The sequence below is a fragment of the Martes martes genome (genome assembly GCF_963455335.1).
Source record: "Martes martes genome assembly, chromosome: X".
NCBI classification, from domain to species: Eukaryota; Metazoa; Chordata; class Mammalia; order Carnivora; family Mustelidae; genus Martes; species Martes martes.
The window spans coordinates 111579519-111723697 of record NC_137897.1 but is presented as its reverse complement, the minus strand read 5'-3'; positions in this window follow the sequence as shown (position 1 = coordinate 111723697).

Sequence of the window (144179 nt, the reverse complement as noted above, 5' to 3'; positions counted from 1 at the left end):
GTTTTACTTTAGGATTTTAATAAAGCAAATGCCATTTTTGGACAATTAACAATAGACACAGTCAATCACAACAACGGTGGTTGCAGGGCAAGCCTTGGCAGCTGTCGTGGGTTATTTTTCTTTATTTGGGATGTGGATGCCTGACTTAAGCTTGGAGCACAGAGGCATCCACGTCAAAGAGGGAGCACTAGATTAAGAGACAGGCGGCCTCCCCTAACACGGGCTCCTTTGTTTTCAGAGATCTTGGTTCATTTTGATAACTGACCATTGGGGCCAGTTGTTTTTTCTCCTCCCATACTTTAAATTCCCACTGTGTTTTAAATCCACCGACAAAGGGTGAACCTGCACATGAAACCCTAGACACCCACCCTCAACCCCAATAAAAGCACAACCGTGGGCCTGCGTGTCCCCACACTCTCTACCTCCAAACTTGCTATATGGCCCCAGACATGCTGTGTAATTTCTAGGTTCTGTAATAGACCTTTATTTTCCCCAAGTTTCCTGATGGTTTTTGCTGAAGGGTAACTTGCAATCGTAATTAAGAACCACAAGGCCTGGTCCAACCACAATACTGCTTAATAAGACTGAGATTGGCACAAAGCAGCATTAAATTTGGTTGTTATCGCTGAAGGTTTTCTATTTATTTATCTATCTATCATCTATTTATTTATTTATTTTAGAGGAAGAGAGAGAGAGCATGCACATGAGCTCGGGGGCGTGGGCCAGAGGGAGAGGAAGAAACCTCAAGCAGACTGCCCACTACGCATGGAGCCCCACAAGGGGCTCGATCCCATGATCCATGATACCATGATCTGAGCCGAAACCAAGAGTCGGATGCTCACCCGACTGAGCCACCCAGGTGCCCCTCTGAAGGTTTTCTGATACCTTTGACTATCACTTTCCCACTCTTTGTGCAACATACAGTCTAACCGTATCGCAAGAAAATTTTTGAAAGATCCCTAAAGCTATAGGGAATGTCAACCATACAAGCAGAGCCAGTTGTGTACTTTGGAGGGTATGGGCAGGGAAAGACTCAAGGCTGTCTCCCTCTTACTCATGAAAATAATTCATTCCACACTGAAGTTCAGGTTTCTCTCGAAGTTGCACTGATCTCTCTTTGGAAAAAAAAAAAAAAAAAAAAAAAGCTCCATAAACTGTCCCTGAAAATATTTTTGTTGTTGTTGTTGCAAAACTCGTCTGATTTAAATGGGGTTCTCTGATTTAGACGTGGTTTTAAACATACCTCAGAATGACCTGGGGAGCTAGTCTGGGGAAGGACCCATGAATCCGCATGTTTACTAACTCTCCTCAGGTCGCTATAATGCAGGTAGTCAGGGATCACACTTCTAGAAGCACTGCTTGACTGAAGGAGCACTCTATTTAAGAGTCCTACAGTGGGGGGCGCCTGGGTGGCTCAGTGGGTTAAAGCCTCTGCCTTCGGCTCGGGTCGTGATCCCAGGGTCCTGGGATTGAGCCCCACATTGAGCCCCACATCAAGCCCCATATCGGGCTCTCTGCTCAGCGGGGAGTCTGCTTCCCCCCTCTCTCTCCCAGCCTCTCTGCCTACTTGTGATCTCTGTCTGTCAAATAGATAAAATAAAATCTTAAAAAAAAAAAAAGAGTCCTACAGTGAATCCTTTCTTGGGTATAGTCCTTTCTTGGGTATAGTCTCATCATATACCCTGCTGCTCTCCATAAAACACGTCTTCTTTGTTATCTATGTTCTGTGTAGTTTGGTTTCCATATACATTATTCTTGAGACAATTCTTTGCATACCAGTTCAGTCACTGACAGGACCATCCGGAAGTTTGAAGTAGACGATCAGTCTAACTGCATCTAGATATGAGAACTGGGCCCAGAAATCTGAAGTGATTTATTGTTGATGTTTCATATAAAATCTAACAAAACAAAACAAAACAAAAAACCCCAGAAAAATCAAAACCATATGGCTGAATTTCTACAGAAAATACAGGGTTTGATCCAAATGCTTTTGATCAGCACCAATGCCAAGGAAAGAAATGTACTGAGTAGTATTTGTTATGTATATAAGCATCTGCCAATGGCATTTGATCAATATTAGAGGTTCTACCAGATTTGCCTACAACACAATAAACTGCTTTGTCTCTACCAAAACGAGTAAGTCACACTCCTTGAATGTAGTGGTCTTGAGGGACTCTGCACCCATTCAACTATGCTGAGCTGCACGCGGTAGTTTTGTAATTCTGTTTTGCTGTGACAAATGCCATGCTTTGGGGAGAGTGGTTGGGCCCAGGAGGATGAGGATGAAAGAGGGAGGTGTTGAAGAAGTGGGCACACAGTTTTCCAGACTAACCATGCCGAAATGCCAGTGACCGGGCAGCACACCATCCACTGGGATTTTACAAATGGCGGAATATATGTCCAGTAACCGCAGAGGGCACAAGACAGAGCATCTCAGCATTTCTACCACCGACAGCAGGTGACTAGAGTTGACTCAAAAAAATCTGTAAAATAGGAGAAGAGTATCTGACAGGAATATTGTGAAGGTTAAAGGTGATGTTGTACGGGAGGCTCTTATCAAAGGGCCTGGCACAGAGTAAGTGTCTCCTCGGTAACAGCTGTTATTATCAACCTCATGTGAGCGAGGTTTCCTTTGAAACTGTACTGTAACTACTATTTTATCTATTACAAAAATTCTTCTATTTTAGGTTATCAGTGAAAGGCCTTGGCAATATCCTGTGAGTTTTAGGGATGAGCCACATTGCATTCCTTGAGAAACGGATGTCACTCATAATATAACGGCCACTGAAGACATTTCTGAGATGAGCGACTTCTCACACCATCCACACAGACTTATCATATAACTACAAGTAAGGCTGTGAAACCAATAGAAAGATAGACAAAATGGGTAAATAGAACAGAATAGAAAGCCCAGAATCAGATCCAGACATATTTGTGAACTTGGTAGAAAAACAACTGGTTTTCCATATTGGAAAAAAAATTTTTTTCACCCCTCATGCAAAGAATAAATTCTTGAGAGATGAAAGAAATAGACAAAATAGATAAATAGAATAGAATAGAAAGCCCAGAATCAGATCCAGACATATTTGTGAACTTGGTGGAAAAACAACTGGTTTTCCACATTGGAAAAAATTTTTTCACCCCTCATGCAAAGATTTAATTCTTGAGAGATGAAAGACCAAGACAAGAAGAAAGCAAGAAGATGTTGAACAAATAAATGAGACTATATAACATATATTTATGTCCTTGGGATAATAAAGAAGTTTTTAAAACAAGACCACCCCCCAAAAATATACCATAAATGAAATTAAAGGTGACCACAGAGTGGGAGGTATTTGCAATATGTCACTAAATTATTAGTATTTAAAGTACATAAAGAATACACATGAATCAAAAAAGGACAAACAACATAAATTGACAATAGATATAAACAAGTGAAAATAGAAGAAATAAAAATCACTGAATATATAAAAGATCAGTCTTCTAATAATTAAGTAAATGTGAAGTAAAAAATAAAAATGAGGTTTTATACTCATTAGATTAGCTGACATTAATACTGGACTCCAATAATTTTTGAAAGCTTAGAAAATGGTCACTGTCAAATGATGATGTGAAGAATATAAATTGGTGAAAACCATTTAGAAAACAATTTCCAGGAGCTAGCAACACCTAAAGTGCGTATGCTCTGTGATTCAAGAGCTCCACATATAATTATATACCCCAAAGAAACCAAACTATTATACAACTCATATACACAACAGGAGATGAAGGATATGGTACAAAGATAAGTTATTGCAGTCTGGTTTGTGTTAGCAAAAAACTGGAAACCATTGATAAGAGAATGGATAATTCAATTGTCATGTGTTTGTACAATTAAAAGGAATGAATGAGTTCTGCATGCACTAACAAAAACCAATGGTAAAAATGATGATGCTCAAAAAGGCAAATTTCAGAAAGATAAATAGTTTGATACCATTCCTGTAAGTGGAAAAATGAAAACACCCAATAAAAGAACACCCTACATGAATAAATCATGATCTTGGCTATATATGGGATAGAAGGAGGGAAGAGAGAGAGACTGGGGTAGAAAATAAGTAAGACTTCTTTTTTATCTTTCTTTTCAAATGAATTCCTCTCCTTTCTTTACATATCCCTTAAATGCTAGAGTTGTTTTAGGTCTCACTCTGGGACCCTCTTCTGTTTATTCTCTTTCTGCACATTGCCTAAATGATGCCACACCCTCCAATAGCTATGGTTACCAAATACATTATGATTCTTCTCAAATGTTTGTATGCAGTCCCACTCCCTGCCTTAACCCCAAGACTCCTGAACACTTACTGAGTTAACTTATTTCCATCTAAATGTCTCATGCACCTTAAACTCAAAGTGGTGAAAACCAAGCTCATCATCTCTTTATTATAAAACTGGTCTTGCTCCTGTGTTCTCAAAACTGGTGAATGTTAAGACTATGTACCCAGTCACCCAGTCCAGGTGAAGAACCTGGACTTCATCATGGATAACCTCTTCTCACTTCCAGCATCCAACATATAGATATATTCTTTGAACTTTTTTTTTTAAAGATTTTATTTATTTATTTGACAGACAGAGATCACAAGTAGGCAGAGAGGTAGGCAGAGGTAGGTAGAGAGAAAGAGGAGGAAACAGGCTCCCCACCGAGCAGGGAGACCAATGCGGGGCTCGATCCCAAGACCCCGGGATCATGACCTGAGCCGAAGGCAAAGGCTTTAACCCACTGAGCCACCCAGGCGCCCCATATTCTTTGAACTTAATACATCTTGAACATACCCCATATTCTCCACTCCTAGTATGCTTTTACCCATTCAGCCCACATCATTTCTATTCAGTCCTTAAAAGACTTTAAGTCATTCATGTCCCACTACAACCCATCTACCAAAGAGCTTCCGACACGATCTCTCTACAATTTAATTCTCAACAAGTCATTTCCCTTCTGAAAATCAAACTATGTTCCCCATTACCTATACAAAAAAACCCCAACTCCTTCATTGGCATAAATAGCCAGCCATGATTTAGATCCAGACACTTTTCAACTTCATGCCCCACATTTTTCAATTATGATATGCATGCTTTTCTATAGACTAATATTTGCATTTCTCTAAGCACGTTGGATGTTATACACTTTCAGGACATCGGACATGCTATTCGCTATGCTTGAAACACTTTCACTTCCTGGCTCTAATACTCTTTGACTTCCAACACCTTCCCGTCTTTCAGATCTCACATCAGCTGTCATCTTCTATAGGAAATCTCTTGATTTCCTAAATTTGCAGTGGGTTTTCTCTTCTCTTCACTGATCTCCAATGCTTCCCATATTCAATCACTTATTAGGTTGACTTGTCTTTTATTATTTATCCTTCTGACTTTCCCTACTAGATTCTGTGCTAAAGCCTGTGAAAACAGGCATTGTGATTTATGTACTAAGATATTCCCAGTGTTTAGCACCATACTTGCCACACAGTAAGCATTCAGTTAAAATATGTCAAATGAAAGAATCATATGGACTGTTTTCTATTAGGTACATGATTGGCTTTTAAGAAAAATCTTAAAGCAGGGCACTTGTGATAAGCACCGGGTGATGTGTGGAAGTGTTGAATCACTATATTGCACACCTGCAACTCATCTTACACTGTATATTCACTAACTGGAATTTAAATAAAAACCTTAAAAAAAAAGAAACATCTTACATAAAAAGAACTTGCCTTTACAGTTAGCATGTACTTTGAGCGTGTTAAAACACAAAATCAAAACAAAACAAAAAAACAAACAAAAAAAAAACCGAAACCAAAAAAAAAACCCAAAACAAAAACCCCCACAAAATCCAACTGAGTAAATTTAAAGATTGAATTGGCTTTATCCAACAATTTATGAATCAGACAGCCGTCTAGCAAGAAGAGAGGAGCTCCAAAGGAGCTGTCCAAAATGGGAGGATTTTAGAGGCAGAAATGGGGAGGGACAAGGAACCTATTAACAAAAAAAAAAAAAAAGGATTGTTTAGGGTATCGTGGCCTTCCCTCTTCCCTTCAGGGGAAGAGCAGGGGGACTCATCACGCAGATTACCTCACTCACGCTGACCAGAAAATTCCAGACTGATGGGTTATTTCTTTCTTTCTTTTTTTTTTTTTTTTGTTTCCAACAAGGGGAAACATTCTTTTCTATGCATAATTTCTGGTTGGCTTATAGAATAACCAGTCTCATTTCTTCCCAGACAAGTTTTGTATTTCTGATGAGAGCAAAATTGCTGTGAGGATGCTGTAGAAAGTGTGAGCAGCTGCCAGAAACTGTCTTTTGAAAAAGTAATCACCACAGCAAATGCGCGTTTTCTTATAATATGGATTTTTGATGTGTGTGTGCTCGATATGTTTCAAATTCCATAAACGATAAGAAAAATGCAGTCTGGCAAAAGTTACTATTGCATTCTAATTAGGTTTTTCATGTTATAACTTCAAGAAGGTTTGTACTTAAAATGAAGCAAAGAGTAGCAAAAATCCAGGCAAAAGTTTAGACATGGCAATTGAAATATGGTCAGGTGTTCATCAAAACAAAAAAGATTTGAATGATTCAACATAATTCTTTTTAAGATAGTAATATTTTTTAAATCTCTCCAAGAAGTTTGAAAAACAAAATACTATTTGCCTATTTCAAGCTGAACATGTTGGTGATGTGAATATATTAATTGTATATTGAAAATGTGTCCACTAGAAAAGCAAAGGGCCAAAAGTTTTCTAAGCTGTCATAAATTTTTGGATGCATTTCAAGTATTTACAGGTATAACTCTATATGTGTGTATATTGTGTGTGCATACATATATACATATGCAAATATATGTGTCTATATATACAGCCTACTCTCTTTCAGATATTGTGTCATGACTCAATATCATTAAGATGTCAATTACCCCTGATTTGGTCTATGGACTTAAAGCAATCTCAATCAGAAATCCAACACATATTTTGTAGAAACTAGCTATTTCTGCAATTCATATGGGAATATGAAGTATCTGTAAATACAAAAACAACTTCGAAAAATAAATGCACGCTGTATGATCTACTTCTCTCTTGAATATTTTATAGTTTGTCTCACCCCCAGTCCAAAAATGTAAGCTCTAAGAAGAAAAAGATTTTTGCCTATTTTGTTCAGTACTACATCCCAAGCAACAATTGTGCTGCTGTATAGTAATTTCCTAATATTGGGTGAACAAATGAATGAGAGAACGAGCAAATCAAAGGATAACATAGAGAGCCCTAAGAACATGTCTGTTAGTGCTCGCTGTATGAGAAGGGGGTCACTAAACAGCAGCAGGGAAAGAAAGGATGGGCACCAGTAAACGGTGCTGGGAGAACTGGTTCTTCAAATGAGAAAACTACAAAATTGGATTCACACCATGCATAAGAATCAGTTCCAGATGAGTTAAGGAAGTAAAGGGAAAAACAAAACTTTGAAATTCTTAGAAGAGAATATATTAGACTATCCTTAGGACCTCAAGATAGAGAATGATTTCTTAGATAGGATACACACACACAAATACAAACTGTAAAGGAGAAGAATGATCATTTTGACAAAATTCAAGTAAAAATAGCCCACCAAAGAGAGCGTAAAGTCAGAGCAGTGTGTACTAAGGGTTACTATGTCCACAGCAGCTTCTGTCCCCAGTATAGGCTCTAGTTGCCAAGGACAGAGTTCTAATGCCTGCATGAAAACAGTAGAATTGGCCCATAAGGTTGATATTAAAAAAAAAAAAAAAGATTATCCCAATTTTGTTGAGGATTGATAAAAAATAACTCCCTTAGAAGGTCAATGTCACCGTAAATTGGTGTAATCATTCTAAGATGACCCAGCAATTCCACTTCTAAGTAGAGATCATAGAGAAATTCTTGCACACATGACCCAGGAGACGTAGAGGTGGCTTTCTGTTGCGATATTGTTTCAAATGGGCAAAGTCCAAAGCAATATGTCTACTGGTAGGAGAGTTGATGAGACGTGTTGATGCGTGGAAAGAATTTACAAGTTTCTGACACAGAGCATTATGTAAGTGTCGTCTATTACTCCTATTTGTAATATGTTGGAAATATGTCATAATACATAGAGGGAGAGAGCGACAAAAACTGCTTTGCGGTCAAATGGACGGTCTATTAGTTACAATTTCAAAAAAATTAAGCAAAGACTGAGCTACAATTATGAAGTGCTAATTGTAATGATTGAGGCTGGGCTCCGTGGGGGACAGAGAAGCATGAAAGCATAAAGAAAGCACGCAGGTGGTTGAAAGTTCAGGAAAGTCCTCCTAAAGGTACCGATTACATTGTTGAGGCTCAAAAGCCCCAAATGCGAGCATTACCCTGCTAAGAGACTTCGTGGGGAAATTTCTTGCATACTTTTCATTTACTTTAAGTTCTCTGATACAGTACCAAAATGCATTTATTATTTTCGACACAACTTTACTTGTCCACCCTGAGGTCTAAAGTGATGTCTGCCGCACCCCGTCTCAAAATGTTTCCTAAGAGGAAATGAAAGTGTGCCCGTGTTACTGGGGGGAAAGGAAAGATGTGAAATAGAGACGTCACCATAAGAACCGACAGGCTGTGTGGGCAGAGGTAAACTATTGGGAGGACATTCACGAAGGCCTCGGTCCCTTCAGTGAAAGGGCCTCAGCTGGAAACTTACTGAAAAGCTTTAAGAAATGATCAAAGCAGCCATGTGAACAGGATGACATTCATAATCTCGAGCTGTTTGCAACAGATGAGGGTTCTGATCAAAATGCTCAAAGCCATCAGCATTCCAGTGACTTCTCTGGCTCGGGGAACAGGGAAGGGCTTTGCAGCAAGGAAAATGAGAGCCCAGCTGATGACCTTATAAATTGAATGAAGCAAAAAAAAAAAAAAAAAATACAGTCCAGTTTTGGTTTGTTTTTTTTTTTAAAGATTTTATTTATTTGACAGAGAACACAAGTAGGCAGAGAGGCAGGCAGAGAGAGAGAGAGAGGAAGGGAAGCAGGCTCCCCGCTGAGTAGAGAGCCCGATGTGGGGCTTGATCCCAGGACCCCGAGACCATGACCTGAGCTGAAGGCAGAGGCTTAACCCACTGAGCCACTCAGGCACCCCTACAGTCCAGTTTTTGAAAGCAATGACTAAGGACTACAAAGCCAGAGGATCAAAGCCTTTGGATGTATATGTACACAAGGGGGCATAAATATGTATGTGTGAGAGAGATGCTTCTTCATGGCACGGGCAGCACCCCATTGTTTTCCAAGAGTTGGTTTATGACTAGGCTTTTCATAATGCAAAATGTAAGTTACCATAGAAAGACGGTTCCAGATGAACGATGGGCTCCCAAGCCATCCAACAAAAACCAAATGACCTCTTTTACGAATGAAAGAAACCCTAAATTGTAAAGTTCTTGAAGGTGGGATGTTGTAATAGGAAGCACATTGCACTGGGAGTCAGGAGACCAGGATCCGAACCCTGAATCTTTATGGTACATGTGGCCATCAGTTCCTTTCTTTGGAAAATAATCCAGGGAATTGTGCATGCCCAGCTTTGTCCTCCCATTTGTTTGCAAATGTGCCCAAGACCTGAAAAGAACTTAGCATAGCATTGATGACCAACCTAGGCAACTGGGAGCAAGAAGTAAGTGGGGGGAGTGGGGGAAGAGGGAGGTTGGCAGCTATGTACGAGTAATACGAAAGCAATAGCTGGGTTTAAATCATGACCCCACCTCTAACCAGCCCAGTGACCTTGGACTAGTCACTGAATGTTCCAACGCTTCAATTTCCTCATGTGAAATGGGCATTATCTTTTTTTAAGATTTTATTTATTTATTTGACAGAGAGCTAAAAAGCAGAAGTAGGCAGAGAGGCAGGCAGAGGGAGAGGGAGAAGCAGGCTCTCTGCTGAGCAGGGAGCCCGATGCCGGTCTTGATCCCAGGACCCTGGGATCATGACCTGAGCCAAAGGCAGTCGCCTAACTGACTAAGGCACCCAGGCACCCCTACAATGGGCATTATTAATAGTGTCTATCTCAAAGAGTTTGATTAAATGAGAAAAGGCATGTAAACTGCTTTAGCATAGTACCTGGAAAATACTAATTATCAGGACATGTTATCTATTATTATCAAATAATCCATATTTTATTTTATTAATATTAATGAGAATGTTTTAATAAAAATCTTACCATATTCAAAAGGAAATAACTATACCAAATCCTCCCATTTTGGGCAGATTGTCTGCTGAAATTTTTATCTCCCTTCAACTAGTCCCTAGGAAAAATCGATCATTTAGATACTCCCTGACAAACAAATAGAGCATGATTATCTAAATAACATATCTCCCAAGATTTGATAAGCACTTTACCCTTACATGTCCCTGAACCCGGGAACTGTCCAGTACTCCCAGAATTCATCATCCTAGAATTAAAGGGTCAAAAGGACACAGATTTCACTATAAAATGTCAGGGTCAGTGAGAAATTTTAGATCAATGTTATTAGCCGATTGGTCAGTTTCTAGTGTAACACTGCCCTTGGGGAGAGGTTGATATTTTCATGATTTGAAAAGAAGTATCAAGGGCTTCAGTTTTAAAATGGGGTCTGTCCAGCAGCCCATGATGCAGCTTCTCTAACATCTCACAAAAAGACAGAAAAAGATAAAATCATAATACCATTAAATTTCAGGAATTACACTTAACGCATCTAGAAGCTCCAGGAAACGATCCCAGTAATTCCTAAGTTAAACTGAAGAAAGCAATTGTGAAGCTCAACGGATAACCTTTACAATCTCTTGATAAACTGGTCCTCCCGTTATCTCCTTTTTAACAATAAACAGGTTCAGAGAGGTGAAATAACTTGCCCAAAGTCACACAGCCACTAGATGGCAGAACGTGCCTTTTCCAGTCCTGAGACATTTACCGAGTTCTATAATTTACTATTATAATGAACTTACGACATGGATATCTAATGAATGGTATCTTCACCTTAATATGACCAAGTTAAAAGTCCTGATCCTGCCACTGTACTCCCTATGGCTGAAGCCTACTTCAGACCGAGCCTTCCGTATCTCTGTAAATGATGGGCCTTCATCCATCCAGGGGACCGGGCCAAACAAAGCAACAAAATGCACAAAAAAAGCTAGAACTCAGTCTTGACTCATGTTTCTTCCTCACCCTGCGTACCTAGTATGTTAGATGTTTGTGTCTGTTAGCTCTACTTTCAGAATATATCCTAAACCCTCCCAGTTTTCTCCATTTCTAATAGCTACTACACTGGTCTGAGCCACCACCATCATCTCTCTCCTGAATTATTGTGAAAACCTCCCAGATGGTCTCCCTCTACACACAGCTTGAATTATGTTTTACAAATACAAATCATATCATATTCTTCTCATACAATTAACCCTGGAGTGATCTCCCACAGTTCTCCAAAGAAAACCCTAGGTCATTAAGCTGCCGACAAGGCCATTCTATGCCCTGGTTCCCAAATACCTCTCTGACTTCATCTCTCTCTCTCTCATTAATTTATTTACATTCAATTAACTAACATATAGTGTATTATTAGTTTCAGAGACAGAGTTGCATAAAACCCCCAGTGCTCATTACATCATTACGCCCTCCTTAATGCCCATCACCCTGTTACCCCATCCCCCTACCCACCTCCCCTCCAGCAACCCTGTTTGTTTCCTATGATTAAGAGTCTCTTACGGTTTTCTGACTTCAGACTCTAACTGCTTTCCTCATTCACCGGGTTATGGCAACACTGACCCTCTTTTGGTTTCTTAAGCACGCCAAATTGTTCCTGCTTTGTGGGCTTCGAACATGCTATTACCTCTGTGGGGAAGGCTCTGAATCAGATCTTCACAAAGTTCTTTCATTAGTGTCATTCAGATCTGCTCAAATCTCACCTCAAGGAATCATTCCCTGACCCTCCGTTTTAAGTTGCCCCCTATCCCTATGGCATCACCTTTATGACATCATTCACATGTGTTTTCTTCAGAGCAGTTATCATTATGGAATCATCCTGATTGCTTAGCTGTTTTGTGGAAACAAATGAAGACCAACCAAATAAGAAAAGGAAAGGCTATTTACTTATCGTTTTCTATGGCAAAGATGTCAGCCACCATCACTTGTGTCTGGCAGAGGCTCAAAGGCAGAGAGAGAAATGGGAAAGCTTTATAATGGAAAAACGCAAAGGCTTTAGGTGTGACCAGACTGGAGTCTGTTGGCATGGGGAAGCTGCTGGATAGTCACCTAAAGCCAGGCATCCTATGTGACTGGTGATGGGTGCGTATTGGGTTTTTTTCTGGTTGGTCCTTAGTTGGAATTGGGGCCAAAATTAGGGAAGTTACCAGTTACCGGTCAAGTCCTGGCCGTTTGGGGCCAATTACTAGAGACAGCAGTCTGACTTCCTACAAGTCTGCCAGCAGGCTGGTTTTCTGGGCTGTTTACTGTAGATAAGAAGCTGGTTGCCTGGGCAAGTTGGTACACATTATGGGTCAAAATTCTATTTTTATTTTTATTTTTTATTTTTTTAAATTCTATTTTTATATACGATTGCCTGTGTGTCTATTTAGTCTTTCAATTTGTTGGTCATATATGTGTCCCAAATGGAATCTAAACTCCAGGAAAGTGAGTCCCTTGTCTGTCTTCTACAATGTGGGCTCCCTTGTGACTAAAACACTGCCTGACACATAGTAGCTCTTTGATACATACCTGATAAATGAATGATTGAAAGGTCAACTGGGTGCTCAGATTCTTTACTACTGTATATTTATCGTGTCTGAAAGCTAGAAGCAGAATGAAAAGATATCAGTACGGAGATTTCTCTTTGGCCAGCATGATTGACTGATTTTATTGATGTATTGATCTGCTACAACTCAAGCACACTAATTCGGTCCCAGTGGAATAATCTCCTTACCTTTAAAATGGACACTAAATTCTGTCATAAATTATTCATCGAGGCAGAAGATGTGTCGTATCAATGGCAACTCTTAGCAGTAAATGGGTACTTTGGCACAGACTAGGGTGGGGCACTTTTGTCAATGGCTGTGGAGGGAGTCAAACTAATCACGACAGGTTCATTCATAATTTGACAGACTTGAAAGAGGAAGAGAAGCCAGGTTGAAAAAAGAAAGTTGTAGATAAAGAGCTTGTTATAGTAATTTCTTTTATATTTTTCACATAAAGGGAGTACAAAAGAACAATGGTGCATTGAATTCTAGAAATGAGCCTCCTCAACTCTTAGTTCCCAACGTCCTTCGGGAGCTTCCCTTGGGAAGTCTGAAGCTGACCCCTTTACATGGAGGGCAGGGGGAGACTGAAGAATGAGGCAGCCACTCCAGATTGGCAGGTGGCAGTTTTAATAAGCAAGAGAACCTACATACGAGGTTTGACTTGGGTGAACACAAATTGAATTCATCTTTCTACCTATCTGCCTGCCAAGTCTTAGAAGTTGCTAGAGACACCTTAACCGGGTTCTGTCACGTATACCATCCAGGTGGTCTCAACACATCACTATCTCAAGGCTATGTCCTCGGGGCAGCTTCTGGGAGTGGGGAAGCCAAGTGTAATGTACATTCCCAGGCCAGAGGAGTGGGTGAGAAGCCTCTGATTGCTGGGGTCCAGCTTTCAGGTTATCGGGGGTCACATTCTCTCAATGACCTCCCCCAACATCAATTTCATCCCTAGAGTCCCCGGAACATTTAAATATTTAAATATATATAAATATATGTACATATATTTAAATATATCAGCTACTTGCTATGACCAGTCTACATGGCTGCCTTCTTCACCAGAACGTGAGTTCTTTAAGGGCAACTCTGTATTAGACCTGTGACTTGGGGCACCCGGGTGGCTCAGTCAGTTAAGCGTCTGCCTTCGGCTCAGGTCATGATCCTAGGGGTCCTGGGGTCGAGCCCCATGTGGAGCTCTCTGTTCAGCGGGAGAATCTACCTCTCTCTCTGCCTGCCTCCCCCTGCTTGTGCCCTCTCTCTCGCTCCCTCTCTGTCAAATAAATAAGTAAAATCTTAAACCAAACCAAACAAAAAGAGCTGTGACTCATCATTATATCCCCATCCCCTAGCACAGGGTAAGAATTCAGTCGGTGTTTCTATGAGCAGGAATTGAATACTGCCCACACTTTGTGCGGAATATCCATTCCCAGCCCAGTTCTCTCAGGCTTCCCGCTCAGGTCCATCAGGATAAGCTGATAAAAGAATGGAAAGATCCCAGATAACATCTTCCTGTCCTATCAGCTAATATCATAGGACAGTACTGGCTGTGAGTTGTCAGATGTGCTGAATGGGGTTGCACAGTTTCAGTAGCAGGATTGGGCCTAGAAGTCAGGGCTCAGATGATTTCAAGGATGTCTCTTTGGAAAGTTTTAGGAATAGATGAAATCATGTCATACTTTAGCCTTGTGAAAGAGCCTGCTTTTCTTCTAGAACTCCTGGCTCTTTAAAGCATTATCTCAGTTAATGGGACTAAAGAAGGTTCACAATTGCAAAGCCTTTTGGTTTAGATATAATTTAGTAAAACGTTTCTGAGGGACAATTTGTCAAAGTATTCCGGAAACTCTAAGAACCCGACATATCGCTTTGAGGAGTTGGTCCCAAGGACAAAAAATATATAACATATGGCCTCTGTATGACGGAATACTAGACAACTGTTGAAATTCTTGCTTTGAGGGAATATTTAAGCATATGAGCATATGTTCACGCTGTGGTGTTAAGTGTTAAAAAGCTAAAGGATGGCATGTAAACGATAATCCCATTTTCAGATGTATTAAGAATATGCATAGTTGCGAGTTTCCAGAGCAGCCACAGGGAGAGGAAGAAAACGTGAAAGGAAGGAACGAGGAAAGGAAAAGCATGGCCGTGGCAGAGGGGCACGGCTCCGAGCTCTCTTCCGGAGAGTCCACCATGCTTTTCTCTCCTGAACCTTCGAAGGACTCCAGCCCGCAGCCCCTGGAAATCTGCGTTAACGGGACCATCGCCAAGGCGGCCGCCCTGTCTCAGCCTGCTGTGTTCCTTGGCCAGAGACTAAGGCTGGCATTACAGATTCGGAAGCCAAATATCTATTGAGTTGTTTTAAAGTGCTCGTTTAGTTCAGACTGCAGTGATTTATAAAATGTGCCATCGCACAATAGCGGTCCATTCATTTCCAAAATACCCGTGCATTAATGGGCATTAATGTATCGCGGGATGCTAAGCAGTGTGCAATACGTTTACACGTGGGCCTGCTATTGTAGTCTTACATTCATCTAGTCACAAAATACACTCTAATTTCATTGCTGAAACCAAGCTGATAGGATATGGTAATAAGCTGACATAATTAATGGACATACTAGCTTAAAAATTGTATCAAATAGATTCCTTATGATGAAATGGTATAATTATTGCATCAAAGGCCAACAGTCTCTCACTAAAACAAATTACTTTGGGGGACATAATTCATTGATGATTAAATAACAATCAATGCGGAAATATGTAACCGTGTCTATAAAAGACATTTTACTGGCGATATGTATGTTGCAAAGCCTATTGGCTCAGGGCAGAGACTCTGTAATAATTGGAAATTTTTATCTTCTACAGTGACTATTTTCTAGGTAGTCTATGAAATCAGATCTGAATTTTAATTAAATTAAATTAAATTATAATAAATTCATAAATTATTAAATTAATATTAATTAATTATTAAATTAATTATTAATTATTAATTATTATTAATTTAAATTAATAAATTTAATTGTTATTTTTAATTAAATTAAATTAAATTTATAGTGGATTCAGCTTGACTACTGAAAATAAGTTCCTGAGTTTTAAAAAAAGATGTGTTTTTCCTACCCAAGTCCCCTTATACCCCCAAACATAGCATAGGCATTTGTAAATGGCAGATAAGGGAGCGTTTTGAGATCATGATGATACAAAGCCATACTTCTGTAGAAGGATAAAGTACTGGAGGATTGGGGTGAGGGGGAAATTCCTAAAAGAGCTATGTACAAACATTGCAAGGAAAAAAAAAATCAAGGGAATGACAGTTTTCCTGGCAGAATGATCTCTAAGACCAGAGAATAAAGGTGTTTTGTAGGACTCTATAAGTCATATACTTAGAGAAAATAATGGATGCAAATGAAGAATCTAGTCAGTTCAGAAATAATATGGGCGGGGCGCCTGGGTGGCTCACTAGGCTAAGCATTGGACTCTTGATTTCGGCTCAGGTCATGATCTCAGGGTGGTGAGATTAAGATTCTCTTAAGATTCTCTCTCTCCTTCTCCCTCTGCCCCTCCCTCTCTCTCTAATTAAAAAAAAAAAGAGAGAGAGAGAAAGAATATCGGGGGATCATCCTGAAAACTGACTGAGTATTGATGGTTGTATATAGCTAGGAAAAGGATAATAATTCGTTTCCTTCGAGACTGAATGGAAAGAACGCTCACTGGAGGCTGGAGAGACAACAAAGGAAGAGACTTTCCTATTGACCGAGATGCTGCTGTGTCCTGGCACACTGTGAAGCCTGCTCACACAAGCTCGCCATTCCGAGTAAAAAGTATGACACGGTAATTTCCTGGTAAGCAGGAAAATAGCGTGCTTTCTCAGAGCAAATCAGTGTAGACCAGCCACACCAACTGGACCTGAAAAAAGATTTTGAATAAGCAAATACTCTGTGAGTTCCTATCTGAAAGCCAAAAGAAATCTGAGACCTTTTGTTGTTATGTTTTCTTAATCCAATTAGTTTACAATTATTTACAGATAACCTGCAACTTGTCTTGTCCCAGAAAGACAACCAAATTTTATGTTTATTTTTTAATTTTTTATTTTAATTACAGTATAGTTAGCATACTATGTAATTTTAGTTTCAGGTGTACAATATAGTGACTCAATGCTTCCATACATCACCGGGTGCTCACCACAACACGTGCGATCCTTAATCCCCATCACCTGTTTCACCCAACTCCTCCCCCCTCCCCTCTGGTAACCAGCAATGTGTTTAAAGAATCTAGAGTTGGGGCGCCTGGGTGGCTCAGTAGGTTAGGCCTCTGCCTTCGGCTCAGGTCATGATCCCAGGGTCCTGGGTTCGAGCCCCGCATTGGGCTCTCTGCTCAGCAGGGAGCCTGCTTCCTCCTCTCTCTCTGCCTGCCTCTCTGCCTACTTGTGATCTCTGTCTGTCAAATAAATAAATAAAATCTTAAAAAAAAAAAAAAGAGTCCAGAGTTAAGAGTCTGTTTCTTGGCTTCTCCTCTCTTTTTCCCTTTGGTCATTTGTTTTGTTTCTTAAATTCCACGTACGAGTGAAATTGTGTGGTATTTGTCTTTCTCTGACTGGCTTATTTCACTTAGCGTTATACCCTCTAGCTCTATCCATGTCATTGCAAATGGCAAGATTTCACTCTTTTGATGGCTGAATAATATTCCATTGTATAAATATACCACCTCTTCTTTATCCATTCATCTGTTAATGGACGCTTGGGCTGCTTCCATAATTTGGTTATTGTAAATAATGCTTCTATAATCGTAAGGGTGCATGTGTCCCTTTGAATTAGTGTTTTTGTATTTTGTGGGTAAATACCCAGTAGGGCGATTAATAGATCATACTCCATCCCGTTTTCCGGATCAACAGCCTGTTGGTGTTGGTGTTGACACCAACAGTGCAAGAGGGTTCCTTTTTCTCCACACCCTCACCAACACCTGATATTTCTTGTGTTTTTGATTTTAGCCATTCTGACATGTGTGAGGTGATATCTCATTGCACTTTTGATTTGCATTTCCCTGATGATGAGCGATGTTGAGCATCTTTTCATGTGTCTGCTGGCCATCAGGATGTCTTCTTCGGAGAAATGTCCTCTGCTCGGTTTTCCATCGGATTACTCATTTGCTCGGTTTTCCATCGGATTACTCATTTTCTGGGTGTTAACTTTGATAAGTTCTTTATATGTTTAAGACAACCAAATTTTAAAGCAAGGCAATGATAATGAGGAGGATGGGGAAGTGGAGGATGATAATATCACCTCATATTTTGTTTGATGATATAGAATATAAAACACATGCTAGCGTTATTTTGCCTAATCCCCAAAGGTACAGCAGCACGAGACATCTGCACCCGCATGCGCACAATGGGACCTATGAGAGGGTTGACATCGCATGGGGAGTGTTGCTACATTTCACAAACAGAAATACATGAGGCCTAGTTAAATTTGAATTTCTGATAAACCAGAAATAATTATTTAGGATAAATATGTTCCATGTAATATTTGGGACATACTTATACTAAAAAAGTTGTTCATCTGAAATTGACAGTGGAGTAGAGGTCTTGTATTTTATATGCCAGTCTTACCTGTGGACTAACACTTGCCTAGTGCAGAGATATAGCCCCTATCCCTGGTGGGATGAAGCTACACTTGCCCACGAGCATAACCAGCTCAATGTCACAGGCATGTGTTATTTTTTCCCTCTTTTCCCATTTAACCCTCACTGAATGCCCATTCTTGTTCCCTGGGGTCACACCTCCAAATAAAGTGTCTGCATGAAAGCCTTCTTCTCATACTCTTTTAGCCTGAGTTCAGGCTAAAAAGATAGTGGCAAATTATACGGAATTATTGCAATGTCAGGGCTAGAAGGTACCACTTCACAAACATGAAAACTCATTTCTATAGAGTTCAGTTGCATTGCCTAAGGTCACACTGGTCAGTAGAGGAAGACCTCCAACTTAAACTGGGTTTCCTGACTTCCGTTCAGTGTCCTTCAACTAGAAGACTATGCTTATATTTATTGCACACTACTGGCTTTTTTGAACAGATTTTGTAAACAAGATTTGCTTACTTATTGAGGGGGGAAGGGCAGAGGGAGACATTCTCTAAGCAGACTCTCTTCTGAGCCCAACTTGGAGCTCGATGAGGGGCTCGATCCCACAACCCATGAGATCACAACCTAAGCTGAAACCAAGGGTTAGTCGCTCAACTGACTGAGACACCCAGGCACCCCTGCACACTACTGTTTTTAAGAAAAGTCAATTTAATATTTCTGTAAAAGTGGTATAGTAACACCATTAAGAATGAAAAGCACATATGCTTTTATTTTCTAGCAAAAACAACAACAACAACAAAAAAAAACCTCTCCAAATCCCACCGCACAAAAGAACTGATCTTGGCAAGTAGAAATTTATTATTCCAAACATTTTTTTATGCTTCTATATCCAGATACCAATGCATGGACTAAGAAAATCTTATAGTGGGACACCTGGGTGGCTCAGTCGTTAAACATCTGCCTTTGGCTCAGGTCATGATCCCAGTGTCCCGGGATCAAACCACAGGGTGGGACTCCCTGCTCCGTGGGGAGTCTGCTTCTCCCTTTCTAGCTCACCCCCGCTTGTGTTCCCTCTCTCGCTGTCTCGGTCTGTCAAATAAATAAAATCTTTAAAGAGAAAAGGAAAATTTTATAGTACATATGTAAAATGTAATCGTATTTCACTTTATAAGTATGATTTTATTTGAATTTAAGAGAAGGAAAAGAAAAAAAAAGAAACAGAGGAATATGTTTTACTTCAGATACATGCTTCTTTACTATAAGAGATAGTATTTCTTAAAATATCCCTCTAAGAGTGATAAAATAGGTCATAACAATATGAAGAAATTGGAATCATTATTGGTTTTAATTAAATGTTTCCTCTTTGTACAGTATTCATTGATTGCTCACTGCAAAAGATGAGGACATTAGCTCTCTTACATTTTTCCCATCTCCTTGGCTCCCCACCTCCTAATTTTTGTGAATTATGTTATTAATTTTATATTGCCAAGTTTTCTAATATGTGTATCTTATTTCATGACAATCATTTCCACATTTCTTTTGTTATCAGTTCTAAGTTTCGATGCACTCAAATCTAACTGACCCTCGCCTCACCCCACCCCTTCTCCATTTCAAAGGTCCTTATTTTGCACCATCTCTTAATTAGCTACAGATTTCTTCATGAAACAAAAATTTTACTTGCTTGCTTGATGTTTATTTTTTTAAGATTTTATTTATTTATTTTGACAGAGCGAGAGGGGGAGAGAACACAAGCAGGGAGAGTGGCAGGCAGAGGGAGAAGCAGGCTCCCTGAGGATAGGGAAGCCCCATGTGGGGCTCGATCCCAGGACCCTGAGATCATGACCTGAGCTGAAGGCAGATGTTTAACAGACTGAGCCACCCAGGTACCCCTGCTTGCTTGTTTTAAAGAAGAGCTTTTGGCTTCTGTGTTTTTGGGTTTTGTTTTGTTTTGTTTTAGTTCTCTCAACTTTTGAGAATGTCTGCTTGCTGCCCCTGTATTGGAATGATATCTTTTTTGATACGAATATCTTTTTCTCAAAAGTTGAAACATCTTCTTTCCCTTGGGAACTTAGAAGTATGTTTTCACGATCTCTGGACTTTAAAATCGTGTTGGAAAACACAGTAGACAATTGGATTTATTCACTTCAGAGGTGATTTGCTTTTCTGGCCTGGATACCTACAAAATTATTACTTTTTTTATTCTAGAAATCCAGTACCTGAACTAGGATAAATCTTTAAGAATCTCATACGAAAATTTTATACAATAGTCTGTGTAGTTCAGTCTACAGATAAAGCATTATGTTTTTTATATGTTTACTTGTTTATTCACTGTTTCCCTTAGGAGAGGGTAAGTTTCATGAGTCCAGGAGACTTTGACCTACTAGTTTTCTTCACGATTCCCCAGCCTCTAGAATGGGGCCCGGCATATTGTAGGTACTTGATAGTTACTGAATGAATGAATTTTCTTATTTTAGATAACTTCTCTTGAAATATATTTTTCTGCTAATTTTCAGTGCCAGGTTGCTCTTCACTTACAGGAACACGAGCTATGACTTAAGTATCTGTACTTAATGTATCTTATCTTAATGTTTCATGGTTTCATTTTCTAAAGGTTTTTTTTTTCCCCCATCTAGAATGTATTTGGAATAAGGAATGGAGTAGAGATCCAATCTGCATTTTTACAAAGAGCTGGCCATTAGATCCAGAGCAATCTATTACATAATCATTTCCCCTCCTACTTTATGTTTCAAGCCATCCTTAAATAGAAGCAACATTAGGTGGATTTGGTCAATTTCGGAGCTCCCCAGTTTATTATGTTAAACTGATGATTTTCTCCCATTCTGAACTGTTCGAAATATATTTCCATGTAATTTGTATATATCATCTCTGCCCTCCGCATCTATTGGCTCCTTTCTTAGCACACTGATCGCTTTCTTTTTGTCATCGACATCACTGACATTATCTCAGGTCTTTGCCAAGATGGGTTGCCTATTCTGCTCTTCCAATATTTGAGCTGCTCTCTTCTTGGCTTCAGGTTTTTATGAAATTGTTCTAAAATGCTAAATGCTTGTGATAAATTTTCTTCCGTTCCTTAGATTGAAAGTTTGGTTTCCACATGCTAGCTCCACCTTCCTTTCTTCCTTCTTTCCTTCCTTCCTTTCTTTTCTTTCTTTCTTCCTTTTTTTTTTTTTTTTTGACAGAAGAATGCCTGTTATGGTCCGTTGACACGTTGACGTATTTGTCCTGCAATTTCTGTTCACCTTGTTCATTCCTCAGTGGCTCTATGTAGAATTCTCCTACAGTATTAGGATTAGGGTTTTGGGTTCCTTTCCTGTCGTATCTGGAACTGCATTGCCATCCTTTTAAGCACAAGTTTGGGATCTAGGTTTTGGTGTTCTACTCCCTTTTCTGTACCAGGGGGACATGGGGAGAGTGAGGAATGCTGGTGAGACAAAACTGACATGTACCTGGGTAGAATCCCTGGGCTTTTTACTCATTTTTTTTTTTTTGTCTGTTTGTTTAATATGTAGTACAGAATTCACTCTACATAGTTGGGAGGTATATCATATTCTCACCATAAGCTATTTTGGGGTTCCAATCATAGACCAGAGCACTAGTCAACTGTTTCTCACTTTCCCCATTTTGCCTGTGTCTCCCTAGCATTTATTATTATTATTATTATTATTATTATTATTTTGCTTTTTTCTATCCTAGTCCAAAGAGGGAATAGATAAGGATATCTTCAAAGTAATTGTTTCTTGTTCAAATTTTGGAATATATGAAAGTGTTAGGACTTTACAGTGTTACCTGAAAGTCCTCTGTAGTACCTTTTCCAGATAATTTCAAATGCCATGGATAATTGCACCTTTGGAAAACAAAGCACAATGCTTGTTCATTTTCTAGTTGACTCACTTAATTGAAATGTATCAGTGGACATCATTGGGCTCTGCAATGATTAACAAAAGTCTTTCTTAACATATTAGCAGCTGTGTTGGGAGGTGCGTGGGGGTGGGTGGGTGAACTAGGTTAAAGGGCATGAAGAGTACATTTATCATGATGAGCACTGAGCAATGTATAGAAGTGCTGAATCACCGTATTGTGCACCCCAAACTCATATAACCCTCTGCTTTCTATACTGGAATTAAAATAAGAAACCAAATTAAAAAATCCTAGCAACTATGTTAAAATTTAATCCAGGAAATTTTTGACTTGAAGAGAAATCCACTAGCATCATTATTCACAATCAGAGACCTGAATTGATCTATTCAATAGAGAAGAACTGGTTAATTGCTATTGAACAGTCATAACTAGTTAAAATATTTTGCAGGGGAGGGGTTAGTATTTTAATATTTTATTCTAACCTGCAGCTTTCTCCTAGGTCATATTTACCAAACTGATAAAATAAAATGGATGGGAAATGAAAAAGAATAATTCAGAATAGCAAAAATACCTAAATTTACTGAGAATAGTTTGATAAATAAAAGCATGGTCAATGTTAAGACACTTTAACGCTCTCAAAATGTTTCTTCATGAAGTGCAGGAGCAGTTTGGGTTTTTGTTTTTTGGTTTGGTTTTGTTTCTTTGTTTCTTTCTTTCTTTTTTTTTTTTTTTTTGGTGTTTATTCTAGCACTGGCCTCTTGACTACTTTCTCTCTTAGGTTATACTGACCTCAAGGACAATTCAGTTGATTAGTCAATCACCATCCAGCAAATGGCCAGTATAAAATCAGCACATCCTATTCACCCTGCTAGAGATGAAAAAACAGAAGGGAAGTTGGGAACAGTAACAGCTCTGCTATGGTGCCGTGCAAGATCTAGGATCCGAATCGGGACCTTCTGATTCTCAGAATTTGCATTCCTTCCCTGATTCACCACCTCCTGAATTTGATTAGTGTTTTTCTCATTTGTGTCTTTCTTTGAACTAAATTATAACACCTTTTCTAGAATTGAATTAGCCATGCAGTGGTTTTGACATCATGTGGATAGAGTCATTATTTAGCAAATATTAGCATCTACGAGGATTGTCTACAGCATCGCCCCGCCCCTGACACCACCCCTGCTCCCGTGGTCCTTTTGCTCTGTGCTGGTCCTTCCTTCCCTACTGATTTTTATTCTTTCAAAGACAACAAAGCCTGCTAAAAAAAAGCAAGCTTTTTTAGCTAAAAGCTTTTAGCAGGCTTTTTAATAGCCCCAATAAAGTTTTACTGGTGATGGCCCCAGGACATTGGCTTTTAAACAGATGCCAGGTGGTCGATTCACTCTCACAGAGATCGTTTCTCTGTGGCATCTTAACACTCATTCTCACATTGACCAACCTCTACACATCCAGGGCAGTATCTACTCTTCCCACCAAAGGCAACGACCGAGTACTTATCTGTCCCTCTACCTGTCAGCAAACATGGGTTGTGTGCTTGCCCTCTACCACGCACGGAGCCAGTTACCAGCGACAGGACGAGAAACAAGGTCCAGTGCCTGTCCTCAAGGCGCTCACTGTCTAGGTCTCCAACAACAAAAATGCCATTTGCCACCAAAATAAATACATGGAATCAGTGCTCCATGGCGGAAAGTTTTTCACCTCCTGGTTTTGAAACAAAGGTAACAATGGGCCCTTAATTACTTCTCGAGGATCAAAAGTGTTACTTGACAATATCTTTGCTCTGTGGATTGAAGAGCGGTATTTTACACCATGACCTCATTAAAACTTCCATGGTTTCTGTAAATAAAAGCCCTTGGATGATCAGTATGAGAACTGACATTTGCATCATTCATTAACAAAAAAAAAAAAAAAAGGCAATTGTTGTTACAATTGCATGGTCGGCACAGATATATTGACTTGTTCATTTCCTTTGGTGGGCGGGGGCAGGGAAGGGGTACGTGAACTCTACCATCCTAGCTGTTTCTCATAATGAGTACCTGCCGTTAGGGAAACAGTTTAGGAGGAACTGAAATGTCAACTAGATGTTCTTCTCCTCTCATCAAGATATTATCCAGAACATTATTTCTCAGTGCCAGGAGGGTAAACATAAAGGATCACATTTTCAAATAGCTTAGCTAATGTTAAGACATATCAATTTTCATGTGTGAAATGAGTACAGTAATTGTTTGGGTGTATGACAACAGATGCATGAAAATACAGATACGCATTTGTGGTATGGATTTAAGATAGATGTTAGAAAATTTAGTGGAATCGTACACATTTCCATGAACCGTTTGAAAAACATGCGGACTTCTACCCCCCCACAAAGAAACACCAGTCCTAAGACAGAGCTGAGATTTTATACATTAACCTGGAAACATCTATAGGATTTTCACATTGTTTCAGAATTCCTTCCCAAACTGATGAAGAATATTAAAGCATAGCCATGTATATGGATATGTGGACACAAGTAGATGACTATATACAGACAGTGAAAAGTTCAGAAATGCTGAGCTACGAGCAGCAGGGGGGGTAACGTGGGGTATGCACAACAGAGGAGAAAAGACTTGGAAGGGACATGCGGTTGGCTTCTCATATCTTAAAGGGTGATTAAGACAACAAGCAGTATACTGATTCTACCTAGATCCTGAGGGCAGAAGAGGTCAGAAAGGTTTTGTTACAGAGCTCAGAGCACAGTTTGATAAAAGGAAGGCTCAGAGAAGTTTCTACCAATTAGAGGTATCTGAAAATGGCAGCCTATTCCCAGATCAGAAGTGGTCAAGCAAAAAGACAGGTCGCCTAATCATTAAGGGTGCTGCATAACGTGTTGATATTTTTTGATGTTTTGTGCCTTTCAAAACCATTAATCAATCTTATATATGTCAATTATGCTTCATTAAAAATAAAATGAAGTTGGTGAACTAAAAAACCACATTAATATATGGTACAGTTGCTTACTCTGCTGGCTGTAATTTTTTGTTATCGAAATAAATGTCTTTACAAGAGTCATTGAGTATTACTTATAAATTTTAGTTGCAAATAACAAACAAATTCCAAGCCATTAAAGAAAGAAAGGAAAATGCGAGGGGACCAGTATAATATAAAAGTGCATTACTCACTTCTTGCTTTCTGGATTCGGACCCTCTGGTGTGCACAGTTCAAATCTTTCACCCTCCACTGCCAGTCTGGGTACAGTTTATAATCACCTTTCTCCTTCTTCAAAAGAGAAGGACAAATAAGAACAGCTATAATCTGCTGCAGAAGGAGTCAACGCAGTTTCATGGAAACTAATAGCAAAACGCAGTGGGGGGTGGTCTTAGAAAGGACTCGGTCTACATGATAGAGACAGCCATTGCATGAGTCACAACTTGTTTATGTCTTTCCCCCTTAATAGACCAGACCAAATTCGAATTGTCTGTATCCAAATTTGAGTGTCAGAGGAGATTCGGATTGGCCCAGCTGGGTCAGCTGACTCTTCCTGGCCCAAACAGCATTGGTTGGAGGTTGGGCTCTTACGGTATAGATCTGATGGAAGAGGGCTGATCCCACTGGATCAAGGGGCTTTCTAAGAGGAGATGATGATTTGTTGTCTAGGAAGACGCCTTGAAACTTGTGTACCTCATGTGTTCTCAAGTGAATACCACATATTAGCAACAAACAAAGCATGGATATTTTTCTTCATAAAGACCTCAAAACGTGATAAAAACAGCGCTGATTTCATATCCATTTTCAAACACTGAACGTTATTTGAAAACTATCAATAATGCTTAGGCATGGTAATTGCTTAGCTTAGAAATGTTCTAAAATTTAAGGGTTAGATGAATTTGGAAGTGCGTAAAGCAAAATGACAAGCTTGATTCCTATCAACAGGGACAGAACCGATCTTTCTACATACTGTATTTCCCCTAATATAGAAGGAAACAAGACTGTAATGTCCTTTATGCTAAGATCATTTTATGACGATTTTAAAAACAGCTTTAGAATTGGCTAGTTAATAGCTATGAAACAACAGACATGAAATGTTAGCAAGTAACAAGACTTGGTTTTCAACATAAATTAGAATGCTGGCATGTAAGTAGTCGGCGACACTTCCCAGCTTCTTTTATTTATTTTTAAAAAAATTTTTTAAAAAAGATTTTATATATTTATTTATTTGAGAGAGAATGAGAGTGAGAGAGTGTGAGAGGAGTGGGGGTCAGAGGGAGAAGCAGATCTCCAGCTGAGCAGGGAGCCCGATGCAGGACTCGATCCTGGAACTCCAGGATCATGACCTGAAACGAAGGCAGACGCTTAACCAACTGAGCCCCCAGGTGACCCTACACCTCCCAGTTTAAAATCCACTCCAGAAATCATACCTGTTATTTTATAGCCAACATATTTTCCTACACTGGATTCTCTTCCACATCTCATTCCCCCTATTTGGCCCTAAATGGTTGAGTATTTTCCAAAGTAAAAGTAACGCACAAAGCCTAACAACCTAGAAATTTGGCCAAGATGGCAAACAGCACTCGCAAATGTCAGAAATGTTTGGAGTCTCAGTCGCTGCTGCGCGAGCACGAGAAGTCGCAATGCCTTGCGGTTCACCAGAACTGAGCTTCGGCTGCACCGTGCCCCATCCAGGGCCCACATGGCTGCGGCCCTGTGCCCCTGCTGCAAACTGTCATCCCTAGTTCTGAGTTCCGTCTGGGTCTCACCGCTCTTGGGGCCCGAGTCCCAGGGGCAAGCCCCAGAGACCCAGACGCAGGCTCTGTGGGGGATCGGCACATGCCCGTCCTGCAGAATTGGGGCCACCACCCCAGCCCAGTGCCGCGGGCCCCAGGCGCTGAGGTAGTTTCACGTACTTCCAAGCTCAGGACCTTGGTCCTGCTGTCACTTGGAGTGCCTGTGCCCTAAACATTGGCACCGCCGTACCCTGAGCACGCCAGTCCCCAGGATCCTGGTGCCACGTGCAGACCAGCATGCAGACCAACCCAACAAAACGGAAAGGCAGCCATTGGAATGGGAGGACATATTTGCAAACCATCTATCTGATAAGGGCTTGGTATCCAAGATACGGAAGGAACTCATACAACTCAATAGCAAAAAATGAAATTATAAGATGGACAAAGGAAGAGTATAGACATTTTCCCGAGGATGGTCTACAAACGGCCAACAGGTACATGAAAAGGTACTCAACATCACTTATCATCAGGGAAATGTAACCCAATACCACAAGAGGTAACACCTCACGCTTGTTAGGATGGCTGTTTTTAAGAGCACAAGAGATAATAGATGTTGGCAAGGATGCAGAGAAAAGGAAACCCTTGCTTGCTAGTGGTGAAAGTTGGTACAGCCAGTGTGGAAAACAGTATGGAAATTCCTCAAAAAATTACAAGGAGAACCACCTTATCATCCAGAAATCCCACTTCTGGGTATATATACCAAGGAAATGAAATCAGGATCTCAAGGACATATCCACATCCTCTGGTTCATTGCAGCATTATTCACAATTGCCAAGATACAGAAACAACCTTAAGTGTCCATGAATGGATGAATGGATAAAGAAATCATAAAATACATACACAGTGTGTGTGTATAATCATATATTATGTACAATGTATACAATGTACATATGCATGTTATATATAATGTATACAATGTACATATGTCATCTATAATGTATATATAACATGTATTGTATATATGTGTGTATATATACAATACACATATATACATACACATATATATTATATATATATACCAGACACGGAAAGAGAAATATTGCATGATATCACTTATATGTAGAACCTAAGAAAGTCAAACTTAGAGAGTAGAATGATGGTTGCCAGTGTCTGTGGAGTGGAGAAAATTCGGAGATGTTTGTCATAGGGTGCAAACTTTCAGTTAGAAGAGGCAAACATTCTAGAGATCTAATGTACAACATGGTAACTGTAGTTAGCAATAAGGTATTGTACACTTGAAATATGCTAAGAGAGTAGATCTTATGTGTTCTCACCACACGCACATACACAAAATGGTAATTATGTAAGGGGATAGGTATGTTAATTACCTTAGTTGTGGTAATCATTACACAAGGTATATTTATACTAAAACACCATACTAGGGGCGCCTGGGTGGCTCAGTTGGTTAAGCTTCTGCCTTCACCTCAGGTCATGAGCCCAGGGTCCTGGGATCAAGCCCCGCATCAGGCTTCCCACTCAGTGGGGAGTCTGTTTCTCTCACTGCCCCTCCTCCTCCTGCTCCCCCCTCACTCATGTTCTCTCTTTCCTTCCTCTCAAATAAATAAATAAATAAACAAATGAATCTTTAAAACACCATACTGTATACCTTAAATATACACAATATTTTGTCAAAATGTTTTTAAAAATGTTGCAGTAAAAAAAATTTTTTCAATATGGAAAGAGTCCAGATGTCTATGGAAAGATGAATAAAGAAGATATAGTGTATATATATATAACAGAATATTACCCAGCCATCAAAAAGAATGAAATCTTGCCATTTGCAATGATGTGGTTAGAACTGGAGGGTTTTATGCTAAGCAAAAGAGTCAGTTAGAGGAAGACACATGCCATATGATTTCACTCATATGTGGAATTTAAGAAACAAAACAGACAAACATACGGGAAGGGAAGGAAAAATAAAATAAGGTGAAAATAGAGAGGGAGGCAAATCACAAGAGACGCTGAACTCTAGCAAGCAAACAGGGTTGCTGGAGGGGAGGCCAGTGGGAAGATGGGGTAATGGGGTGACGGGCATCAAGGAGGACACGTGATGTAACGGGCACTGGGTGGTCTATGCAACCGATGAATCACTAAATTCCACCCGTGATGCTAATAATACACTCTGCATTAACTACATTGAATTTAAATACAAATTTTAAAATATTGCAAAGCCGCCTCTGTGGTCAAGTTCCCAAGAAGCTGTCTGAGGTGAGTATTCTTGTTCGAGTGATTTGTTGAGGAGTGAGGTGCTCTCAGAAGAGGGGATGCGAGGGAAGCAAAAGTAAGGAGCTGAGGGGCCTTGAGCAAGAAGGTGGTCTCGGCGGGAGATGGGCCCCATCTGACACCTTGCAGAAGCTCCAGAGCACAAATGTCATCACACATTGGGTCCCACGGGGCCGAGCTCTTAGATCATACACCGAAAATCCCCCAAGCTCGGTTTTTAAAAGTATTTTAGATGAATTTAGAAATCTTTAAGATGACTCGGCTTCTCCCGATGCCATCACCTACAAACAGCTCGAGGAGAATAGGCCCGTGCAAAACATGCTTCGCTGTTCCTCAGACAACATCTGGGAGAGCCCCCCGGAGACAGTACTGAAGTTAACCTCTTACCAACTAGAGCTATTTACATCTCCGCAATCTACTCTCAGACGCTGAATGTGAACAAACACTGCTTAATGAAAACTCTAATATAATTACTTTCACTATACCCTCAAACCAATTAACTGCCTATAGAGAAAAATCCACCTAGTAGAGCTTTAGTAGATAAAAGAAGAGAACAAAATGAGAAAATCATTATCTAGGCAAGAGGAAGGAAAATACACTAATATTTACTGAAACTCCACATGTCCCAGGTGCTAACTTAGGTCCTTTGCTTATCTCATTCCGTTCAAACCTTGCAGCACTCCTTCGAAGTAGATATTACCATCGTTTTAATTTTGCAGATGTGTAAACTGCATCTCAGAGAGAATAGATAATTGTGGAAACTTACGAGCAGCAGAGCCCACAATTGTATCCAGATGTGTCTCATTCCAAAGACTTTGTCCTTGGCGTTCAACTCCCAGCAACAGCCTCATGGGAACCTGCGGAATCAGAAATGTGGGATATGGGGACCATCAATCATTAATTATTCATTAAGTAGTTACTGAGTGCCTACTCCATGCCAAACACTGTTCGAGGTGTTAGGTGCTGGATGTATTTTCTTGAAAAAGGCAAGGTTTGGGGCGCCTGGGTGACTCAGTGAGTTAAGCATCTGCCTTCAGCTCAGGTCATGATTCCACGGTCCTGGGATGGAGTCCAGGGTCAGGCTGTCTGCTCAGCAGGGAGCCTGTTTCTCTCTCTCCCTCTGCCCCTCTCCCTGCCTGTGCTCTCTCTCTCCCTCCAATAAATAAATAAAATCTTTTCTTTAAGAGATTTTATTTATTTATTTGCGGGAGAGAGACGGAGATAGCGATAGAGATTGCGACAGAGAGCACAAGTAGGGAGGAGAGGGAGAAGCAGACCCCCTGCTGAGCAGGGAGCCCGATGCAGGGCTCCATCCCAAGACCCTGGGATCATGACCTCAGCCGAAGGCAGAGACTTAACAAAATGAGCCACCCAGGCGTCCCAAATAAATAAAATCTTAAAAAAAAAAGAGAGAAAGAAAGAAAGAAAAGAAACAGGCAAGGTTTCTGTCCTCACAAAGCTTACATTTTGCAGCTGTGATATATGCAATATGTGTCTATATACTTACATGTGTGTCTGCCTATACACACAAACACGTATAATTGCTTTCCTAAGGAGAGCACGGTACAACTCTCAAGATTCCAAAAGCATATCCATCTCAATCAAGTCATTAACTATTCACAATAACTCTGCTAATTAGATTGAATAGGTATTGTCATCACCACTTTACTGGTGAGAAAAGGTGCTTAGATCATAGTAGTATTTTCTTTTGAGCACTTCCTATAGGTATCAGGCACGGTGCTAAGCAGTTTATATGTATTAACTACTTTGTTCCTCACAACAACCTCATGAAGTAGCTACAGTTATCATCTTCATTTTAGAGTGCACAATTCCTGAGACAGAGAAAGGTTAAGTAACTAACCCAAGATCGCACAGCTGGTGAGTAGATGAGCCCGGCTCAGAACCCAGGCATGTCGGATCCATGAGCCTATGCTGTCGTGAAAAACTCTCTCCAGAGGAGTTAATTATTGCTTGCTCAGGACTAAAATCTGCATATGTATTTACCTATACCTAATCTTAAATGAGAAATAATTGAAGCCAGTTTGGAAAGAAACACAAAATGTAACGAGAAAGCTTATATTAAAAGCATGAAGGAAAGAAGAGAGGATACGTAGAATAAGGATGTAAAGTGGGTTAAGGGTCAGACTAAGAAGTGCATATCACCATGGGCTTTATTTCTGCCTTAGGTGGGTCATCACTTTGACGCTAAGCTCTCTAGAAGTCAGTGTAAAAAAGAGAAATCTGGCCGGTGTTAAAGTTCATAGTACCCAGATCAATTGTTCCGAGCTACAACTGTACTTGGCACTGAGATCAGATAAGAATTTCTCTCTGGAGTCTTCCCATAGATGACACCTTGCACTGTAATGAACATCCTTGCAGCAGAGGAAACAAGAGTTTCAAAGAGCTGTTTCTTTGGTGCCCCTCCTAAAACACAAAATCCCCAAAGGGAAGCTCAGTGGAAACAGTTCTGAAGAGAGGACTGACAAAGTGAGCAGGTCACTACCTCTTTGCTGGTTTAATTTAATTATGGTAATTTCCTTAGTACATCTTAAACAATAGATGGAATGCGTAGCCTCAAAACAATTCTCAGTAATGCTCCTGTCAGCTCATTTTCTGGTGTGTATTGGGCGGCAATGATTTTAAGATTATATTCCTTGCCATGTGTTCTGAATGCAGCTCTTTTAAATTGCTAGTTAATTACCTCATTTGCTGTAACCAAAAGTTGAGCACAGAATTGACATCCTGTGAGGCTTATCAGTTTCCTAATAAACACTCACTCCTAAATGGATATTTCCTCTGGCTCGACCCAAGATCTTAGGGGAGAAATAGATACCCATGGCAGTGTTTGTTTATATGATTCTTTTGGAAGGTGTTTCCAATATGAAAACACTCTTCCTTAGCACCTCCAGGTAAGGCATCATCAGATGCTACCACCAAATGTGGGGGTCAAGTTCCCCCAAACATTTAACTCCTCCACGAGGTATATGGAATAATGAACCATTTTGAAAGAATTCAGAACATGTGACCTCAAAACACGTGACTTTGGTGATACTGACATGCGATACCGATTAGCTTGAGTTAAAGGCACTCAAGCAGATGCAAATAAATAGCAGATGCGAAGAGGACTCTCTGGCCATCCTTCTTTTTCTTTTTCTTTCTTTTTTTTTTTTTTTTACTTTTTTTTTTTTATTAAGTTTTTTATTTATTTTCAGCGTAACAGTATTCATTGTTTTTTCACCACACCACTCCATGCAATCTGTGCCCTCCCTTATACCCACCACCTGGTTCCCCTAACCTCCCACCCCCCGCCCCTTCAAAACCCTCAGGTTGTTTTTCAGAGTCCATAGTCTCTCATGGTTCACCTCCCCTTCCAATTTCCCTCAACTCCCTTCTCCTCTCCATCTACCCTTGTCCTCTATATTATTTGTTATGCTCCACAAATAAGTGAAACCATATGATACCGGACTCTCTCTGTTTGACTTATTTCACTCAGCATAATCTCTTCCAGTCCTGTCCATGTTGCTACAAAAGTTGGGTATTCGTCCTTTCTGATGGAGGCATAATACTCCATAGTGTATATGGACCACATCTTCCTTATCCATTCATCCGTTGAAGGGCATCTTTTTCTTAAAAGCGGGAGATGAAACTCCCTTGTGAAAGACGTCCTTCCGATATTGGAAGGAAAGTAACATTTTTCTCACCAAGCATCAGAAGCTGAGGTGGAGAGAAATTTGTAAACACACCTTGTTAAGCTAACCCGTTTCTTCCCAGTCACTTCTCCACCAAATTGACTACCCTAGCCCAAGGCCCTCTGCCTCACCGTGTGTCACAATTTGCTCTCTATGTCCAATTCAGCACATAAACATTCAATTTCAACTGCTTCCTCGGGTCTTCATTTTTTCTGGTGAAGACTCCCATGTACATGTAAAAAAATAATTAGAACTTGTCTGTTTTCTCCTGTTTGTCTTATGTCAGTTTAATTCTTAGGTCCAGCCAGAGACCCCAAGAGGATATAGAAGTTTTTTTTTCCTCCCCTATAATTTAAAGACCTTAAAAATGAAACCGTATGTCCCAACATGTCATTTGTACCTTAGCGAGGAAAATGTAAATGTTGAGACAAGCATATCCAGCTTGCGAGGGTTTAAGACCACAGAGTTATTAAGATATAGAGCCAAGACTTGAATCCTGTTCTTCCGGTTCAAGAGCTAATGCACTTTTTATTATGTTACTACTCATTTACTTGTGTATCCAAAGTCCCAGAGAATGAATATGAACATATAGCATATGAAAATTTCTAGCCCTCCTGGGGAATTCAATGAGAAAAAGTTGCTGGTACTACCTATTGAATTCTCACTACATAACAAAATCCATTTCAAGTGATTCACATTATTGGCTTCATTTTAATCTTTCAACTCTGAAAAGTAGGTGTTATTGTTTTTGAAAAACAGGCAGGTGAAGTGACTTGCCCAGGTCAAGTAGTAAGGAACAAAATTCAAAATCTGATCTCCAAACCTGTGCTTCCAAACACTACACTACAGAGCTTTTTTTCGAGTAAAGATTCCATATGAAGCATTTGGCTGACCAAGTCACAGATTTAAACATAATGACTGAAACTCTAAAGTGTGGGAAGACATACACATCAACCATAAGACACACAGGCATTTAACTGAAGAGCCATTGCTACGCCTTCCTACTCTGAACTAATTATTAATGCAATGTGTTCCTTTTAGCCGGTTGCTGGAAGCACAATTCAAACTGCTCTCCTAGGCAATGTGTACACAGAACATTCTGAAGGAATTTAGCTTGAAAAGAGATTACAGGACTTTCCCTGCACCTGTCCCCAAGGTTACTCACCCTTTGTAGTTAATAGGAATGCCATCGTTTGCAGAATACATATTCACACGTAAGCATTTTAGGCTAAAACCAGAAGGCTTTCTTTATGAATTACTCATTTAATTTGCATTTTTACCCACACAAAATCTATCAATCGATCTCCAAGTAGAATATAGAGGTTATATGTCAAACCTCTTGGGTTTGAATTTCATTTCCATTGCTTATTAGCTCTAAGGTCTTGGAAAAACTATCTTTAACAACTCTGAGCTCTGGTTTCTTGATCTGTGAAATGAGGACATATAGCACTTCATGAAATTCTTATGCAGATTAAAAGAGAAGACGTTTGTAAGACATTTAACACAGATTCTGGTATGGAGTACATGACCACTCATTTGTTCAAAAACATTTGCTGATTCCATATTCTGTACTGGACACTGTTCTGGGCACTTGGGTGACTGAGGCAAGCAGTCAAAACTCGTTGCTCTCACACAGCTTACCTTCTAGTGAGCAATAAATGTTCCTTCTCACATTGTCCTTGTGGTTGTCACCATCATCATCACCATCATGACAATCATCAAAGGGTGTCCAAAAACTGTTCAGGGATTTTACAGTGTGTAAAGATACGGATGCCCTTCAAGGTGACATTACTACGTGACTCATTAGGCTCAGTGGAACAATTGAGGTCATGACTAATCAACTCTCAATTTCCCATCAGCGTCTTACTGTATCAAAAGCCGTTATACTAATTTTTCAAGCTCCAGGGATTATGCAATGGATAGATTCCTGTGCAATCATAACACTGGGAAAGAAAAGAGTTAAAAGGTAACTGCTTCCCAGAACCCTAATCCACAGCTGCCGTCGCTTGGGCAGAGAAAACTTTTGATCCTGCTTTTCCCTGCGGAAAGAGAATCAGGAAATAAAGCATGAAAATCTTCATTTTGAATTTCCAAATGGACCCCTTGGAAGCACGACTTCCAGAGAAGACAGGGGTCCTTCCAAAAGGCAGATAAACCACAACTTCTCTTTCCATTAAGAGGAGAGTGGGCCATTTCTCTTTATCGGTAAGAGTCCTGCTGACGACACACAGAGTGTGCACATGTAAAGACAAGTAACGAGATCAAAGAGACCAGAAAGTAATGCCATTAACTGGACCCGCACCAGTCATTTGTGTGTTTCGGAAAAGTCTTTCTATTCTCACATCTGGCTGACTTTTTTTTTTAAGATTTATTTATTTATTTGAGAGAAAGAGAGAAAGGAGAGAGAGGAGGGACAGAGGGAGAAGGGGAGAGAAACTCGAGCAGATTCCATGATGAGCACGGACCCGGATGCGGGACTCAATCTCATGACCCCAAGATCATGACCTGAGCCAAAACCAAGAGTTGGATGCTTAACCGACTGCTCCACATGGGTGTGCCTCACATCTGGATGATTCTAAGACACCACCACAAGAGGAGGCCATACAGGACTCTATAAGCTAACCCAATTCTAAAGCAAAGAGAATGATACCCTTGGCAAGTTGAGTGACTATAGGTACAGTCATGAAAAAGTGACCCTACCCTAGGCAAGAGAGACAAAACCAGTTCCTCCTGGGAAAGACGAGATTTGGGTGAGCTCTGTATCTGCATGATACGGCTGCCAACAATCTTCCTCTGTGTGTGTCACCCGAGTCTCCCCAGAATGTGACATCTAAGCTGGAAATTGGAAGATGACTAAAAGCTAGTCAGGCAGAGGAGGTATGGAGAGACAGGGAAGTGAGAGCATTCTGGGAAGAGAGACAGCCCGTCCTGGAGGAGCGCATTGTCTGGGGTGGCCAGAAATGCAGGCAGAAGCCAAAAGGCAGTGTATTTTCTTATTCTGAGATCAAGGGCAGCCACAAGGCACTGAAATTCATAGCTATCCCACGAGTTCTCACCCCATTCATTTATAAGCAAATATTAATCAACTATACTTAATTATTATAAGTATAAACCATAAATGATCAAGATTATAACCATATCACATATCTATATTATGTAATTAGATAACACATAAGATAACGCGTTTGATATCTATCTTCTATATGATAGCATAAACATATACTTATAAATAACTCTTAGTTATAAGTAAGTAGTAAGCATTAATTGAGTGCCTGCTCCTTGTCAAACACTGTCCGAAGCGCTGGGGGAACTCTCTCGAACAGGTCAGGCAAGATCCCTGCCCTCATTAAGCTTACATCTGGGGAGAGGGAAGTAGAATATGAGCACGTAAAAACACAATTTTAAATTTCATGTAATAAAACAGGTTATAAAATAAAACCTGAACACATAGTAGAGATTAACCGTCAAGTGAGGGAATGAGGAGGAAGACATTTCAGATACGGTGTTTAGGCCTTTCTAGAGCGGCGACATCTGAGATGAGACGTGAGTGACGAGGGCACAGTCAGAGGAGCATTTCAAGGACATAAACTGAGACTTGAAGACCGTTGGTACAAAGGAACTTAATGTGTTCAAGGAAAATAAAGGAGGGCGAAGTGAATGAAATGTTAGGAGGGGAGGAAAAGGTTTCAGAAGACAAAGGTGGAGAGGTAAGTCCAGGTCAGGTCATGCAGATCCTGGAAGTAAGGGGGAAGGAGTGAAGATTTCCTTTAAAAAGCAATAGAAACCCAAGGTCACCTTCGATCTTTCTCAAATTCCTAGTAGAGCATTCTAGGAAATGTCAAGGGATGCATATGGTGCATGCTTGTCCACGAGCCTTCTTGACTACTGTAGGCCAGCTGCCATTGGCTCTTGTCCTTTCCTGCCCTGGCTGCTGTAGTGTCCCAGACAACTGAGATGGCCACAGTGATACTACCAGGTCGCAAACACAAGGCTACCCTGAGGCTACAAAGCTGACGAGAGAGCACCCACGGCGGATGTCCTCTTTGTGCTGCAAATGGAAATTGACTTGGTTCTGACTGACATAGCTATACTTGTTCTACCTTCCAAAGTCGCCCCCCATGTGGAAGGTGCTCTAGCTTGTCCTTATAGGTGCTGCCCTCTAGCCTAAGTGTTATTTTCTAGCATATGTACAGGCTAGAAAACAGTCCAGGTTTATGCTCTTCACATCCTACACAGGCTTGAGTGATATGTTTTTCTTATCACTATTTTTATCTTTATCGTATTGTGACGATTTTCCGGTGCCAGGACTCAGGTCTTTGAGAGCTAGGCTTGAGGACAATCGGAGTGATAGACATTATGATGTCCTCAGAACTTCCTTCATTTCCTCCTTTCCTCTCCCAAAATGACATTGGAGAACATTCGAGAAGCCTAGCTCAGCCCGGAAGAGTTCTTTTCCAAGAAGTTACACAGTCTTAAGTAAATAGACCGTTGGTGGACCTGGCCCTGTTGGTCCTCTAGACTGGTTAAAGCTGCCAAGGGGAGAACTTTGAGGTCATTGGTGGATATGGAAGCCTATTGGAGTGTGCCGAGACAATGGGAGGTAAGGAAGTAAAGACGAGCTCTAGGCAACTCTCTCTAGAAATTTTTCTATGAAGAGGAGCAGAGAAATTGTGGTGATGCTAGAGAAGAACAAGTATTAATAATATCCCATATTATATATGTAGAAGTGAGGCTCGGGCTCAGACAGTAAGTAAGCCACAGCCGTGGGACTCAAATCCAAGACCTTCTGGATTGAGTCTCCTGTTCTTTCCACTACACCAGGATGCAGTACATGCCTAAAGAATCTAGCCTGAAATACTGGCCTTAACCATATAAAATTGTCTTACTTCTGCAGGAGTACTTCCTTTTACCTAGTACTCTGGGAAGGTCAGCTGGTTTCATTGTTCATCAAGGCATGGTTTCTCTAATAAACAGAGCTGAGAAAACATAGATATAGAGAAAATAATTAGTGAATGTGCTGAATTTGAAAGAGCTCCATTGTATTTGGTTTATCAGAAAAATCTCAATGAAATCTTTCAGTTGACTTAAAAACAGTAGGGGTGTGGAACTTACATTTTTATCTCATTTGGTTTAATTCATACATCATGCTAGGACTTTTAGATCCATTTGTATGGTCTCCATGGAAGATGACACCTGGTAAATGACCCTTAACAGATTCATTTTCTGCACGTCAGGCCCAACAGCCAACAAAACTTGCCACTTTTCAAACCCTCAGATTACTTTTGTAGTTTCTTGATTTTGCGGTAAGTGCAGTCCACAGAGGAAAATCAATACTGGTGGGTAAGCACAGCATGCTCACTGCCCTCGAAGAGTTTCTGTTCCTGGGACAAGTGCCATAGAGAAATGGACCAGAAGCATGGATGAGACATATGCGCTAAATCTCCATTGTGAGAATTCTTTGTAATGGAGAAAAATCCGGAAAACAATAATATTGAGGCCCGAGTATTTCCAATCATCTCAGTTTTACCTCTAAAATATCTGTAATTTGGCTTCTAATTAGGAGATAGTGCCACACACCACTTGGTTGCAGCTCCAGAGAATCATGATGAGTGAAAAAAGCCAATTCACAACCTCACATCCTGTATGATTGCATTTCTTTTTCTTTTTTTTAAAATTTATTTATTTATTTTAATAAACATATAATGTATTTTTATCCCCAGGGGTACAGGTCTGTGAATCGCCAGGTTTACACCTTTCACAGCACTCATCATAGCACATACCTCCCCAATGTCCATATCCCCACCACCCTCTCCCGTCCTCCCTCCCCCCCAGCAACCCTCAGTCTGTTTCTTGAGATTGAGTCTTTTATGGTTTGTCTCCCTCCCGATCCCATCTTCTTTCATTTTTCCTTTTCCTGCCTCCCCCCAATCCCCCCACATTGCATCTCCACTTCCTCATATCAAAGAGATCATATGATAGTTGTCTTTCTCCGATTAACTTATTTCGCTAAGCATGATACCCTCTAGTTCCATCCACGTCGTCGCAAATGGCAAGATTTCATGTCTTTTGATGGCTGCATAGTATTTCATTGTGTATATATACCACATCTTCTTTATCCATTCATCTGTTGATGGACATCTAGGCTCTTTCCATAGTTTGGCTATTGTGGACATTGCTGCTATAAACATTCGGGTGCATGTGACCCTTCGGAGCACCACGTTTGTATCTTTAGGATATATACCCAGTAGTGCAATCGCTGGGTCATAGGGTAGCTCTATTTTCAGCTTTTTGAGGAACCTCCACACTGTTTTCCAGAGTGGTTGCACCAGCTTGCATTCCCACCAGCAGTGTAGGAGGGTTCCCCTCTCTCCGCATCCTCGCCAGCATCTGTCATTTCTTGACTTGTTAATTTTAGCCATTCTGACTGGTGTGAGGTGGTATCTCATTGTGGTTTTGATTTGTATTTCCCTGATGCCGAGTGATGTGGAGCATTTCTTCATGTGTCTGTTGGCCATCTGGATGTCTTCTTTGCAGAAATGTCTGCTCATGTCCTCTGCCCATTTCTTGATTGGATTATTTGTTCTTTGGGTGTTGAGTTTGATAAGCTCTTTATAGATTTTGGATACTAGCCCTTTATCTGATATGTCGCTTGCAAATATCTTCTCCCATTCTGTCAGTTGTCTTTTGGTTTTGTTAACTGTTTCCTTTGCTGTGCAAAAGCTTTTGATCTTGATGAAATCCCAATAGTTCATTTTTGCCCTTGCTTCTGTTGCCTTTGGCGATGTTCCTAGGAAGAAGTTGCTGCGGTTGAGGTCAAAGAGGTTGCTGCCTGCATTCTCCTCAAGGATTTTGATGGATTCCTTTCTCACATTGAGGTCCTTCATCCATTTTGAGTCTATTTTCGTGTGTGGTGTAAGGAAATAGTCCAATTTCATTTTTCTGCATGTGGCTGTCCAATTTTCCCAGCACCATTTGTTGAAGAGACTGTCTTTTTTCCATTGGACATTCCTTCCTCCTTTGTCGAAAATTAGTTGACCATAGAGTTGAGAGTCTATTTCTGGGCTCTCTATTCTGTTCCACTGATCTATATGTCTGTTTTTATGCCAGTACCATACTGTCTTGATGATGACAGCTTTGTAATAGAGCTGGAAGTCTGGAATTGTGATGCCACCGACTTTGGCTTTCTTTTTCAATATTCCTTTCGCTATTCGAGGTCTTTTCTGGTTCCATATAAATTTTAGGATTATTTGTTCTATTTCTTTGAAAAAAATGGATGGGATTTTGATAGGGATTGCATTAAATATGTAGATTGCTTTAGGTAGAACAGACATTTTCACAATATTTGTTCTTCCAATCCATGAGCATGGAACATTTTTCCATTTCTTTGTGTCTTCCTCAATTTCTTTCATGAGTACTTTATGTTTTCTGAATATAGATTCTTTGCCTCTTTGGTTAGATTTATTCCTAGGTATCTTATGGTTTTGGGTGCAATTGTAAATGGGACTGACTCCCCAATTTCTCTTTCTTCTTGTTGTTAGTGTAAAGAAATGCGACTGATTTCTGTGCATTGACTTTATATCCTGACACTTTACTGAATTCCTGTATAAGTTCTAGCAGTTTTGGAGTGGAGGCTTTTGGGTTTTCCACATATAGTATCATATCATCCGCAAAGAGTGATAGTTTGACTTCTTCTTTGCCGATTTGGATACCTTTAATTTCTTTTTGTTGTCTGATTGCTGAGGCTAGGACTTCTAGTACTATGTTGAACAGCAGTGGTGATAACAGACATCCCTGCCGTGTTCCTGACCTTAGCGGAAAAGCTTTCAGTTTTTCTCCATTGAGAATGATATTTGCGGTGGGTTTTTAATAGATGGCTTTGATAATATTGAGGTATGTGCCCTCTATCCCTACACTTTGAAGAGTTTTAATCAGGAAGGGATGCTCTACTTTGTCAAATGCTTTTTCAGCATCTATTGAGAGTATCATATGGTTCTTATTCTTTCTTTTATTAATGTATTGTATCACATTGGTGGATTTGCAGATGTTGAACCAAACTTGCAGCCCTGGAATAAATCCCACTTGGTCGTGGTGAATAATCCTTTTAATGTACTGTTGGATCCTATTGGCCAGTATTTTGGTGAGAATTTTCACATCTGTGTTCATCAAGGATATTGGTCTGTAATTCTCTTTTTTGGTGGGATCCTTGTCTGGTTTGGGGATCAAGGTGATGCTGGCCTCATAAAATGAGTTTGGAAGTTTTCCTTCCATTTCTATTTTTTGGAACAGTTTCAGGAGAATAGGAATTAATTCTTCTTTAAATGTTTGGTAGAATTCCCCTGGGAAGCCATCTGTCCTGGACTTTTGTTTGTTTGGAGATTTTTGATGACTGTTTCAATCTCCTTACTGGTTATAGGTCTGTTCAGGTTATCTATTTCTTCCTGATTCAGTTGTGGTAGTTTATATGTCTCTAGAAATGTATCCATTTCTTCCAGGTTGTCAAATTTGTTGGCATAGAGTTTCTCGTAGTATGTTATAATTGTTTGTATTTCTTTGGTGTTGGTTGTGATCTCTCCTCTTTCATTCATGATTTTGTTTATTTGGGTCCTTTCTCTTTTCTTTTTGATAAGTCTTGCCAGGGGTTTGTCAATCTTATTAATTCTTTCAAAGAACCAGCTCCTAGTTTCGTTGATTTGTTCTATTGTTTTTTTAGTTTCTATTTCATTGATTTCTGCTCTGATCTTTATGATTTCTCTTCTCCTGCTGGGTTTAGGCTTTCTTTGTTGTTCTTTCTCCAACTCCTTTAGGTGTAGGGTTAGGTTGTGTATTTGAGACCTTTCTTGTTTCTTGAGAAAGGCTTGTACCGCTATATATTTTCCTCTCAGGACTGCCTTTGCTGTGTCCCACAGATTTTGAACCATTGTGTTTTCATTATCATTTGTTTCCATGATTTTTTTCAATTCTTCTTTAATTTCCTGGTTGACCCATTCATTTTTTAGAAGGATGCTGGTTAGTCTCCATGTATTTGCATTCTTTCCAAATTTCCTCTTGTGATTGAGTTCTAGCTTCAGAGCATTGTGGTCTGTAAATATGCAGGGAATGATCCCAATCTTTTGATACCGGTTGAGACCTGATTTATGACCCAGGATGTGGTCTATTCTGGAGAATGTTCCATGTGCACTAGAGAAGAATGTATATTCTGTTGCTTTGGGATGGAATGTTCTGAATATATCTGTGATGTCCATCTGGTCCAGTGTGTCATTTAAGGCCTTTATTTCCTTGTTGATCTTTTGCTTAGATGATCTGTCCATTTCAGTGAGGGGGAGTATTAAAGTCCCCTGCTATTATTGTATTACTGTCAATGTATTTCTTTGATTTTGTTATTAATTGGTTTATATAGTTGGCTGCTCCCATGTTAGGGGCATAGATATTTAAGATTGTTAGATCTTCTTGTTGGACAGACCCTTTGAGTATGCTATAGTGTCCTTCCTCATCTCTTATTATAGTCTTTGGCTTAAAATCTAATTGATCTGATATAAGGATTGCCACCCCAGCTTTCTTTTGATGTCCGTTAGCATGGTACATTGTTTTCCATCCCCTCACTTTAAATCTGGAGGTGTCTTCGGGTCTAAAATGAGTTTCTTGGAGGCAGCATATTGATGGGTTTTGTTTTTTTATCTATTCTGATACCCTGTGTCTTTTGATTGGGGCATTTAGCCCATTAACATTCAGGGTAACTATTGAGAGATATGAATTTAGTGCCATTGTATTACCTGTAAGGTGACTGTTACTGTATATTGCCTCCGTTTCTTTCTGATCTACTACTTTTAGGGTCTCTCTTTGCTTAGAGGACCCCTTTCAATATTTCCTGTAGAGCTGGTTTGGTGTTTGCAAATTCTTTCAGCTTTTGTTTGTCCTGGAAGCTCTTTATCTCTCCTTCTATTTTCAATGATAGCCTAGCCGGATATAGTATTCTTGGCTGCATGTTTTTCTCGTTTAGTGCTCTGAATATATCAGGCCAGTTCTTTCTGGCCTGCCAGGTCTCTGTGGAAAGTCCGCTGCCAATCTAATGTTTTTACCCTTGTATGTTACAGACTTCTTTTCCTGGGCTGCTTTCAGGATTTTCTCTTTGTCGCTAAGACTTGTAAATTTTATATCAGGTGACGAGGTGTGGACCTATTTTTATTGATTTTGGGGGGCGTTCTTAGCATCTCCTGGATTTTGATGTTTGTTCCCTTTGCCATATTAGGGAAATTCTCTCCAATAATTGTCTCCAATATACCTTCTGCTCCCCTCTCTCTTTCTTCTTCTTCTGGAATCCCAATTATTCTAATGTTGTGTCGTCTTATGGTGTCGCTTATCTCTTGAATTCTCTCCTCGTGGTCCAGTATTTGTTTGTCTCTCTTTTGCTCAGCTTCTTTATTCTCTGTCATTTGGTCTTCTATGTCACTAATTATTTCTTCTGCCTCATTTATCCTAGCAGTGAGAGCTTCCATTTTTGATTGCACCTCATGAATAGCTCTTTTGATTTCAACTTGGTTAGATTTTAGTTCTTTTATTTCTCCAGAAAGGGCTTTTATCTCTCCGGAGAGGGTTTCTCTAATATCTTCTATGCCTTTTTCGAGCCCGGCTAGAACCTTGAGAATCGTCATTCTGAACTCTAGATCTGTCATGTTACCAATGTCCTTATTGATTAGGTCCCCAGCCTTTGGTACTTTCTCTTGTTCTTTTTTCTGTGGTGAGTTTTTCCGCCTTCTCATTTTGTCCAGATAAGATTTGCTTTCTCCTGCTGTGGAATTCTGCTGTTCTTGGTGAGTGAAGTTGGTCTTGGCTGGGCTTCTTGTTGATCTTCTGGGGGAGGGGCCTGTTGTAGTGATTCTCAAGTGTCTTTGCCGCAGGCGGAATTGCACTGCCCTTGCCAGGGGCCCGGCTAAGTAATCCGCTCGGGTTCGCTTTCGGGAGCTTTTGTTCCCTGAGCGCTTTCCGTAGAGTCCGGAGGACGGGAATGAAGATGGCGGCCTCCCAGTCTCCGGCCTGGAGGAGCAGAGAGCTTGGGGTTTGCTCCTCAGTGCACCCTCAAGAGAAAAGCGCCCAACCGCCTCTGCCTCCCTGACCTCCGGTCGCGCCTGGAGGAAAGCAGTCAGTTGCTGGCACTTGGAGAAAAGCGCCCAGTTGCTTCCATCTCCGTGGCCTCCGGCCACGCTCCGAGCCCACCCAGCCTGCGACCGGCACAAGGTAACCCCGGGCTGAGAGCTCACGCCTCGGCTTTGTCGCTGTAGCCGGCTTCCCCGCTCTAATACCTGCGAGCTCCGAGGCACTCAGACACCCCCGGTCCTTCTGTGACCCCGCGGGACCTGGGGTTACGCTGACCCCGCATGGGCTTCCCCCCCGGTTTAGCCTTCGGAGCGATGTCCCTCCGTGGAGCCGACTTTTAAAAGTCCCGATTTTGTGCTCTGCTGCTCCGCCGCTTGCCGGGAGCCGGCCCCTCCCCCCGGGGTCTGTCTTCCTGTCGCTTTGGATTCACTTCTCCGCAGGTCCTACCTTTCAGAGAGTGATCGATTTTCAGTTTCTAGAATTGTTGCTTTTCTTCTCTTCGATTTCCCGTTGGATTTGTAGGTGTTTGCAATGGTTTGATAAGCTGTCTAGCTGATCTCCTGCTACCCGATGTCGTCTCAGCTGCTGCTTCTCCGCCATCTTGACTCCTCCCCTATGATTGCATTTCTAAAGCAATCTTGAAATGCCAAAAGTCTAGAAGTAGACAACAGCTCACAGCTTGCTAGAGATTAGGGATAGGGAGTGAAGGGAGGTGAATGTGGCTATAAATGGGCACCAGCAAAGGATCCTTGTGATGGAATTGTTCTGTATCTTTTTTTTTTAAAAGATTTTATTTATTTATTTGTCAGTGGGAGCGAGAGAGAAAGCACAAGCAGGGGGAGCAGCAGGCAGAGGGAGAAGCAGACTCCCCACCGAGCAGGGAGCTCCATGTGGGGCGTGATTCCAGGACCCTGAGATCATGACCTGAGCTGGAGGCAGACGCTGGACCAACTGAGCCACCCAGGCATCCCGTTTGTGTATCTTGACTGCATCAGCGTCTATATCCTGGTGGTGACATTGTGCTATCGTTTTTGCAAGCCACTGCGTGAAGGGTAGGCTGGGTGTCTCTGCATTATTTCTTATAATTGCACACGAGTCTATAGTTATCTCAAAATAAGAACTTTAAGTAAAAGTTTTAATTTAATTTTAACTTAATTTAAGTAAAAGGTCAGGCCTTTCTACATGTACATGGTACAGATGAGCAGGTGATAATTGTCTCTTTCCCCAAGCCTGTACATAAACAGTAGAAAACCATTTAAAATTACAACCCCAGGTTTTATTTCCATTTTTCCTGGAATTAAATGTAACTACAGCCAAATTTCCCTTCTTAGTATCATAAAACAAAACAAAGTGCCAGATTTGAAATAGTGCCCCAAAGAGCAGATGGTGTAAGAGTTAAGTGCACCGAGTTTCTGTTGTCATATCAGTAAAGGTATAATTAGATTTCTAATAAAAATGGAGACGTCATTAAGAAAGCTTTCCGAGAGTATGTAGGCTATATAAAAGTAATGCGCATTTCGACAGTAGCATGAAAAAGTAGGAATTAGCTATTTGGAGTTTTTTTTAGTTTTAACCAGAGAAGTCAGTCATTAAAGATTTAAATGTCACGCATTTGACTGCTTTGGAAGTTGTGTCAAAAGGCGCCTCCCACATGGTGAATCCAAAACAAAAAAACCAAAACCCAACGCTCTCACACCTGTACTAACAAGTCAGACTGACTTCGACTTCAAGCACGGAGGCCTCTCTCTCCTCTCCTGGGCAGCCCATAGATACCCGCCCCTCAGAACCCGTTTCTGTCCAAGCGACAGCTCAGCTGAGAAAAGGATTACTTTTTCTCAGACGAAACCCCTGGGGCAAACCAATGGAGAAAACCATTCGTCTCCCCGTTGGGAAGTCAGTCCTCTAGTCCTGGCGGCCAGGCTGGTAACAGTCCGTTCACACACAGTGTAGGGGACCAGCCAGCCCCCTCTGCATTTAGCCTAAAAGTGTGATAATGAGGGAATCAACTGCAGGCCCCAGTGTGAAGTGACAGGGACCCTGAAGAGAGAGTGTCTGGAAGCCTGCCCTCCTCACTCCCTTCCGTTTGGCCCAGCTACCGCTAAGTTGCCATCTGTCGGACACTTGGTAAAAGCTGCCAAAAAGTATTTTATGAAGGTAAATCAAATCATAAATAACTAGGTTAAGGAGAAAATAAGTTGCCTGGTTGGTGTCCTCTCTATAACCATTCATTTATTCATTCATCAAATATATAGTGGGCTCCCAATGCGAAACAGCAGAATGCAGCAGGTAAGGGAATGGACTCCAGATTTCAGGAGAATTAAAATAAGATCCAGGCTTCTCAGTGTCACTGAAATGTTTCTTTCAAACTGACTAAGTTCAGTGGATTTTATTTAAAAAAAATTCTTTTTTCGATTTAAAACCCAGACTTCTCAACTATGTAGGTTGACATGATCTTAGGCCTAAGTATCATGAGCCTTCCTGTACTCCAGGTTTCCTCAGAGTATAAATCAGGATAATATGACTGGCCTCCCAGGTCAACCTCTATCGGGTCTCTAACGTGGCATCTGGCTCTCAGTAAGGTGAAGGAAGGACTGATGATGTCCTGGGCACTGTGGGAAGAAGAAAGAAGTCAGAAATGGGTCCTGACCTCAGGTTGCTCATGGTCAACGTGGGGAAAGAGAGAAGTGAACACTGAGATTTATGGAATCTAGCAGCATCAAGGACCGAATAAAATGTTACAGAAACACAGAAGAGGAAAAGGATAATCCTGCTGGAATCAAGGAACTTCGTGGAGGAAATGAATTCTAGCACAGGTCATGAGGTTGATTTAGACATTTCTAGATGAGAAGGAAAGCCATTCCTGGCAGAAAAAAGGGCAGGTTCAAAAAGGATAGGATCACAAAAAGTTTGTTTTTCCTCCATCCATGAGCTTTAGGAAAATAATATACCTCAGAGAAGGCCAACAGCATTGGGAATTCTTGGGTTCAAAACAGCTATCTTCAGACAGGGGACCCTAAACCATCCACGACAAGGAATTTACTGGGAAGCTTCTCGTTTGCAAGCCTATACAAATGAGAACTAGTAAAAAATAAGTAAGTACGTAATAAATAATAAAAAGGCAATAAAGTTGGACTGTTGGAAAGTTTTTGATTCTCAACAATTAAAGGGGATATCTAAGGTACCATCTACCAGAATCTTAGAGAAGCCTTTCCAATCCAAAAGCCGGTAGGAAACATGACTAATTAAAGTAGAATTCCGCGCTGCCTTCTACTGTGTGACCGGGTGGTTTCAGCTCTCCTTCAAATTCCAAATAAACATGCCCCTTGCTTGCTGGAGCTGAAGGCTGTTGAATGATGATGCTTGACTGATGTTATTTTCAAATAACAAAGAAGGGTGCTCCATTAGGCTGTCAAATCTAATTTCGTCTGTGCTTTATCTTCACTCTGTTGTTTTAAAGTGGTGAAGTTATATTATATAGCTGCCGGGGAAAGGTGATTTTCGGGAGGAGATGATTTTCCTTTTGAGCCCGGTGCATAATGGGTAGAGATATGTGGATTACAGTAGCCTAGTTTAGTGGAAAGGGTCATAGAGTCCCTGAATGACCTTGAGCAAGTCACTGACACGTCTCACTGAGCTCTTGGAAGAATCAACTGAGATAAAGCAGGTGAAAGTGCTTGCTACACTTCAAGTGTGAAGTCATTTAGTGTGAGTCTGCATTTTCGGTGGTGACTGATGACTATATGCTTCTGAATTAATGAGATTTCAGTGAGCAAACATCTTCACCATCCAGCACACATCGTGTCCGGGAACAGTCCTCCGAGATTAAAGAGACCTGTACCACTCCCAGCGGCAGTGCTGGAAATCTCAATGTTTCTTGTCCACTGAAACTGTTGGTTGAATCCCAGGACGTAGAAGCCATTAGATCATAAAGGATACAGAGGAAACTAACAATGCCAGCTGCTGACTCAGTCATTCTTTCTAGAAGTCACAGATGTGTGCCACACCCCAGGTTTTTTGCCAACTGTGTTACTCCCGTGGATTTACAGGGCATCAATGTGTTTAGAACTGCTGATAAATGTGATGACAGTGACAAATTAAGAAGGGCACGGCTTTCCCTTCACAAATATGAATATTGTTGAAAAACCGGACTGTTCTTTACATGTGTTCGACAGTGATTTTTAAGTGCCTGCTGAGTTCACGTCCCTGTGCTTAGAGCATAGTATGCACAGATGAACCATTTATTCTCTTTGTATAAAATAGTGTGAAACTGAATATAACTGAGTGGCAAAATGGATGCCAGAGCCCCAAGGAATACTGTATTCTCAGCTGGGCTTTGCTGGATGACATGATTTAAACAGGAGGGATGAGGGAGCGAGAACGACGTAAGCATTTGTTCTGGGGCTATTCATTTAGAATCACAGATCTGCATCGGCTCTGGCCAGGGAGTTTTCTGGCTGCTCTGGTTATTAATTATCTATATAGACTAAAACCTAAATGACAGTCAAATGAAGAGTGATTCAGTGAGCATATGGGATCAACAAGCAACTAACCCAGATGAGGAGGCAGATGGTGAAAGAGATCTGGGTTGTCATCTGGGGATGGTTTCTCCCTTCCAGTATTCCTCTGCTCCCTTCCCTGAAAATAATAAGGAACCAGGCCCCTCATGACACATGGTGAAGATAGGTGGGATGTAAGGACCAAAGCTGAGTCAGAGTCCTTGGGTTATAATGACTTTGTTTCTCTCCTGGTCTCTCAGTGGGAAAATGGATAAAAGTGATAGACCCTCTAAACTAGAAAAAATGCAAATTTTTTTGTGCCCCCACATTTTTGCATCCATTTTCATGGGAATCAGGATTCTTTAAGGCTCATATAGAGAGCCCGTAGGGGTCCATGGATCCTAGTTACAAATATCTTAAAACGAACCAAAAAGAACCCTGGCTAAAATCATGAAGTTGCTTTGTTTATTAGTCACTGGGTTCCCCCTGTTTGGGATTTGTTCCGCTTCTGCCAAATGAATTGGCAGAAGTTCCAGCATATAGAGTGTCTTTTCCCACTTACAAAGATTGTTAATTATTTCCTCAGGCCTCCAGCACCATTGTAATTAATAATAGTTCCAATGAAAAATAAACTAGAAAAAATATCCCAGATGTTCTCTTACAGCATAGAATTATACTACAAACAATATTTAGCATTTTAGGAGTTACTTATACATTCGCAAAGTTGTCAGAAGTATGTTGATAGTCAAGAGAAGCCGGTCCTTAGAATTACCTCTGGAGCACATGTACAATTACTTTGACTCTCTCTTAATCCCACCGCTTCTAAAATCATAGCTCAACCTGGCCCCTCCTTGAAGTGGACTTTTCCTCTTGCCTGGGGTCACAGGGCCACCTTGAGACAGGCATTGGGACTTCCACACCTGAGGATCACCTGTTGCCTTGCATACTGTGTCTTAAGTACTCAGAAACTCTCTTCTGAACAAAAGGAAAATGCTTTCAAGGTAAGGCAGTTTCCGTGTACCGTCACGTTCTTTGTACATTGTGAGGCGTGCAGATTACACAGTGCCCTCTTGGATCATGTTTGGTTTTCAGAGGAACAGAAAAAGAATCCATAACAACTCTAGCTCCATTTCACTCAAAATATGGTCTCGGGACCAGAGGCAGCAGCACTACCTGGGAAATGGGGAATCCTGAGCCCCACCTAGACCTACTATGTCAGAAACACTGGGGGTGGGGTACTATATTCTGTGTTTTAACAAGCCTTCCAGATGATTCTGAGTGCGAGCTAACATGAGAAAACTGGCAACCTAGACAGTGATCCGGTTAAAAGGAGATTTGTTCGCCGAAATGCTGACACACGATGATAGTCTAAAATTTCCAAACCGTTGAAGTCACCATGTCAAGAAAAAGAGCACTGGGTCATGCAAGGGGCACTGGCAAAGGAAGCAGCCAGACCAGGGATAAAATGCTAAGCTCTACCACTTGTTAGGTCTGCAACGCTGGGCAATGTTTGCAACATCTCCAAGCCTCTGTTTTCTCATTCATGAAATGAAGTTATTGTATAAATTGATTTTAAAATTCCCTAAAAGCCCTATAATTCTGTGTGTTTCATTGTAGGCAAGGACTCCGTACATATTTGTTGAGTGTCTATCACAACTGCATCAACTCTGGAGGGTACGAAAGAAGAAAAGATAGCCCCTACTTTCGAGAGGCTCTAAATCCAACCAGGAAATCATGTCACATACAGGGAAGAGTAAAGAGCGACATAAAAACATGAGCATAATCATGGCAAGATCAACCCCAAATTAAGGAAGCCTGCTCTTTCTATAGAGCTGATCTGAAGGACATTCAGAGGATGAGTCTGAAGAGAGCCTTCTTCCCACCAGGGTATATCACTGTCTCTAGAAAAGTCTCTCCAGCCATATCTGGATAATAAGTAGGAGTTTAACAGTTTTTGAGCACTTTCTTTCTTTCTTTCTTTTTTAAAGATTTTATTTACTCATTTGACAGAGAGAGACACAGTGAGAGAGGGAACACAAGCAGAAGGAGTGGGATAGGGAGAAGCAGGCTTCCCGCTGAGCAGGGAGCCCGACGCGGGGCTTGATCCCAGGACCCTGGGATCATGACCTGAGCTGAAGACAGATGCTTAAGTGACTGAGCCACCCAGGTTCCCCTTTGAGCCCTTTCTATGTGCCAGGTATTGTGTGTGATGTTTTACATACAAATCTTATTTTATTTTATTTATTTATTTATTATTTTTTAAAGATTTTATTTATTTGTTTGTCAGATAGAGAGAGAGCACACAAGCAGGTGGAGGGGCAGAGGGAGAGGGGGAAGCAGGTTCCCTGATGAGCAAGGAGCCAGCTGTGGGACTCGATCCCAGGACCCTGGGATCATCACCTGAGCTGAAGGCAGATGCTTAATGGACTGAGCCCACCCAGGCATCCCTACAAATTTTATTTTAAAGGTGCATGAGAACCTAAGAGTCGGATCCTAAAATCATACCCATTTTACAAGTGAGGAAGCCAAGGTTCAGGAATTAAATAAGTTGCCTAAATGTGCACATCCCAGAGAGATTTTGGGATTTAATCCCATGTCTATGGACTTTCAAAGTCCCTTCTTTTCTACTACATAAGTGTTCCACTAGAGAGATGAGGTAAGGTAAGTGTGGTGAGGATAGTTATTAAATGAATGGATGCTTCATATAGACAAAAAAGCTACCAATACGTGTGAGAACAATAGTGTCAGTAAAGCCCTCTGAGTTCTAACAGAACTCAAATTGAGAGTAGATCTTATTCACACTTTTTTCATATGAAAACAGTATGCTAGCTACAGTTAGCTATGGGAATTCTTTCATGTGAATTTAAGGCAATGGGAGAAAAATACTTCGTTTTGTATTTAAGATGTTTTCACAAACAAGGATCTACTTTATAAAAGTTAAGATTATGGGATTAAGCATTCATGCTGTGAGACCTTTCAGACCTTCTGTAGAGGAAATAATTATTAAATATGGTCCACTAAGGTCCAAAGATCCTGGAAAGAGGATGTATAAGGTTAGACCAATTTAAGATTCTTTAGGGAGTGTAAGTGGTTCTCATAGGAATTAAAAATTTTATATTCTAAAAGGAATATAAGCCTTTTTGCTTCCCAAGAATTCAAGGCATTGGTTATTTGGTTCCTGGATGATTTCACCAGCAATGAGTTCTTCAAGTAAGTTAATTACTAATGAAGTAAGCTCTGGGAACCCTGAATAACAGCTTAGCTTTTACTCAAATAAGGTCTTTGGACCAAAACCCATGGGCCAGGGGTGCCTGTGTGGCTCAGTGCGTTAAGCCTCTGCCTTCGGCTCAGGTCATGATCTCAGGGTCCTGGGATCAAGGCCCACACCGGGCTCTCTGCTCAGCGGGGAGCCTGCTTCCCCCTCTCTCTCTGCTGCTCTGTCTACTTGTGATCCCTCTCTCTGTTAAATAAATAAAAAAAAATAAAATCTTTAAAAAAAACCAAACCAACCATGGGCCATTTTTTTTAAAATAAAAGGAGGAAGGATCTTATTAAAATCAATATTTAATCAACCCTTATCTTTCAAGATTTTCGTGACCCATTGGGTCATCTTGGACCTTTCATAATGATTTTAATGCATTTATCTTTAACCTGCTCTGATAAATTTAGGTACTTCTTCAAATACCTGTTCTGCTTCATGACTAGATAATTGTCACTGCATCAATGGCTGTCTTCTATTTAATTTGGCTAGTGACATCTATTGTTAGGGAAGCAAGTTCCTCTCAGCATGAGTATTTCCCAGCAGTTTAGAAGACATTCAGTTCTGTTCCAGCTGCAAACCTGGAGCAGGGGTTCTCATCCCAACTGCACATTGAGTCATCTAGGTAATTTTTGAAATATACTGATTTCCAGGTTCAATCCCTAGAGATTCTGATTCAATTAGTCCTCAGTGTGTCCTAGGCAATGGTATCTTGAAAAAGCTGCTCCGGTGATTAAAACATATATGGCCATAGTTGAGAATTACTGTCTTGAGACTGTGTTGTCATGTAAGAAGAAAACTCAGCTCATCAGTTCCACAAGGATTCCTTTAATTGGGAAGATGTTGGGGACAGAAATTGACTATGAGCCTTCTTGTAACCTTGATGTCTCTTTGTGAAAAGATATTGTTTATAGGGGCAAAGTGCTGGAATCAGCTGAAACGCCCCCCAAAAAGGGAGCAATTAAATCACTGTATATTCAGACAAACAAATAACGTAGCTAATAAAGTGTTTTTACGAGGTAAAACAAGAGTTATTTTTATGTCACAATAAAGTTAATACATTTTCTTTTTAAAGGCTTTTGGGCAACATATAAAAGCACACAGAAGGAAATGGAAGTCCCCCGTAATGCCACCGAGCAACAACCTGTGTTAATCTGGTGGCCATCCATCCGAACCTCCCCATTTCTTCCACTCTTCCTTATTCTGAAGAGGATGGGGATGATGAGTACACATGTACACATACAAGCTGGGCAACCTCACCTTTGTGACCCCAGGTCCCACCAGCCCCTAAGCAGTACCAGCACCACATCTGCTCTGTGTCCCTTCAGCCCTGGCACTGGTAGGAGCTTCGTGCTGTTGCAAATCCCTGCGTGTCTCACTTTCCCAGCTGTCCAATACCTTTGTAACTAATCCTCTGGCTCGGTTTTCTTTAATGTAACCCGACCGACACAAATACATTACCAGAAGGGTATTTTGGGGCCAAAGGAGATACACATTTTAAAACAACGTTTACAGGAGGGCCTGGGTGGCTCAGTTGTTGAGCACCTGCTTTCGGCTCAGGTCATGACCCCAGGGTCCTGAGGTCGAGCCCCGCATGGGGGCTCCCTGTTCGGTGGGAAGCCTGCTTCTCCCTCTCCCTCTGCTGCTCCCCTGCTTGTATGCGTGTGTGCATGCTCCCTCTCTGTCAGCTAAGTAAATAAAACCTTTTAAAAAATTTAAAAACTAAAATAAAGTTTATATGGCACAATGAGGAGTTGTTTTCCAGCCAGAATGTAAAAATTCATGAGAGAACATGTTTTCCTGGACCCTCCATTCCTGGGATTTATTATTCTCTGTAATCTTTGTCAGTTTCAAAGTGTTTCTTTAATTTGCATTTCGTTTCCTGTGTTAATCTTTTCCTGATTTGTAGGCTTGAATGCACTGCCAGGTAGGACCCCTGCCCTTTTTGTTCCCAATTGCATCCTCAGCCTTTGTCTCTGTGGCTGTCAAATGATAAACATCCATTATTATTAATTGAACAATGGAAGAAATGCATATGAATTTTCTATTCTGTTCTATTGTCACTTAGAACAAGCCTGCTCTATAATGTATTCTATTATTTAATTGGGAAATTCCCCCTTTCATTAGCGTTTAGTTTTTATTCCTTCCAGTATTTTCTTAGATGTTCACATTCCACAGCAATAGACTTTAGAAACACTTTTCTTAAATTCTTCCCTTCGCTCCCCCAAATATTATTTCCATTGGTACTTTGATTAAGAGAGTGTTAAATTTCTAAATTAAATTGGTAGAGGAATGACTTTTTTTTTTTTTAAAGATTTTATTTATTTATTCGACAGAGAGAAATCACAAGTAGGCAGAGAGGCAGGCAGAGAGAGAGGAGGAAGCAGGCTCCCCGCCGAGCAGAGAGCCCGACGTGGGGCTCGATCCCAGGACCCTGAGATCATGACCTGAGCCGAAGGCAGAGGCTTTAACCCACTGAGCCACCCAGGCGCCCCGAGGAATGACTTTTTAAAAAAGATTTTATTTATTTATCTTGGGGGGGTTCAGACAGAGAGGGAGAAGCAGACTCCCTGCTGAGTAGGGGGCCCAGCACAGGGCTCGATCCCAGGAGCCTGAGATCATGACCTGAGCCAAAAGCAGATTCTCAACGGACTGAGCCATGCAGGTGCCCCAACAATTGACATCTTTAAAATAATTGATCTGTAAACCTCTCTTGTTTGGTTCTTTTTTGTGCTACCCTTCTGCCCTGTACTCAACCCATTTGTACACCACTTTCTGCCCAAAGACTGTGTGATCCAGGCAGCCTTACCCTCTGGCTTCTGGTTGGGTTTGGCCAAGGGGAAGAACTGACCAAAAAATGCAGGACAGCAAAGTATTTTTCCGTCCAGCTCTTACTTGATTCAGTGTCAAAGCTTTACTGGTTGGGTGTGGCCAGGAAAGCAGAAGTTCCAACTTAACCATTTTCTATATATAGGTCACTGTCTGCCCTACATGTTTTCAACAATTTGAGTTACACCTGTCTTTAATGGTCAGTTTTTAAATAGTGGATATTTCTATTTTAAAATCACCCCGGATCTAACTATTAACAGCTACTTTTTGAAATGTTCATGATTTTTCGCCCTTTGGATCATATTTTATGTTATATGTGTTTACGTAGTTTGTAATTCTCTTTTATTCTGGCTTTGTATTACACTGTGAACATTTCTCAATGTCATTAAGTCTATTCAAGACTATATGCCAAATATTATCAGTTAGAAAATACAATAGAAAAGTATTCCACTAATTAAAACAAAATTATAAAACACATAGAATTTAATCTAAGATAAAGATAATCTTTTACTTAAGCAACAGACCTTTACCATGGGATGTAAAAGGAGCTTAAATAAAAGGACCGGAATACCAGTCATCAGGGTACCAGTAAGAAACACAAGGCAGAGACAAAGATAATCTAATCAAAGTTCTAGTCAGAGTTGTGCACAGGGTGAAGGGAAGCAACAATGAATGTCAGAGTACCCAGGGACTAGCGAAAGTGGGAAACCTAATATCACCCTTTCTAGACATGAGGGAAAAGAGACAAGACCTACTTTCTCGGAGCCTGGTAAAAGACGGAGGTGAGGAAGACAGGACGTGGTCACGGAGGAGGGGAAATTCAGCCACTTCCAGAAACGTGAGTTGAATACAGCTAGCAAAATTATGCAGGATGGCAGCTGACTTTTTGGAGACTGAGATCATAACTCACCCCTCAGTATTGTCCACGTTGGTGATGGTCAGCTAGTTTGGGGGTAGGATGACATGTTTCACTCATCAATGCCACAGAAGGGTCAATAATAGTGTAGCTAAAATGCTAGGCATCTCCAATTGCTTTCCGTGTCAATACTTGTGTAACTGGTCAAAAATTTAGGATTTTGAATATTTAAAATCTTGGGTTTTCAATCACAACTTATGATGCAGATTCTTCTGTAACTGAATTCAGAGAAGTAGTATAAAGTGGAAATAACACAGGACTTGGACTTCATGTGCCCTTTTTACAATGGGTATGATAATGTCCAGCATTCATCCCTCGGAGAGGGATTGTGAGAGTACAATAGGCAGCATGTGTGCCGTTGCTTTCTAAAGTGTTATGCAAATGTATCCTCTAAAGTGCTACGCAAATGTGGGCAGTAATGACCACACATGAATATTCAAACCACCATCCACTTGTATGTTGTCAGTTGCTTTATGAATTGCTGGTATGAATGCATTCCAAGAGATGATATTTCGTATGTCTACGCTCGAGTCACGAATTCTTTTGATGCTTTAAAGAAGTGCCCTACGTGTCCATGTTACTGGTAGAAGTACTCATTGTGGCACAATCAAAAGTTTTACTTTGCAACATGTTGATAATTACTTTTTCATACTAAATCTATACATAAAAAAGGAAGTTACGTATCCTCATATCTGATGACTGTGTTGATAACTCGCTTTAAAAATACCTAGGGGCGCCTGGGTGGCTCGGTTGGGTAAGCGTCTGACTCTTGGTTTTGGCTCAGGTCATGATCTCAGGGCTGTGAGATCGAGCCTGGTGCTGGGCTCCTTGCTGGGCGTAGAGTCTGCTTGAGAGTCTCTCTCTCCCGGGGTGCCTGGGTGGCTCAGTGGGTTAAGCCTCTGCTTTCAACTCAGGTCATGATCCCAGGGTCCTGGGATCGAGCCCCACACGGGGCTCTCTGCTCAGCAGGGAGACCGCTTCCCTCTCTCTCTCTGCCTGCTTCTCTACTTGTGATCTCTCTCTGTCAAATAAATAAATAAAATCTTAAAAAAAAAAAAAAAAAAGAGTCCCTCTCCTGGGGCCCCGGGGTGGCTCAGTCGTTGAGGATCTGCCTTTGGCTCAGGTCATGATCCCAGAGTCCTGGAATCGAGCCCGACATCAGGCTTCTGGTCCATGGGAGGCCTGCTTCTCCCTCTCCCACTCCCCCTGCTTGTGTTCCCTCTCTCGCTGTGTGTGTCTCTCTCTGTCAAATAAGTAAATAAAATCTTTAAAACAAACCAAAACAAAAGATTCTCTCTCCCTCTCCCCCAGCTCACTCTCTCTTTCAAAAAAAATAAATAAATTAAATAAAATAAAACAATTGCTTTAAACAACAAATAAAAATATCTAAATAGTAAGGCGAATAACAAACATGATGTCTTCTTGTCTGCATTAGCAAAATAAAGCAGCACTCAGGCACAATGAGCGTAGATGCTGCAGAGACCCCGGACCCAGGTAAACACAGACATCAACTACATCTTAAATTGCCTACGTCAGCCACCGTCCATCATAATGGCGATTGGCAAGGGGAACGGACGACAGAATGTTTTCCCCTCTCCGGTGCCTACAGTTTTTAGACTCACCTAAAGTTAAAAGAGAAAAATCCTGGAAGACAAGCTCACATGAGCTACTGTTTTGTTCATTTCACGTTTAGGATTTCCACTTCAGGTTACACATGGCTTGACAAATTGCACTAATTGTGCTCCCCTCAGACGGACACTCAATAGTTGTCAACGATTCGCCAAGCCTAAACCAGCACCATCCATTTCCACAAGGCTCCGATCAAAATGCCCGGCTTAAGAGCCTTCAATTCTACCTCAAGACTATTTGCTATACTTAAGTTTTCAAAATGCACAACATCCATCATGTGACAGGTTGACTGAGGTGGGTCATAAAAACATTCCAGAGGATGGGGAAGCTTCTCTCTGTTTTGAGCACAGTCACGAGCTCAGGAAAAGCTTTTAAGTCTCACCATGTCATTTTCCTGACTTACAATTTGAGGTTTTCAACAGTCAAACCCCGGCAAGCATATGTCTGGGTATGGAGCCCATAGAAGTCCGGCCAAAAGCATCTTTTGATTTGTGATGATTTAAAATGAATGAAATCATTCTCTAGTGCAGCTGACAAACTCTTCTCACATAGAAACGCAACATCTTTTAATTGAGTTGGCAGTGGAGACACTCAAATTTCTTTTGTCATCTAAATCACTCTGTTTAGCTAGAACCTTTATTGCTACTTCAGAACATCTGCTCCAATTAAAGGATAGCTGTGTCTCCCCTCATTTGAATGGCAGAGGAAGGTTAATTTTAACAGGCCCTATAGGCAAAAATCTGTTCTTTGCTGGATTTGAGATAGCTTCATGTTCTAAAGACAGCCTTAAGAACTGATGGAAAACTATACGGATTAGGACCCATCCTTGCAGCTTATATACGCATGTAACTGCAAGGAGATTGACATGTAACACCAAGATATGTGGTCAAGGGGCGCCTGGGGGGCTCAGTCCTTAAGCATCTGCCTTCGGCTCGGGTCACGATCCCGGGGTGTCCTGAGATCGAGCCCCACACCGGTCTCCCTGCTTGGTGGGAGCCTGCTTCTCCCTCTCCCTCTGCTGCTCCCCTGCTTGTGTTCGTGCTGTCTCTGTCACATAAGTAAGTAAAATCTTCAAAAAAAAAAAAAAAAAGATATGTGGTCAAAATCAAGCCAAACCACCATGAGCTGTTAGACAAGTTGGGCTGCGAGGGAACAGAGGCTGTGTGGGGTTGGAATATTCATTGGGAACATACACCCGCAAAGAGTGCCAGAAGCAGCCATCAGACCATCGAATGAAGAAGGGTAAGCCAGAGCACCAGGCCCACAGTTGAAGACACACCCTCAGAGACAGGTTCTTCCCCATAAATCCTGCAGGATAAGGAGGCAATTTGGCGACCGAAGAACTTAGAGAGAGGTCCTCAGGCACAGACCCTTGCAGCTACAATATTAACGGGATATTGACAGCCATTGACCAGAATCCGGGGGTCCTGGGGCAGGTGTGTCACATTTCCTGGGAGTTTTGAGATTTTTGACACACTGTTCCCTGTCAAATAAGCATCGATTCTGATAAGTTTGTGCAAAGCATGTCAGCCAACAAGCTGGCAACCATTCCTGGGCCCACATTTGGGGTGTTTCGGTTGTGATTACAGAGGAAAGCATCTGTGATAGAAAAGACAGTATTCCACAAAAACCAGTTACGGGGGTAGGGAGGAAAGAGTACAACAGCTTCGGTATTACGTATGCAAGCTATACGTCCGAGCCAGTAAGTGTCCTCAGCACAAACACTGTTCTACCTGCTCGATGCTCAAGAGCTCATAACCCCCCGTAAGAAAACCTCTTAATTCCGGAGCAACTTCAAAGCTTTCAAAGTACCTCCAAATATGATCTCATTCAGGCCTCTCACAAATTCCCCATTTGTGCTCCGGAGAAATCATCATTCCCATTTTACAGATAAAGCAACTGAGCCTCAAAGAGTTAAAATACGTAGCTGAAGTTTATCCAGATAGTTCATGAGGGAATGAGGCACCGAAACCAGTTAGTCCAGTGATCAGCCCCTTTAACTGCGGAGAACGGACCGTTGCAAGTCGACCCTTCAACCCTCTCCCATTCACTGACAGGAGAGGATGACCGGGCAGGAAGCTTCGGGTTTATTGCAAACCATTCGGCATTCTATTCCTTTTCTTCTGGGTTTTATTGATTTGGGAAAAACATTGCTTTTGGAAACAAATGTGGGGTGTTATTTTTGGTTGTGCACCCCCAAATTGAGGCAACAATGACAGGATCACTTCGGAATATGGTTTCTGGTGTGCAGCACACAATCTTTACCCCCCAAAACCCAACATGAGCTCTTTTAATTTTCTATGTGCTGCCAGCCTACAAAATTCCTCTGATACTGGAAATACTAATCTCAGTTATGTGTTTTCACTGATTACTTTGGGACTGTTTTCATACATCTGAAATATAAGCCTCTTGATTTTAACTGCAAAATTTTTCTTTTGTTCCACTCTTTGGATCCCAGGAGAAAGGATTCAGAACAAGGTTATTTAAAAACAAAATAAACTTTAAAGGCAACCAGCTGACTTCTAGGTAGGTGTGTTTTGGGGGAGGGCTTGTGAGAAACATTGGGATTATAGAAATGATTCCATCATCCACTTAACTGTAACAGGGGAGCTCTTTTTCCCGCTGGATGGTGAAGTTGAAAGTAACTCAACATTGGTCTCATCCTCACACAACTCAGAGCCTAAGAGCTCATAGGATCACACCAGAAAGGTCTATGCTTTCAAAATAGTCAGCAGTTTTAATCAACCTAATGTCATTTTCAGCAGCGGGTCAGTAACTTCTTCCATCTTGAGGGATACAGGCACTGCCTGGGATGCGAGGCCTAAAAGAAACATGGAAAACCATAAGAAGAGGGGGGTGGGGGAAAGGAAACCACCAGGGGTGAGGGAAGACGGGGGGGGGTGCGGAATGGGGGGAAAGGAGAGAAAAGGACACTTAAAGGTGCAGATTCGAATAGGAGGGGGAGCATCCTGGGAACACGTTGTCCTCAACGATCCGCAGGACTCACTCCCTCAACCTCCTCCAAGCCTTGGAGGGAATGTCACCTTGTCACGGAAGCCTGCCAGGCCCCCCCTTAGGGGAAACTACAATATCTGCGCTCTCTCCACACTTGGCGTCCCTGTCACTCTCACCCCCTTGCCCCTTTTTTGTCTTCCACGACACTAATCAGTCTCACAGACGGTCTGTTTTCCTCCTTCTTTACATTGACTTTCTGGGACGCACATCTCCCTGCTAGAATGAGGGCGACGATTTCTGCCAGTTTTTTAATTGTATGTATGAGGGACGCAGCACGATGCCTGGCAGAAGAGGCTAATCCACAGGAGAGGAAATCATGTGGCTGGAATCTTCCGTCTGGAATCACCGACGAAGCGACCCCCTAAAATGTAGACTCCTGTCCTGGCATTGCCCCGCGGAATCCAGTACTGGGGACACTACTGTTATCAGGAACAGCATTTTGTCGACCAGCACACCACACTCTTGGCGAAGGCTCAGCATCCCTTGGTTTACATAGTGGTTGTGTTCCTGGAAATCACTGCATGTATTAAATCCATGAGGAAGTGCTCAGCGTCCATATGTACAGTGGAATTAGCTTCTGGATTTCGATTCTAAAAGTACAGTGGGGATTTTTTTTTTAAAGATTTTATTTATTTATCTGACAGACAGAGATCACAAGTAGGCAGAGAGACAGGCGGGGGAGGGGGGCCAGGGAGCCCGATGCAGGGCTCGATCCCAGGACCCTGAGATTGTGACCTGAGCCAAAGGCAGCGGCTTAACCCACTGAGCCACCCAGGTGCCCCAGTGGGGATATTTGACATCAATCTTTTCAACGCACGCCCCCCCCGCCCAAACCCAAAACCAACCAAGTTGTCACATTTGCCAAAGTCTACCCTTATGGGACTTTACCAACCCTCCACTGAGAACCACGGAGCGGACACAGAGCTGAGCACTGTGACAGTCTGACCTGCCTTAAAAACAGCATAGTGACAGTCGTGATTGCAAAACCAGTGTCTGCTTAAAAACAAGTATGCAACAAGCAACATTTTCATCAATGTAATGAATGTGGATAAGCAATCATAGGAATTTTGTTCCCAGCCTTACTTTTTTTTTTTTTTTTTTGCTTCCGAACACTATTTTTCCTGATCTCAATTGACCAGAAAAGTATCTCAAGTGACGACCTCACTTTAGCAATAACTTGATTATTTAAAAAATCAAAGCCATCATTATAAATGCCCAGAAAAGAGTCCTTTTTCTTAGGTAATGATAATATAGCCAGCCTGATGTATCACACTCCCTATTTAAGAAAACAAAGAAAGAAAAAATGTATCCGTATACATACCTCCTCATGGGTAGAAATTCACTAAAGGCTTTCTTTTGCACACAGCTAAAAAGTTATGAGCTCTGAGCATTAGCATTGCAAATACATGTACATTGTTTCCAGTTTCTTGTAAGGAGAACGACTTTGTCTGATGCACGCATTCCCCTCCACACTCTCCTCTTGTCCCTGAAGAAAATTTCAGATTTGTTCAGCATTATCACTACCTAATGATGATCACCTTCCCTCCTATTCTTGAGTTTTGAACTGCATTTTTCAGTGACATACAACATTGGGACACGAGCAATAAATCTGCAGTTACGAACAGCTTGCTTTTATGGAAATACGTCAAACTGAATATATTACAATGATAATGTTCACATCAGCTTGTCACAGCTTACTTTCTTTCATTCTTGGTGCTGACAAATATGCATTTAAATAAAATATCCTATGTGATATTTAATGTGTTTTTATAAATATTGTAACTTCTACAGATAAGTTAACCTAAGCCTTTCAGTGACCTCACAGACAAGAGCTGTGCATTTTCTCTCATTTTTTTCTTTTTCTTTTTTTAAAAAATTTTTTAAATTTTCAATTTTTTTTTAGTTTTTTTTTTTTAAAGATTTTATTTATTTATTTGTCAGAGAGAGAGAGGGAGAGAGAGTGAACGAGCACAGGCAGAGGCAGAGAGAGAAGCAGGCTCCCTGCCAAGCAAGGAGCCCGATGTGGGACTCGATCCCAGGACGCTGGGATCATGACCTGAGCTGAAGGCAGCTGCTTAACCAACTGAGCCACACAGGCGTCCCCTCTCATTTTTGTTCTATTAGTGTTGGGCACTGGGCACTGAACGAAGGCTCAGATGACTGGTCCCAGGTTCTCCAATGGACCTCAGTTCCCTCCTCTATAAAACAGATACCCCTAGATGAGCTCCAACATGTTCTACCTATTAGACTTTGAAATATCTGTCAGTGAACAGTTCCAGAAGTCAGGGCATTTTGGGAAGTCGATTTTTAGCTCAGAATCTTATTATTTGCAAGGACAAAAAAAAAAAAAAAAAAAAAAAAACCCAAATCTAAATATTAGTGGAATATTCCTTAGGACTGAAAAGTATGTGGAATTACAATGTGTTTGATTCTTAGGTCAGAATATATTTGGATTCTGCCTGTCTGTCTCCTTTATTCACACCGCCCCTTGCCAGTTTCTCTGCCTCACTCCCTGGGAGCTGTTCTACTTCAGTGCTAAGCTCTGCCCCTCTCAGGTCACAACTGATCGACCTAGCTTCGATTTCAGCTTTTTTTTTTTTTTTTTTTTTTTGGCAGTTTCAAACATCCTCTTTCTTACCCGGTTGTAGGACAGAAGACTTGCAGAGTCATGGTGTTTGCAGATTTCTAATCCTCTGGTTTAGTACTTAGCCAGGGCCTAAATCACACTTTAGGAAGGACTTCTTTACGGATTCATTGACAGCAGTATTTAATGTTTAATCAAAATGGGTAGGTAGTGACCCTAAGTCGCAAAGACCTTTTCAAAGACAAAGGACAGTGAATTTGGGTATACAAACGTCTTTATTCTCCTTCTCCCCTTTAATCCATCATCCTAATGAGCAGGGGATAAGGTTCTATCTCAAACCTTGTTTCTGCTGCTTCCTTTTTTGTTTTTTAAGAGTTTTATTTATTATTCATTTGAGAGAGAGGGTGAGAGCACACGAGCAGGGGGAGCTGCAGAGGGAAAGGGAGTAGCAGACTCTCTGCTCGGTAGGGAGCCCAATACAGGGCTAGATTCCAGGACCCTGAGATCATGCCCTTGAGCCCAAGGCAGAGGCTTAACGGACTGAGCCACCCAGGCGCCCCTCCAAGTATGGTCTTTGGGCCAGCCACATTGGTAGGACCTGGAAGATTATTAAAAAGGCAGAATTGCTGGCCCCATCCCAGTTCTGCTGAATCAAAATCTGCATTTTTGGCCAACGTTCAGGCGGTTGGTGTGCACATCAATGCTTAAGAAGCTGAGGTCTAAAACTGGAATCTCTTTCTCACTGCCCTGCCTAAAGCCCCTCACAGACCAATAGCATGGATAATATCCGAAACCTTAGGGCGACTACCTCTCCAATCCTCCTCTTTCCACCACAAGGCCACCTGTGACCCCAGAGCCAGAACTTTATCCTTCAAGTCTCATTTCTTCACCCCCGGCCCCTTCATTTATCATAGGCGAAGCACATGCCTGGGCACCTGAAGAATGCTCAGCAGCATCTTGTTTGATCGAACTGAGAACCCAGTGGGGCATCTGTAAAGGCAATGTGTCTCCAAGTCTATTTGGATGACATCTCTGACATGATAAACTTCCTACCGCTTCTTCAATTGGCACCCAATGGTGCAGGCACATGTTTCTTTTCACTTCTTTCTTTCTTGTGAAAAATCAATAAATGGCGTGTGATATCTTTCCTGGAGAGTAAATTAATTGAATATTGTTGCAGACTTTATTATGAAGTTAATATTCCAATATTCCTCCCCCAAAGTATCATTAGAACCAACTAGGGCATCTAAGTGGGACATCAAATTTTACTCACGGAAAACGAAAACCCAGGCTCTTCTTGCTTAATCAAATAAGACAATATATATTCAATGTATTCTCAGGTTTGTGGACCAGGCAATTGATTTTATATGTTGGAACCCTTTTTTTGCCTAAGATTTTCTTATATCATTGGCAAGTTAGGATTCCAATTTTAGTCATTCAATGATAAACCTCATTAAGTGGTAGTAGATGGTATTTAATTTTTCCAGTGATACATCCTTACCTTTGGCCCCGCGACGTGCAGAGTCCACTGTGGCAGGGGTACACTTTCCTGTCCCACCGCCACCAGACTGGGTCATCAGACTTGCTTTGGCCGGTGAAATGTGAGCCAAGGTGATGTGTCCCACTTCAGAGCAGAAGCTGTAACAGGCATCTGGAGCTTTTGCCAGCTCTATGGCTTTTCCCTTTGGCAAGAGAATGGCATATCTCAGATGGTGTTTGCTTCTTGCAGTCTGATCCTGGAATGAAAAAACTTATGAAACCACCGGTTAACTTGACCTGAACCCAACATGCAAAGAGAGAGGGAAAAAATTCCTTTTTTTAAGTCTTCAAGATTTGTAGTTACTGATTCCCTAAGCAGGAAAGTAGAAAAAGGTAACATGTCTTCTTTTATAATCACCATCTAATTTTATTCAATATTATATATTTCTGATTGTGGCAGATAGCATAAGATGGCCAGCCGTAATCACTTGGTGTTTACACCTTGGCGTAATTCCTTCCCCTCCAGTGTGCCCAGGACTTGTCATTTGCATCTAAACAACCGGATAGGGAAAGTGTGATGAACTGTCCTTCCCACGATGATGTTACATTGTATAAGATTTGCCATAGAGACTTCCCTTGCTGGTTGGCTCTGGCAAGTGATCAATTTGGGGAAGCCCATGTATCGAAGAATGGTGGTCAACTTCTAGAAACGGCCAGCAGCATCTCGAGCTGAAGGTGGCTTCTAGCTGTTAAGGGGCTTCCAGCCAACAGGCCATAAAAAGCCAGGCCACTCAGTACTACAGATGTAAGTAAGGAAGTTAGTTCTTCATACAACATAGGCAGATTCCCATTTGCGCCTCTAGATAAGATTGCCGCGGACCTGATACACCTTGATTACAGCCTTGAGACACCCGAGCAGAAGAGCTAGCTAGCTAAGCCAGGCCTGGACTCCTGACCCTTATTTAAGTCACTGATTTTGTGGCAGTTTGTTCCACAACCACACAAAATTAATGCACCAGATTTCGAAGCAGTATCTGTTGAACATTCAGAAAAGTTGAAGAAAACAACAACTACTTCTGCTATGCTAAAAATTCCCGTTATTTTTATTATTTTAGTACGACTTCTCTAAGTCTTTCCTATACATACTCTATATCTATTCTAATCTCTCTTAGAAAGTGCCTTTGTAAGTTGGCATCCTGTTTTTCTCACTGATGATCATGGACTAAGCTTCCTAACCCCAGGAGGCAAGTTTCTTGAGAGCAGGCACTGGAGTACTGCCTGACACGTGCTAGCATCTAAAACTATATTTGTTGAATGGGTGGATGAATGACTTGATGTTTTACATCTGTAACAGTTCATAAACTTTCTTCTAGTGGTCACATAAAATCCCACAAATGGAGTGACTACAATCTACCTAACTGTTCCTCTGCTTTTGGTTTGTAGTTGACCCTGACAAATTCATAATTTTAAATTAATCCATTATGCATACCTTCCTCTAAGCCAAACACACCTTTCTCCCCTGTCCCTGCATTCTACCCAATATTGCAAACAGGAGCATGCCACGCATGTCTGGAAAGAGGAAAACACAATGCTGAGCCAGCATCCTCCACTCTTAATATATGAAAATGAGAGACTGTCCCAGTTGGGAGAGACCTGAAAGTGAAGGTCACACAGCCAGGGAGCGGAGGAGTTTAGGTCCTTATTATTTTCCATCTAGACTATTTCAAAAGGCTTGTAATGTGCATCTTGTGTCTTTAATACAATCCTGGCCTTATTGTTAGATTGATCTTCCTATTATACGGATGGAATCATGCCTATCTCCTTCCTGTAAAATCCAGTAATGGATTCCCAGTGCCTGAAAAATAATGGCCAAACTCCCAAGAAGTCATATAGGGCTCTCCCCCGTATCACCTCATCTGTACTTTCAGCATTGTTTTTCCTAAGTTCTTCTATATTTATTTATGACGTGCATGTCTATCATCCCTGAGCATACAATATGTTAATAAATTCTTGTATTCTATTCTCCTGTTGTTGTTTCTTTGACTGGACTGTCTTGCCATCGTTTTCTAGTTATCAAAATGATTAATATCCTTCAAAGCCAAGAATTCATGCTACCTCGTTACATTTTCCCTGAGAATCCTAGTCAGAATGAAGAATTCCCGCTTCTATAATTCCATCCTGTCTTGCACCACAAGATCTATGATGAGCTCTTTCATCTGATGGATTTCTCCATGAAAGCAAACACTTGATTAAACGAAACAGAAAAAATACCCCTACTTTCATGAAGCTTATATTCCAGGAAGGGAAGAAAGACATGAACAACTACACAAACGGCTCAGTGATAGATTGTCAGAAGATAAATTAAATCAAGGCAAAGGGATGATGAGTAACTGGTGTGTGTGTGTGTGTAGGTGGATATCTGCATCCACATGCCATTTTCATAGCCTGATCAAGGTAGGCATCTCTAATAACGTGACTCTTAAGCAGAAATGAAAGGAAGCGAGGGTTGAGCCATGTGAGCATCTAGAAGAGTCGTCTTGATTTTGAGTGTAGAAGTGTCATTATCTGACTTGTGTTATTACAGGATGATTCTGGTTACTTTGTTGAGACTAGATGGTAGAAGGTCCAGGTCAGAAGCAGGGGGACCAGTTAAAGAGTCATTACAGAAATCTGGGTAAGAGGTGGTGGTGATTCGCCCTAGGGAGGTAGTGGCAGAAATGGGATGAATTCGTTTCTGAATACATTTTAAAGAGAGAGACACTCAACTAACTATAAGCCACCCACTAGAATGCCAGCGCTATGAGAGCTGAGAATTTGTTCTTTTTAGTACAGCCTTATCTCCAGGAAGTAAAACAGTGCCTGGCACGTAGTAAGTACTCAATACATATATGTTCATTGAATGAAGAGCCTAAATGATATGCTAATAGATTAAATACTAATTTTGTGTGAATGTGAACAGTAAAATAAAACTTCTGTTATTAACTAGAGCCAGTAGAATAACGTTGCCATTTATCGAGATGGGAAACAGAAGTTATTGGGTGCCTTGGCGGGGGGTGTTGGAAATTAGAATTTCTGCCTTATCCATGTGAAGTTTGAAGTGCCTATTAGAAGTTAAAATGGAGTACCAAGGAGACAGACATATTTCAGGGGAGAGGTCTATACTGAAGGTACGTATCAAGGAGTTGTCAGCAGAATATAAATGACATTTAAAGTCAGAGAATTGGATTAGTTCATGTAGGGATTGCATACAAATTAAAAAAGAAAGAAAGAAATCTGAGGACCGAGCCTTGGCATCCCAATATTAAGAGTTTGGGGAGAAGGGGATTCAGAAAAGGAGACAGAAGACACAGCCAGTGAGCTAGGAAGGGGACCTCGAGAGGGGTACTGAGAGTGAAAGAAAGAAATAAGAAGGAAGAGAAAGTGAGATGAAGACCAAGAACTGAAAGGAGTTTTGTAAAAGGCAGCAGAGAAATGGGAATAAACATATTAGGATTTATTTCATTTTTATTATCTTTTTTTAATTTGGGGGTGGCAGGGGAGAGGGAGAGAGAGAGAGAATCTCAAGCAGACTCTCTGTTAAGCACAGAGCCCGATGTGGGACTCGATCTCACGGCCCTGAGATCACGACCTGAGCCAAAACCAAGAGTTGGATGCATAACCAACTGAGCACCCAGGCGCCCCTCAGATTTATCATAGAGGTTTACTGTAACACTCCAATTTGAAAATGCTTGGTTAAATCTCAAGTATTAATTAGTAATACTATATGGAATAATTCTCAAAACCAATCTACTGGATATTAAATGTTCTACTAACAATTAGACACCATACTATTATTTCCAAATTAGCTCAAAATAAGTTTCATTTGGTCCTCTACTTATGAAGCTATTGTGGTTTTCTGTAGAAAGGCTTTGCCTCCTCAGGCACACTGTGTGCTCCTTAAGGGGAGCAACTGGGCTTGATTCATGTAGCTTCCCATAGCCTAGTGCAAGACTAGGTAGAGAATAAATCTGCAAAAATGATTTATTGGATAAATCACTGAATGATAAAATGAATTTTTTTAAAAAGATTTTATTTATTTATTTGACAGAGAGAGAGAGATCACAAGCAGGCAGAGAGGCAGGCCGAGAGAGGAGGAAGCAGGCTCCCTACTGAGCAGAGAGCCCAATGCGGGGCTCAATCCCAGGACCCTGGGATTGTGATGCGAGCCAAAGGCAGAGGCTTTAACCCACTGAGCCACCCAGGCGTCCTGAAATGAATCTTAATATGAATAGAAAAGAAATGCAAAAGAATAAAGATTAGGTAGGCACTGTGGTATTTTTTCTAAGCTAGAAAGTAAGCTCATTTCCCATGTCAGTTGGACATGCCTGTTGACATCTTAGACAGCCTGCGAATACAACGGAGTTATGCTTGCGAGCTTTCTATTTGTAATAATCTCAGATGCACATGCAATCAATAGTGCCACCCCAAATCAATGAATCCTGCCACAACAAAAATTACTCTGCCCTTTTCGTGTATAACACAAGGCAAGTTCAAATAACCTTTAAGGAAATACGCTATTACATCAAGAAATAATGTCAAGCTTCTCCCCAAAACATTACCCAGTTGCCACTGCCATTAGCACCTGTCTCTCTTCAAGTAGGTAAACACTAGGGAAAACAGAGCAGTCAGGATATTGCCTGTGATTAGGATAATATTGCTACAGTGACTGGTGTATTCCCCACATGACTGACGTATGACTTGCGCAACCTCTTCACCAGCACTAAAGGAAATAGGGCCCAATAAACAACAGAGACCGACATTTTTTGAGAAAGAGAGAACTTGGTGGATAATAATTACCGGGAATAATTTGAGACACTTTTATTGCTTTTATATTAAATGACTGATACCAGCTAGAGCATCCATAACCTCTCTCTTGGCTCACGGCTGTAGGGTAAATAGTGGCTTCATCTGCCATAAATGTCTATAAATTAATTTAGCCCTTATACTTCTTGGCAAATTCCGTATTTGTTCTCTGCAGGTGCAGGGAAAGCAGCTAGTTCCTTTCAATCTAAGAGAGAAAAACTGATCATTGTATCATATGTGTCATTTTCAGAAAGACTCTAAACCCTAACCACTTGTCCCTTGTTTGCCGGTCGAGCCTCAGTTACCTACCCTAAGGGACAAAAACAGCAGCAGAAAATCCATATTTTCTCTTAAGCTTTGGAAATGCTTTCTGTGATCATGGCAGTAGATATCACTTCACAATTCTGTTTTGTTTATGCTCCTTTTCAAATGTCTTTGTGTCTCCTGAGTGTACCAGCTGGGAAGGCCAGCACACTTGATCACAGCAAGGATTAAAAATGAACTCAATTTGCCTCAAGAAAGATGGGAAGGGGGAGTGTGTAGGAGGATACACGAAGCAAAATGGCCTGTGAATTGGTGAAGCGGGGTGATGGAAACGTGGAGGTCCCCTATGCTATTCCCTTTACACTTTTATACATTTGAAACTCTCCATACTATACATGTCATTTCAAGACACGAATCACCCACAATCTCCAGTACATCAACACGTGGTATTTGTTGAGCATTTGAAAATGTCTCAGACCCTATTCTGGGCACCGAGGAAAAGATAAATAAGCCACCATAGCGGTCTGGAAAGAGCTAATAACTTAGTGGATTTAATGAAAATAATATTTACTGATTGCTTATGTGCCAGGACAGACTTATATTATCTCATTTAAACCCCACTCTGACTGTTACCCTGATAACCTAGGCTCAGAAAAGTTAACTGACTTGAATGATGCCACATGACTTGAAAGTGACTAAGCATGGACTCAAGCCTGGGTCTGATTAATTCCCAAACACTAGGATGTATACTGAATCCACAGTTACTGCATCACTAGAAGAAATCTTTGTCAAGGAAACATATCTCTGTGTAACAAAGGAGCTCTCCTGGTTTTTCTGGTCCAAAGCCACAAAAAGTAACATTGTTGACCAACAGAGAAAGCATTCCAATTCTCTAATAGCCTTACAGACATTAAGCTCAAACATATCGGGTAGATAAGGCATTGTCTGTAGGTTGCCACGGAAGCCAATGATCTTTGATTCAGCAAACAATCTATTATGTGTCATGTGCCCCAACCAAGTAAATCAGGCTTGTACATCTGAATAAAAAAGATGAAAGTCATTAATAATACCATTATCAATTGTAATATTTTTTTTGATGCTTTTAGTTTTATTGAGACCGAAAACACATCTTGGCCTATTTCAATCTATGGTTATTTTCTGAAACTATCTCATTTAAGGGCAGCAGGTCTCCTTGTTTCAAAGTCTGATTTTGAACTTGAAGTGAACAGTAAGAGATAATTCACTTCCAGAGAATGTTCTGTTCAAACTAATTCCAAACATAATTTTTCGCAAAGCAATAAAATCATATGAGTTCTTTCCAGCCTCAAGTACAATTAGAGGCACTATTTTAAAAAGGCTTTAATTCTTTTGAAAATACAGGATCCAATTTTTTTTTTTTTAAATCAACAAACAAAGCTTTGCACTTGTTACTTGCTCAAAGTGTAGTAATATAAATAGCAGTACTGCTTTGGTTAAATGTTTCCTAATCATCCTGCTTTGTGCAATTAAAAAAAGAACACATACACCCATCCATTATACTAATTTAATATGTTGCAAAGAAGGTATATCAGTTTAGAGATAAAACACCTATTTCTCAAAAAAAAAAAAAAGAAGAATGAGGATAAAGATAACTGAAGGATAAAGGAGGAAAAGGTAATTCAAAACTAGTCTCATACTTCTTTTACTTGAACAAAGCACAATCCTGGTTTGAATACAAATGTGATATTTGGTCCAAAATAAAATTTGTAAGAACCAAAAGCCAGAGATATCATTTGTCCATCTAAGGTGGTAAGAACTTAGGACATACTGGGATTTTTGAGTTGGTAAACAGTCAGGATATATTCAATATTAGAAATCTTAAGTGAATAATTCAATAAACAGCTTACAACTTTATACCATCCAGTGATGTGCTGAAAAACAGTTCTCTTTAAAAAAAAAAAAAAAAAGCCTTGATGTGAAGCATTTGCTGATGGTGAAGACTCCCACCTAAGGCCTACTTCAGGCTACTGACGTAACATTGAAAGCAGAGTTGGAAAAAGATGCACATACGGTAATCTCCCATTTTTCACAGGGGATTCGTTCCAAGACTTCCCCTATCCTCAGTGGATGCCTGAGACCACACACAGAACCGAACCCTACGTAGACTCTGGTTTTTCCTGTACGTACAGATGCATGATAAAGTTTACTTTATAAATCAGGCACAGGAAGAGATTAACAACAATAACTAATAAGAGAGAATGATAACAATATACTGTAATGGAAGTTACAAATATCTCATCGTACTGTACTCAACCTTCCTGTGATGATGGGAGATGATAAAATGCCTATGGGATAAGACACATTGAGGTGAATGATGTGGGCATGGTGAGGCAGCATCAGGCTACCATCAACCTTCTGATGCTGCATTGGAGGGATCACCTGCTTCTGGAGATCACTGCCCTTGGGGAAACTGAAAAGGGCGGAAAGCAAAACTGCGGATGAGGGGGAGCCACTGTAGTTGGCTTTCTATACCTAATTAAGAGCCAACACTAGCATACCCTTATATACACCCATGTAACCAAACACTAATGAACCTGTAAAATATTTCCATCACCCTGGAAAGTTTCCTAATGCCCTCTCTAGCCAATTCCCTCCTGTCTCTATATATTTCCAAATATAATCCCTGTTCCGATTTCCAGAACTATAGATTAGTGTTCCCTGTTTGTGAAGTCCATAAGAACATCTTCATACTATATACACTCTATTGTCAACGTCCCTACTCCAGATATTTTCAAGATTTATCCAGCCATGGTACATGTCAGTAGTTAACTCTCTCTACATTGCTCAGTTAATTATCTGAATATACAACAATTTGCTTACCCAATTTCTTGTTGATACACATTTGTTCTTTTTCAAATTTTTTTTTCAACTTTGGAATATTATGAATAAATCTTCTAGAAATCATACTTATAAAAGTCTCTTTGTGAACGGATATTTTCATGAGGAATTCCAGGATCATGTTTAAAGTGTATGTTTAGCTTTGGGAGAAAACGCCAAACAGGTTCCCCAAGTGACTCCAGAATTCTGCATTCCCACCAGCACTGTAGGAAACATGTGGATGTCTCACATCCTTGCCAGCATTCAAAGTTGTCAGTCTTTTTTAATTTTAGCCATTCTAGTGGGTGTGAAGCGGTATCTCGTTACATTTTGAATTTGCATTCCCTGATGACTAATGATGTTGAGCAACTTTTCATGAACTTATTGCCAATTTATATATCATTTTTAGTGAAATGTGTCTTCAAGTATTCGGTCTTTTTTCAATGTAGAGTTGTGTGACTTTTATTTAATTGAGGATTACTTTATATGTTAGAGTTGAATACTTTATTAGGTATATATTAAAAATATCTTCTCCCACTCTGCAGATTAACTTTCCTTTTTCTTAATTATGGCTTTTGATAAAGACAAGTTCTTAATTTAATGGAATTCATTTTATTCTTACTTTTTCCTTTATGGAAAATGTTTGTGTGTCCTGGAAATCTTTGCCTAACTCATCAAGATGCATTACTATGTATTTTACCACAAACTATAGTTTTAGTTTTTATGATTAAGTCCATGATTAATCTCAAATTAACTTTTGTCTAAGGTGAATCGTATAGTTTAAGGGCCCCCGGCCACGCACACATGAATATCTAGTTTCCCTAGCACCGTGTGTTGAAAATACTTTACTTTTCTAACCAAAGTGCCTGGGAAATTATGACAAAATCAATTCACCATATGTATAAGAGTATATTTCTGCACTCTATTCTGTCCTTTAATCTTGGTTTATATCCTTAGGACAACACCATCCTGTCTTAATTACTGTAATTTTACAGTAAGTATTGAAATCAGGAGTGTGAATTTTCAAACTCTCTTCTTGAAATTGTTCTCATTACTCTAGATCCGTTGCATTTCTGCACACATTGTAAAATCGTTTTTTCCAATTGAAACCAAAATCTTCCCGGGCTTTTGATTAAGATGGTGAGAGATATACAGATTAATGTGAAGATAACTGGCATCTTACCAATACTAAATCTTCCAAATCTTAAACAGGATTTGACTCTCCTTTTTTTTTTTTTTTATTCTTCTCTTTCTCTGCATTGTTTCATGCTTTTCAAGCTACTGTCTTTGATGCCTTCTACTTTTAGTCCTAAGTACTTTATCTTTTTTTTTTATTTGACGCTATTGTAAGTGCTAGTTGTATTTTTTCAACCGTCTTTTGCAAGAATAAAAAATACGAATATTTGTGCATTGCACTCGTATCCAGCAAATGTAATATATTCCATTGTTAGTTCTAATTTTTTGTAGATTTCTTAAGATTTTATAGGCAATCAATAATTTTATCTATGAATAAAGGCAATTTTGTTTCTTCCTTTTCAAGAAACATTCTGTTTCTTGGTATATTGTATTAGCTAGGATATTCAGCAAACTGCTGAGCAAAATTGGTGAAAGCAGACATTTTTGTCTTGTCCTTGGTCTCAGAAGGAAAATGTTAAAGGCTAGCCCTTAAGTGTGAAGTTTGCCCTAGAATTTCTGTGTCTTTTATCAGGAACAAGAAAGCCCTTTATGTTCATAGTTTGTTGAATTTTTATCGCAGCTTGTTGTTGAATTTTTTCATATATTTTTCTCCATCTTTTGAGATAACAATACGGTTTTTCTCCTTCGTTCTCTTAATGTGGGCAATTACAATGATTGCTCTTCCAATATTGAACCGAAATTGTATCCATGGGACAAATCCCACTCGGACAGAAAAATTATCCTTTTAAGTCTGATAGCATTTTATTAAGGAGTTTTGCATCTATGTGAAAGATAGTGGTCTGTACTTTTCTTTTCCTGAAATGTCTATCAGATTTGGGTACCAGGATCATGTGGTCCTCCTAAAACAAGTTAAGATGCATTAACTATTCTATCTTCAGAAATATTTTGTGTAAAAAAAAAAAAAGAAATATTTTGTGTAAGACCGATATTGTTTCTATATTCTGTGTCTCATAATATTCACCATTAAAACCATCTGGACCTGGAGTTGCTGTTTTGTTTCTTTCTTTTTTTTTTTTTTTTTAAAGATTTTATTTATTTATTTGACAGAGAGACAGATCACAAGTAGGCAGAGAGGCAGGCAGAGAGAGGAGGGGGAAGCAGGCTCCCTGCCGAGCAGAGAGCCCGATGTGGGACTCGATCCCAGGACCCTGGGATCATGACCTGAGCCGAAGGCAGAGGCTTTAACCCACTGAGCCACCCAGGCGCCCGCTGTTTTGTTTCTGAGAAGATTTTTAATAATGAATTCAATCTCTCTATTAGATACAGCAGTATTGGAATTTCTCTTTCATCTTGAGTCAGTTCTGGTAAATTGTGTTTTCCAAGGACTTTGTTCATAATTGCTAAATTTATTGGTGTAAAATTGTGCATAAAATCCCCTTATCATCATCTTAATGAATACAGAATTGATAGTGATACTCCCTCCTTCATTCCTGATATTTGTAATTAGTGATTTCTCTCTACCATTGTTGGCTAATATTGCTGGGGGTTAAGTATTTTGTTAATTTTTTCAAAGAACCAAGTGTGCATTTATTTTATACTTTTGGGTTTCTATTTCACTGATTTACTTCTTTTTATATATTTCGGTTTCGATTTGCTTTTCTTTCTCTAGTATCTTAACGTGAGGTTCTAAATGAACGATTTTAAATCTTTTCTTATTCTAGTATAAGCATCAATGCAATGGTTTTCTTTTCCTTTCTTTTTTCATTTATATTCAGTTAGCCAACATATAGTACCTCATTAATTTCAGATGTAGTGTTCAATAATTCATACAACACCCACTGGTTTTCAGCTGGGTGTTGACTTTTCCCCTGAAGGACATTTGGCGATGTCTAGAGACATTTTTGGCTGCTACACCTGGAGGCTTCTCTATCAAGTTAGCAAGGAGAAGCTCTTGCTCCTGCTCTATGCCACGTATATGGACTCTTCCAGAGTATCATGATATTGATATCCATCACCTTTACCAGATTGTGTTGGTTAGAATCAATTCATAAGTTCCACCCCAGTCCAGGGGAGGGGATTATAAAGGGCATGACCAACAGCAGGTGAAAATCACGAGGAGCTACCCTCTGCTCTGTCTGGTACAGTTGCCATTCAATCTACCAATTTGCTATTCATTTTCCATTTTCCTGTGTGTGTGTGCATTCCCATGTTCCTATGTTTATATGCATCTATATGTTTAACTAGGCCCGTGGTTATTCCAATCTGATCCCATTCCTTTTGTGTCTGAAGATTCTTCAATATTTCTTCTAGTACGGGTCTTCCGGTGACAAATTCTTTCAAATTTTAGTTTCTTTAAAATGTATTCTTGACCCCCATTATCCGAAGCTATTGTTGCTGCATATACAATTGTGGGTTGGATTTTGTTTTCTCTTGGCACTTTAAACATTTGCAATTTTCTTAGGGCCTTCATAAATTCTGATGAGAATGCAGATGATATTCACACCATTGTTCCCTTGTATGTAATTTGCCACTTTTCTCTGGCTGCTTTGAAAATTTTCTACTTATCATTCATGTTACACAGTTTAACAAAGATGTGCCTAAGTGTGGTTTTCTTTGTACTTATCCAGCTTATGTTCACTGAATTTCTTACATATGTCATTTGATGTTTATCAACGAATATGGGAAAGTTTCAGCCATTAATTTTTTCAGACATTTTTTTCCCTGACCTATTCTTTCTCTCTCTCTTCTCTCTCCCTCTACACCTTCTAGATGATTATTATCTCACAAATCACTGAATTTCTGTTTTGTTTTTCAATTTTTTTCATTCTTTATTTTTATTTCAGGTATTTGACTTTTCAATTTTTGAATTTCCATTTATTCTTTTTTTTTTTTAAAGATTTATTTATTTATTTGACAGAGTGAGAGAGATCACAAGTAGGCAGAGAGGCAGGCAGAGAGAGAGGGGGAAGCAGGCTCCCTGCTAAGCAGAGAGCCCGATGCAGGACTCGATCCCAGGACCCTGAGATCATGACCTGAGCCGAAGGCAGAGGCTCAACCCACTGAGCCACCCAGGCGCCCCTATTCTTCTTTTTTTTTTTTTTTTTCAATAGTTCTCATTTCCCTGCTGAGATTCCCCATGCATTTTCTTATTCCATCCATCTTTTTCTTTAAGCACCTGGGCATATTTGTAATAGGTGTTTTATTTTTCTTAAAGTTTTTATTTATATTCCAGTTATTTAACATCCAGTGTAGTATTAGTTTCAAGTGTACAATAGAGTGATTCAGCACTTCCATTCATCACCCAGGGCTCATCACAGCAAGTAAACTCCCTTAATTCCCATCCCCTATTTCATCAATCCTCCCACCCCACTCCCCTCTGGTAACTATCAGTTTGTTCTCTATGGTGAAGAGTCTCTTTCTTGCTTTGCCTCTCTCCTTTTCTCTCCCCATGCTCATTTGTTTTGTTTCTTAAATTCCACATATGAGTGAAATCATATGGTATTTGTCTTTCTCTGACTGACTTAATTTCACGTAACATTATACTCTCTAGCTCCATCCATGTCATTGCAAATGGGAAGCTTTCATTCCTTTTGATGGCTGAGTAATATTCCATAGTATATATATACAACATCTTCTTTATCCTTTTATCTATTGATGGGACACTTGGGCTGCTTCCATATCTTGGCTAGTGTAAGTAAAGTTGCCATAAACATAAGGGTGCATGTATCTCTTTGAATTAGTGTTTTTGTATTTTTTGGGTAAATACCCGGTACTAAATTGCTGGATCATAGCATAGTTCTATTTTTAACTTTTTGAGGACCCTTCGTACTGTTTTCCAGTGGCTGCACCAGTTTGCATTCCCACCAAGAGTGCAAGAGGGTTCCTTTTTCTCCACATCCTCGCCAAAATCTGTTGTTTCTTGTGCTGTTGATTTAAGCCATTCTGACAGGCGTGACGTGATAGGTCATTGTGGTTTTGCTTTGCATCTCCCTGATGTTCAGTGTTGTTGACCATACTTTCATGTGTCTGTTGGCCATCTGGATGTCATGTCTTCTTTGGAAAAATGTCTATTCGTGTCTTCTGTCCATTCTTTAATTGAGTTATTTGGTTTTGGGGGTGTTGGGTCTTATAAGTTATTTGTATCTTTTGGATACTAATCCTTTATCAGATATGTCATTTGCAAATATCTTCTCCCATTCTGTAGGTTGCCTTTTAGTTTTGTTGGTTGTTTCCTTTGCTGTGCAGTAAGAAGTTGCTATAGCTGATGTCAAAGAAGATACTACATGTGTTCTTCTCTAGGTTAATGGTTTCACATCTCACATTTAGGTTTTTCATTCATTTTGCATTTATTTTTGTGTTTGCTATAAGAAAGTGGCCGAGTTTCATTCTTTTACTTGTTGCTGTCTAGTTTTCCCAACACCATTTGTTGAAGAGACTGTTTTTTTTCCCATAGGGTATTCTTTCCTGCATTGTAGATTAATTGACCACATAGTTATGGTTTTTTTCTGGGTTTTCTATTCTGTTCCATTGATCTATGTGTCTATTTTCCAGTACCATACTGTTTGGATCACTACAGATTTGTAGTATAACTTGAATTCCAGAACCATGATGCCTCCAGACTTGCTTTTCTTTTTCAAGGTTGTTTTTGGTATTTGGAGTCTTTTGTGGTTCCATACAAGTTTTAGGATTGTTTGTTCTAGTTTTGTGAAAAATGTTGTTGGTCTTTTCATGGGGATTGCCTTAAATCTCTAAATTGTTTTGGGTAGTATAGACATTTTAACAATATTTGTTCCTCTCATTCATGAACATGGAATGTGTTTCCATTTCTTTGTGTCCTTGTAATTGGTGTTTTAAAGTCTCCATCTTCCAATTCAGTCTTACAAGTGACCATGGGAAATGTTTCAATTGACTGCTCTCCCCATAATAGGTCATATTTTCTTACTTGTTGCATGTCTAGCTATTTATTCTTCCATGTTTTTATTGCAATAAAATACATATAACATAAAACTCACCATTTTAACCATTTTAAAGAGTACAATTCAGTGGCATTTAGTACATTCCCAATGTTGGCTTCTTTTATCTTCAGGTCAGCAACTGTGCATTGAATCTCCCTTGTGCTTCGAATCTTACTGACTTCCTTATTTACCACCAGTCAGAGAAAACCCCTCACTTTTAAGCATCCATGGGATTAGATCAGATCCACTGAGGTGATATCCCTATTTGAAAGTCAACTGTGCCGTAAAACATAATACGGTAAAAACTCATCATATTCACAGGTCACATTAAGGTGGAGGGTCATTTTAGAAATCCTGCCTACCCTGCATTTATTGATAATCTATTGTGTACATGACACCTTAAATGTTAAACTTTAATTCATTGCAACCCTAAAGATATCTACTACAATTCTTACCTAATATGTGAGAAAAATGAGGTATACAGATTAAAAGTACTTGTCTTTATTTACTACATGTTAGAGCTGTGCTTCTAACACAGCTCTGTGTTAACTCTGTGTTAACTCTGGTCTGGGTGACTCCAAAGCACATGCCAGGAATTACCATAGTGTCTTGCTTCCCAACATTTAGGTGGTGACATGTCAGGAGTCAATTCTAGGTAATTGTATGGTAGCACTTTATGGAGGATGAAATGTGCAAGGATCATGAAAGTTAAGATTTATTAAGTAAAAAATTACTATGAAAATCTAAGCAACTCGATTAATGCTTCATTTTGCTAATTTTTAAGTGCACTTGGTTATTATTAACTTGAATGATATCTCAATTGATTTAGCATAATAATAAAGTCTCAGGACTAATAAAATTTTTCATCAAAAGTAGTTTTTTAATGAAACTATACTAGAAAGTAGACAAAGAGGAGGGGAGAGGTTTTTTGTTTGTTTGTTTTTGTTTTTTTGTGGGGCAGGTAGAGAAAATTCTTGCCTTGTGTTTCTGGTAGTGAGAATAACCTAGCATATGAATGCTCACCACAACTGACCACTTTCCATTGAATTCAATGTAGTGCTGAATGTGATGAGGTTCTTAAATCAGGGTGGATAGAGTTTAAATTTACATTTGCAACTGACTTCATTTTTTAAAATGTGGGTTAATCAGCATATAAAGCAAGCTGTTTTTATAATTACTCTGCTCAATTTATATTTATAGTAACCGAGAAGACTAAAAGAAAATAAAGGAAACCTAAATGATTTATCCAGGGGATAAAATAAAATCACCCATGAAGATTACAACTGAGTAATTCTAAAAAGAACAGTTCCTTGAAGAAAAAGCAGGCTTTACTTGGAAAAATATTAGGAGCAGAAAAAGTGAATGTTCCAGGACTTCCAGTTTTAGTTCTGAGATGTAAAGTGTTTGAAAGTTGTCACTCCTGTTCTTAGAGTGAGAAAAAGCTGGATAAACGTAAAATCAATGGCTTTCAGAGAAAAAAAAAAAAACAGAATTGAGGTCTCAAGACGGGATGTCACTGCGACGTTTAGAAAGACAGGTATATCCAGAGAGAGACAGGACCCAAGATTTTCTTGCCTGCAGAAAAAGCCACTGAAATCCGTAAGCTGTAAACACATTTAAATGGTAATTTTGAAAAATTGCAAAAAAAAAAAAAAAAAAAAAAGAAAGAAAGAAAAATTGCTGGAAGCTGAGTGTGGACTAGAACGAGAGAAATTTCTGAGGGCCACCATCTTAGGGGGTACCCTCATGCTTCATGGGCTTTCGCTATAGGAGCTTCACCAATTTCTCATGATAAGGATCTGAGAAAGAGCCCCTCTTGGCTCTGGCTTGGAGAGAAGAAGAGTAATCACCGTGATATAGGTCCGTAGTCTCTTCTATAACCTAAGACACCTCTCCAGGAGAAATCACTTCACCAGAGCTTCATCTTAGAGGGAGAAGATAATTCCTCCCATGCCAGCCTCTTCCAATCCTCCTGCCTCACTGAAGGGGGCAAAGAAACACCATAAGCAGGGTCACAATTTCAAGGAAATAACTGGGAATGCTGCAGCCAGGGAATGGAGAAGAAAACTATTTGCCTGGAGAAATGCTTTTAACGGTCACAGCCCAGAGACCCAGGCCATTCATCTCTGGGGGCTCCAGTGTAAGACACAGACTCTCTCTGAGGAGGAGTAGTTAGGGAAGCCCGAAGTCAAGAGCGGAGATCAAAATACACAAACTCGAGGACATCGAAGTAAGTTTCTGCCACTCACTGTGATAGCAGACATTAAACGCAGGCTAACTCCTAGGCGGACATGTACATCTAAAACTTCTCACTAAAGGCCCCTTTTTTTCAGTCCCTTATTGCCCAATCTATCAGGTTCAACACTTAACTGAAACTTGCAACACATGCCAAAAAGAAAAAAAGTCATAATGAAAGCACGGTCTGAAGGAACAAAACAACCATCAGAGCCAGATATGGCACACATTTTGTTGTTATCAGATGGTGAATTTTCAGTGACTATGAGTAATGTATTAAGGCCTCCAATGAAAAAGGAGGACGACATGCAAGAACAGATGGGTAAGGCAAGCAGAGAAATGGAAACTCTAAGATAGAATCAAAGGAAATGCTAGAAATTTAAAGAAAAATTGTAATAAGAATAAGAAAGTCTTCCAATGGGCTCATCAATAGACTTGACATGACTAAGGGAAGACGTGGTGAGTTTCAATAGAAACTTTTCAAGCTGTCATGCAAAGCAGAAAAAAAAGGAATGAAAAAACCGAACAGAACACCTAATAACTGTGGGATCATTCCAAAAGGTGTAAAATATATATAAATGGAACACCAGAAGGGGAATAAAGAGCATAGGACAGAAAAAGTATTTGAAGTAAAGCTGGATGAACATTTTGCAAAATTAATTAGAGGAACTAAACCACAGATCCAGGAAGCTCAGATCAATCAAGCAAAATACAAAACAAATAAGCCAATACATTAAAAAACATTAATGAGTCATGTCATATTTAAATTAGAGAAAACCAAAGACAAAGAAAAAAAAATCCTGAAAGAAAATATTGGCAGAAAGAATCCAGTAGCATTTAGAAGGGTAATACTATTAAGAACATGCATGTTACCTCCAAACATCCATGGGAAGCTTCAATGTTAGGACATTTATATACATAACTTACTATACTAATTTAGGAAATTTATATGCATAATTTACTATACTAAAAATCAAAGAAAGGAAAACAAGTAACAAAATCAGCTACTTAAAAAATTTGGAAAACATTTTTATATGAGCTCTTAATAAACTTGGAATCAATGGATACTTTGCTAGAGGAATGATGATTTAAAAAAAAAAAAACTATATAATGCAAATCAGCACAACACCCCCAGTTATGGTGGAAGAGAAATACCAGAATAATGGCTCTCAAAACTTAATATTTATAAGAATCAGAAGAAATGCTTAATGAAAGAAACATTTAGTTCCCATTCCCAATATTTGAGGGTATGTACAGAGAAGGCACCCAGGAATTTGCATTTTTTACAACTCCAGGTGATACTGATATAGATGGTCTATGGATTGCACTTTGAGGCTCTACATTAGATGCACTGATTTAAGTAAATACTAAACACACACACACACACACACACACACACACAATAAGTAATTACTAAGATGAGGAATATTGTTTGTGCCAAAAAGGATGATCTCTGAAATCAGATTGTCTAATAGAATTCTTAGAAGATTGTTCTGAGGATTGACTAAACTAATCCAGTGAAGCACTTAGGATAGTTTCTTGCAAGGGGGCCTGGGTGACGCCGTTGGTTAAACATCTGACTCTTGGTTTTGGCTCGGGTTATGATCTCAGGGTCATGGTCTTAGGGTGGTGAGATCAAGCCCCACATGGGGTTCCATGCTCAGCATGGACTCTGCTTAAGTTTCTCTCTCCATCTCCTTCTGTCCCTTGCCACCCAGCTCTCTTTCTCTCAAATAAATAAATCTAAAAAAAAAAAAAAAAAGAGGGCACCTGGGTGGCTCAGTCAGTTAAGCCTCTGCCTTCAGCTTAGGTCATGATCTCAGGTTCTGGGATTGAGCCCCAAGTTGAGCTCCCTGCTCAGCGGGGAGTCTGCTTCTCCCTCTCCCTCTGCCCCTTTGCCCCTCTGTCCCCCTACTCATGTGTATGCCAGTGTAGCTTTCTCTCTCAAATAAATAAATAAAATCTTTAAAAAAAGAATATTGCCTTGCAAAAAAATACTCCTGAAAAAAATGTGGTTATTAGTGATGTCTCTAACACCACTGTCACGTAACATTGTCCCAAAAGAACCAGACAATACAATTATATAAGCCAATGAAATAAAAGGAATAAATATTAGAAAGGATAAGACAGTATCAGCATTAGCATTATTTGAATATCATATAATGTTGCAGCTGAAAAGCAAAATAATCAACAAAAAAGTCATTAGAAATCATTTTGGTATGTGTCTAATTATAAAGTTAATATACATAAATAGATGCCTTACCTACAAACAGTAATCAGAAAATATGATGATATAATATGCCATTTACAATAGCAGTAAGAGGACAAAACAACCAGAAATTAACTTTACAAGAAATGTATAGGGTTATTTCAGAGAAAACTTTTAAACTCTAATAAGAGACATAAACCATACTTAAATAAATGGAAAGACAAATCTTGTCCTTGGTTAGGAAGACTCCATATTGTAATGTTGTCAATTAATCTATAAATACAATCTCATCTGAATCGAAATGACAATGTGACTTTTTTTCTAATTTTGCAAACTGATTTTAAGATGTGAGCATACAGCTGCGGGGAATGGGAGACAAAACTGAGATGAGTGTGGAAGCAGAAGAGCTAGCATAGTAGATATTAAATGTAATAAGTTAGAGTGGATGGAGCAGTGTAATAATCATGTCAAAATAGATCAAATTTAGGAAAATAGAGAGCCAAAAATAGAACCAAAAATAGAATAGAAATGTGTATGGATTTATAATAAGAGTGGAGCGTGCACTGCACACGTGTGCGCGTGCATACACATATACAAACACACACACACACACACACACACACACACACACCATGCATTCAAGTCCAGCTGGACTTACCAGAATATAGATGTTGGTCAGAGCTATGTTTATTACCTGACCCTTATAAGCTCCAATAACTAGTAAACAATAGTTGTGTCCCAGGTCCCCAGAAACCAGAATGAGTTGTATGCCAGCTGCAACATTATAAGATATTCAAAGCATATCCATTCATGCTTGAAAGTTCTGATTGTCACCTTTTCTCAGTGCACTGTGACCCCAATAAGTAGCTTTAAGTGTTGTCTGGGGAAGGCTCTCAAGAGGAAGCTCACAATATATTTGTGTTTCCATAACAATGCCAGGTTATTCCTTTGTTCGTGGGACTCTGGATCTACAAAATAACTCAGATTTAGGAACAAAGTTCCCACTCCTCTTGTGTCTGCTCAAGTTTGGCCTCTGTTGGCATGATCTGGTTATACAAATCAGTTAGTTTCTAAGTAAGGCATGTGTTGATTTTGTTCTCTGGAACCCCATGACTAATGAACCATAGCCAGAAACCTCTGTATGTCAGGCCACATCTGGTAATGATTCCCACAGGGGTCCTGCTGCTTATTAACATGTCCATCCTGCTCTGTTTCTGATATTTTACTGGTGTCATCTGGGCGCAGCACCTTGGCTCATTCCATTCCCATTGCAATCGTGGAATTCTTCTCAAATGGAGTCCCTCTTGTGAGCAGTGCTAGGGCGATTGTCCAGCACTAAGGAACAAAATCTCAACCGAGTAAAATTTGAAGATCTAATTGGCTTTATTCAACTTTTCATGAATTGGACAGCATCCCTTCTAGTCAATACACAGGTGCTCTGAGGAGTCGTACAAAATGGAAGGTTTTTATAGGCAGAAGGAGGATGGAACAAAAATTATCGGCAAAAGAAAAAAGCTTGTTTTAAGTCAGAACATCTTTTAGGGGGAAGGGAAGGGCAGGGGTCTTGTTATGAAGATGACCTCACTAGTGCTGATCAGGAAAATTAATGGATTTTGAGGGGAGTTCTCTTCACCCACCGGACTTGAATGCCTGTTTCCTTCCCCAGATTAGGGTCGTTCGTAGGTATGATTTGCTCAAATCTACCTTTTGTCCCTCTCTCTCTTTCTTCTTCGGCTGGGACCCCAATAATTTTAATATTGTTTCACTTTATGGTATCGCCATTTTCTCGAAGCCTCCCTTCATGGTCCATTAGCTGTTTTTCTCTCTTTTCCTCAGCTTCCTTCCTTTCCATCATCTTGTCTTCTATGTCACTGACGCTCTCCTCTGCCTCATTTACCCTAGCTGTGAGAGCATCCATTTTAGACTGTATCTCAGTTAAAGCATTTTTAATTTTGGCCTGATTAGATTTTATTCCTGCACCAAGAGATTCTCCAGGGTCTTTAATGCTTTTTTCAAGTCCAGCTAGTAACTTTATAATTGTTATTCTGAATTCAGTTTCTGACATTTTACTCATATCCATATCAATTAGATCTGTGGCAGAGAATATTACCTCTTGTTCTCTTTTTTTGTGGCGAATTCTTCCTTCTAGTCATTTTGCCCAGAGAAGAATGGATGGATGAGAGAACAAAATAAAAAATATCAACCACAACCGCAGTGAAATACACGCTAGACACATCTGAAGAGGTCAGAAACCAGAATAGAAAAGAAAAAAAAAAAAAAGGAAAAGAAAGAGAGAATATAGCCTCCCAGGTGGACAGAACAGGATGATCCACTTGGTCCTGGGTGTGTTTTGGTATGTTTGTTAGAAGACAGTAAATCCCAAAATTGCAAAGAAAGAAAAACTTTATCTATATCTATACATACACACACACAGTAGAATACAGTGGAAGGAAACCCAAAACAAATAATATAAAATGTAAAAATGAAAATTAAAAAAAGATTTAAAAACAAAGAGTTAATAAAATGAGAAATTAGTTGAAAAGGGAAAAAAAGGGGAAAAGTAAGAGAAAAATTTAAACTGAAAGGCTAAAGACCCATGAGGAAAAAAACCCCTTGAATTCTATATACCATTTCCCCCTAGTGCAGGAGTTTTTCAGTTCTGAGTGATCCATAAACTTTGTATCTGACTGATAGTCCTTCTGGTCTTCTGGGAGAGGGGCCTGCTGTGCTGATTCTCAGGGGTCTTTGCCTGTGTGGAGGTGCACCACTCTTTTGCAAGGTGCCAGGCTCACTGTAAGCTGCTTTGGGTTGCTCTAGATGGCTTTTGTTCCCTGAAGGCTTTTCACACTGCTTTGCAAAAAGTGGTCGATTTTCTGTTTGTAAAATTGCAGCCATTCTCTTGATCTCAGGTCGAATTCACAGGTGTTCAGAATGATTTGATAGATATCCAGCTGAAGTCCAGGAACCAGATGAAACAAGGGTCTCCTACTCTTCCGCCATCTTCCCTCCCAATCTGATCAGGATAATTCAGATTGACTGTTTAAGGGTCACATCTCTGGGAGAGGTTAAAACTGCATTTAGGTCTTGGTTTGCCGTCATGGGAGCAAATGACTCCACTTGGGACTGCCTATTTCTTTTCCACCAGTATGAAGCTTTATAAAAGATTTTGGTGCCCCTCTCAACCAATTTCTTTCTCATGAGAAGGGTAAAGAGAAATTCTTCTGGGCTCTTCTCATGAAGATCATGACATAATTTAGGCAAGAGGTATATGGCAGGATGCCCATCTCTAAGGTGACTGATTTCTTTTCTTTACAAAATGCCAAAAAACTCTGGGCCTTTCCATGTCATTTAGTATGAGTCACCATTTGGTCCAGTTAGCTATTAGATGATTTAATGGAGAATGCACTCAGCAGATGGCCTCTTTCAATACTTTCAGTCTACCTCAGCTGTGGAGAGCTACCTAGACCATGGTGACACACTGGGTCAGTCTGCTTCTGTTGACCGAGGCAGAAATATAAATGCTAAGTCATTTTAGTCTTTCACAGGACGCTCCGATAGATGCATTTCATTTTAGAGCTGGTCAGGTAGAAGAAAACAGTGGAGATTTTTGGGGCAAGGAGGTCTGGGGTAGAATGACAGATGGGAGTGAGAAAGAAGTATAAATATTTTTGTTTTACAGGTTAATGCTTATCAGAGAGCATGAACCATGGGAGAGGTACTGTGCTGGTTAATTTTATGTGTCAGCTTCACTGGGCCAAGGGTTACACATTAATTCTGTACATGTCTGGGAGGGTGTTTCTGGAAGAGATTAGCATTTCAGTTTGTACACTGAATAAAGCAGAGGGCCCTCCCCAATGTGGGTAGATATCACCCAATCCCTTGAGTATAACAAATCCATCCCCCAAGTACGATCCCCTGAATATAACAAAAAGACAAAGGAAGGTTGAATTTGCTCTCTGCCTGACTGACTGAGCTGTGACAATCTTCTGCCCTCAGCACTCCCTCCCAAGTCTTCATGCCTGGACTTCCAGGCCTTTGAACTATGCCTTTAAGGTTTGGCTCAAGTGTAGAAACCTGACTCCCTCAAAGTCACACATTTCCCAGGGAAGACTGTGTGTGGGGACTAATCAAGGTGAAGCAATAGAGTCCCAGTCATTCTGACCCAATGGATAGTACCCTTCATGGCCAATGTTTAGTCCAGAGCTTCCAGAATGGCTGATCAGGGCTTTATCAATTCTGGACCACAGTTTAACTTCTAACCTGGTACCCCACTCCTTCATCACATAGGTGTTGACCCCCCAATTAAACGTCTTGCACCCCAAACTCTGTCTCAGCATCTGCTTCCAGAGAACTGAACCTGTGAATCCAGTAACCTTTTAGAACCACAGCTGGCTGCTCAAGCTAGCACTCGATACAGAACTCTCTGGTGGTGATGAAAGACATCAGAAGAGTTTCTTCTCAGAAGAGAAAAGCTTAATAAATTTGGCACTGCCTGAGGAACCTCAAAGAGAAAGTTCTTGGTTCTCAGGTTTTTCTGTAGGTATGTATGGCAACTGTGATCTAATACAAAGTAAATACTTGGTCTTTATCTCTAGTTCTTGGCACACTATTAGAATTCCCAGAATGATGGCAGTGTTTTTGGTAAGCTAATAAAGTAATTGGTGACTGAGGTCCCCTAGATAGCTTCAGGATTAGGGCTGGTCACCAGAAAGACCAAGGCATGATTAGAGGGTGAGAACTCTCAGCCCCATCCCCAACCTTACAGAAGGGGAGAGGGGCTAGAGATTGAGTTAATTATCGTGGCTATTATGTGCCATTATAATGGCAATTGATTTAGTCAATCATGCTTATATGCTAAGACTTTCATAAATACCACAAATAGAAAGGGTTTGGAGAGCGTCCAAGTTGGTGACCACACTGAAGTGCTGGGAGGGTAGTGTGCCTGGAGAGGGCATGGAAGCTCCATGCTCTTTCTCCCATATTTTGCCACATGGTTGTTCCTGAGTTGTATCTTTTATAATAAACCACTAATAATAAGTATAGTGCTATCCTGACTTCTATGATCTCTTCTAACCAATCATCAAACCTGAGGGAGGGGTTCTGAGGAGGAGTCACGGGATCCCTCATGGTCAGCTGACTGGGATCATCTAACACCACGGAATTCGAGGTATTCATCCCATCTTCAGCCAGAAAGCTACCCGGCCCTGGTTCCTCTCTAGGTATAGTTAACACTTCCTCCCCGCCTGGACACCTTCTGCTTGAATACCACAGAAACTGGAAATATTTGACATCCTGTTAAAGTCGTTACAACGGGCTGGGCTTTTCTGTTTATTTTGGACATTTGGTAAAGAGCTAAGTGGAAGAGAAGGTCATGAATATGAATTCAGATTGTAGTCTCCTAAAGCTCAGATAAAGTTTCCAATTATGGAATAAGTACCAGAAACACTGAGGATACCTAGGGACTCAGAGATGAGCTCATGACAATACATTTTATTCTATTATTTAAGAAAAGTTAAAGTACCATCTCTAAATAGATTAAAGTCTCCCTGAAACAACCATGACCCCCCAAAGTGCTTATTCATTAAGAGAATAACAACTGAATTTGTAAGTAATATTTTCATGACAGTTAATGACTAAGTTATATCACACTGAAAACCAACTAATAAGATGATATTGGAACATCTGGTTAGTGTGAGCTCATCAGAACTGCATGTTTTGAAAGAGATATAAGAACACAGAGAGCAGCAACCTTCAATTATATTTGAGGATGACGATGGTGATGAGGTCAAGGGTACAAATAGTAACAACAGTAAGGATTACCATTTTTAAAGAAATGCTTCACTTTTTTTTTTTTTTTTTTTGCTTCAAGTCCACATATCCAGTGAACTGGAAGTTTTTGCCACAGTAGCATGGCATGCTGGTTGAAGCATGTGCTTTGGACCAAGTCTAGAAGAAGTGAGTTCATAGACCTGGTTTTGTCACGAAATAGTCGTATGACCCTTACTAACCTTTCTAAGACTCTGCAGTGTCATTTGTGAATTTTTGTGTGTGTGTGAAATTAAGATAATACTAATATCTATACTCCAGGATTTTCCCAGGTTTAAATAAGGTGCTTATATAATATACCTGAAATTGGCCTGTGAAAACATTGTTGTAAATATAGGCAGGTAATGTTATATGGTCCCCAAACACCTTTCCTCCATTTGACATTATATGGGATGAATAGTTCATCATTTGATTTGTACTTCCATTTATGTTTTTACAGAAAGAGGAAGACTAAAATGTGCTTTATTCCAAGTTTTGAAGGTATTTATGATCTGCCAGTGGGTTTTCCAGAGTGGAAATATTTCAAGGTGCAATGCCCTGGGTTTAGACACATGTACTGTTTAGAAAAGTTGAAAGTTAAAGGACCAAATGCAAGAGGAATAACCTGATATATATATTTTTTTCTTTAAAATTATAGGGCCTAATCAACTTGTAAGAAAAAAAAAATCCCTTTGTAAAATTTTAATGCATTTGCATAAATGAATAAACCCAAATGGTAAATAAACCTGCCGCTGCATCTCATTAAGTCATAATAAGCAAAATTATAGGAAATAATATATATTCTTTCTGCAATGCGATTCTTCAAGATTTAGAGAGTCCCTTGACATTTACTAACATCAACCCATGTAGGAAGATGAAAATACAAAGGGAATGAGGACATCGAGTAGAAAACACTCATTTAATTAATGAAGAATGCAACCGAATCAGTGTGTTATACTAAAAACTTCAGATTTTATGGAGTGATGTCACAAAAATGGTGACATAGAAAATAACAGGCTCCATTCCCTCATAAAGATCAAGAATTAGACGGCTATCCGTGAACAGAAACAGCTCTGGAAGAGGGCTCTAGAGGCACGTAAGAAATTTTAGCAGCTGAGTAGAACAAAAAGCCTGGATATAACAGTACAAGAAACATCCAGATCATCTAGGATTATTTCCCCAACTCAAAATCCTGCATTTAACAATGTCTGCAAAATTCCTTCTAGCCATGTAAAGTAACATATTCACCAGTTTCAAGGATTAGAGGTGGTTATTTTAATAAGGCAGTCCATGTGTGTTTTGGGAGCAGGGGGCAGGGTGAGGAGACTTTTAAATTTGAATGTTTCAAATTTTGTATCAGGGGCATATATTAACCTAGTCAAAAATAAGTACAACTTCATCACGTGATCAAAATAGACATCAACAGTGTTAAGTCAGATTGACAGTGTGTACACTTGATATGATGTGCCCTTGAATGGCACTCGACCCCTGTTGTCTTCCTCCCCAAAACACATTACTCCAAGTCTAATCATGAGGAAAACATCAGACACATCCCGATTAAGGAGCATACAGTAAAATACCTGCACAACTATTTGATTACTGTCAAGGTCATCAAGAAAGTGGAAAGTCTGGGGAAATGTCATACCCAAGCCTAAGGAGATATCATTTGAATGTAATATGGGATCCTGGAACAGAAGAAAAAAGATAGTTGGGAAAAAAATTGAAGAAATCTGAGCAAAGTATAGAATTTAATAAAAATCTATCAATATTGGCTCCATAACAATGACAAATGTAGCATACTAAGGTAAGATGTTAATAATAGAGGAATCTGGGTATGGGGTGTAAGTGAACTCTCTGCAGTGCCTTTGCAATAATTCTGTAAATCTAGAACTATTCTAAAATTTAATAAATTCTTTAAAATAACCTAATTGCATAGTTTACTTATTAACAAAACATATACGTTTAAAAATAAAAAAATACCAACATTCTCACAAAATGTGATCTGCCTTCCTCTAACAAGTGCTATAAATAAAGGTTTTCCTTGCTTTTTAAAACAAGTCTGTGTAAACCTTTTTCTTTTCCTTTTTTTTTTTTTTTTTTTTTTTTGCGTTGCTGAGAAGAGGCTATTTAGGAAAGTGACACATGCCTTCCGCCGAAAGAGGCAGCGGGGAAGGAGAAACACTTGACCACTTGAGGGACTACTGATAGGGGGAATCTGGGCATAGAAGCCTAAAGCAGCGGTTAGGAGACCAAGCAAGCTTGCCATCTTTCTCCCCAACCCAATCTCCCTTCCAGTGTTTTCTGTTTTGCTTCAGTTTTGACTGTCCCTATGCCCCAGACTGACCTGGATTTCTGGGTTGTACCTGTTGTCAAGTGTCATTATTTTTTTTTTTTAAAGATTTTATTGATTTATTTGATAGAGAGAGATCAGTAGGCAGAGAGGCAGGCAGAGAGAGAGGAAGAAGCAGGCTCCCTGCAGAGCATAGAGCCCGATGTGGGGTTCGATGTGGGGCTCGATCCCAGGACCCTGGGATCATGACCTGAGCTGAAGGCAGAGGCTTTAACCCACTGAGCCACCCAGGCGCCCCATCAAGTGTCATTATTAATGGTTCCTCCCTTCACTCTCAAAAGTGTCCAGCTTTGGGTGATGAATTATATGATCGCCCTCTGTTTAACTGTACCACCACCTCTTAGTTGCACAGAGACCCGAGCATCATACTGATCTGGGACAATTTTTTTGCCTTATCATCCTCAACGTCCCCTCAATTTTGGTCCTATAGATTCTGCCTTATCAATCCATCCGGTGTCATCCTTCTCAACCTCCTGATCACCATGGCACTAAATCAAGCATCATCCTTGTTCTTCTATTACTAAATGCACTGCACTAGCCTCCTAACTGGTTCCCTGCCTCCAGTTCCCCATATCCTTCCCCCACTTCAATCCATTCACCTCACAGCCTTCTACACTTCAATTTAAAAAAGAGTCTGACATCACCTCTGTACTTAGAAGTTTCCTCTGATTCCCCATTGCTTTTGTAATGTAAGTGTATGGCAGAGCATGGTGTCCAGGGCCCTTGTTTTCCCATGTCCACTTGGCTCGGTCACTTCAAGTCTTCATTTCCCACAATCCTTGGCCTACCTCTTCTCCACTCTCTTCTCAATTGTGTGTTCCATCCTTCAGTCACACCATACTCCTTGCAGGTCGCTCTTAGCCATGTACTTCTCTTGATACTGAGCCTTCACACGTGTTCCTCTGTCTGGCACACACTTTCTGACATCCGTCCCCCATCCATTCAACTCAAATAGCATTTGAGTCTTAAGTTGGGTTTTATTTCCTTCAAAAAGCCTTTCTTAACAGCCCCCACGCCCCAGGTCTATGTTAGATGGCCTACCTGGGGGTTCCCATGATACACTTACCTCTCCCATGATGGTTTTTACACCATACTATCCTTATTTTCCTCATAAAGAATTAGAAATGTGAATATGTTAGATAAATTCTCCAAGCTCAGAAAACTGGTTAGGGACTAAGGCAAGAATTTAGACTGAAATCTGCTTTGCTCCAAAACACCATAGCAAACTGCCTTTCTTTCACCCATCAAAACACACCCATGGGTGCCAAAAAGCTGTTCAACATAATTTGAATAATTTTAAAAATGTCTTTTTAGTGCCAACAGTCCAAGAAAAACATCTATGGGACTCAGGGTAATTAACTGCCTTTTCTTTTTTTCAAGTACTTGGGGACCATCAGGAACAGAGAAATCTTTTGATCAATCCTTGGTAGCCCTGGGCTATAGGCCTAGAGGAACAATGGGGAGAAGACACAGCACAGATAGGACTTGGATACGTCAGACCTGAGGGTGCAGTGACACTGCCAAGTGGAGAGAGCTAAACCCTCTTTTACTGTGAGGAGCCATTGTCATTTGCCCTTTTGCTTTAAATGAGATTATTAGCTGTTGCATGTGGAAATATGTCTCTTGGGTAACAATATTAGAAATAGAGTTTTCAGTCCCCTTTTCCCCTGCTCTTGCTTGTCGGTTCACCCATGTGAAAGGACCAGAATCCTGGGCACAACTGGGATGTGGCCCTACATAGATGGGGTCACAAACTAGGGGACATACCTGAAGAAGACGAGGTTGTAGCACAGGGCAGCAAGAGCCCTGAGATTAAGTGCATTTCATCACCCTTTGGAAGGAGCCTGGAAAAGGGTCTACACTCAGCAGAAAGACATGGATAGGAGATGTTGACTCCTCTGTCCTCTCCCTCTGTGCAAAGTATACTTCGGGGCAGCAGGGAGAGACAGAGAAAACAGTTCAAGTAATACTTTTGCTGCGACCACGGCAGTAGGAAAAACTGAGCAGATGCCCCTGGTGCTCTAGGTAAGTGTCCTGAGTCAGTATATCCAGAGTGGGGCCCTGACTCTGTATTTCTAATACAGATAATGCTCCCAGATCATGCTGGCCTAGGCATCACACTTTGAATGATGAGGATCTAGGGCACCCTGGCTCGTGTGTCACTTTTATTTATCCCCCAAGACTTTCCATATATGATTTCAAGCTCCATATTCTCTTTTGATACTCTCACAAGCCATCTTAATTTTCTCAGAAAGCTAGTGCTTACCAAAGCATACATATGTTTCTGCACATTTCGGGATTACGAATGACCTCATTTACAGATTTCTCACTTTCTAGTAACAATATTGTTATCACAGGGATGGGTTCTCAAAATAGGGGAAGATAGGAGAAAGGTATGATTTATTTGGGTCCTCTGCTCCAGTCAGTAAAGTTCTAGTTTTTGGCTTGCTTCATTCTTTGGATCATCCCGCCCCCAAATCACAATTCTTTATCTTCTTCCAACCATCATCTTACCTGTGTTTACATTTGTCTAACTGATCAAGGCAAATTCTCCTAAATCCATCAATGTAATACATTCTATTTGTACTAATGGAACACACGAAATGTTTCTGAGCATGTATAATTATGTAATTATATCTTGCCATCACCTTTAACCAAATACATTCCATGTACTTATTAGGTAAACTAATACAGTTTACTCCCCGAATATACTATCTTTTGCTTTCATAGTCCCTGAAAGAGTATAAGATATACTTGAGTCATTCTTCAAGCAGTACCTTAGGGGTAATCACGTGTCCTGGAAAGAAGAGATTGCTTCCACTTGTCTATCGCTGTATACAAACTAGCCTCTAAATCAGTGGCATAAAACAAAATTAATCTTTATCTCCAATTGTTCTGTGGTTTAATGGGCTCAGCTGAGTGGTTCTCACTGGGGTGTCTTAGAAGGTTGCTTCTTTAGTCCTACATTTGCTGCCTGAGCTGGGAGAGCTGGAGACCAGATGCCAATCCACCTGGCTGGCACGGGCTTCCTCAGAGCATGGTTGTCTCAGGGAATCAGGGCTTCTAACGTGGTTGTTGGCTTCCTTCAGACAGAGTTCCAAAAAACCAGGGGGAGGCTGAATGTTTACTTACGACCTAGCCTTGGAAGTTACGTAACATCGCTTCTGCCATATTCTGTTAGCCAAAGCAGCCACAGGCTAACCCAAATTCAAGAAGGTGAAGGGATAGACTCCATTTGTTAACAGAGGAAAGACATTTATAGATGTATACTCAGAAGGAACCGATAGCATTCATCTTTGAGGTAAATTATCAGGAGAGCAATATAGCAAAAATGAATGAAGTATGTCATTACTGTTCCAGGAAACTTCTCTAGGGGCCCCTTTACAAGATATTAAAGCTTGGGAATGAGGAGAGAATTACTAGAAGGCTTAGCAAAGGAATGGGGCATGAGAAAGGAAATGCATTTCTCTAATGGCCAGAAAGAGGTGAACGTGTAAGATAGTTCACAGACAGGGATGAAGTTCTAGGAATATTGGAGGTCACAAGTATGACAGCATCACCATAGTGAAGCAGCCAAAATAGGATCCATGATGGGAGGTGCTACCCTGTGCTGATTATAAGATCAGGTACTGAAGTAAAATGGATTGTCCACTTTTGCAGTGGCTGACAGATGAGCTCGATCTCAGACCCCTGTATTTTTTTCCAACTGAGTGCTCTTTGACTATGTAACTTTCTCCATTCCACTGAGATGTTGGTATGTTTAAGCAACAGAAAAGGAAGTTATAAGGCACTCGTAGAAGCTTGGCATTGTTAATTATTTTCCCTTACTTTGTTTCATATATTTTTTCCAAGCTCTGTGTCTCTGCTGATAATTATTTCCAGTATGCTAAGTTGATTATTCCTGGGTTTCCCACACAGAAAGTTATTTATGTAAGTGATATCATATACCGTATCTTGTGCTTTGTCTTCTTTGTAACTGCTGTCATGGGAAAACTGACTTGTACAAAGGAAGACTTATAGATGTTGAGATTACGTTTATCATAATTGTTTAATTCTAAGAGTGCCCTAGGTATTTCATAGAACATGTATATGCTGATTTTTTAAAAAGTCAAACATGCATTAAAACCACAATAAATTCACCCAGTGCCGTGGCACAACGACTTCAAGATGGCTTGTTCCTGAAGAATATAAATGAACAAATAAAGACATAAATACATCTCATTATTACCATGACTACTGGTAATCCCTATTTAGGAGTTATTCATAATTTCCAAAGCCCTTCTTAAATGTATTTGATTCTCAGAATAATTGTGAGAGATGGAATCAGATGAGGACCCTAGTATTTCAGGCAGGAGGGATGTGTAAAATGCCCAGGCATGAGTAGCAGGGGCTGACTCCAGTATTCGCTCCGATTATCTCTTGACTTTTGCTCTTATCTCTGCAGCTCTTTGACCTTTTTGTTCTTATGCTCCAACTCGACCAGCGCCATGACATCCATGAGGAGCCATGAGGACCCCACTTCTCTGGCTTATTAATGTTGGCCTCTCTCTGGACCTCTGAATCTGCTTGGACTCATAGACAGTTCTGAGTGAAAACTTCTCCCACCAAGATCCCTAGCCTTGGAAAAATCCATGCTGGGGCTGAGTTATCCCAGCAGCTAACCCAGCAGAGGTTAGCTTCTGGGAGAATAATTCAGGCAGAGATGGTTGGCAATGTACAAATCATGAAACAGAGGTGCAACACGAGTAAGTAAAAATTTAAATGCACTGCAGCTGGGATTTGATTCCTAGGGGTATCATTCTTTCTGTTTCTCGAAGCCGCCTCACTAACTGAAGTCCCAGAAAGGAAATTACAGAGGTCATAATTTGGCGGGATTTGTTGGAGAAAGTACAGGGAGGTAACAGTAGAAGGAAGTCAGACTGGCCTAGAGCTGGAACCAAGGGAAAGAGAGGCTCAGCGAGAAACATGGGCCCTACAGAGATGGCCAGAAATTCAGTCTTGAATGGGGACACCCAACTGACACATGCTGGCATCAGGGTCCCAGCACCAACATGCCTGCCTCCAAAGTCGGATTTCTTTCTGCTACAGCAGGCTGGTGAGACGTGACCAGACTGACTCAGTCCAGTAGGACTGTATCTACGGTAGAGCACCAAGTCCCAGTGGAAAAATGCAGCTCTGGTTCACGGGCAGACCGATACACATAAATGATGCTTTCTACCAACCATCTGTGGGGGCCACGCTAGATTGTTGTTGAGTGTCTCAAAACTATTTTCACTCCCTTTCATGCTCTTTCCTATACCTTTGGGGCTGGAAACCTGGAAACCACTGTCCCTAGATTCTCTTGCCTGAGGGTTCTAATTAAGAATCTACCAATGGGGGTGGGCATTGGGAAAGATTTAGAAGGCTGAAGACAGAGAAAAGCCATTAAGTACTCTTTTCCAAAAGAGGCAGAGATCCATGGGGATGTGGAAGATGAGAAGAGTCTGGTGTTCTCAGCCACAGCTCCTATAGATCACTCACATTGGTGTTGCAGGTCACGGAGATCATCAGTTATCTTGAAAGCCAGTAGTGGTCTTCCCTGACCTCCACCCCAAACCCTCTTCCAGCATTCTGTAAGCATCTAATTGCTAGTATTAAATCCCTTGGTGGGGGGGGGGGGAGGTGCGGGAGAAATGGGTGAAGGGGGTCAAAAGGTAAAAAGAAAGAAAGAAAGAAAAAAACATTCCTGATGAAATGCCCAGAGTGTTTATGGTTTTCCTGATGAATTCTTGCTGATACAAAGACTCTGTGGGCGTCTCCTTAGAGTTTAGTACACTTTCTGTCTTTCAGTCATCCCATCAAAGCCTATGACATTGGTCTTATTATTTCCATTTGAGAGATGAAGAAATCGGAGCTTGGGAAGCCTAATTGATTTGCCCCAGGTCACTCAACAGATAGATTTCTGAGCCTGGATTCAAATCTGGAGATTATACTCTTTACTACTATACAAAACTGCCCATGCATCTAATAGCACGGGTGTGAGTGGCACAGGAGAGATTATGAGATTGTTCTCAAGCCACAGAGGGGCGAAAGCGGTCTTAACCACCTGAGGAGCATTGCCAAATTTACTTTTTAAAACTTCATTCCCCTTTTCAAAGAGGGCATATCAGAGTCTCCCCCTGGGAGGGGATGGCAGGGAGTGGTTAAAGGTGAAAGACTGTGGAATAAGCTAGATACAAAAGTCTGGTTGAAAACCAAGGCTCTAGATCTCCCAGGTACTGAGTTTATACTAGACCCAGTGATTTTCCACTAGTCCCACCTCGGGTATGGTGACCATTCAATAAACTCCGCTCAAGTCTGGTTCAGAGGCTGGGCAAGGCTAGGTTTTCTGGTAGAGAGAGTCAGTGACCTGGTCTGAACGAAGCTGATGGTGAAGGATTCTTGCACAGAAGGTTTTCAATACATGTTGTTGACATCTTGTTTACTCTTGGAAAAGTGTCTGAGAAGATATGCCTTTGTCTCCTTTCCAGCAAGCACCGACATCGTTTGAGCAGGAACTGTCCTTACAGCATCGTGGTGCAGCAGGAGGAGGATGGAAATTCAAGTTATATTTTATCGAATTGAAAATGAGGCCTAGAACTTTAATCAAATACTTCTCAAACGCTTTCCAGAGATGCAAGCTTAATGTGTCAAGTAACTCTCCAAATAGAGTCACTGCCTGCCGCATTACCAGAGCCTGTGCTAGACAGAAACATTACCTTCATTTCACTTTCTGCCAGATTTCTGATTCCTTATTAGCAACCTGCTTTGTATCCACGAGGCTCTATCTCTTTTTCATAGAGCAGTCTGTTAGGGAACATGGGGGAATTAGAAGAGAATCACTCTTTGGATTCCTAATCCTGCTTTTATATATTGCCTCACACAATAGTATTGCCTGCCATCCTTAAGACACTTCTGTTGATTCATTTATTCAACACCTATCTTATCAATATTTATTTGGCCCGTAGTATGGTCAGGCACAGTGTTAAAATCTGAGGCTACAGCGGTCAGCCAAAGAGATCTGGCCCTCAGGAAGTTTTATGTACTGTACATGTATGGGGGTGGTGGGGGGTAGGCATGAGAAGGGGGGAGGCTTGGAATTCACATGATTTGAATAGGAAAAGTATAGGTTCCAGTCTGATAAAGAAGTCTAGATTTAACCTGCATAAACATTTAAGTCATTTCAAAAGTGTTAATTTATTGGGGCACCTGGGTGGCTCAGTCAGTTAAGTGTCTGACTCTCGATCTTGGCTCAGGTCGTGATCTCAGGGTTGTGAGATCAAGCCTCGCATTGGGCTCCACTTAAGATTCTCTCCCTCTCCCTCTGCCCCTCTCCTCCCCCCTCCCCCCAAAAGTGTTAATTTATTGAAAATATTTATAGAACATTTACTATGTGCATAGCGTTGCACTAGATGCTGGCATCAAACAAGATTAGTGAGAATCGATCCCTGCCCTCAAAGAGTTCAGTTTGGGGTGAGTGACAATTGGATAAAATAAGACAAAGGGCAATATATACTCTGATACATAACATACCCATGTCACCAGAGAGGTCAGGGACAACTTGATCTGGGTCTTGAAGGATGAGGAGTTTGGCCAGATTGAGGAAGAAGAGAGTACGTTCCAGAAGAGGGAAGAGCCTGTGCAAAATCACCGAGGTAGGCTTTAGGAGGTGCTCACTGCTTGAGCCTGGAGCTCAGTCTGCAGCATGGTACAAGCATCAGAATTCGGAGAGCTAACCTTGTAGAACTTGACTGAGTGATAACAAGCAGTACGACCTCACCCTTCACGACAAAGGAGCTGCTCTGCCGCAGTGTCCTCACCACCACCTGACCTTGAGCGTGACCTTGAGTGTGAGGGGTCTAGTCTATCACCAAGGTGACTTTCCAAACATTCTTTAATTTGATGTAACTTTTTTCCTACATCAGCCTTGGAAACAGGACTGTTCCGGACCCCTACCTTCACAGTTGCCCTAATGATTTTTTTTTTAAAAATTTTAATTAATTAATTTATTTGACAGACAGAGATCGCAAGTAGGCAGAGAGGCAGGCAGAGAGAGAGCGGGAAGCAGGTTCCCCGTCGAGCAGGGAGCCTGATACGGGGCTCGATCCCAGGACCCTGAGATCATGACCGGAGCCGAAGGCAGTGGCTTAACCCACTGAGCCACCCAGGCGGCCCTGCCCTAATGAATTTATGATCAAAGTTCCTACCATGTTTTTCCAATGGTGACATTTGTAGATTTCACCCATGGGTCAGATATACACCATGATTCTTCCTTAAGAACAGCTCTGCTCTTTGCTGCCTTGCTCACAGGGAGCTGACACCGTCTTCCTTATCCAACTTCTCTTGCTGTGTGAGAAGATGGGAGATCCTTCCAGCCAAAGAACTCGGGAAACTTGGCTAATATTCCCCTCTGCTGCTAAGCTCTTATATTCCTCATTAGATTTTCAAACATGGCGGAAATAGCACTGGACTTCAGGTAAGACAGGTCCGGGTTCAACTATCAGCCCTGATTACTGCCTAACTGTGCAACTTTGGGCAAATGAGTACCCTGAGATCTTTGAGCTTTAGTTTCCAGCTTTGTATAAAAGGGTTAATTACACCTACTCCATGCAGCTATTGTGAGGGTTGAAACGAGATAACATAGATTACAGTGCCCTAAAATAATTGAATTCAATTACTAATCCATTTTTCCCCCATTTTGGCAACTAATCATTACTTTAGCTCTCTTCCCAGAAAAATGTCATCCTTGGTAGCTAAATTCATCTATTTGCTGCTAGAACAGGGGTTGGCAACTTTTTTCCTCTAGGTCCATACAGTAAATATTTTCAGCTTTGCAAGCCATATGTTTTCTGTCACAACTTCTGTGACACAACTTCTGTGATAGCAAGAGCGCAGCCTATAGACAATACATGAGTGAATGGGCATGGCTGTGTTCCAATAAAACTTTATTTACTAAAAAATGTCTGCAGGGCCATATTGGCCTGTGGCCACAGTTCCCTGGTCCATGTCTTAAAACACGAAAGATAGCATTTCATGGAGAAAAGAAAATAGACTTTACCATTCCAAATTTAAATCTTAAATCTATTACCAGTTAGCTCCTCCATCTTCGGCTGTTTATTTAACCCCCTCCTGTGCCTCAGTTTCTTCAGCTGTAGAATATAGACAATAATAGTACCCACCTCATAGCAGTCTTAATATAATTAAAAGAGATAACACTCACTCAGAAATGTGACCCAGGGGCGCCTGGGTGGCGTAGTGGGTTAAGTGACAGACTCTTTGTTTTGGTTCAGGTGGTGATCTTGGGGTCGGGAGATCAAGCTCCCCATGGAGCTCCATGTTCAGGGTAGAGTCTGCTTGAAATTCTCTCTCCTTCTCCCTCCAATCCTCATGCTGGTGATCACTCTCTCTCTAAAATAAATAAATAAATAAATCTTTAAAAAAAAAAAAAAGAAATGTGATTCAGAGTCACTGATATATGATTATTTATTTATTTAGGAGAGAGATGGTCTTATTGCATTTGTTGGCTTTCCTTCCCGCTCCCCACATAAAAGCTTAACATTATTTTTCCTAGAAATTTTAATACCAGAGAAGGGCAATATGTAAATTGTTACGACATACGTGTGTATGGGAGGAGAGTAGAATATATCACTCACAGTCACACGGTGTAAAATGTTTTACTTAAAAACACTTTGCTGGGGGCGCCTGGGTGGCTCAGTGGGTTAAAGCCTCTGCCTTCGGCTCAGGTCATGATCCCAGGGTCCTGGGATCGAGCCCGCATCGGGCTATCTGCTCCGCAGGGAGCCTGCTTCCCTTCCTCACTCTCTGCCTGCTTCTCTCCTACTTGTGATCTCCATCTGTCAAATAAATAAATAAAATCTTAAACAAAACAAAACAAAACAAAAAAAAAACACTTTGCGGAATTTGGAACAACAACAATCTACCCGACTCAAGAAAAATAGAGATAACAGTGCTTTAAATCACTCTCAATTAGTAATAATATCACCAAGATCAACTATGAATCTACTTTTCTCTGGATGAATTTGGTCATGTAAATACTATTTTAAGAGCCAAATGATAAATTACGTATAAAGCTAACAGCATGGTGACCCAAATTGAATGTAAAACTTTTCAATCCAGTTATGTGTATGTCCATAGACACCCAGTGGGCCGAGGAAGGAAGAATGGAAGTCTGATTTTTGTTATCTGCTTGTGCCAGGTGCTCAGCTAGGATCTTTGTGTATGTTATCTCATTTAACCCTCACATTCAAGAGTCTATCCTTAATATCTTAAAGGTGAGGAAGGTGAGACTCAGAGTTGAAAGTCAATTACACATGGCGATATCATACGGCAAGTAAGTGGTGGAACTAATAAAAAAAAACCCAGGTATGTACCACCATGTACCATACCATTTGCCTTCTCACTCTCACTGGCTTGATCATTTAGTAAAAAAGATCAAAATTAATGAATGCCCTGTCAGTCAAACTGGTCAAATCAGTCTAAGTCTGATGCACGCTCTTCTCTGAAAATGAACAATTGTTGCTTTCGCACAGCGTGGATGTTGAAGCCTGTTATGGATTGATCTATCACAGCTGCTAACTTGGGAAGTGAATGGGGAGCCTGGGCATGCTGCTGTGGCCAACTTCTCTGGCCCGGGAAATCCTGAGGCGGCTGGACAAATCAAAAGCATGGCTCCTGCCTGGGTTTGCCAACACTGTTGCTGAGCAAACTCGGATAAACTTGGTGCAAGGGAAGCCAGTAACTCGGGAGAGGAGGGTTTGGAAAAGAGAAAGGGGGAGATTCATTCTGTGTGCCAGAAGCCAGTGGAGGTGGCAGGCTCGAAGCTTAACAACTGACCTCTCCCCAGCAGGATGGGCATCTAGACTTTTATAGGAGGGGTTTGGGGGGCGTGTGCAAGAGAGCAGGCAGGGAGCATGTGACCGTGAGTGGGGGTCTGTGTGTGCTCAGCCTGCAGTGGTGGGCAGGGAAGGGGATGTGTTGGGTGTGGTCTTCAAGACATTCCATTGCCATCATGGCTTTTCCGGTCTGGTGGTTGGAATGTTCTGGTCATTGTCAATGTCTCAAGAAAGTGCAATAAGACAGAAGCATGATAGGTTTTACTTTGATCCTGAGTTAAGTGGTCTTGTCTATTTCTGGTTTTGACTATTGCAATCTATACTTGAGCAAGAGTGCTCACTAAGAGTTTCATTCTATGAAATGCCTCTTAGAACATTCTTCTTGTTCCTTAAACAAGATTAAACTTGGAAGTTGAACCCCCCAGATCTCAGAATGTAACTCCTTGAAGGACTTTTGTCACTTTCTCTGGAGAGTAAATGTTGACACTTGAAAAAAGTCACCTCCTCCTGTGGTTCCGTTGCACAGTGAAGGACCCACACCCACATTTTCCTCAGATCTCTTGGAACTCTACTGGAAACTTCCTGCCTGCTCTATCTTCTTGCCCAAGTCTTTCCCAAGAGGAGACAAGTTATGAATACGCATTTGATTTGCACGAATAACGTTATAAAGTGAAAAGGTGACAAGATGTTATCTTAAACCTACTTCAATGTGGAAACCATGGGGAAGGGAAGAAACTAAAACAAAAATCCAAAATTATCTCAATTTGGAATAATTTAGAAAACATTCCTCCTGCAAGCGTCAGGAAGATTATCATGCTTCTCTGTCCCATGGGGAACCCCTTTGGCATCTCAATGAAGCTGTCTTCGCAGAAAGCGAAGGGACAGGTGTAATCCCAGTTAAAGAGTGGATCCTCAATTGCATATACTTAGACATTTCTGTACTCATAATTATGTGTTGAAAGCCTTTTTTTCTGCTGCCTGATTAATCAATACCAGTCTGGACTGTGGATTCGGAGGCTCTTTTGGGGGGTCTGTTTTCGTTTCCCCTTTGTAGCTAATCAAGTGGGTGTACTCTTTGCGCTTATGCTGCTTATCTGCTATAACTAATTAGCAATCACCTAAGTGTGACTAAGTGATCGATTAGTGCTATCGAGCATTACAAGCTTCAATTTGCTAAGTGTTCTCATAGGGTTGCAGATACATAATAATTGTTTCTGAAAAGATACCTGCCCTCTGCTTCTCCATTTTACTAGCCAATAAACCATACCTGCCTTACATTGGTAGCGACTGTCCAAATAACTAATTTTTGTGAAAGGTAGTGAAGGCATTTAATAATTGTTCAAGGAAAAGATAGTATATTAAGAAATGACGCATCCTTTGGAACCAAAGTATAATTTTCTTCCTAAGCAAATTTCTCTCTCACATTCACAGAAGGAAAGTTTGTTTTGTCAGTCTGTGGCATCACCTATCTCAATTATAAATTATTTAATCATGTCAATGAGAGGAGATCCTCGTGAACAAAAACCATATGGTGCCGCCCATCAGAGACAAACACACAATGGAACAGAAGCAGTGTGCTTTGTTTACCACCTTCACAACTGCCCAAAAGGATGATTCCTTCAGGAACAGGTTTTAGGAACCACAGGATGCTAGTTTAAGTGAGGAAACAAACAGACGAAAGCATCATAAAGAAAATCACAGTCTTTGACCGGAGTTAGGAAATTCAGTGTTCAGTCCTGCCTGACTTCCTTATTTAGAGATTATCATTTGGGAAACAAATGGCACAAAAGAAACCACTGAAAAACACGTTGCCTTTTTTGACACTGTAGGCTTGCAATTTAATGGCGGCTTGTCATTTTATATCTACGGCACAAAAGTGGGATGATATCATCTCCTCAAACAAGCTGTGGGTGAGTCCACATGGAAGATATGAAGAATGCATTTTTTAAAAAAGAAAATCCCATTTTTCTCAGAAAGCTGTTTTCATGTGCTGAAATCTCCAGAATAAGGAAGTGGTGGATTGAGGTGAGGAGGAAAAGCAGACGTTCACCTAGAAAACCTCAACCTAGTACCTCCCACCTACCATATGTGGCTTCGAGCTCCCAAGAACCAAGAGCTTCACAGTGGGGAGGAGGGGAGAGAAGTAATTTCACAAGCACGAGAGAGAATAAGATACTTGGGATCAGGCTTAATTCTTGCCTACTGCTTTCAAGGTTCCACACACCCTGCTAGGTACTGTGATGCAGAGAAGTCCTTATTTTCAGGGAACTTAGACTCTGTTGAAATGAGGCAGACATGTAGACATGGCATAAAATGCAGTGTCGGGACACGCTATCATTGAGGGGCCACCAAGGGGTACAAAAGGGTCACGTTCCCCTCCTTTACCAAACTCCTCCCAGTACGCGTCTACCTTTAGAGTGCACAGCACATTATCTGGGCTCAACAGAGTTTTCACTTTTTTCAGTTATGGGCCTTAGAACCAGTTTGGGCTGCACCCACGTCTAGTACCTTATGATGATACCTTGTTTTGTTTTGTTGTTAGCGGTAACCAAAAGTAGTTTCGTCATCTACCTGATTCTTCAGAACTGGTTTTTAAATAAAATGTTACCCTTAGCAAAGAAATACAACCATTAAAGGCTATACACAATACTGTCCAAAGTGATACCCCCCAGGCGCCGAGAGGCAGCATGTCATACTGGATAGCAGAAGGACGTTAGACTAAAACAAGCTCGGATTAGAGTTCCAGCTCTGCCACCATCCTGCACTGTGCTATCGTGCAATACTTTTGTGACAGTTTTCTTTTTTGTTGTTTTTAAAGAAAGATTTTATTTATTTATTTGAGAGAGAGTGAGAGGGAGGGAGAGGGAGAGAGAATCTCAAGCGGACTCCTCGCCGAGCAGAGAGCCCGATGCAGGACTCCATCCCAGGACCCCGAGATCATGCCCTGAGCCAAAACCAAGAGTCAGATCCTTAACTGACTGGGCCACCCAGGTGTCCCTTGTGACAGTTTGCTTCACCTCAGTTCCTCCATCTGTAAAATCATTACAATAATAGTACCCGGGGTTGCTGAGAGTACCGACTGAGTCAATGCATATGATGTGCTTGTTGAAATGAAAAGAGAGATGTTTGCTCCAATATTTTCTGTACTTCTGGAAGATCTCTAATAAGACTAGAGCATCTGTTCTGCTCGCATGCCTGAGGTCCTCCCACTTCACTGTCATATTCAAGCAGTTAGACCTCTTCTCTTTCCCCCACGATGTTCTCTCAGCTGCGTTCTGTACCACCGCTCTAGCCAACGCTCTGCCCAAGCCCTACAGTAGCATATTCTACGTGCGGGAGAGCCTCTGGCCATCACCCTTCACTACTGCTCTGTTTCTCCACACAATCTGGGAAATCCCAGCTCAAGAAAGCCTTTTTACCTTGAGCGCAAATCTTTCCCCAATCCACCTGTTTCTCTCATATTATGTTGCTGGTCCTATTGACGTCATAGCCATACATTTCATAGCAAATTACCAACCAGCCATTAGATACTAAAGAACATGGTGTCTAAGAATGCGGTTTTTTTTTTTTTTTAATGTATTGCCACTCAGACGACTAGGTGGGTCCTCTGGAAGGTGTCCGGACAGGCCCGTGCTCTCCACACGGACAGTGAGTTGCACTTGAGTCAGAAGAAAAGTGTAAACATTTTGTAATGTGATGAGATATGACATGCAGATTCTATATGGAGCTCATTTACAATATATGAAGAGGTTAAAAAATGGTGCTGTCATTTTGAGTTATGCTGAAATGCGAAATCTGGCTCCAGATATTACCTTGGAGGAAAAAAGAAATTCTCTTCGCAAGTTGGGACACATTATCCTTGAACCTAATTTTTCAGCCAAGTAATGATCCCTATGTTTCTTTTTTAGATCATATTACTCATCAAGTTATTTATGAGCTGGGTGAGACGCTAAAATGATTTTGGCGTGCGGGGGGAACGTAGCTGGTCCTAGTTAAAATGGCTTTGACCTTCTTCACATTTAGAGATAACGTTAGATGGTTCACTCCGTTTTTGAAATCTTTGACAAGTATATTTAGAGAACTCAATGCATGTCTTGATGTGGTAATCCCAGGAGAGAAACCACCTCAAAACATTCATCTCCTGGGCCAAGTTAAGCAGTCAGAATGACACACTACCATCCCCAAAGGATAACCATACAAACAACAGAAGTCCCAGCTATCTTTCACAAATTACAGATTAAAATTATAGAGACTGCTGTATCTCAACAAGGCTAGATGATAAGTATCTGGATAATAGCAGTTGACACATCATCCGTCACTTTTATCTCCTTTCTCGATGAGTTCCTGTAGTGGGGTCTGGCAGAATAGCAGGTGTTCAAAAATTCCTCTGGTTTCGTGTTAGCATCTTACACTTGTAGTAGGAATGTCATGCTCAGTGATGCAGGCTACCGGAGGGACAGCCCCATGTTCTTTCCCTTATGCTTTGAAATGTAGTCTCCAGGGACACCTGGGTGGCTCAGTGGGTTAAGCCTCTACCTTCGGCTGGGGTCATGATCTCAGGGTCCTGGGATCAAGTCCTGAATCAGGTTCCTTGCTCCTGGGGAGCCTGCTTCTCGCTCTGCCTGCTGCTTCCCCTGCTCGTGTTCTCTCTCTGATACATAAACTATTAAAAAAAAGAAATGTAGTCTCCAGACGATAATAGGAAACCCAGAAAGGATCAAACATCTTTGGGTATGGAAATATCTCTTACTCACCTGTGGATGGTGCAAAAGGGTGGGCTGTGTGTGTGTGTGTGTGTGTATAGGAGAGTGAGGTTGATAGTGGAAGGACACACAGCACATAACCTCATGAATACCCACTTTCTCTCTTCCTGTACAATTTACAGATCCATTTTGTTATAGCCTTGGCAAAAGTTAGTTTATATAGGATCGCTACTTATCTGGAAATGGAGTCTCGGCTACATAATTACCAGTACTGCACTCTTTCAGAAGCTTTACAGATGATGCCTGCGTGCGTGTGTGTGTGGGAAAGACTGGACAATTTATCTTGTTCTATCCAGCCAGCCATCATCTCAACAGAATAGCATCTCAACAGAAAGCAGTCCCTTTCAAGAGAAAACAAAAAGCCTTTTAAAAGAAAAAACAAAACAAAACATTGTTCCTTTATTCTCAGAGCCTCAGAGTAGCACAAATTATTTGACACTGAAAGTAATAAAACTTATCCTTGCTAAGATAAAAAGATCAGTAATAGAGGGCAGTGAGATTTATAATAAATCATGCCAGTTCAGCCAATTAGTTTTGCTTTTCCTTTGCATTCCCTAGTTTGGAGAATAAGTATTTCTTCCCATAGTTTTTGATGAGAACTGTGCTATGCCTAGCTTGTCCATGAGGTTGAAAGAGGACCTCAGTGATTGCCATGAAGGAACTAACAATCCAGTGATGGAGCGAAGAATAGATTTTAAAACTGTAATATGCAATATTAAAAAAAAAAACCTAAATAGCGATAGAGAATCTGTTTTCTGAAACTTCTAAGGGACCTTCCAATTGTAGTTGAGAGGCTCTGGAAAGGGTTCACGGAGGTAGCTTTGAACATAACTCCAGTTCGTGGGTCCGATATACGCATATCAAGCCTGGGGCAGGCTCTGCAAACAGCGGTTGGCTATTAGGAGGAGACGTGATTAAAACGAGTGGAAGGCAACTTAAGCTGGAAGCCTGTTATGGACGTTCTTGAAGGTCAGTCCAAGGAAATTAGAGTTACAAATATTTAACACGTTTACCATCATAATAACTATAATCTAGATGCCACAGATAGACCCCAAATCATTCTCCCTGCAGCTAGAGGGATCTTTTGGAAACAACGATCTGATCATGTCACTCCTCTGCTTATTTTTCCCTCTGATCTTTGGCAAAAAGTCCCCAGTTCTTTTTTTTTTTTTTTTTGAAGAGTTATTTATTCATTCCAGAAACAGAGAGAGACCACAAGTGGGGGGAGGGACAGAGGGAGAGAGAGTGGGAGAGGGAAAAAGAAGGAGATTCCCTACTGAGGGTAGAACCAGACTGGCCAGACCGAATGCAGGGCTCGATCCCACAACCCCTGAGATCATGACCTGAGCCGAAATCAAGAGTTGGACGGTTAATGGACTGAGCCGCCCAGGCTCCTCCAAGAAAGTCTCCAAATCTTAACACGCCTGCAAGGCCCTGCTTGACCTGAGCCTTTCCTCTATTTGCTGCTTCGTTCTCTAGAACTTACTCTACAGAGTGGTTCTCGCCATGACCAGGAATATACCTTGCTACTTCCCACAACCAGATCTTCGCATACCCTTTCTTTCTTCTTGGCCAATTCTTGCCACTAAACTTTGACTGGCTCACTCTTACTCATGCTTCAAAGCTTGGCTAAAATATCACTGTCTTGGTCCTCCTGCCTAGGTCAGGGATAAGCCCTGTCATCTACTCTCTTAGCAAATGTCCTTCATAACATTTAACATAGTTCGTAATAATAAAATGATCCCATGTATAAGGACTAATATTTACTGAGCAATGATTATGCACTATACTACCTGCTCAATGAATGTTTGTTGAATGGATACACGAATGAAGAGATAAACTAATCAATGGAGTTGATCAATTAATCAGTCAGATTTTATCAGGTGTTACGTTCATACTTTCTCTTAATTCCCAGATTAAAATAGTATCTGTCCACGTGACAGCTGGAAGTTCTGGCTGGTCCCTCGAATACACGGGGTCTTCAGGAAATTCTGCGTTCCATAAATTATTCCTGGTTGTTACCCAGAAGAAAGCTCATACCATACACTATTCGGATAACAACAATTACAATTTATTGAGGAACTACTATGTTCCAGGAACGGTGTACGTATATCTTCTATATGTACCTTCATGAAATATCTAGGCGTCCCTATAGCCTATCCTGTGTGTGTGTATATGTGTGTGTGCTCATTCCAACTTCACGATGCCCAAGGAGGCTAACTTAGTGGCACAGTATGTTGCAAAGAAGAAACAAAGACCTGGTAAGTTAAATAAGGTCTCTGAGGTCTCCATATGGGGGAACTTAAAACCAGACGGTAGGGTGGCCTGCAAACTCCTTAGTCCTACTGAGCACCATTCGCAGAGCTCCTCTTCCAGTCTGTGCGCGTATTTTGGAAATGACTCTGCTCCTCCCCAAAGCAGTCGCTCTTAGGTCACATAGCTCCTGTTAATAAGGTTGCGGGGGGGATAAAAATACGAGGTGCCCAGTTAAACTTGAATTTCAGATAAAAAGCAAATAATTGTTGAATAAAAATATGTCCTAAATATCGTAGAGAAGATACGCTAAAAATGTATTTGGCTTCATACAAAACTCCAGTTTAACGGAGCATCCTGTAATTTCATTGGCTAAATCCGGCAACTCTACGAAACAAAATCCAATCTCTCAACTTCCCAAAGTTCAGAATGTGGAGACAGTTTCCCCTCTCCTCCGTCACGGGCCTGACTCTCGACTCCTGGTTTCCTATCTAGTGAGCTCTGGGGAACTATTTTCGTCCCCTGTTTCTGCTTTGCTAGTCCCTTCTAAGTGGGTCTCCTACCTCCTTTTCCATAGCGCAGCACAATTTTTTCCTCTTAATCTCAGCTCATTTCAGTACCACACATACGTACGCCTCCTCATCGCTCTCGTGCCTGTGCCCTCCTCTCTCTTTCTCAGCCCATTTCACTCCCTCATCCCTCAACAAGTTATAACTTATGAGGATTAAAAGCAAACTGGCAACTTCCCAGTGTAATTGGGCCCCCATCTGGAGAACAAGCTTCTTACTTTCCATTCCTTTTATCCCTACCTCAATTCGGAGCACATGGCTCTGAAGGTAGTTGATACTCAGTAAAGATTTGCTTGCCAAATGTTACACATTTGCTCATAATGTTCTTGGTGGCAGGAACGTAGCAAACTTGGCAGGTCGCTCAGGGAGGCAATTATCGGGAACTTTCTGGAAGAGAAAGGATGGGCAGGCCACCTTTTATTTTCTAGGGCCGTGTGAACCCCGAGAGGTCAACAGCGAGTCCTCCGCACAGATCTGCAGACCATCACAGCTAGAAGCGTCCTCGGAGTTGGTCCTTATTAAAGTCCGACAGAACATGACCACGGCTCACAAAGGAGGTGACTGGTCTGAGGTCAGAGAGATTCCTTAGCTAAGAACACACGGCCTGTCATGTTGGGTTGTCGGAAAAACTGCAGTGGTGGACTCGCTCTTTGAATCTGGGCTCCCATACTTGATAGTTGCGTGACCCTTGAGACATCATTTCTCCTTCTGGCACCTTAACTCACTTGTCTCTGAAATAGAGACAATGCTCCCTCATGGAGTTGTTTCAAGGAGCGAATGAAATAAGGTAGGTGACAGCCTTCTGCAAACTGTGAAGTGTGTATTTTATATGAATACCAAGAAATAGAATTTGTAGCCCCTCCTACTGAGGCAAGGGTCTGGTGAATTAGAGGTGGCCAGTTTCCTCTGGGTTAATGGAGAGTCGGCGCCCCAGCCCGTGTTAGAGCCCTCTCTTCCAGATATGGGTTCTCTTAAACAAATATTTAACACTGGCTGCTCTGATCATCTGCAGTCATTAAAAAGATGAAAGGTTTTTTCCTCTCCTAATAATAATGTATTAGCCTCAGCAGTCTGACCAAATTCCGGTCTCAGTAATTGTCTTCTCCTTACTATTCCTTAATGAGGTTCAGAAGGTTAATTAGTTGTTTGCAAAATACTAAAGTACTTAATGGAGGTAATCTAGCAGGACAATATCTAAATGCAGACCTTCGGTGAATGACTAGTAAGACAGTTGATATAAAGAGCTAAGAAACTGACAGCTTTTATGAATAGTCTATTAATTTAATACAAGGTGAATTAAAAATAAAAACAAAGACATTATGACAACGATACAGCAAGCTTAAAGACAGAGAAGGGATTTTTGACGTTGGCCTAAGACTAGCAACACAAAAAATAAGTATTTCAAAAAAATAATGAAATATAATATCACATTGTCCTTGGGACTGAAAGGAACTGATGGATGGATGGGCAAGGTGGTAATTTGTATTGACTTAAATTGCAAATCGTGTTAAGACCCTGATTTATCCCCAAAGAGGAGAATGTGTTCTGTTTGCATAGCTAGACACTGTCATAGTCTACTGGAATCGATTCTTACAAATTTTGGCTTGTCTCATTCAGCAAAAGTCAGTTTACTTATACGTGCACATAATTATATTCTCATATGTATGTCCATTGAGCAGCAGTAAGTGTTTCTTCCTTTTTTTTGTTTCTTTGCTTGGCTTTTACGTGGTTATTTTTCAGACACGTTTGTAAAAGGTACAAGCTGCAGAATGCATAAGCAGAAAAGATCTGAGCTCAGGTGATTTGGATGTGAATTTTTCATACCGCAGGTGGTTGGCCCTAAAGACAGTAATGCATGATTGGAAGATAACTTGAACATTTGAAATTGTCTTTGCATCACACACACACACACACACACACACAGTGCATGAGTCTGTATGTTTAACTCATTTTTTTGATTCCTGAATGCAATCTGTTATGGTTATGTAACTTCCTTATCTATCATTCATTTTTTTCCTTGCCATGATGACCTCTAATTTTATTTCAGATGAAGGAGAGAGAGAACTGACTGAGTAAGGTAGAAAAGGGTGTCCATCCTATGTGTTTCCCCAGAGGACTTAAACAAATATCACAAAAATAAAATTGATGATAAAACAGGAATAGAAACACAGAAAACTGGAAACTAAACATGTGCTGATCACAAGTTCGGTTGTATTTCCTGATAACCATGGAGGAAAGGAGACAGTTGGATCCAAAAGTTTCCGTTAAAGGAAAGAAGAAATGTTAACATTCCTCTAGAGTTACAATTTTTTTTTTTTCAGAACTAAATTAAAAGAGAAATGGCTTATGACACTGAGTACTATAAAATAAATGTATATAACATAAAAGAAATTATCTTGCACAATGATGATATGGGGGAAAGAGAGTTAGGATTCACATAGCTGTCACTCCACGGTGCCGTTAGTAAGCCCCGAGGGAATGAGAACATCTGGTAGCCCAACAAAGGACTGGCCAAATCATGCAACTTTCTGGTGATTTCGCTTGTTTCCAGTACAGGACCCCAGGTACCAAGCGGAATAGACATGAAATGCATGACCCTTAAAATACTTCCCTTAAATACTACTTTTTGACAAGAAGAAATACTTTATTACATCTTTAAGTTAATATATGAGATTCTTAAGGGACCCATGCAAACTCTAGGCAAAATATATAATATATATAGAACCACCTCATAGTCATTTAAAAGCTCATAAATGAGGAATGTCTGCCCTAACCTAGAGAAATCACTTTCAGGAAAAACTATCGCAAGCTGACATTTTCCCAGGACCCAAAGGAACAATCAAGCCTCTTAGAACAGGTGTCCATTAAGCCAATGGCTGACAGCCAAACCTCTTGAAAGAGTTGTCAATTTTTACTGTCTTTCTTTTCTTGCTTCCCACTCACTTCTCTTTTCAATGCAAGTGGACTCAGCCTCCGAATACTCTGCCAAAACTGGTCTTGATAAGGGCTTTGAAGATCTCTGTTTTGCTCCATCCCGTGGATACTTTCTAGTTTCATCATCCTTCATTCATTCAACAAATCCTTATGGAGTGACAACCATTTGATAGGCACTCTAGGTAGAAAGATATCAATTAGGTCATATAATTTCATGGGTGAGTGTAACAAAGAGAAAAGGGCACCACAGAAGCACATGACAAAGGATTTCACTAAATCCTGGGGAATCACTTGACCTGTCTGTGGCATTTGCGTCCATGATATTACACATCCCCAGAGTTTCCTCCTCCTCTGCTGACTCCTTCATCTCTGTTTCTTTGCCAACAACACTTTCTCTGTTTGACCTTTAAATATTTGCTAAGGACAGTCATAGTTTACCCAGGCCGGTTCTGGTTTATGCTTGCCGTCTTGGCATAATTATAAATAGCATCCCCTTTAACTCTCAAAAGACTCCGGGTTTGGACCATAAGTGATATGGTCACCCTTTTTCGAGGTGACCTCATTTAGTGTTGAAGCATTAAACAGCATGGATATATGCTGATGGCTCCCAAATCTTTCTCTAACTTGGCACTACACCCGCCCCCCGCCCCCGCCCCGAGCTACTGACCTGTATGTTGAACTGCGTTCTCAGTAACTCCAATTTGATCTCCCCCTGGGAGCTCAAGCTCATCATGGCCTAAACGGAATTTAATTTGCTGTCCCTACCATCCATCCAGGTGTGGAAGCCATAAACCTGGGACTCAACCTCGAATCCTTCCTCTCTGACCAGTATCCTTGTAGTCAACCAACCACTGAAAGCTCTGTGCCACCTTCTCAATCTATTGCACAGCTAGTGATGGGGGTCAGGTCCCCGAGCTGTGCTCCCAGCTTTCTCCCCCCACCCGCCCCCACCGCCTACCCCATGTCGGTTTTCTTGTCCAAACGGTAGTCAGAATGGTCTTGCCAAATCTCGTTAAATCACCAGCTGTTGAAAATTCTACCCATTTCTCATTGAATTCAGAGTAAGCAACAACATGTTCGTGGCATTTCTACCTTTAGTTCTAGTCTCATTTTGTAGCCAAGCCCACTTTCGCTGGCTACGCTCCAGACACACCCAACCCCTGCAGTTTTTCTGTCTGGGCCACTCTACCCGCCATTCTCATGCAAATATCACTTCTCCAAAGAAGGTCGTATGTCCCGTTTTACACCTTCCCATGCATTTCGTTTTCGTATCCGTCATCACCGGCAAGCAAATAATTGTGTGTCTTTAGTAATTTGGAAATCATTACTTTCAATGTCTAGCTTTTCTTTTTCAGACTATAAGCTCCATGAAGACTCAATGGGTGATTTTTGTCCTTTTAAAGTTTTTATCCCCCATACTTAGCACGTTGCTAGACCCTCGATAAGGATTTCCTACAAGAAGTAAAGGAAAGAAGGAAGGGTGATTAGTTGGACAGCAGTGACTTTAGACTCATGATTCCAGAAGAATGTCAGCTCCTGATGCTTTGCACTATAATCAGAATGCCGTCTAGGTTGAAGAATTGAAGAATTGAAGATTGAAGAAGTCAGGATCTCTGATCACCTGCTTGGAGGACAGCCCCCTGTCCACCAGGAATTCTTGTTTTGCAATTTAATGAGCATTTAAGACATTCCTGTTGTTAAGCCACTGTGAGTTCTCTCTCTCTCTCTCTCTCTCTCTCTCTCTCGGCAACTTGTGTTACCTGAAATACCCCTGGCTTAATACCTTTAAACAAATTTGAGTTTCAGTTTGACAAATGAGGTTATCAGTGATTACATAACCTTACCAATTAGTTTCAGAGATTTGAATTAATGTTGAGTCGATTACGATGATGAAAGTAGTTAGAACAACCACCATCACCACCAAAAATACACCTTCATAGCCATGAAGGATATGTCATGACACTTGGTAAATATGATTATACCTTGTGATCTTTCAGGCAAAAGACATTTTTTTTTCCTTCACTGACGTGGGGCCCTATTAACTAGAGAGTAAGCTTTTATACTAAATCACTTAGTATCTCAACAAACTGAGACCACTGGTTTGTAATTGGTGGGCGAGGAAAGGGTTGGCTTGGGCAGAGCACCAGAGGAAAAATGGGGAGGAGGTGTAAGGCATTCACTCATTGTTCAGTCCCATGGACTGTTTTAGGCTCCTAACGTGAGGAGGACAGAAATTTCTGTCCTATATTTTCGTGACAAACTGCTGATGATTTGGGCGAGGGCTAGGCAAAGAGTGGGTACAAGTCTGAAAGGAAACTGAGAAGCTAAGCATGAGCAAAGCCACTTCGGATCCCAGGTAACAAACTGTAACAGCTTTTCCCCACCCCTGCATGGAATTTAGGCATGCTCTGGTACCCTGAGGACTGGAAAAATCTATATTCAGCATGCTTAGTATAATCATTGATTTTTCTCACAATTGGCTATGGCCTGTGTAAGATTTCTCCAAGTGGACCCATATGCAGCAAATGTGGAAAGAGCAAGAGAGACATGGCAATTACAGCTAACAGACTGGTTCATGCGTACGTGGGAGGCATTCGTTCTGAGTTTCCAAGAGAGGGGCCAAAACATCACTGTTTAACCAATGGGGTCCATTTTTAAGTTTGTGAAAAAGACATGTGTGCTTTACTTAATAGTCCTTAGTAGTAAAATTGAAGATAATTGGATTATCCCACCACCACCACCACCATGGTGATGTCAAATAAAGTATAATTGCAAAAATGAAGCGGCTCATGTCATTCCTTATTTAGAACTACCACATCTGTGAAAGCGAATGAAGAACAGCACACTACATTGAAAGAAATATGTCGGGGGAAATGGATACTTGAGTATTTCTGGGGCAGTCTGATAAAGGAGTTAAGTCATAACCAAAGCTTTCAGTGGCTTTCATGAGGCCACTGAGCTAGGATCCAACATGAGTTTGTGTCTCTTACACCGCATTCCACCCTGGAGTTTCCTGATCACGTAGTTGGAAGTGATTTCATTTTCCTCCCAACTCTCATAGTGACAGCTCACATTTTTAATTGTGCATTTTCACACCTCTGACTTGGCACTTATCATTTTATTAAGATTATTTGTGTAAAGGGTTTATCCTTCCTGCTAAAATGTGAATTCCCTGAAGACAGAGATAGCAGCACATGAATTTCTGTCTCTTTAGTGCTAAAATACCATCTGGCCCAAGGGTAAGTTCATTAGCTGTTGACTGAGTGGGTATTTGACTTTTTATCAAAGAAATTACACAAGTTGGAAATAGTAGCCTCCTTTCAAACTCTTTCTCATCACGATACAACTTGAATGAGTTTAGCGTCAAAGCATCTGGAGACATTGGCAGCATGGACTGGTAGATGAATACAAGAAGCCAGGTGTGAGTGGGTGTAAATGAAGGAAGCTAACTAGTGTCTAGTGCCGGATGGCTAGAGTAAGGCAGACAGTCAGCCATCCAACAGTCAGCGCCCAAGATAATAGCACAGTGAACTGGATTTTAACCCAAGCAAATGTTGCTATTTGAGCAGATGTTAGCTGGTATATGTGTCAAACAACAAGAGTGGAATTGCTTTCTGCTGTGTGCTGTTGGTCTTAGTGGTCCATCTGGTGTGGAATGGGACAGGCCTCTGATGACAGTCACAAAGAGGAGGGGCTTGCCCCGGTGTTGCAAATAGACTTCATCTTACTTGTTAACTGAAACTGATCACTAGGCGATGCCCCCCCGCACTGATTTGAAAACGATTATAAAACCACATTGGGGCTCAAAGAAGGGGAAAGGGCAGAACTGATTATTAAAGACCACCACAGGGGCACAGGAGAAGAAACAGGCACAGGCCATATTTGCGCCGTATTGGCAAGCACAGAGTTGAAAGAGACAAACCTGAAGCTTGATTGACATGTAAGATTCAAAACTTGGGATAAAATTAATTTTAAAGCAGATGCTGATTTTGAAGGTTGTACTCCAGTTACCCTGACTGCCCTGGCCAGCATTTGTCTTTGAACTGGATGGGATTTGGCCAATCCATTAAAATAATTGTTGTCAGAGGGGCACCTGGGTGGCTCAGTCAGTGAAGTGGCCAACTCTTGATGTCAGTTCAGGTCAGGATCTCAGGGTCCTGAGATCAAGCCCTGTGTCAGGCTCCACACCCAGTGGGAAGTCTGCTTGAGGTTCCCTCCCTTTCCCTCTTCCCCTCCCTCTGTTTGTGGGTGCACACGCGCTCTCTCTAGAATAAATAAATCTTTAAAAAAGCAATCATTGCCAGAAGCCCAGTGGAACCGGGGAAGGTGAAGGCTGGCAAATAAATTCTCTAAAGCTTACTAATTTCTTTCTCACACTTAATGACAGATCTGAATTGTTTAATGGTTAGAAGCTCTCCTTGCCTTTTCCTGGAGGGCACCAAGAATGGGTTCTTGGCACAGCTTGGTATCTCATCAGTAATTTGTGATGGTCCAGAGGATACTGTTTTTTTAGTACCTCACCAGCATCCCTTAGGCAGTGTCCCAGATGATGGAAGATCAGTGTTGTATGTGTCTTAAACTAACTACAAGCCACTGGCATAGGCTGCATTGTAGGAAGAGAGTTACCATGGATTTCCCTGCATCACCCTTGAATCAGTCTGGACAGGTTCAAAACACCTAAGGCAAAATAAAGACATTATTCAAAAACAGAATGGTCAAAGCCACCCTGTGCTGTCTGCTTCCAAAATACATCAGCAACAACAGCACTCCCGGTCTTCATTGGTCACATTTAGAGTAGAGGCATCTTTTTTTTTTTTTTTTTTTTTTTTTAATTTGCTGCACTGCATTTAAATGCACTACAGGTAAATCAGAAAATTCTGGCATAGTCCTACTCAGTAATATAAAATGTAGCTAGAGCAATAGAGATCCTGGCACACCAACTGCTCTAAGCTAAGCTTCCAAGAGCGAGAACCAAGAATATATAAAACATTAAATGTTCAATGTGCTCTTCTGGATTTAAAAGAGAAATGAAACACTGAGACCTTGTTGGCTATTGTTGTTAGTTCCAATTTTATTTAACTGTCTCCAGGCAGAAGAGTGTTGGATTATTTTTCTCATTTTATAAATGAAGAATCTGAGGCTTAAGTAGATAAGTAATGTGTATGAAATCAAACAATCTGGGGACAAGGATTTGAATGAAGTCATCTGTCTCCAATGACCATGATCTTTGTACTCTTCTTTGCTCTTTCAGACTTGTCCCTGACATCCAGCCAAATGCTGGAAGCATAGACCCTAGAATTTAGAGAAGGTTGGGATTGGTCTAATGGGAATTAATGCTGGAAAGTAGCATCAATTGCATTCTGTAATTGAACAATTTTCTCCTGTGTTCAGAGGTGATGATGTGAGAGAGGTGGGAAGAGAGGGAGTGATTTAACCCCTCATGCTAAAAATCTTGGAGGAGAGACCCCCAAATGGAGATAGGAAAGACAAGATGCTATCATTGAATGTTTGTACTGAAGTAGCAGTCATGGGATACAAGATTTTTGGTAGTAGAAACAGACAAGAACAGACATATGGGAAATAGAATACAAAGGAACAGCTGAGTAAATGTGGTAAGAACCATATAAAGCAAGAGTGAAGAAAAGCAAAATAACTGAGAGTCTTCATTCTAGGTGCCTAAGAAAGGGATGGAATTTTTAAACTAATTAAGGAAGCCAGAAAGATACAGTCAGAAGTACTGTAAAGACATCCAAATAATAATACAAAATAGGGAACTTCCAAGCATGAGAGCATTGGGATCACCGCTGTCTTCACTCCTCCACCCTTCCGTAATTCGTTATCACAGTAAACAATGGAATATACAAAAACTGGACAACTTTCATTAGCACTGAGAAAAAAAGAAGGCATAGATGCTATTTACATGTCAAAAACTTTAAGAAATCCCCACTAGATATTATGATTAGATCAAATTGATGGATGATATGGAGGGCTACTCAGCATTATTCTTCCTGAGAAAGACTAAGAGAGCTTTGATGCAAGTGGGAGAGAAACAAAATCCACCTTAATATGTCTTGATCAATGGGAAGAATCTGCAGAGCTCTGAGAGTCCGTCAGACTTGGATAGTCCCTAATTTGTATAGATCAGAAGTATCTGGACCATATTAGTATCAATGAATGCCCTAGGATTTGACCAAACCAAGCAATTCCAAGCACTGGCAAAGTGGCTGGGTCAGGCACAGTTGGAACAGTGCCAAGGATCAATCAAGAGATTGCCCCCGAATTCTATATCTAAGTCAAGTTGCCTCTCCTGTATGGAGGCCATGGAAAGCAGTTCATCTACTATTTTCATTCAACAAATATTTATTGAGAGCCTACCATATGGTATATAGCATTAGCAATAGGTCAACAAAATTCACGGACAACACCCTTGCCCGCATGGGCTCTACTTCCAGGGGAGGGAGATAGACAATGAATGAACAGGTGATATCAGGTATTATGTATAAGCGCTGAAAAGGAAACTAAAGCAGTGTAAGAATATTAGAGTACACCAGGGTGAAAAATGGGGGCTAGAGAATGAAAAGGAGGATTTCTCTGATATGCTTTCTTGTGAGTAGAGATTAGAAATAAGTGAGAGAGGAGGCTCTGAAGATCTTTGGGGGAAGATCGTTCTAATCATGGGGAATTGTGAGAGAAAACAATGAGGCAGGAGCAGGCCTAGTGTGTTGAAGTAATGGCAAGGGAGACAGCATGACTGAAATAGAATGAACTGGAAGGGGTTGGGGTGAGAGGGAGAGGGGTCAGATCATACAGGGCCTTGTAGGTCATCATAAGAACTGGCTTTTACTCTGAGATGAGCAATGACTGGAGAGAGATAGGGACAATCTGATATTCAAACTTCCTGAAGAAATGACTTGAATACCTTGACAAAAGAATGAAAAAAGAATCCTTCAAGGACTAACAGATGAGAAAACTGTCTTCGGGAGAATGGAATTCAATTAACTATGTGGGACTGGGTATAAATTTTTTTTTCTTAAATATGGTTATAAATCTGATGACATTTTTTCTTTGAAAGAGTTGCTCTCTAGGGAAAAAAAAAACGCTGATAATCACAGAATAAATAAAAGACTGGGGAAATGGAAAAAGGGGGTAAGTAAAAGGGATTAACTGCTTTTGTACACAGACAGTAAAAACATTGTTGTTTGCTTTTGCTTTGTGGCAAGTTCAATACAAATTTAAGAATGCTTTGAAAAGCTTTGTGATAACCACTTCTAAAATTAAAAACAGAATGTCTCTTTTAAATCATTGCAGAAAATAACAATAAACAAAAATTGTCTATAAAAACCCAAGTGGTACTAAAAAAATAAGAGACAATTGTTAAAAACCGGAGAGCTTTATAAGATGGTGAGAGAAGTAAAATCAAACATATTAGTGATGATAAATGAAAATTAATTAAATTTCTTATCAAAAGGAAAATGCTGTCAGGCTCTGTTGTTTTTTCCTGTGATGAACTACTTGCAAGAGACATATGACAGAAAGATACAGTAAGGTGCCACACACACACACACACACACACACACACACACACACTCACACACACACACACTCACACACACACACACACACACAGCTATAGGCAGCAATATATCAGGCAATCAAAACAAGCATCACTAAAAAAAATCCCATGGAAATTGGGTAGAGCACTAATTGGAAGAAAAAGGATAATTTATATCAATAAAATATGTTATCTATAATGAAAACTGAGCCATCAGGGGCTCTATGTGCTATCACAACAGGAAAACATACAAAAACTAGAAGTTCTGTAATTGAATTAAAAAAAAAAGGAAACATGGAAGGAAGGAAGAAAGGAGGGAAGGAAGGAAGGAAGGAAAGAAGGAAGGAAGGAAGGAAGGGAACAACATGGCCAAATGTGTGAAGTGCAGTAGAGATTGTATCCTCCACTATCAGAATATGACAGAGTGTAGGAAAATTATAAACAAATAAGTATAGGTCATCAAAACGGCAACCTAGATTGCTCTCAGCTTGAGTCTCCCTCACAAGATCAGCTAGCACCTATCCACAGATAAGACACATTCTTGGAAATCTCAGAACCCCGCAGGGAGGCTGCAGTACCCTTGACCACAGGGACCGGGCAGCATTCAAAGAGAAAGAGGAGCAGCTACCCACTGACCACAACGCCCCAACCCCAGGCTCGCGCAGTACGGCACCCGAAGGGCACCTCAGGGTCTCCAGTTACTCCAAAGGGAGAAAGCAGCCCACGGTGGACTTCCAGCTACCCTGGCATTGGGGGACAATTTCCGGGAGGCCCACTTGGGTCTCACCTGAGGAAGATCACTGGGGAAATCTGTGGGGGTCAAACACTGGAAATCAGATCGGTGAAGAAGGGAGGCAGAACTCCCAGCAGGCAGCCTTGGATCTTTGCAGACCATGTTCCTATTTGCAATGGTGCCCAAGCGGAAATCCCAGACAGTGGCTCTACCCATCCGCAAAGTCCATCCGGTGGCTCCATCTGGCCAGTGGCTCAGTTGGCTCTTCTGCCTGACTTGGTTCAACAACTATACCACCCACTGAGCCCATTCACAGAGTAGATAGGCTATTGCTGGGTGGGGGGATGGGGGAGAATGGGTAAGGTGGTCAAAGGGTATAAACTTCCAGTCATAAGACGAAGAAGACTTGCGGATGTAATTTATAGCATGGTGACTAAAATGAACAAAACTGTATTGTATACTTGGAAGGTGCTAGGAAGGTAGCTCTTCAAAGTTGTCACCATAAGAAACAAAAATTGTGACTATGTGAGGCAATGGATGTGTTAACTAACCTTATTGTAGTCATCATTTGGTGATGTATACATACATTAAACATCATGGTGTGCACCTTAGAATTACACAATTTCATATGTCAATTATACGTCACAAAAGCTGGAAAATAAATAAGTATAGACAAGATGTCCTAATTTGAGTAATAAATTTGGAACTATACGTATGTATATAATCCGTTAGGAAGTTCTTTGACTACACTTACAAATATGCCCAGAATCCCACTATGTATAATCACCTGCACTGCTATCATCCTCATCAAAGCCAGATACAACATCCCATTAGAGGCAGAAAAGAAGACCTGGCTTACAAGGGTTCACTTCCGCTAACTCTTTCTTCCCAACTCCTGGTACTGCACAGTGCCCACGATACATCCCATGTAGTTGTGTTGGCATTCTTACCTGTCTGTCAACAGCGCATTGGTACTGGCTCCTCCCGCCACTTAGAGGCAAGGGTTACTTCCTCGTCTCTTTCAAGTATTTAATCAAACGTGGCCTCCTCCCATCCCCACAGCCGCTTTACTCCCTTTACTCTATTTACGCTAACGTATTACATAATGTACTCATTTGTTAGGCGAATAGTCTATATTCATACAACACACACAGACAAAGACACCCCCCACACATGTACTCACTAGAATGTATGTTTCATGAGGACAGGGCCTTTTGCCTGTTCTAGTCACTCGTATATTCCAATGTGTAAGACACTGTCTGACACATAGTGGATGTTCAATATATATTTGTTGTACAAATGAAAAATCTACAGTATATACATACACACATATATCCTTATATTTTACAGTGAATAATAAGCATACATTACACATGATGTAGAAATATATTAACATGAAGGGTAATTCTAACATAATGTTAAGAGGTAAAAAGGCAATTGGCATAAAAATACACACAACATGTTACCTTTGGTGTAAGGAAAAAACATCTGTATGTCTGTATATGTGTGACCAATAAAGCATGTCTGAAAGAGGGGCGCCTGGGTGGCTCAGTGGATTAAAGACTCTGCCTTCGGCTCAGGTCGTGATCTCGGGGTCCTGGGATCGAGCCCCACATCAGGGTCTCTGCTCAGTGGGGAGCCTGCTTCCTCCTCTCTCTGCCTGCCTCTCCGCCTACTTGTGATCTCTCTCTTCCAAATAAATAAATAAATTCTTTTTTAAAAAACATGTCTGAAAGATACATACCCAGTTCCTTGTGGTTCTTATCTGTAGGTGGTGATTATGGGTGATTTTTATTCTATTTCTTGTTCATTATCTCCCATCTTTTCTAAAAGGCACACACATTAATTTTTAATCAGAGAGAAGGATAAATGTTATTTTTAAAGAGCAGTACAACTGCCTGGCACTAAAATATTCTAAAATGTATTATAAAACTACCATAGCTGACTTGCAAAATCGAAGTATGAAACAGGAGACAGATAGATGGACAAAAATACTCCTGAAAGAGACCACTAAAATGTATTTGATCTTACTCAAGTTTCTGGAAATGGATTTTATCTTATATATCCATTTGACCATACAGTAGTAGCCTTCTGGAACTGGGGTGGGGGAGGATTCTGAGACCATTTACAGGTTCAATGGGCAGAGGGCTTGAAGGGTTAGGCATGTCCCCCATGACTAGAAGAAGGAGGGACAGCATGCCCAATCTCCTGAATTTAGTGTTTTCACAATGGTCTTAAGTCAGCAGAGCAGCATTAAATTATGCAATTCATTTTATTTGGAAATTGCTAGTTTGAACAAAGTCAATCTCAAGTTTCATCTCCCACCTGGTACACCAAAAGTGGGAGCAGGGGGGCTGGCTGTATGATTTTAAAAAGTCTAGGAAAAAAACCCAGTGAATTAATTATGATCTTTGGATTGGAAAACAATGTTTTAATCGTTAAGTTAAATAAAAGAAAAAACAGAGAAAGAATTCAAAGTTTGACAATGTTATCAGTAAAAGTTGCATATCTAGATATGCATAATAAGAATGAAAGAAAATGTCCTAAAATTAACAATAGCAAAAAAAAAAAAATAACAATAGCTATTCTTGGGTAAATGGACACATTTAATTTCTTCTTTATACTTTTTGTTTTCCCCTGATTTCCTACCATGAATGTGCACTGTCATTTAAAGGGGAAGAACACGATGCATTATAAAATGAAATTATTGCCCTCTAGATGGGCAGAAATAGAGGATTGGAGCTCAGGAGAGGTGAGGGCTGTTGAAGAAGACAAAGTGCTGAGGAGATACCAAGTCCGAGTAGAGGCAGGAAGGAAAGAAGAAACATCCAATTTTCTTACATCCCCAGCTGGAGAGGGCCAAGGAATGCTGTGTCAATGTGAAGACCTTCTACAGCATTCCACAAACATGGAACAATTGAAAACAGCTCCTACTTTTCTATTTTATGCTTTTTTGAAACTGATGAGCCCTGTTACCACACTTATTGGCACTTGCCTCCCCCCACAACCTCTGTCACAGTGGTTACCACATGGTACCGGGATTACCCATCAGCATTTCTGTGCCCCCACCAGAATCTCAGTGCCTGGAGGACAGAGCCCTCATGCTTTCTCTCTCTCTGTCTGTTTCTCTGTCTCTCTCTCAATTTATTATTTTTTGTCATCTTTATTGAAGTATAACTGACATACAAAAATTCTATGTATTAAGGTGTACAACTTGATATTTAGCTATATGTACACATTGTGAAATCACTGCCACAGTCAAGCTAATTAAAGTATCCATGACCTTAGTCACCAATTTCTTTCCTATTTTTTTTAAAGAATTTATTTATTTATTTGACAGAGAGAGATCACAAGTAGGCAGAGAGGCAGGCAGAAAGAGAGAGAGAGAGAGAGAGAGAGGAGGAAGCAGGCTCCCTTCCAAGCAGAGGGCCCGATGTGGGACTCGATCCCAGGACGCTGAGATCATGACCTGAGCCGAAGGCAGAGGCTTAACCCACTGAGCCACCCAGGTGCCCCTTCTTTCCTATCATTAATTTTTTTGTGGTGAGAACACTTAGAAAATTTCAAGTATGCAATACAGTGTTGTTTACTGTATTTATATAGCTATATATTTGGTGTCAAAAACATACTCTTCTTCCATCTTGAGACTTCATACGTTTTGGCCAACATCTTCCCATTTCCCCTCCCCTTGTTCTAGGCAACCACCATTCTACTCTGTGCTTCTATCAGTTTGGCTATTTTACATTCTACATGTAAGTGAGATTTGCAGTATTCGTCTTTCAGTGTCTACTTTATTGCATTTAGCATAATGTCCTCCAGGTCTATCCATGGGCACAAATGGCAGGATTTCCTTCTTTCATAAATTTTTATTTTTATTTTACTTTAATTCTAGTATAGTTAATACAGTGTTAAATTAGTTTACAATGTACAATATAGTAATTCAACAATTCTACATATTACTTAGTGCTCATCAAGATAAGCGTACTCTTAATTCCCTTCACCTATTTCCCCCATCTCCCCACCCACCTCCCTTCTAATAACCATCACTTCATTCTCTGTCATTGTCTGTTTTTGGGTTTCTCTTTTTTCCCTTTGTTTCATTTCTTAGATTCCACATATGAGTGAAATCATATGGTATTTGTCTTTCTCTGACTTATTTTGCCTAGCATTATGCTCTCTAGATCATCCATATTTCTGTAAATGACAAGATTTCATTCCTTTTTTATGGCTGAGTGATATTTCATTGTACGTATATATACCACATCTTTTTTACCCACCTATCAATGGACACTAATTATAATTTGGCTATTATAATTAATGCTGCAATAAACATAGGGGTGCATATATCCTTTCAAATTAATGTTTTCATATTCTTTGGGTAAATATCCAGTAGTGTGATTGATGGATCATATGGTAGTTCTTTTTTTTTTTTAAGAGAGCAAGTGCATGTTTGTACATGTGTGAGGTGGGGGGGCGGTGAGAGGCAGAGGGAGAGGGAAAGAATCTTACGTAGACTCTGTGCTGAGCATAGAGGGCTTGATCTCATGACCCTGAGATCTTGAACTGAGCCAAAATCAAGAGTTGGATGCTTAACTGACCGAGCCACCCAGGCATCCTATAAGGTAGTTCTATTTTTAATTTTTTGAGTAAACTTCAGGTTGTTTTCCACAGTGTCTGCACCAGTTACATTTCCACCAACAGTGCACAAGGTTACTTTTTCTCCACATCCTTGCTAATACTTGTTGTTTCTTGTGGTTTCATTTTTAGCCATTCTGACAGGTGTCAGAACTCTCATCCTTTCATCCATCTGTTCCCAGCACCTGGCCCACTACCTAACCATTAGTAATCCCTTAAAATTTTTGATGAGTAAATGGTCAATGACACTGTGAGAGAGGTAAAACAAAGTCTTAGTGGTGTTTTGGCCCCATCAAATCCTTCTCACAAATAAAAGGAGCTCAAATTCAACATGTAAGCAAAGTAATAGGGTAAAAAGAGAGTAGATTCATTAAAAGAGAGCCCAGACTTTGGAGTCAAAGAAACCTGAGTTCAAACTCCCCAATTTACTATTCCATAGCTGTGCAGACTTGAAAATCAACCACCTATCCAATGAGGTAATCAATCACCTGACCTCCCAAGACCATCATTGGTACAAATGGGATAAAGAATGTGAAATGCTTTGTAAATCATTGGGTGCTACATAAAAGAAAGGGCTATTGTTAAATTCTTAAAGCAAGGTCTAGATTTTGCAGCTGTATGTACGGATAGGAAAATTTTTTCTTGGAGTTTGGCAGGATGCCACAGAGAATGAAGCTCTACCCAAGGGCCACAATGGATTTCTCTGGGGATAAGGCAATATCGATCGTGAGCAATGGTGTTGAATCACCTTGGTCACTATAGCTACAACTGTTAAAATTTCATCATCTCTTTTCTGTGCCTGGCACACAGTTAGGGATTTAGTAGTTATCTATTTCATTGAATCTTACCTTGAACAGAGATACACACAGAAAGCACAAAGGCCTAAGGATTCATCAGGTCATTTCATGATCTACCTCTCTTGTTACTTTCTCTTAAGCATAAATGGCCTTGTGAGATAGGTGGGAAGGAAACTTTGAAATGAGTGTCTGAAAGGTTTACCTCATGTTATCTTTGAATTAGATCTACATGACCAACCATTGCAATCTATCATTTTATTTTCCTCCTGAAAACCCCTTCACAATTCCAAAGATGAAACCAGCATCTAGCTGTTCTCAAAGTAATAAAATAATACTGTGTCATGTGGGTAATTACTATGGATGTCATCGAACGAGGGTGACACACCACACATGATACCTCTAATCCTTACAGGAAACTCATAACATGGGCATGAATATCATCATTTGATGACAGATGAGGAAACTGATGCTCAGAGAACTTAAGTCACTTTTCTAAGATCAACAACTTGTGAGAGAAAGAATCAGGCTGTTGGTTCAGTTTAAGAATATCCCAAGCTCAAGACTAACTGAAACCAAACATAGCCAACTAAAAACTAGAAGAAATAAAAAAGAAAAAGGAAAAAAGAAAAAGATGGAAAATTGCAAAGAATGTACAGTGAAAAGTATGCTAGTAGTTGATAAATTTGGAGATGAGGAGGTAAAAAGGGAAGTTGATGAACACTAACTGACTGGGTGTGAAGCGAAGGTCAATGAACCAGGAGCTGGGCTGATCCGCAATCTGACGGGAAGCAAAGAGAAAATGAGAGTGGTTGGATAGATTGGGGTTATCTGGAAGAGTTCACTGACGAGTGCAAAGCAGAAGGGAAGCTAAAGGCTCCTTAGCTCATTGGGAGGAAAAGGAAATGTTTAAGAAAATAAGGAATGAAATGTCTTAGATTTTTTTTTTTCTTAAAGGATTTTATTTATTCATTTGAGAGAGAGAGAAAGAAAGAGTGGTGGGGGGTGGGGGAGGCAGAAGGAAAAGCAGACTCCCTGTTCAGCACAGAACCCGACACAGGGGTTCCATCCCGGGCCCCCAGGATCATGATCTGAACCAAAGGCAGACACTTAATGAACTGAGCTACCCAGGTGCCCCAGTGTCTTAGATTTTAAAAATGGGGATATGTGTAGCTTCACAACAATAAACTGGGATAAAAGTAAAATGAAGGACTGGGATGGGGCACCTGGGTGGCTCAGTGGGTTAAATCCTCTGCCTTTGGCTCAGGTCATGGTCTCAGTGTCCTGGGATCGAGCCCCGCATCGGGCTCTCTGCTCAGCGAGGAGCCCGCTTCCTCCTCTCTCTCTGCCTGCCTCTCTGCCTACTTGTGATCTCTGTCTATCAAATAAATAAATAAAATCTTTAAAAAAAAAAAGGACTGGGATGTGGTAACCTCTCTCTGTGCACCTCACTACCAGAGTCATTTAGCAAATTTGACCAGTTATAAACACCTGGAGACATTCTTTAGGTCCACCTTTTACAGCTGCCTAGCATTGAAGAATGTAGGTCTTACCAGTAGCCCAATCACCAAGAAGGTGCCAGTGTTATTTTATAGTGAGAGTAGATTAGGAAGGGCTGGTCATATTATGTGGCTCTGGGCAAGTTAAACTCAGTACCTCAGTTTTCTCATTAGTAAAATGGGAAGAATAATAGTAACTACCTCTTAAGATTCTTGCAAAAATTAAATGAACTGATTTATGTAAACCTCTTAGAATGATACCTGATATATAAGTGTTTGATAAATAAAATCCAATGTGAAGGGGAAAAATGAAGCTCCCAGTGACTTTCAACATGTGATTAGCCCTGAAAGTGAAGTCCTTATTGCTGAACCTCCAATCAATGTTGAATTTGTTCCCTTAAATCATAATCCTAGCTAGGATTGTGGGATGAGTCTCTATCTTCACCAGGGATCCCTTTTTTCATGATGAATACTTAAACTGCCAGTGGATTTATTGCCTAGGATACTTATTAGAAGACGTTAAGGACATAGTTACCTAGATAATTTTATTTGAAATATAATCTCACTTCCTACCAAGTGCTTATTTTTTTTGAGTTGAAAGCTTACCCACTAAGCTTCATTTTTTTAATCAGTGAATTATTTTTTACTGTACTTGAAATGAGGAAATATTATCCTTAGGTTGGCATTTTTTCTCGTAAACAGTCTTATTTTGGGAATTTAACACACTCCAATACTTAGAAGTGTAGTAAATAGTGCATGCATGTTTTAATTCAATTTAAAAATTGCTAGATCATTCAGAAAATATCCCAAGTGTAAATGCTGGTTATATCTTTTAATTTCTTTTAGAAGTGCATCAGTGTTATTAATCCTAAGGGAAACACTGATAAAATCTCTATCACAGATACCAACACAAGTTTTTCAGAGAGAAAAAAAACCCAAACAAACCCAAAACACTTAACTTTTGATGAGATACAACCAGAGCTGTCTTTTTTACATGTGTATTTCTATTGATAAATTTCATCATCACTGGATCATTCAGAAAAGAAATAGTAATACCTGAATACTTATTTTCTAGAACACTTGCAAATATTTATGGACTAAGAGAAACAAATTTGATTCTAGAAATTATTGATTAATACTTAGAATGAGATGGCCGAATCTGAAAAAGAAGTCTCAAAGTTACTATATTTAGCAGAAATTTCTCAAAATCTATAGCAAGTAAAAAACCCTGCTCCTTCTTTGCTATAACATATACCTTTGACTATTTGCTTAGGTTATAGGAGAGAATGGAAGATTTCTGATAGTACTTTCTGTGTATTTTTTATTATTATGTGTTCTATTTATCCATAAACTCCAAAATCATTATCATGTGACTATAATGAAATAAAAGTAAAAAGAAATAAGTAAGGTTTAAGGGGAAAAAACCCAACATGGAAAATAGTCCATTAAAAATATTATATAATATAGGAAATCAAAATTTAAATAATAGACTATTTAAAAAATAATAAAACCATAATTATAAAGCTAAATTATAAAGAGCATTAATTCTTTAGGTTTAAATGCTTTTATTATTGAAAAAACTCCAAGCATTAATCTCAACATGTGAGAAAAGAATAATTGCACAGAAAAATATGGAGAATAGAACCATAAAATCATAATTTATTAGGTAGAAAAGAGGAAACTAATGAAATTAATAAACAAACCAAATAAATTATTTATTTAGAAAGGAGAAAGATTGTTTAAAACCCAACTAGTATAATCAAGACAAAAGGACAAAAAATAGGAATAGACAACAATAGAAATATTAATGGTTATGAACCGGACACAGATATATTTCTAAACTAATAAATTTATATTTACAATTTTGAAAAATCAAAGAGAAACTGGGAAATTATAAATCAAACAATAGAAATGTCGATAAATTTTAGGGTGGGGGAAATTATTTAAGTAATGTAGTCAGAAAAAATTGCAGTTTTACCGTTGTTTTCTTTCAAAAAGTGAAAGCATATATTTTGCAAACAACTCCAAAATACAGCCAGAAGGGGAAAGTTTTACAACTATGCTGTCTAACCCTGGCACCAAAATTAGACAAATATGGGGGGTGGAGTGGTGACCAATCTCACTTAGAATAAAGAGGCTGGGGGCCCCTGGGTGGCTCAGTTGGTTAAGTGACTGCCTTCAGCTTAGGTCATGATCCTGGAGTCCTGGGATTGAGTCCCACATCAGGCTCCCTGCTCAGCAGGGAGTCCGCTGCTCCTTCCTGACCCTCCACTTCTCGTGCTTTTTCTCTCTCAAATAAATAAATAAAATCTTAAAAAAAAAAAAAGAATAAAGAGGCCGAAATCCTAAATTAAATTTAGGTATCTAATGAAATACATGGTTACATTTTCTCTGGGAATGAGAAGGCAGTTTACAATTATGAAAACTTCTAATTTCAGTCACCTCATAGAAAGGACATAAGAACAAAATTATGTGAATATTTAAGTAGATGTCCAAATCATGGCAAGTTTCTCATGGCAAATTTGGCCACACTCTTTTTTAAATATAATACTATACAATCAATATCTCATTTAGGCCTGTGGACAGTGGATTTAATTTAACTTAATTTAATTTAATTTAGTTGAATCTAAGGTTCATATGATTTACATGGAGTAATTAAAAAATAACAAGGGAGACATACAATATCCATTATTAGAATAGCCAAAGCTATCTTGAGAAAGAACAAAGCTAAAGGCATCACACTTCCTGATTTCAACCTGTATATATTACCAAGCTAACTAATCAAAACAGTATGATATTGGCATAAAAACAGACACATAGATCATGGAGCAGAATACAGAGCCCAGAAATAAACCCATGGATATATGGTCAATTAATTTTCAGCAAAGGAGTCAAGAACATACAAGGGAAAAGGTTAGTCTTTTCAATAAAGAATGCTGGAAAACGAGACAATCACATGCAAAAGAACGAACTGGATCCCATACACAAAAATCAACTCAAAATGGATTAAAGACCTGAATTATCAGTGACCTCTTGCATTTAGAGACCAGAAACCATAAACCTTATAGAGGAAAACATAAAGGGTACAGTTCCTAGATGTCAATTGATCTTGACAATGTTTTTTTTGTATTTGACACCAAGTGCAAAGACAATGAAAGCAAAAATAAACAATTGGGACATTTCAAACTAAAAAGCTTCTACACAACAAAGGAAATCAACAACAAAATGAAAAGGCAATCTATGTTATGGGAGAAGATATTTGCAAATCATATCCAACTGGGTGTTAGTATTCAAAATACACAAGAAGTCCTACAACTCAGTAGCAAGTCCCTCCCCCCGCCCCCTGCCACCAAATAACCCAATTTAAATATGGGCAAAGGATCTGAATAGGCAGTTTTCCAAAGAAGACATGCAAATGGCCAGCAGGTACATGAAAAGATGCTCAACATCACTTGTCATCAGGGAAATGGAAATCAAGACCACAGAGATAGCACTTCTTACCTGTCAGGATACCTTTTATTAAAAAGATGAGATAACAAATGCTGGTGAGGATGTAGAGAAAAAGAATGCCTTGCTTTTTTCTGCAGTACTGGGGGCGGGGAGTGCTGTAAACTGGTGAAGCCACTGTGGAAAAAAGCATGGAAGTTCCTTAAGAAATTAAAAATAGAAGTACCATAGGGTCAAGTTCCATAAGAACTTCAAAACAACAGAATACTTGGGGCACCTAGGTGGCTCAGTTGGTTGAGCATCTGAATCCTGATTTTGGCTCAGATCATGATCTCAGGGTCCTGGGATGGAGCTCCACATCGGGCTCCCTGCTCAGTGGGGAGTCTGCTCCTCTCCTTCTTCTTCTCCCTTTCCCTCTGCCCCTCCCCCTGCTTGTGTGGTCTCTCTCTCAAATAAATAAATAAATAAATCTTAAAAAAAAAAAAAAACAACAGAATACTCTACAAAAAAAATAGACACATGAAAGAAGACAATAAAGAGACCCCAGATCTTAGTTTCTGTGAAAATTAAATATGTAATACAATATATTAAGTATGTAATAAAAATGATTTAAAATCACAAGAAAAGGATGGGGTTTTTAACAAGTTATGGAGCCCATTGGTTAACTATTTTTAGGAGTCATTATCATACATAAATTGATGTTTATAAATCATCATATAAATCTGATAAATATATCATAAACTGAAATAAATTCTAAATTTATTAAAAATACATGGAAAAATCAAATCATAAATAAGAAGACTTAAATGAAAAAAATAGATGAATAGTTACATGACCTCAAGTTGGAAAAGACATTTCTAAGCATATTAGCAAAAACAGAAAGCACAAAGAAAAAGACTGTTAAGTTAGAGCTGCATAAAATCCAAAATATCAATGTGTATGTTTTATTCATTCTGCTTATCCTTAGAAGTAGTAGCTATTATTCATGCTTAGTTCAAAACATCCTATAGACTCAATTGAAGGCAAATAATAAACTTGGAAAATGTTTAAAACATATATGGCAAAAAGTTACTGATCTGAAATTACTGATACAAAGAACTGTTACAACTCAATAAGAATATCGAAGCAGTCCAATAGAAAAATGAGCAGAAGACATGAGCAGACAATTCAAAGGAGAAGAGAATCACAGACCTTGTCCACTGTGGAGCACGTGCAGGAGAGGAAGGATCTACCAGCAGCTCATCTAATCTTACTCGCTTGACCTCTCTCTCTAAATTCCTGTGAATATCTGATCTCTTAATGGAACTCGTGTCTTTCAGCACTGTTGTAGGGAGCTGTTATTTTTTGTATTATGTTTTCTTACACCTTAATACATAAAATTTAGCATAGACAAGTAAGCTCAGTCTGCCAACATAATGTAATCCATTATCCTTCAATATTTTTTTCCTTTCAATCATATATATGACAGCTTTCAAATTTCTACTGGCCTGCTCACAGTTCCTTCTGAAAGAAATTACCCAGTGCATAGGCCCTCAAGACAAACCTAGGGAAGACCATGATTTTTACCCAGGTGCCCATCACCTCTGGCCACAGCCAATGAAAACACAGACCCTCGACATGATGGCTGCCGAGCCATAGGCCAGGTGATGAATTAAAGCACATCTTCGTATGAAATGTTAAGGTGGCTCAGGGAATTTCTTGCTCTGGAATTTAAACTTACGAATGAAATTTTAAAAAGAAAAAGTGGAAAGATAATTGAAGCAACTACTAGTGAAAGCCACAGTTTAAAGTCAACTACATGAGTAAAGCTGAGATTGAGTAAGCCAGAATTGCCTTCTTGCCTGTTGTGTGCCGAAGTTGTTACTGGAGATTTTTAGCAGGTAATAGAACAGAGGATAAGCTCAGAGGGCAGCAGGGAACCCATGAGTGGGAGTTATGAATTCCCAGAGAAACTTCAGTCCTTGCCAGCTTTTGAATTCCTGTCCTGGTACACAACGAACCACCATATTGTAGTAAATTAAATGAATGCATTCTTTCTTTTTTTTTTTTTAAAGACTTACTTATTTATTGAAAAGAGAGAGAGAGAATATGGTGGGGAGGGCCAGAGGGAGAAGGAGAGGGAAGATTTCTGATAGTACTTTCTATGTATATTTTTGTCATTTGATGAATTAAATAAATCAAACAGATTTGGCACTGAGTTCAGGGTCCCCATGAAGGGGTTCGATCTCTGACTGTGAGATCACCACCTGGGCCAAAACCAAGAGTCAGACGCTAAACTGACTGAGCCACCCACGTGCCCCACGAATGCATCAGTGTTCTATTGCTGGACAATAGATTGCTGGAAACTTAGCAGCTGTTAAGCTACTGCACATAGAATTCGATAGTTTCTGTGGGTCAGGAGTCTGAGTCTGGCTGTAGTACAAACTCTCCTCAGGTTCTCAAAAGGCTACAATCAGGGTGTTGGCCAGGCTGCACTCTGTTCTGGAGGGGGGAGTCCTCTTCTCATGGAGGTTGTTAGAACAAGTCCATTCCTTGCAGCTGTTGAACTACTATTTCCGTTCCCTGGTGGCCATAGGTCAGGGGCCATTCTTGGTGCCCAGAGACTTCCCATGTCCCTGTCACATGGTGTTCTTTATGGGCAACTCGCAATATGGGTAGTTGATTCTTCAAGGTCAACAAGCGAATTTCTTGTGCCAGTCTACCAAGAGAGAAGCTCATATAATGGGAGATACCCCACCGTCTTTGCCATGTTCTATTGGTTAGCAGCAAGTCACAGGTCCTGTCTGTCCTCCAGAGGAGGCACCATTCGTGATTCCTCAAGGGCTAACTTAGGGTGTGTCCACCACAGTGAGTCCGCTACATGCAGTTGAAGGCGGCTATGAAATACGTGACCTCAAAGTCTTCGTGAATGAGGCAGAGCCTTCATAAATACCTACAGCGACACTCGCACGTTCTCTTTTGTTACTTCCTATCAACATCTACCCACTTTTAACAGAAAATAAGAAGTCACTGCTTTTCATTGACCTAATACCTTTCTCCCTTCCTGAAATAAGCTAGTTGGCAAATAACAAGTCCGGAACTTAGCAGGTTTGGATAAGCTACCTGATGGGGTATGCGCTCTGTTTCATGAACCATTATTCATCAATTTTGTTCTTTTACTTAGCAGGCCTCTGGTCCTGCATTGCTACTTAATAAGCTGAATTTATGCTCCTGGAATCACCAACGTATAATCTCACCTTTAGCGCTGACCTGATTTTATCTGACATATAAAATAGAGGGGGAAATGCTTGAGCAAATGGGAAGCTTCTGAGCGATTAAATGGTTTCAGAGTTGAAAATGCAAACAAGCAGCTGTTATGTAGAAACATTTTGTTGGTTTTTCTAAATGAAGCATTTTTTTTTTTTTTTTTTACTAATTTGGACTAAATAAAAGATGTGGTAACTAATTGCAAGAGCCTTGATTTTACTTTCAGGAAAGTGACAACCATTCTATAGAGGATGAATGTGAAGCCTAAATCATGTAAAATGGCTATTTTCGTGTACTTCCTCAAAAGGCAGTGCTTTCGTTATATTTGAAAGTTTGACTTGAGTGCAAGTTCTAGGCTGAATCAATTAATAAAAAATATGCATTTTCTATGAAATTGCAGTACTCTCAGGAAAGGGAGGAAGATGACTTGTAAGTATCAAATTAATGGAAACTACTTATTTGTTTATTGATAGGAAACTCATAAAACCAAACTTATAATCCCTTATTTACTTAAAAAGATCAATTTTCCTCATCCAAACAAGCTCGGATAACATTACCTTAAAATGTTTTTCTGCAAGAAAATATTTTGTGCAATCTTAAATGCAAGCACTTCTACATATCCATCATCCTAAAAAGTGAGTGGTTACCTTTCTGAAAAGATTAAATCAAAATTCCGCTGTCAGGATCTTTATCTAATCTGCACCCTGCTTGTTGACACATTCTGAAAGAGGGGCACAGACAAAGAAGGATACAGTCCTTGCTCTTAAGTGGCTTATAGTCCAATTAAAAAGTCAAGTCATCAACAAAGACAATGAAATTATTGATGTGCAGAAGAAAAAGTGACTTACAAATACAAATAAAAGAGAGGTGATAAGACCGGGGTGACTGATGTTTAAATGAGTTATAGAAAATGGAGCAGGATTTTAGATGAGGGAGAAGTCACAGGGAAGAATGGGTAGTGTATGGACTAGAGCACCAGTCAGGTAATTAGAAGGAACTTTCCATTTCTAGTTCTATCACCAGGTAGTTGGGTAACCTACAAAAATCCATTTTACTTCCTTGATTTCCACTGCTGTATTTACAAAATGAAAGCCATGGCTATCATGGATGTTATGTAAGGTCCATTCCAACTCTAAAGTCTGGGCTCTTATCATTGACTATGAAAAGCTTAATAAAGAAAGGTGATAAGACGGTAGTTTAGCTGAGACTTGCTGAATGTGATCTGACCAGACAAGAGACATCATGAAGATATCCCCTGAAAGGGGAACTGCCTAAGCCAAGATATAAAGATAGGTACCCCAAGGTACAATTAATTAGAATTCATTGAGACAGAATCAGCATTTTTCCTGGTTTTTCTGATTGTGAAGACACATATTAGGTTATTTTTTTTCTTTGACTCTAATAAAAACTCTTTATGAGATACCTAGTCTCATCCTCCCAACAACAACCGACATTATAGCATTGGAAAGTGGCTCTGAATAGACTTCCAGCAATTTCCCAGTAAATGAACTGTGGATTCCTTAAAGTAAGACACACACAAAAAATCCCAGAACCTGTATATTCACAATGGATCGCAGGTCAGATCTATTAATTTGTGGTTTTTCTATTTGAAAGTTAAAAAGAGGAAAGAAAAATGCAAGACCTAGACTGATCAGAATCTTTCTCTATTCAGGAGAGGCGCCAGGTCCTAGTCTTTATTAAATTTCTTGTCATTTGATAAATTAAATATAATTATAATGAACTCACTTGGGATTTGATTATAATCTGTGGAGGTTTTCTTTCCAATTATATAGCTTCGTATTAACTCTTAAATGTAAATGTGTAACCTTTCTCTAAAAGACTAGAAACTCACATTCTTCCGAGCATTTTACAGGATTATTACTTGAAAGGATCTTGGAGACTGCACAAGGATTCTCATTAAATCTGACAACAGCACTCAGAAGCAGGTAAGTGGCCCCAATTATCATTCTTTTGGCATAGTTTGACAGTTCCAAATCCAGACCCATCCTAAAAGACCGCCAGGTGGTCTCTTGGTTTTATCTTTTCCTCATGCTCCTGTTGGTCAAGGGAAAGCCCGTATTCCCTTTCCATTCACTAACTAGAAGCTTGTTCTTAGCCACTGAAGGAAAAAAGTGGACAGTGACGGTTGTGGGAAGAGCCTGGCTCTGTCATCTCACCAAACGATTTGTTAATCTTGGGTCTCATGTAGCATGGCAATGAAAACGGCTGAATAACTTCTGAATGGCTGCATGGACACACGAAGAGAGAGTTTATAGCAATCCTTCAGTGTTACAAGGTATTTAGGGAAGACTTGGTTTAGTGTTTCCTCATTCATTCATTCATTTTAATTTTGGCTTATCACGTCAAAGGTTTGTATAGTATATCTATCAGACAATCTGTGAAAACATTTTGTACTGTTATTTTCAGCAAGCTTATAAATTGCATTTTATTTTCCTGAAACTTCTTTTTATGAATCTAGGCCCATTAGAGGTCAAGCTTTCCTCACTGTCTGAATTTGAACTTAAAGATTCACTCTGTGCATTTATTCATGTCACAACAATATGCCAAGCCTTGTGCTAGGCAGTATGAAGAATACAGAGGTGTTAAGTCCTCAGTAGTGGCCTCAGAAAGTTCAATGTACTGGGGGAAACAGACCAATTTTTAAACACATAATCATATAGTAGGATTAAAAAAATCACAATAAAGGGGCGCCTGGGTGGCTCGGTGGGTTAAAGCCTCTGCCTTCAGCTCAGGTCATGATCTCAGGGTCCTGGGATCAAGTCGCACGTCGGGCTCTCGGCTCAGCATGGAGCCTGCTTCCTCCCTTCTATCTCTGCCTGCCTCTCTGCCTACTTGTGATCTCTGTCTGTCAAATAAATAAATAAAATCTTTAAAAAAATCACAATAAAGTATGTACAGATTGCTATGGGAACCCAGTAGAGTATTCTTATGTCAAGCAATTCTTAAGTATTAATTCTTAAGTATTCTTAAGTATTCTTAAGCAAGGCCACTCCTCTGGAGGTAAAATTTATACTGTATTCTATGTGTTGTGGAGCATGACAGTGTGGCAATATTTAAAGGAAATACCTAGAAAGACTTTCATGAGAAGGTAGCACTTAAGTTGATCCTCGAAGGAATAGTAGCAATTTGTCACCCAGAGAATTAGACAATTAGAATTTGTCACCCGGCAAATATAGTGTGTTCACAGACTGGGATGTGTGAAAGAACACGGCCCATGTGTTGAATGGCAGCTCAAGTGTTTGGAAATGTCCCCAGAGATGAAAATGACAATGTCCCAGGAAGAAGGACTAGCACAGAAGCAGCACGATGAGGGAGAACATGGCGTAACAGAAAGTAACAAGAAGTGTGCGTGGCCATAAAGTTCTGTGTGTGAGGTGTGACAAAGCAGTCTTTCCTTTCATGAGAAGAGGCAGGGCCTTGTGTGCTATATTAAGAACTTGGCTTTAAAATACATCCGTATTTGAATGGTTTACGAAAGCCAAGATTCCCTTTGTAGTCAGTGAACATGGGGGTTACTCGCTGAAGAGTATGGGAACCATTCAAGGAATTTTTACGAAGGAAAACAATTTGGTCAAAATTCTATTGTTCATGTGGAGAATGAATAGGGGGGCAAAAAAGGAGAAAATGGCTGGAGGACTATGTGGAGATCAGGGGCGTAAATCTGTATTAGAGTCTAACTGACCTATACCAAAGTCTCAGCTTCTTCCCAATGTATGACCTCATGCAAACTATTTTGAAACCTGTTTCTTTGGGTGTAAAATGGATCTTATGGCAATAATCACCTTGCATGGCAAATGTGATAATTAAGTGAAATAACATTATCACAAAGAATGAAGGAAAATGGATGGATTGAATGGATAGTTATCAATTAGGAGGATGTGTGTGTGTGTGTGCATGTGCGTGTGCGTGTGCGTGTGTGTGTGTATAATGAATTCAATAATGTTTGATAGCAACAGTGAGATATGTCTATGCAGAGTCATCTAATGGGGCATTATGGAGAAAATACGTTACTCTAATGTACATACAGATATTATCCCTCCAAATATTGTGGAAATTGATAATTATATCAATTTCTGGTCTATTTAAGTTAATTCTTACTAGACAATTTTTTTAAGATTTTACTTATTTATTTGATAGAGAGAGAGGGAGATCACAAGTAGGCAGAGAGGCAGGCAGAGAAAGGGGGGAAGCAGGCTCCCCGCTGAGCAGAGAGCCTGATGAGGGGCTCGATCCCAGGACCTTGAGATCATGACCTGAGCCAAAGGCAGAGGCTTAACCAATTGAGCCACCCAGGCGCCCCACTAGATAATGTTTTAGTAACATTTTAGCTATTGCTCTTCCAATAGTATTAAGATAGATATCCATAAAACTTTACTATCCAAAGGAGAAATTATTGCAACGGTGAATGCATCTTGGTTAAACCATGGCTCAGGGTTTGAGGAAGTGACCCTCAAGCTAAATTAGGGAGGAATGCCTTTTCACACTTTTTGCACATTCAACCACTTACTATTCATATGTCTAGGTTTTACTACTCCCAGGACTCAGCACAGTATGCATTAGGTGCCCAATCAATATCTGCTGAATAGAAGAAAGTATATGCCTCCTTCTGTAGGTAAATCTTTCATGTATACTCTAAAACTGTATTTCTAATACTATAAATACTTCTTCTTGTGTCAGTCCCTTGGACCAGCCAATCTTTGATTTTTGCCGCTGGCAAAGACAGTAAGACATATTGTAGAGAGGCCCACGGCTTCCATTAACTTGTTTAGACACATTGAAACTCTTCATATTTTTAGATAATGTTCCCTCCTGGGTCAAACTTCTCAAAGCTGCGCTTCCTGCTGAGTAAAAGAGAACTTCAGTATGAGTTTATTTTATTGATGCTAACACTGCTTGCTTTAATGTTTTGGCCACTGTCAGTTCCAAAGCTTAATCAACACACATTGTTTTTCTCTAACAACCAGTGCCATTAACGTAGCTATGGAAAAAAATCTACTTAAAGATGCAAAACTTGACTCTTCAGTGAGTAACCCCCATGTTCACTGACAACAAAGGGAATCTTGGCTTTTGCAAAGTACTGAGTAACAGCTTGAATCAAATCAAAATAGAGGCCATAAAGAAATCCCTTTCAACCCTCATTACTCTAGGAAGGGCTAATGAAAATAGCTGCTGTTAATATTTGCTCTCATTTAAAAGAGAAACACATGAAACTGAACATAAAAGAGACCTGTGTCTGCACGATGGGAAGTGCTTACATAATTGGAAATACCCAGCTGTTTGGTATCATTAGACAAAACTTCTATATATTAGATGTCCATAATTCTTATGTACATAGATGTTTGGCACAGTGTGGACATAGACAATACACATCTGTTTTCATGGAAAAGCACAACTGTAAGACATCAGAATAGTGAAGAACCTATCAGTTGACCTGGAGCATATTTGAACATCATTGTCACTTGCAAAAACACTTGAGTGACTTTAAATAGTAGCGGCTCATTAGCCCTAGCCGCCGGGTTGATGAACATTCTCTAGCTGCAGTGTTTAACGAAATTTAGCCCAGGTGTGAGAAAATAAAACACAATCAAGCTTTGGACACTTTTCCCAGACATTATAAAATAATTATACTATCTAAATAGGTAAGAAATGATCCCCTGTATATAAAGGTGACAAAGGTGGAGATTACCAATAGACATTCTATGTGAAAAGCAGATTATGATGTCAGCTTTCAAAATATCTTGGGAATTATCTGAAGAGATGTCAATACTGGCAGAAACCAATGCATACCTCTTTTAGGACCCTTTTAGGAGTCTCTTGGAGTGGTTTTGAAAAAATGTTATTTGGACTTTTTGTTTCCTTTGATAAAGGAAACAGATCATAGGTAAGGATAAAGACTTGGAAATGGGTACAAATTAAAATGTGTTTTTTGAATTTCTATGTCTGAAGGAATTCATGGTAAAGCCACATTTTAACCTTCAAAAATATTTTAAAATCATAATTCAAGAGTCAAAATTGTATCTGTTGCATAATATATAAGTACTTAGAAGAGATGATGGTCTTGCACTGGGAAAGGACCAGGAAGAGTATTTCAGAGGAAAGTAATGGGTGTTAAAAATCTCTTGCCTTTGGGGCACCTGGGTGGCTCAGTGGGTTAAAGCCTCTGCTTTCGGTTCAGGTCATGATCCCAGGGTCCTGGGATCGAGCCCCGCATCGGGCTCTCTGCTCGGCAGGGAGTCTGCTTCCTCCTCTCTCTCTCTCTGCCTACTTGTGATCTCTGCCTGTCAAATACATAAATAAAATCTTTAAAAAAAAATCTCTTGCCTTTACTGCCTGGCACTTTATAGATCCTCACTATAAAGATGCATTACTGTGTCACTAGACAATGATTCTAATGATCTGGTAGAATTCTTCATACAACGGATCGCCTATACTTTAAATGATGAGGGCATGAAGAGGCTTAAAATTCATGTCAGAGGCTGGATGCCTCAGTACCATTAGGAATTTGCGGAAGTATCTCGTGCAAACGCTCTTATGCTAAATGTTGGTACTGCAGTGACCACTCTCAAAAAGCTAAGCCATATTGTTCTTTCTTATCCAACGAATCTGATCAAAGAGAACAACACAATAGGAAGATTTTTATCTTCCTATTGTAGCAAGATCTATGTAGCAATCTCTGTACCAAGATTTTTCATCTTTTTCTTAGGGTCATTGCTTAGTATGAACAGTGCCCAAGGAAGAGAAGCCAACTCCCACAAACCTCCAGATAGACTTCCTTACACTTGAATTCTTTTTCTCCCTTTTGGTATGTCTCTTTGATGTTCCAGAGCCTAAAGAGCTGCTCAGGGTGGAAATCGGTGTGCTGTTTTTGACTCACAAAAATATAAAATATCACAAATGGAAATTCTATTAATGATTACACATGTTTATGTTTGCTTGGGAGTGGGGACTGGATGGAATGCTTCCTGTATTGGAAAACACCCTACTTAAAGAACTGAAAATTCTAAGACACCATTATCTCATTCAGCATATTAAGTGATACAGAACTTAATAAACACTCCATCTGAGGAGGGTACTGCTTAGTGCCAAGTATTATTTATGTTGAGAAGCCATTTTCTTCTATACAGAAATGAACATAACACACTTGGTCAGTTCCAAACAGTAAAAAGTAGAAGAGGATATTTACTGCTTTGTTTTATTTTTTTAAAGATTTTTTATTTATTCATTTGAGAGAGAGTCAGAGGGAGAGGGGGGAGCAGATTTCCCGCTAAGCAGGGTGCCTGATGTGGGGCTCGATCCCACACATGACCGCAGGGAATCATGACCTGAGCAGAAGGCAGACGCTTAACCAACTGAGCCACCCAGGAGCCCCACTTACTCCCTTGTTTAAAAAAAAAAAAAAGTTGTTTAAAGGTAAATCTGAAGAGTCTATCATCACGCTGTTGAATTAACATGTACGACCCCTCCACTACTCCCTTTCCCTATCCAATATTCGAGCTAAACTGATTTAGTCTCTATCCTCCTTGCATAATCCACTATGTTCAGCACATATACTTTCTCCTCATTCTTCACACAATCCAACAAATGTTTATTTAATACTTATTAAGTGCCAAGCACTTTCCAAGTTGTTGGAGATTTAGTACAAAACCAAAAGACATAAAATGTTGCCCTCCTCCAACTTATTCTGGTTGGGGAGAGACAGATAATAAAAACAATAGTCCTGGCCCAAGCCTTTTCCTCAGTCCCTCAGCAGGAAAGTTGGTAACAGGCTTGGAGATTATAAAGGGAACTATAACATAGAACCCTTAAAATAGGAAATTCTATAACTGCCTTCAGACTTTTTGGAGCCCCTGGATATGCCTTTGAGTCCTTTTCTGCTACAATGTTGCGGACACCTCTTTATTGCATCTCAACAGTAGTAAAAATAACTTATTAATATCATCATACAATACAAAAGCCACGGCTGAACTACATATAGTTCGAAGTGCTTTCTATAGATTAACGAATGTAATCTCCACTGGGACCTTATGTGGTAAGTAGAAAAGTCATTATTTCCATTTTCAGATGAGGAAGGTACAGACACATTTAGTAACTCCACAAGATCGCTCCACAAGGAAGAGATAGAACCCATAATCTTAATCACATATGATATGCTGCCCCCAGCGGTGTGCCGGTAACTATTCAAAACCTGGCTTTCTTGGCCAGGGTAGGGAGGTGACTGATTTATAGCATTTGTCAATTTCTGTGGTACTTTCAATCTGCCAACTGGATGTTAACTGGCTCAAAAAATTCCTAAAAATGGAGCAATCGACTGTCCCAGGTAGGAGCAGACCCCATTACAATCATGTCTGCCCTCAGAAGTAAGATTCTTGAGGGACGTACTTTTCCTAGCCAAAATCTTCATTCTCCAGTCTTCCAAGGCCCAGCATGAAGAATTTTTCAAAGGAGAATTAACCTACACAGGTGTAACCTTGTCCACATTGATGACTACTCTTTACACATTCCCGTTTAATTACACTACAAAATACAATTTTGTGTTGTGTTTTCAAATCCAAATACTCATCAATTGTATTTCTCAAAAAATAACAAGAAGAAATAGTATCTGCCTTCCAGGAAAGAACAGTCTCTTCAATAAATGGTGCTGGGAAAACTTGACAACCACATGCAAAAGAATGAAACTGGACCCCTTATACTCTACTCAAAAATCAACTCAAAATTAATTACACGATAAAACTCCTCGAAGAAAACATAAGGGGTAAGCTCCTTGAAATCAGCCTTGAAAATGATTATTTGGATTTGCCACCCAAAGCAAAGGCAACAAAAACAAAAATAAACAAACGGGACTACATCAAACTAAAATCTTCCCCCAGGAAATGGGAGAAAATATTTGAATTCATACTTTTGACAAGGGGCTAATATCCAATATATTTATATATTTTTTTTCAAAATATATTTTTTAAAAAGTCGGGGCACCTGGGTGGCTCAGTGGGTTAAAGCCTCTGCCTTCTGCTCAGGTCATGGTCCCAGGGTGCTGCGATTGAGCCCCGCATCAGGCTCTCTGCTCAGCAGGGAGCCTGCTTCCTCCTCTCTCTCTGCCTGCCTCTCTGCCTACTTGTGATCTCTGTCTGTCAAATAAATAAATAAAATCTTTAAAAAAGTCATATAATTCAATAATAAAAAAAACAATCTGATTAAAACATGGGCAGAGGAACTGCATAGACATTTATTCCAAAGAAGCCATACAAATGGCCAACGGGTACATGAGAAGGTGCTCAACATCACTCATCATCAGGGAAATGAAAATCAAAACCACAATGAGATATCACCTCACATTTGTGCAAATGACTGTCACCAAAAAGATCAGAGGTAACAAGGGTTGGCAAGGCTGTGGAGAAAAGGGAACACTCAGGCACTCTTGATGGGAATGTAAATGGGTTCAACCACTATGGAAAACAGCATGGAGTTTCCTCAAAAAATTGAAAATAAAACTATCGGAGGATCCAGCTATCCCATTGCTGGTTATATATCCATGGGAAATGAAAAACAGGGTCCGTAAGAGCTATCTGTACTCTCATGTTAGCGACAGCATTATTCACAAAAACCAAGATATGGAACAAGTGTCTGTCAACAGATGAATGGATAAAAGAAGATGTGGTAGGCATATATGACAGAATATTGTTTGGCCATGAGAAGGAAGAAAATCCTGCTGTTTGTGAAAACATGGATGGACATTGAAGTAAGTCAGACTGAAACACCAATACTGTATGATCTCACTTGTATGTGGAATCTAAAAAAGACAAACTCATAGAAACAAAGATTAGAATGGTGGTTACCAGGAGCTTTGGGGAGACGGGGAGTAGGGAGAGATTGGTCGAATTTTACAAGCTTCCAGTTATAAGATAAATAAGTTCTGGGCATCTACTATGCAGCATGGTGCTTATAATTAATAACACTGTATCATACCCTTGAAAGTTGTGAGGAGAGATACCACGAAAATGAAATGGTAATTATGTGACATGGTAGAGATGTTAGCTAACGCTATGGTGGTAATCA